At 42.6% G+C, this 126306-nt stretch overlaps 1 protein-coding gene across 1 annotated transcript; it reads left to right on the top strand.

Annotated features, from left to right (window-relative positions):
- The first annotated feature begins 17653 nt into the window (after positions 1–17653).
- On the top strand, positions 17654–84912 carry cenpj (centromere protein J). The gene is made up of 19 exons (XM_034187040.1): positions 17654–17779; positions 26538–26914; positions 34820–34946; positions 35138–35272; positions 35743–35884; positions 37647–37743; positions 38725–39465; positions 44133–44979; positions 55449–55581; positions 56737–56902; positions 62949–63080; positions 66069–66191; positions 67652–67745; positions 70824–70984; positions 73559–73636; positions 81070–81210; positions 83104–83188; positions 83621–83741; positions 84474–84912. The coding sequence occupies exons 2-19, from the start codon at positions 26564–26566 to the stop codon at positions 84667–84669; spliced, it is 3870 nt and encodes a 1289-aa protein (XP_034042931.1). The 5' UTR covers positions 17654–17779; positions 26538–26563; the 3' UTR covers positions 84670–84912.
- Positions 84913–126306: the final 41394 nt, after the last annotated feature.

The raw sequence follows: 126306 nt of genomic DNA, 5'->3' as shown, positions 1-126306 counted from the left end.
AGAGGGCGCCCTGCCTGAAGTGCGGGCTTCAGGCACGAGAGGGCGCTGCCGCCACGGACACAGCCGGGAGTGACAGCTGTTACTCATTATGTCCTGACAGCTGTCACTCATTCTTCATCATCCCACTCCATAAAACCCAGACGTCATCTCCACCTCATTGCCGAGATATCGTACTTCACTGGAGGTAATATCCTCAGCCGTTTGTGTTGCAATATATCTGTATATTGTGAGTGTTTGCAGGAGTACCGGTCCCTCTTTCTGTGGAAGCTGAGTGAGTGCAGGACGGCACTCTTTTCCCCTGAGGAATCACTGCGGTACTCTTCAGCATATTGAGTGAGAGGTGGAGGTGGCATTCCCACCGTTGTTGTTACTGGGTGTACACACACCCACACTTGACTGTCTTTGTTCTTTGCCGGCAGTACCAGATCCGACAGTCGGGGACGGTGATCACCTGGGAATTCGGGACTTGGTGGCTCCAGTATTCACCAGGTTCGGTGGCGGCGGAAATCGTGTGGTTCCGGCTCTTCTCAGGACAGACGTCTTCTATCCTCGAGTCTGCCCACACGTCACCTTTGTGGATTGACTGTAATCACATTCTGAGATTGTCTGTGTATTCGTTGTGCACCTTCACAACATTAAATTGTTACTTTTTGGCTCATCTATTGACCGTTCATTTGCGCCCCCTGTTGTAGGTCCGTGTCACTACACTTTCACAACAGTATCTTCTGTTTGGAAGAATCTCTGCCACAACCGATTTTTCTTTTGTTTTTGTTTTTTTTGCGTGTGATTTTCACATTCTATCCAGTGGTAGAGAATATTTCCTTTTGATAATTTTGAATTATTCAGATTCTTTTCAGCTTTGAATTGGGCTTCACTTTGTATAATAATATCTTGACACTCATTTTATTACAAACATTATCTATATTCTTTTGTGACTGCAAAAGAATATTTCATCCCAGTTCAGGGTCATGATGTGTTGAAGCCAATCCCAGTGGTCTAGAGGATGTCATTAAAAAACTCAAAACATTTTACCTTAAAAAAAGAAGCAATTTTTCTTTAAGCTATTTAATATAAACAACATAATTTGCATCATACTTGAAATCAGTTATTCTGGACTGTGCGGTGGACAGGTGAGAGGTGATTTTGTCAACAGTATCAAAGAAGCGTAATTCCTCATTTTACACCTCGGGTAAGTCTGGAGGACTGACTGTGAGCTCACCACTGTGGACAGAGGACAACACAAGACAAATGATAAATACATCAATTCATATCTTTGAATGTGATCTTTTGTTTTGTGCAGTATTGTTAAGTCAATGAAGTTAATAACGAGTTAGAATCAATGTAATATCAAACATGTTGCTCCTCTTTTGATCGCCACTGTTTGTTCAGGAGCACGTTGTTACACATCTGAATTTGGATCTGTTCACTCTTAAAGTTCTATTCTCTAGTTTTATTGGATGTATTTAGCCTCAAGCTATTTCAAGTCTGATTTCTTCTATTTATTGAAATTATATATGTGCACATCCGGGTCCAGAGAGGAGCTCTGTGGGTACATTTTTCTCATTTCAATCAAACTTTGGTTTGAGTTATTTCATGTCAGTCATCACAACACCTGTGGTGATATTGAACAAGCTGATCATTGGTGGAGGAAAAGGCAGATTTTTACATTTTCCAGGAAGATTGCATTGATTCCGCAAACACCACACTACAGAAACATCTTAGGCCTTGGATGGCAACCCCCCAGGCAGACAACTGGTTCATCCCCAACTCTCAGAAGTAACTGTATCTGCTGCAACACTAATGCACCTTCTGGAACATTCCCACAGAAATGCACTGCATGGGCAAAATGTAAAAGCTGATGTTCCCTCACAATTCTCTCACAATTCAAGTGACCATGGATGGTGTGAGGCCAGTAATGGCCCCTGTTGCACTGGGGTCAGGTCTTCCTGGAGTCCAGTGTTGGGAATGCACCCGAAAGCGGTGTAAACTCCATCTAAGGATAAATACTGACACGAGACATATAGTTGACAAGTACCTTAAAGGAAAGTTGAAAATAAGTTCAAATGGAGAGTTCAAGAGGGCGTGAAACCATTAAGAGATAAACAGGTGGGGTCAACGCAATCCACCAAGGGGGATTCAACGGGCCAGGAGCACAGTGCTGGCCGGCCCCCACCGGGCGAATTTCCAGCAATGTGCTGCCACTGCCTCAGTCTGTCAGCTTGGACGGGCCCAGGGGTTAAGGTGGCTGTTGGCCCCGCCTGCCAGTTCTACAGCGACCCCTGCCTCCACCTCGCCACATCCCGGGGCTTCGAACCGAATGCTCTCTGCATCTGAGAGAACCTTCAGAGGGAAACCAGTTACTAGATGGTTCGTCTTTTGCCCATATACCCATGTCGGAATGACTGATTTGCAAGTCAGGATCGCTGCGAAAGTGGTTCTCCTCCAGTGTAATTTTTTACTATTTATAATTATGTTATGTACTTACATTGAACTTCCTAAATAAAATCACGTATGCAGTTTTGCAGGATTTGAAACCTGAAAAGGGTGGATGAGCATGAAACAGCACTCAATACGTAGTTGGAGCTCCCTTTTGCTTGAATTACTGCAGCAATGCAGCATGGTATGGAGTCGATCAGTCTGTAGCACTGCTCAGGTGGTATGAGAGCCCAGATTGCTCTGATAGTGGCCTTCAGCTCTTCTGCATTGTTGGGTCTGGGGTGTCGCATCTTCCTCTTCACAATACCTCACAGATTTTCTATGGGGTTAAGGTCAGGCAAGTTTGCTGGCCAATTAAGAACAGGGATACCATGGTTCTTAAACCAGGTATTGGTCGTTTTAACACTGTGTGCAGGCGCCAAGTCCTGTTGGAAAATGAAATCTGCATCCCCATTAAGTTGGTCAGCAGCAGGAAACATGAAGTGCTCTAAGACTTCCTGGTTGATGGCTGCGTTGACGTTGGACCTCAGAAAACACAGTGGACCAACACCAGCAGATGACATGGCACCCCAAACCATCACTGACTGTGGAAACTTTACACTGGACCTCAAGCAACATGGATTCTGTGCCTCTCCTCTCTTCCTCCAGACTCTGGGACCTTGATTTCCAAAGGAAATGCAAAATTTACTTTCATCAAAGAACATAACTCAGGACCACTCAGCAGCAGTCCAGTCCTTTTTGTCTTCAGCCCAGGCAAGACGTCAAGTCAGCAGTCTTCCCCATGATTGTGTAGCCAACAGAACAAGACTGAGAGGCCAGTTAAAGGCCTTTACAGGTGTTTTGTGTTAATTAACTGATTTGAGTGTGTCACCAAGTGTCTTCAATATTGAGCCTTTTCACAGTATTCAAATTTTCTGAGATACTGAATTTGGTATATTGTTGTTGGCAGTTTCCTCGCTTGCGAGGATAGTGGGAAGGCCTTTTTTTTATTTTTTTAGTTTATTTTCTACAAGCCCTCTGGTGGCTGAAAAGTCCGATGCAGGATGCACAAGACCTGTTACACTTGGGGCAAATGAACACTTGAGTAGGCTGAGCTTGTGCTGCTGCCCGCTCTTTCTGTCTTTGACGCTTCTGGCATGAGGCCTCACTTCTTTCTGCCTCAAACTTCAGGCTGGCGGATTTGATGCTGGAACGCCAGCTGAGTCTGTCTGTAGCTAGATGCTGCCATGACTGATGCTGAATGCCTGCAAGGGAGAGCTGTTTCTTCAGCTGGTCCTTATAGCGCTTTTTGGGGGTCCCTTGGTTTCGTCTCCCTTCCTTGAGCTCGCCAAAGAGAATTAATTGCGGCATGCGTGTATCATCCATCCTGGCTACGTGGCCTGCCCAACAAAGCTGTTGTTTGAGTATAATAGACTCCATGCTGGGCAATTTGGCTCTGGTAAAGATGTCCTCATTTGAGACGTAGTCCTGCCACTTGATCCCGAAGATGTTTCGGAGACAACGCTGATGAAAGCGTTCCAGTAATCTGATCTGCTGGCGATACAGAACCCAGGTTTCAGCTCCATACAGGAGGGTAGGGACCACAATGGCTCTGTTGACCTGCACTTTTGTGGAAAGGCACAGTGCATGATTCTGCCAGACTTTCTTTGAGAGTCGACTAAAAGAACTGCTGGCCTTGGCAAAGCAATTGTCTAGGTCCTTGGCAACAGATGCGTCATTTGAGATAACTCTACCGAGATACGTGAAGTGCTCTACTGCATTCAGGCTGGTACCCTCGATGTTGATTTGGGGTGGGGTATATGCTGTATGGGGGACCGGTTGATATAGCACTTCTGTCTTTCTCAGGCTGATGGTGAGGCCGAAGGCTCTTGCTGCTTCAGCAAAACAGTTGACAATGTGCTGCAAGGCTTGCTCCGTATGGGCGAGGAGGGCGCAGTCATCTGCGAAGAGCAGCTCCATGATTAGCTGTTCTGTGATCTTAGTGTGGGACAGAAGGCGCTGCAAGTTAAACAGACTTCCGTCAGATCTGAAGCGGATATAGATGCCGTCTGTCAAGTCTTCTTTGGCCTCACGAAGCATCATGCTGAAGAAGATGAAGAACAGAGTGGGCGCGAGGATGCAACCTTGTTTGACGCCATTTGAGATGGGGAAGCTGCCGGACAGAGTCCCGTTGTACTTCACTTGTCCCATCTGGCCTTCATGCAGCTGGCGGATGATGGTGAGGAGCTTTGGAGGGCAGCCAAGGTGTGCAAGAATCTTCCACAAACCCTCATGACTGACCATGTCAAAAGCCTTGGTTGGGTCTATGAAGGCTGCATAAAGGGCCATGTTCTGTTCTCTGCACTTCTCCTGGATCTGTCTCAGGACGAAGATCATGTCGGTGCTTCCCCTGTTGGCCCGAAATCCGCACTGACTCTCTGGAGTATTTTCATGCGCTATGGTAGGGGTAAGCCTATTGAGCAGCACTCGAGCCAAAATCTTACCTGCTATTGAGAGGAGAGTGATGCCCCGGTAATTAGAACAGTAGGACTTGTCGCCCTTGTTCTTGTACAGGGAGACAATGGCCGCATCCCGAAGGTCATGTGGAACCATTTCCTTTTCCCAGCAACTGGAGAAGAGAATCTGAAGCTTGTCGAGGACTGCCTCACCTCCATTTTGGTACACCTCTGCTGGGATGCCATCTATGCCAGGAGACTTCCCTGGATTCAGCTGCGTGGTGGCCTTTCGGATCTCTTCAAGTGTTGGGGGGTCATCAAGTTCCCATTTCACCTCCACCTGGGGAATCTTCTCGATTGATGACTCTTGCACAGTGCGCTTGTCACTGAAGAGGTTTTCAAAGTGTTCTGACCAACGCTGCATAATGGTTTCTTTGTCCGTCAGAAGGGTGGAGCCATCTGAGGAGCGCAGGGGTGCTTGCACTTGATGTGCTGGCCCATGGATGGTCTTAAGTGCTTCATAAAAGGAGCGCATGTCTCCGGCATCGGCATGTTGTTGTGTCTTCTCCGCAAAAGCTAGCCACCAGTCATTCTGCAGTATGCGGAGCTTGCTTTGCAGTGTGGAGCAGGCATTTCTGTAAGCTGTCTTGGCAGAGTGGTCATCAGGTTTAGCTAAAAAAGTCTTGTGGCAAGCACGTTTCTTTTCTAGTAGTTCCTGGATCCGTGCATCAGACTCATCAAACCAGTCTTTATTTTTCCTGGCTGAGAAGCCCACTACTTCTGCTGCTGTCTCCTGAAGGATGGTCTTTAATCTCATCCACTGTTGTTCAGGGTCGTCAGGCAGGCCTTCTTCTCCACCCAGTCTCTCCTCTAGTTTGGCCTGGAACTCCATTTTTGTGTCTATGTCTTGCAGCTTGTGGACTTGTAGCTTCTTAAACTGTGGGCCTTTCTTCTTAGGAGGGGGCTTGAAAGTGAAAGCAATCTTGGAACGGACCAAGCGATGATCCGTATAGCAATCCGCGCTAGGCATCACCCTGGTATGTAGTACGTCTCTGCTATAACGCTGTCGCGTCAGAACGTAGTCCAGAAGGTGCCAGTGTTTGGAGCGTGGGTGTCTCCAGGTTGCTTTGAATCTCTCTTTCTGTTGGAACAGGCTGTTGGTGATCGTCAAGTCATGTGCAGAGCAGAACTCCAGCAGCAGGCGGCCAATGTCATTACTGCTGCCTATGCCATGTTTCCCTAGCACGTCCTTCCATACATCAGAGTCACGGCCCACTCTGGCGTTGAAATCTCCCATGATGAGGAGCTTGTCCTGGGTGTCGACGCGCTGTAGAAGGTTGTGCAGATCGCTATAGAAAGATATATATATATTCTCTATTTTTATTTATATGTTCTCTATTTTTATTGGATGTATTTAGCCTCAAGCTATTTCAAGTCTGATTTCTTGCTGTTGATTTTTCCAATCACAGCTTAGCCTTTCTGTCCATCATTTACCTGTATTTTGGCATGCTTGGAGCCAGAAAGTTATGTTTGATCCAAAAAGGATCCCAAAAGGCTAGGACCAAAAGTTATATTGGATCAGTTCCCACTGACCAATAGCGTTAGAGCTTACTGCCAACAGTGTGTGTGAGAGAGTGAGTAGTGGTGAGGAAGGGACATGAAGGAGCCAGTGCCAAAAAGAGCATGATCAATTGCTTGGGAGCACTTTGATCTAATAAGCCCCAATAAGGTCAAGTGCTTCATTTGTGCTCAAGAGCTGACGTACAGTAACAATACTGTTGTGAAAGTGTAGTGACACGGACCCACAACAGGGGGCACAAATGAACGGCCAATAGATGAGCCAAAAAGTAACAATTTAATGTTGTGAAACGTGCACAACGAAATGCAGACAATCTCAGAATATAATTACAGTCAAATCACAAAGGTGACGTGTGGGCAGGCTCGAGGATAGAAGACGTCCGTCCTGAGAAGAGCCGGAACCACACGATTTCCGCTGCCACAGAACCTGGTGAATACTGGAGCCGCCAAGTCCCGAATTCCCAGGTGATCACCGTCCCCGACTGTCTGATGTGGTACTGCTGGCGAGAACAAAGACAGTCAAGTGTGGGTGTGTGTACACCCAGTAACAACAACGGTGGGAATGCCACCTCTACCTCTCACTCAATATTCAGTAGAGTACCGCAGTAATTCCTCAGAGGAAAAGAGTGCCGTCCTGCACTCACTCAGCTTCCACAGAAAAAGGAACCGGTACTCCTGCAAACACTCACAATATACAGATATATTGCAAAAGAAACGGCTGAGGATATTACCTCCAAGGAAGTACGATATCTCGGCAACGAGGTGGAGATGACGTCTGGTCTTTATGGAGTGCGATGATGAAGAATGTGTGACAGCTGTCAGGAATTAATGAGTGACAGCTGTCACTCCCGGCTGTGTCCGTGGCGGCAGCGCCCTCTCGTGCCTGAAGCCCGCACTTCAGGCAGGGCGCCCTTTGGTGGTGGGCCAGCAGTACATCCTCTTCTGGCGGCCCACACAACAGGACCCCCCCCTCAACGGGCGCCTCCTGGCGCCCGACCAGGCTTGTTCGGGTGCCTGCGGTAGAAATCGGCCAGGAGGGCCGGGTCCAGGATGAAGCTCCTCTTCACCCAGGAGTGTTCTTCGGGTCCATACCCTTCCCAGTCCACCAAATACTGGAACCCCCGGCCCATTCGACGGACGTCCAGGAGCCGGCGCACCATCCAAGCCGGCTCCCCGTCAATGATCCGGGCAGGAGGCGGCGCCGGACCGGGAGCACAGAGGGGTGAGGTGTGGTGAGGCTTGAGTCTGGACACATGAAAAACCGGGTGGATCTGCAGTGAAGCTGGGAGTCGGAGCTTCACTGCGGCAGGACTGAGGATTTTGAGGATCTTGAAAGGTCCAATGTAACGGTCCATCAACTTGGGGGAGTCCACTTGGAGGGGGATGTCCTTCGTGGACAGCCACACCTCCTGCCCGGGCTGGTAAGCAGGGGCCGGGGATCGCCAGCGGTCCGCATGGGTCTTCGCCCTCGTCCGGGCCTTCAACAAGGCAGAACGGGCGGAGCGCCACACCCGACGGCACTTCCGCAGGTGGGCCTGGACCGAGGGCACACCGACCTCTCCCTCCACCACGGGAAACAATGGGGGCTGATACCCCAAACACACCTCAAACGGGGAGAGGCCGGTGGCAGAGGACACCTGGCTGTTATGCGCATACTCGATCCAGGCCAGATGTTCACTCCAGGCCGTCAGGTGTGCGGATGTTACGCAGCGCAGGGCTTGCTCCAACTCCTGATTGGCCCGTTCTGCCTGTCCATTGGTCTGCGGGTGATACCCGGACGAGAGGCTCACAGTGGCCCCCAGTTCCCGGCAGAAGCTCCTCCAGACGTGTGAGGAGAACTGGGGACCACGATCAGAGACGATGTTGGTGGGTATCCCATGCAGACGGACGACGTGGTGGACCAGGAGGTCTGCTGTCTCCTGGGCTGTTGGGAGCTTCGGGAGGGCCACGAAGTGGGCCACCTTGGAGAATCGGTCCACTATCGTGAAGATGGTGGTGTTGCCCTGGGACGGCGGGAGGCCCGTGACGAAATCCAGGCCGATATGGGACCAGGGGCGATGAGGCACAGGAAGTGGCTGGAGAAGCCCTTGGGACCTCTTGTGGTCAGCCTTGCCCCTGGCACAGGTGGTGCAGGTCTGGATGTACTCCCGGACGTTGGCCTCCATAGACGCCCACCAGAAGCGCTGCCGGACAACTGCCACGGTCCTTCGCACCCCTGGATGACAGGAGAGCTTGGAACCATGACAGAAGTCCAAGACTGCAGCTCTGGCCTCTGGTGGGACGGTTCTTCGGACCGGTTCCGGGGTCCGGGCTCCGTGCCAGGGCCTCCCGGACGGTCTTCTCCACGTCCCAGGTGAGGGTGGCCACGATAGTGGACTCCGGGATGATGGGCACCGGTGGATCCGACAGCACCGTTTTGACTTCGTCTTCGTGTACCCGGGACAAGGCATCCGATCTCTGGTTCTTGGTCCCGGGGCGATAGGTGATCCGGAAGTCAAAACGTCCGAAGAACAGTGACCAGCGGGCTTGCCTGGGGTTCAGCCGCTTGGCGGTCCTGATATACTCCAGGTTCCGATGGTCAGTGAAAACCGTGAATGGCACAGACGCTCCCTCCAACAGGTGTCTCCACTCCTCAAGAGCCTCTTTCACTGCAAGGAGTTCTTGATTGCCGACGTCATAGTTCCGTTCAGCTGGGGTCAACCTGTGAGAAAAGTAGGCACACGGGTGAAGAACCTTATCGGTCTCTCCGCTCTGGGATAGCACGGCTCCCATCCCTGAGTCAGAGGCGTCCACTTCAACCACGAACTGGCGGCTAGGGTCAGGCTGCACCAAAACTGGCGCAGTAGAGAACCGTCGTTTCAACTCCTTGAACGCGGCTTCGCACCAATCCGACCAGGTGAAGGGGACTTTTGGAGAGGTCAGGGCTGTCAGGGGGCCAACTACCTGACTGTAGCCCTTAATGAACCTCCTATAGAAATTAGTGAAGCTGAGGAACTGTTGCAGCTTCCTACGGCTTGTTGGTTGGGGCCAATCTCTCACCGCCGCAACCTTGGCCAGATCAGGGGTGACGGAGTTAGAGGAGATGATAAACCCCAGGAAGGACAAAGACGTGCGGTGAAACTCACACTTCTCGCCCTTCACAAACAGTCGGTTCTCTAATAACCGCTGCAGGACCTGATGTACATGCTGGACATGGGCCTCTGGATCCAGAGAAAAGATGACAATATCGTCCAGATATACGAAGACGAATCGGTGCAGGAAGTCCCGCAAGACGTCGTTAACCAAGGCTTGGAACGTCGCGGGGGCGTTGGTGAGGCCGAACGGCATGACCAGGTACTCAAAGTGACCTAACGGGGTGTTAAATGCCGTCTTCCATTCGTCTCCCTTCCGGATCCGAACCAGGTGATACGCATTTCTAAGATCCAGCTTAGTAAAGATTTTGGCTCCATGCAGGGGGGTGAACACGGAATCCAACAATGGCAACGGGTATCGGTTGCGAACCGTAATCTCATTCAGCCCCCTGAAATCAATGCATGGACGGAGTCCGCCATCTTTCTTGCCCACAAAAAAGAAACCTGCCCCCATCGGGGAGGTGGAGTTCCGGATCAGCCCGGCAGCTAATGAGTCCCGGATGTAGGTCTCCATTGATTCACGCTCAGGTCGTGAGAGGTTGTACAGCCTGCTGGACGGAAACTCAGCGCCTGGAACCAAATCAATGGCACAATCGTACGGACGGTGCGGGGGAAGGGTGAGTGCCAGATCCTTGCTGAAGACGTCAGCAAGATCGTGGTACTCAACCGGCACTGCCGTCAGATTGGGAGGGACTTTGACCTCCTCCTTAGCCTGTAAACCGGGAGGAACCGAGGATCCTAAACACACCCGATGGCAGGTTTCGCTCCACTGAACCACCACCCCAGACGGCCAATCAATCCGGGGATTGTGCTTCAACATCCATGGGAAGCCCAAAATCACGCGGGAGGTAGAAGGAGTTACAAAAAACTCAATCTCCTCCCGATGGTTTCCAGACACCACCAGAGTTACTGGTTGTGTCTTGTGTGTGATTAAAGGGAGGAGGGTGCCATCTAGTGCCCGCACCTGCAATGGCGAAGGAAGCACCACCAGAGGGAGCCCTACCTCCCTTGCCCATCTACTGTCTAGCAGGTTCCCTTCTGACCCCGTGTCCACCAGTGCTGGGGGTTGAAGGGTTAAATCCCCGCTCAGGATTGTAACTGGGAGTCGTGTGGCAATCTGTGTGTGTCTCACGTGAATGTTTTGACCCCCCCCTTAGCCCAGTCTCTGAGGGCGGTTTTTGTTGTGGCCGTTTGGGGCAGTTTTTCTGTGTGTGCTCAGTTGAGCTGCAGAGAAAACACTCTCCACGGATCAGCCTCCTCATTTTGGCCCTGTGCGTTTCCCTAACAACGTCAGCAGGGGGAGCTGTTGCCCCACAGAGCGCTGCGGCTGTGGAGCGTGGGGAGGGCGGCCCCTTTTCGAACCCGGAAGGGAGAGGGGCGGCGCGTATCCGGTCACGTCCTTCGCCTCGCTCCCGACGGCGTTCCTCCAACCGATTGTCTAACCGTATAACGAGATCGATAAGCCCATCTAAATCCCGCGGTTCCTCCTTAGCTACCAGCTGCTCCTTCAGGACCAACGACAGTCCGTTTATGAAGGCGGCGCGGAGCGCAACGTTATTCCAGCCGGACCTCGCAGCCGCGATGCGGAAGTTGACTGCATAAGCGGCTGCGCTCTCGCGTCCCTGTCTCATTGACAGCAGCACGGTCTCTCCTCTGTTAGGGTGATCAAACACTGTTCTGAACTCCCCCACAAACCCAGTGTATGCTGATAACAACCGTGAGTTCTGTTCCCAGAGCGCCGTAGCCCAGGCGCGTGCTTTACCCCGAAGCAGAGCAATCACATAAGCTATTTTACTAGCATCTGATGCGTACATGACGGGGCGTTGTGCGAAGACGAGCGAACACTGCATAAGAAAGTCCGCGCACGTCTCCACACAACCTCCGTACGGCTCAGGAGGGCTTATGTATGCTTCAGGGGATGGTGGGAGGGGTTGTTGAACCACCACTGGAACATTTATATCCTGCACAGGGTCGGCAGGAGGACGAGCTGCAGCAGCGCCCTGAGCGCTTGCCGCCATCTGTGCGGAGAGAGCCTCCACCCTGCGGTTCAGGAGGATATTTTGCTCGGTCATTTGATCCAACCGAGCCGTAAAGGCGGTGAGAATGTGCTGCAGCTCACCAATCACGTCTCCTGCAGACGCCTGCGCTCCCTGCTCTCCCATTGGTCGTTCAACAGCCGGGTGACGCCCCTCGGAGTCCATGACGCTGGCCGAGATATCAATCAATCAATCAATTTTTTATATAGCGCCAAATCACAACAAACAGTTGCCCCAAGGCGCTTTATATTGTAAGGCAAGGCCATACAATAATTATGTAAAACCCCAACGGTCAAAACGACCCCCTGTGAGCAAGCACTTGGCTACAGTGGGAAGGAAAAACTCCCTTTTAACAGGAAGAAACCTCCAGCAGAACCAGGCTCAGGGAGGGGCAGTCTTCTGCTGGGACTGGTTGGGGCTGAGGGAGAGAACCAGGAAAAAGACATGCTGTGGAGGGGAGCAGAGATCGATCACTAATGATTAAATGCAGAGTGGTGCATACAGAGCAAAAAGAGAAAGAAACAGTGCATCATGGGAACCCCCCAGCAGTCTACGTCTATAGCAGCATAACTAAGGGATGGTTCAGGGTCACCCGATCCAGCCCTAACTATAAGCTTGAGCAAAAAGGAAAGTTTTAAGCCTAATCTTAAAAGTAGAGAGGGTGTCTGTCTCCCTGATCTGAATTGGGAGCTGGTTCCACAGGAGAGGAGCCTGAAAGCTGAAGGCTCTGCCTCCCATTCTACTCTTACAAACCCTAGGAACTACAAGTAAGCCTGCAGTCTGAGAGCGAAGCGCTCTATTGGGGTGATATGGTACTACGAGGTCCCTAAGATAAGATGGGACCTGATTATTCAAAACCTTATAAGTAAGAAGAAGAATTTTAAATTCTGTTCTAGAATTAACAGGAAGCCAATGAAGAGAGGCCAATATGGGTGAGATATGCTCTCTCCTTCTAGTCCCCGTCAGTACTCTAGCTGCAGCATTTTGAATTAACTGAAGGCTTTTTATGGAACTTTTAGGACAACCTGATAATAATGAATTACAATAGTCCAGCCTAGAGGAAATAAATGCATGAATTAGTTTATCAGCATCACTCTGAGACAAGACCTTTCTGATTTTAGAGATATTGCGTAAATGCAAAAAAGCAGTCCTACATATTTGTTTAATATGCGCTTTGAATGACATATCCTGATCAAAAATGACTCCAAGATTTCTCACAGTATTACTAGAGGCCAGGGCAATGCCATCCAGAGTAAGGATCTGGTTAGACACCATGTTTCTAAGATTTGTGGGGCCAAGTACAATAACTTCAGTTTTATCTGAGTTTAAAAGCAGGAAATTAGAGGTCATCCATGTCTTTATGTCTGTAAGACAATCCTGCAGTTTAGCTAATTGGTGTGTGTCCTCTGGCTTCATGGATAGATAAAGCTGGGTATCATCTGCGTAACAATGAAAATTTAAGCAATACCGTCTAATAATACTACCTAAGGGAAGCATGTATAAAGTGAATAAAATTGGTCCTAGCACAGAACCTTGTGGAACTCCATAATTAACCCTAGTCTGTGAAGAAGATTCCCCATGTACATGAACAAATTGTAATCTATTAGACAAATATGATTCAAACCAAATCAAAATTCTGTTTGTGAAGGGTGATTCAGCATTGGTGGATCACCCTTCACAAACAGAATTTTCAGTTTTGCAAATAAACTTTTATTTGTAAAAACCCACACACAAGTTACAAATTAGAAATTTGTATTTCTGGATCACAAAGCACGTGTACAAATCAAAGGATATTTGTAAATCACTCTCTGTGCTTCGCCAAGTATTAATGAGACAGATTTAACTCCATACTCCAAAAATGTAGGTTTCCTAAATATTTATTACGGCCACTCTTAAAACTTCACTTATCTTTATTTATACCTATGTGCAAGTTTACTGAACTTGCAGTCATTCTAAGTGATGTGTGCGCATTGATATCACACAGAAGAGCACGGGCGACTAAAACATATACCTTGGCATTTATAATGCAATTTACTATATATTGTTCATTTCGACAACATTTTGTGGAGCCCCTCCAACTTTTACCCCAGACCCCCTCAGCCCCCCCAACAAAAATTTCCTGGCGCCTCCACTGATCTTGGGGTCACCTGCCAGTATGTAAAAGAAAACAACACTGAGCTAGTAAGTGTTTTGCTGGGAGTGGGACATTTCACCCAGTCACACACTGCTGAGCATTTAAGGGATGCCATGGAGGTGCAACTTGAACAATGGGGCTTGAGACAGAAAGTCCACTGTATAATCACAGACAATGCTTCAAATATGATTCGATGTGCTCAGTTGCTAAATGTGCACAATGTGCCATGCTTTGCGCAAAGTTTCAACTTTTTTAAACCAGTGTCAAAGCAAAAGAAAAATTCAGTGACATTCAAAAACAGCTACAAAACCACAACACAAACTCATACAAGAAGTGGAAACACGCTGGAATTCAACATTTTTCATGCTCCACAGGTTGTATGAGCAGCGTGAACCAGTCGGAGCAGCCCTTGCAACCCTCACTACAGATATACCTCCCCTCTCATTCAATGAGTATGACACAATAAGTGATTGCCTTGATGTACTGGCACCATTTAATATGGACACAACCGAGCTGTTGGCGGAAAAAACTGTATCAGCTTCAAAGGTTATCCCTCTCATCTGAATGGTTCAACATCAACTGGCAACAAAGGCTGCAGGACTTAACTGCACCGCTATTGAACTTACTCATTACTTGCAACTAGAGGTGGGCGGATCAATCCTAATATCGATAATATCGATACCAATGCTGGTATTGATATTCAATGATCCTCGTGTAAAAAGATCGATACTCAAGCTTTTTTTCTCTCCCGCACGCACTGACTGCTGCGCACACAGATTCATTAAAGTCTACTCTCTGTCTGTAAGAGCAGTGCTGCACTGTGTCACACAACACGGAGCAGCACACCCTTGTATTGTGGTTTGTCAGCCCTCTACCTCAGGAGATTTTGTTTTAAGTTGTGTTGAGTGATATTTTTTAAACAAAAATGTGACTGTGATAGTAAGTCCCTTTGGCTGCTCCCTTGTTTGCACTTGGGGTCGCCACAGCAAATCCAAGTTGGATTTGCATGTTGAATTGGCACAAGTTTTACGCCGGATGCCCTTCCTGACGCAACTCCACATTACATGGAGAAATGTGGCAGGGGTGGGATTTGAACCGATTGTGATAATAAAGTATTTTGTTGTCACGTACAATGTTTAGCGAAATTCTATCCTAGGTCTTCCTTTGGATCTATGAAGCTTAAATATGAAAAAGTATCAGTATCGGTATCGGTATCGATATTGGTAATACTGGGCCTGTATTTACTTGGTATCGGATAATACCAAAATTCCCGGTATCACCCACCTCTACATGCAACAGCTCTTGGCTGCCAGTTGCAATGTGGAAACAGTGAGAGTCCTGGCCTTTTCAACAATTCTCTATCTGTGTTTCAAAACGTTAGCTTTTGGAAACCAATCACATGCAGTAAACAGACTAACAACCAAATGTTCTGCAGTTCGACAGGACAGGGCGCCAGCTACATCACAGGTAGTCTCTCATTTGATAAACTCCATTATTTTGTTACATATACTTGCATCTTACATATTATCAACTTCATCAGGCTGCACCACAGGAGGAACAGAGGCAGGAGAACGGTGATAGCCTGTGGGAACTGCTGGACAGCAGAGTTGGTTTGTATCGTTCAATGATATAAACATTTCAAGAAATCTTCAAAGGATACTTTATTGTTTCTTTTTATTGTAGGCGCAACCCAAAGGGCACACAGCGTGACCACAGATGCCACAGTGGAGGTTCAGCTCTTCTTGTCGGAGCCCTACCTCTCCAGAGAAGAGTAGAGGTGGGCGGATCGATCCTAATATAGATAATGTCGATACCAATGCTGGTATGGATATTGAACGATCCTCGTGTAAAAAAATCGATACTCAAGGTTTTTTCTCTCCCGCACGCACTGACTGCTGCGCACGCAGATTCATCAAAGTCTACTCTCTGTCTATAAGAGCAGCGCTGCACTGTGTCACACAACATGGAGCAACACACCCTCCCCCCTCTGGTTTTTTGTTGTTGCGCCGTCACGTGGCTCAGCGGCGCCAACCAACAGCCATGCAGGTAGGCTCAGCCTGGCCCGCCCACTCAGCACTCTCCTCGAGTCAACCCGTGACACTGTGAACATGATACTGTTAATTAAAAACCTCTAATCCTTTGTTCTCAAAAGGGGGACAGGGCCCACAGTGTAGCAGTGGGCCCTTAACATATTCTTTCTTTATTTATACTTTCTTTATTTAATTTTCACTTATTGTTTTTATTTTGTTTAAAGCCAGAAGTGCACTGATGGGAGGAAATTCCTTATTCTTTGTATTATTTTCTTGTATTGTTTGACTTGAAAAAAAAAAGAACAACTTTGAAACTGTTTACAATATTTGTTGTGGTGTGTTATTTTTTCTCTGTTGTGGTTTGTCAGCTCTCTAACCTCAGAAGATTGTTTTAATTTGCTTTTTAAGTTCTATTTTTTTTTACACTATTTAAGAAACAATGTAGAGACGTTTTATTGTATTGTTCAACTTGAAAAACAGAATAAGTTTGAAACTGTTTACAGTATTTGTTGTGGTGTGTTAATTTTGTTGTATTGTGGTTTGTCAGCCCTCTACCTCAGGAGATTTTGTTTTAATTTGTGTTGAGTGATATTTTTTTAACAAAAATGTTGATATGCTTAAATATGATAAAGTATCGGTATCAGTATCAATATTGGCGATACTGGGCCTGTATTTACTTGGTATCGGATCAATACCAAAATTCCCGGTATCGCCCACCTTTAGAGAAGACCCGCTCAAATACTGGGCGACATGAGCCACAGTCTATACCAATTACAGAGAATGGCAAAAATATATTTGCTGATGCCAGCATCAGTGCCTTGCGAGCAGGTCTTCTCCAAAGCTCGAGAGGTAGTGAGGCAGAAGAGGAACCGATTAAAACCCAGCACTGTTGAAATTATTCTTTTTTTGAATAAAAAATGTTGAAAGTTGCACAATCACTGTCTCCTATCCCCTCTATTCTAATTTACAAATTACATTAACATAAGCACCAGTTGCAGAAGCACATGCCTTTCTCACTTTTCCCGTCAGATTTTATCCAAATATAGTTTGAGGAATGATAACACAATTATACATATAGTCTACAATAAAGGCTGTCAAAACCATTATGTGTGCATCTGTAGGGACTATTTATTACATTAAAAAAGACACAATAATACATATGACATTTTTTGTTATTATTATTTTTCAAGAACAAACCACATCAGTCATGAATTAATGCAAACATTTGTCAGGGCACTCGCTCAAGGTAATTCTCAAAGTAATCCAGCAGATGTCATCCTTCAAACTGTATCAAACGCGTCGAAGCAGTGTGTCGATTTTCAGCCAGTTGTGTTGCAGTGGCTCATTGGTTCATGAGGCTTCGAAATTGCCATCACTACCGGTATGTTCACATCAGTATAAAAGTTGGTGCTAAACCGATACAACCACAGTCTAAAGATAACATTTAAATATGGAGTGAAATTGATCTAATACGAAAGAAAATTATTGTATTAAATATCTGTAGCACACGGAACCTGTACAGAGTAGACAAAAATGACTAATACTTAACATGTTTATTTTTCGTTGGTCTTTACTCTGAAGTATTTTGGGAAAGCGCGTGTTGAACCCGGAAATTAATTAAAGTAAAAATTAAACATGTTTAAATCATGTCAAATGTTGCAAAATATAATGCTAAACATATATAATAAGTATTGTGTCATCATATATGCACCAAAAAAGTAATTAAAAATGGAATAAATGACACTAAATTGTAAACTACATTACCCAGAATGCAATTGTAACTTCGCCCTCTCGCGGGTCTTGTTTGCATATGGCGGCAGGCTTCGAAAGTTTGTTGTTTTTTTGTTTGATTTTATCTCGTTATATACACTCTTCGCTTCTGTTGCAGGTAACTCAAATTATTTTATAATCTTCACTGGATCTGCTGTGCTATCCCGAGTGAAAACAAGGGAGCAGCCGAAGGGACTTACTTTATGTACACTCTTCGCCTCTGTTGTAGGTAACTCAAATTATTTTATAGTTGGTCCCACAATGTTATTTTGTATTATAAATTTCACAGTCTCCCCATTATATACATAACTTTAAATTCAATGAAGTGAAGCAAAGCAGCCTGTCTCACTTCGAGGGAGCCTTATAAATGGCTGGGATAGGATAATCCCCCGTCAATTCTGTGCAGAATGGCCCTTGAAACTGGTGAATTTTTCACTTGTGACTGTTTTCTGTTAAATATCTGGAGGTTGTGCCCGCTTGTTGATTCGTTTATGCAACTGTCTCTGACCTAAAAGTGACTTTCAAATCATCCAACCCATGTTGGTTGCAAGTGAAGTCACCCCAGTCCAGGTGAAGTCACCCCACTCCAGCTATCCATGCTTATTTTATTAAATAATTAAGAATGACTAGTTTAAAGTTAGGGACCTGCCAGTGTGATGTATAGAACTGGGCAGTATGCCCTGCTTCTCCCATCAATGGGCTTTTTACCTGACAGTTACATTTCTTGATCTTAAAACATCATCTTGCTTACAGAACATGAGTAAGAACAGTGTGTTATGCCACTGGTGTGTATAAATAATTTATTACATGAACATATCAGAATTGAAATATTGCTTTAACTAGAGTGGGGTGACTTCACCTGGACTGAGTTGACTTAGCCTGGGGTAACTTCACATTGAGCCGACCTCAAGCAGGTCTGCCCTGTCCCTTGTCTTCTTTGACATCAGACCAGGGGCCCATTCCATGAAGGAAGCTCAGAAAAGGGGTGCTTAATGTGAAACACCTGACTTGAATAAGCCTAAGAAATGAGATGAAGCTAAAGCGGTTCCATAAAGGCCGAGCTAGGTTCACGCAATCAAACTAAGTCAAGACAGATTCAGCCAGTCAGACTAATTGCATGTGCATGCCATTCATAGGCAGCCCATGAGGTCGAACACAGATCAACTGGATTCACAATGGCAAAATGTAAAGAGCGAGCAGCAGTGTTTGCTGCCTCAGAGCAGGCACTTACATTGGAGACCTATGAGGAATTTAACCATCTAATAAGGAAAAGAGGTAACACGGCAGCAATAAAATAAACTCAGAGAAAAAGGCTGGCATTGACTAAATGCGTACAATGAACATACCAATGCAATGCATTCTGGGTAAAATACTGATAAATAAGTGTGGTGGTGAACATGTTGAAGTTTCTTAGATTTTGTTAAAATTGTGTCCGTAGGTGTTTTTGTTGTCTAAATTATGAAACAACTTGACACCATAAGTGAGTGGTTGGATTGTATTATGGGCTTCAACATGCTGAGCTTTGTGCTGTTGGAGTGTCGTGATGTTGGAGTGATCCCATAAATTTCTCCTGCATGTTCACAAAAAGCAGATAATGTCATAATTAAATTTTTTTCTGGAGTCTGACTTGTGCGTTTCAACCTTTAAGCTAACATATCACTCGATGAAAAAATTTAAACTCTTTTTTTTTTTTTAATTCAGCGATACATTAGTTTAAATATCTTATTGTTTTCAGAGTGTTTTTATGGCGTGATACCTTAGTTTAAAGTTATTTAAATTAAGGTTTCACTCCATAAAACAAATGAAAACTTTTTTTAGGTAGTGATACGTTAATTTAAATAACTTTAAGCTATGTATCACTCCTTAAAACAAATTTTAAAAATTTTATGGAGTGATACATTAATTTAAACAACCCTAAGCTATGTATCACTCCATTTAAAAAAAAAAAAAAAAAAAAAAAAAAAAAAAAAAAAAATTTATGGAGTGATATGTCAGACTCCAGGAAAAAAATGTCAGTTATTAAGTTGTCTGCTTTTTGTGTTAAATATGGAGTGAAATTGATCTAATACGAAAGAAAATGATTGTATTAAATATCTGTAGCACACAGAACCTGTACAGAGTAGACAAAAATGACTAATACTTAACATGTTTATTTTTCGTTGGTCTTTACTCTGAAGTATTTTGGGAAAGAGCGTGTTGAACCCGGAAATTAAATTAATTAATTTAATTTAAACATGTTTAAATCATGTCAAATGTTGCAAAATACAACCCCTGGCAAAAATTATGGAATCACTGGCCTCGGAGGATGTTCATTCAGTTGTTTAATTTTGTAGAAAAAAAGCAGATCACAGACATGACACAAAACCAAAGTCATTTCAAATGGCAACTTTCTGGCTTTAAGAAACACTATAAGAAATCAGGAAAAAAAATTGTGGCAGTCAGTAACGGTTACTTTTTTAGACCAAGCAGAGGGAAAAAATATGGAATCACTCAATTCTGAGGAAAAAATTATGGACTCATGAAAAACAGAAGAACGCTCCAACACATCACTAGTATTTTGTTGCACCACCTCTGGCTTTTATAACAGCTTGCAGTCTCTGAGGCATGGACTTAATGAGTGACAAACAGTACTCTTCATCAATCTGGCTCCAACTTTCTCTGATTGCTGTTACCAGATCAGCTTTGCAGGTTGGAGCCTTGTCATGGACCATTTTCTTCAACTTCCACCAAAGAGTTTCAATTGGATTAAGATCCAGACTATTTGCAGGCCATGACATTGACCCTATGTGTCTTTTTGCAAGGAATGTTTTCACAGTTGTTGCTCTTTGGCAAGATGCATTATCATCTTGAAAAATGATTTCATCATCCCCAAACATTCTTTCAATTGATGGGATAAGAAAAGTGTCCAAAATATCAACGTAAACTTGTGCAATTTATTGATGATGTAATGACAGCCATCTCCCCAGTGCCTTTACCTGACATGCAGCCCCATATCATCAATGACTATGGAAATTTACATGTTCTCTTCAGGCAGTCATCTTTATAAATCTCATTGGAACGGCACCAAACAAAAGTTCCAGCATCATCACCTTGCCCAATGCAGATTCGAGATTCATCACTGAATATGACTTTCATCCAGTCATCCACAGTCCACGATTGCTTTTCCTTAGCCCATTGTAACCTTGTTTTTTTCTGTTTAGGTGTTAATGATGCCTTTCGTTTAGCTTTTCTGTATTTTTTTTTCTTGATTTCTTATAGTGTTTCTTAAAGCCAGAAAGTTGCCATTTGAAATGACTTTAGTTTTGTGTCATGTCTGTGATCTGCTTTTTTCTACAAAATTAAACAACTGAATGAACATCCTCCGAGGCCGGTGATTCCATAATTTTTGCCAGGGGTTGTATAATGCTAAACATTTAAAACAAATTTTAAAAATTTTATGGAGTGATACATTCATTTAAACAACCCTAAGCTATGTATCACTCCATTTAAAAAAAAAAAAACAAAAACATTTTTTATGGCGTGATATGTCAGACTCCAGAAAAAAAATGTCAGTTATTAAGTTGTCTGCTTTTTGTGTTAAATATGGAGTGAAATTGATCCAATATGAAAGAAAATTACTGTATTAAATATCTGTAGCACACGGAACCTGTACAGAGTAGACAAAAATGACTAATACTTAACATGTTTATTTTTCATATTTTCACAACAATTGACAATTGAACAATTGACAAGCAAGAGAAATTTCTGAGATTGTTCCAATATCACTACACTCCAATAACATGAAGCTCAGCATTTTGAAGCCCATAATACAACCCAACCACATGGCGTCATGTTGTTTAATAATTTAGATATCAAAAACACCTACGGACATAATTTTAACAAGCTCTAAGAAACTTCAATATGTTCACCACATCAGTAGCATAAAGCATTGCAATCTTCAGAATAAGGACACATTAATTTATCAGTACATTTTACCCAGAATGCATTGCATTGGTCCAACTTGAAGTGGTGGCCAGTAATTGTTCATATTTGGCATGTGCATTGGTATTCCATTCCATTTTATTTATTTAACAGTGAATATGGTTTTGTCTATTTGACTCTTTTATTTATAGAATTGTTTTTCTTTTCTTTTGTTTTCTTATTGCTCCAATAACTCCAGATCAAATTCCTTGTATGCGCAAATTTACTTGGCAATGAATTTGATTCTGATTTTGATTCAAACTCATCTCGGATTGCAAGGCCAGTGACTTCAAACCTACAAAAGATGAACTCAAAGCTGCAAAGAGTGGCACTTAGCTCTACTGGACTTTTTTTTTTTTTTTTTACTATTTTTACATACTGTGCAATAAATAAATTAATTAATTAGGATTAATTAACTCATTAATAAGAAAGAAAGAAAAAAATGCACGGTACTCTACGGGGCTCAAGGGTGGGTTGTACATTCATGATAAGTTTATGGCAAAAAATATCTCCATCGCTGATATTTCCCAGAGTTGACAGGTATGAAAAGCGGCAACTCAGGCTAAGCCTGATAATTATCCTGGTAGTGACCAGACTAGTTCAGAAGTATACGTTACTACGGTAACTCAGCGAGACTTGATGTTAGTGAGATTGCTGGAATGGAACCCTCGCTTAGAAAGTTGCGACCTGTCAAATTAAGTGGGGATTTGGCTTAATCGCGTTTGCTGGAATACCCCTCAGTTCTTCACAGCCTTTCCACATTGGATAACTTAGAGCTGGGCAGTATGGCCAAACATTGGACCTGACTGCATTTGTACATGTACAACATCTACATTAATTCAACAAATTGTTAGTGTGAAAAGTGGGTCATTCTATGCCAAATCAATGCCCCATACTTGGCCATCTCAGATTTGCTTTATACTTTCTGGAAATATTATTTGGCCCAGTAACATGGGCAAAATTTTAGGCTTCTATCTTTATTCATTTCTGAGGTATGGAGGTCCTTAAAAGTGGGACTTTCCCTAGTTTTCTTTCAAAATTTAGGACTTCTAAAAGACTTACAATGTTCAATCAGATGTAACTTTGAACTACTCATTGTAGATTAATGAAATTTTCAGAGATTGTTCTGTACTATTAGTACACTTTAAGTGTAAAATCATCTGGTCCCATGAAGCATTTTTTTTTTAAATGACAGCTTCCTAAAATGTGGATGAAAATATTTTCATTTGTTTTTTGAAAACAACTTTGACTCTCTTTATCTCTGTAATGAAACATGTCAGATCTTTCCAATTTTAAGATATATTAGTCATATCATATTTATTTGGGAACTAGAAATACATGGAAAGAAATAAAAATTAATGATTTATTAGTCATTAAAATCTTTGAAATACATGTTGTGCAGCTACAACCCCTGGCAAAAATTATGGAATCACCAGCCTCGGAGGATGTTAATTCAGTTGTTTAATTTTGTAGAAAAAAAGCAGATCACAGACATGACACCAAACTAAAGTCATTTCAAATGGCAACTATCTGGCAATATGTCTCAAAAATCGAAAATGCACAACAAAACAAATGAGGAATGAATGGGAGGAAACTGGAGTCAACGTCTGTGACCGAAGTGTAAGAAACCGCCTAAAGGAAATGGGATTTACATACAGAAAAGCTAAACGAAAGCCATCATTAACACCTAAACAGAAAAAAACAAGGTTACAATGGGCTAAGGAAAAGCAATCGTGGACTGTGGATGACTGGATGAAAGTCATATTCAGTGATGAATCTCGAATCTGCATTGGGCAAGGTGATGATGCTGGAACTTTTGTTTGGTGCTGTTCCAATGAGATTTATAAATTTGACTGCCTGAAGAGAACATGTAAATTTCCACAGTCATTGATATGGGGCTGCATGTCAGGTAAAGGCACTGGGGAGATGGCTGTCATTACATCATCAATAAATGTACAAGTTTACGTTGATATTTTGGACACTTTTCTTATCACATCAATTGAAAGGATGTTTGGGGATGATGAAATCATTTCTCAAGATGATAATGCATCTTGCCATAGAGCAAAAACTGTGCAAACATTCCTTGCAAAAAGACACATAGGGTCAATGTCATGGCCTGCAAATAGTCCGGATCTTAATCCAATTGAAAATCTTTGGTGGATGTTGAAGAAAATGGTCCATGACAAGGCTCCAACCTGCAAAGCTGATCTGGCAACAGCAATCAGAGAAAGTTGGAGCCAGATTGATGAAGAGTACTGTTTGTCGCTCATTAAGTCCATGCCTCAGAGACTGCAAGCTGTTATAAAAGCCAGAGGTGGTGCAACAAAATACTAGTTATGTGTTGGAGCGTTCTTTTGTTTTTCATGATTCCATAATTTTTTCCTCAGAATTGAGTGATTCCATATTTTTTTTTTTTTTCCCTCTGCTTGGTCTAAAAAAAAGTAACCGTTACTGACTGCCACAATTTTTTTTTCCTGATTTCTTATAGTGTTTCTTAAAGCCAGAAAGTTGCCATTTGAAATGACTTTAGTTTTGTGTCATGTCTGTGATCTGCTTTTTTTTTTTTTCTACAAAATTAAACAACTGAATGAACATCCTCCGAGGCCGGTGATTCCATAATTTTTGCCAGGGGTTGTATGACAAAGTGTGCCATAAAAAAGATCTGTATCACTGGAAAGAGTATGTTTTTATTGATTAACATCACATTTTTGCATGTTTGTTTGTTTGTTTGTGAACAGCGTGTAACCCACAATTTTTCATATATCGTTATGAATTTTTTTTACTGATTCATATCCTGATAGGTAAGAACTGGTTCAGTTTTTAATGTCATAGGTCAAAGCCAGGAAGAATCTTGTAAAATTGGAGAAATCCCTTTTAACATTGAATGAATTTTAAAGAATTCATAACTGTCAAACAAGATTACATTTCTTTCATATTTGACAGTTATGTAAGATAGTATCCTTTATTGACTGACAACGTTTGATCCAGATCTCATCCAGATTACAGATTTTGTGGCCATTTAATTTTAACATTGAAAACCCAGTTTAATGTATATTTTGCGTTACATCTTAATCAAACGTGCCCCAATCACTCTCATATTTGAAAGTGAAGTGCAGACTGGCACTCACTATTGCCTGACAAAGTTTGATCTGGATTTGATCCGGACTGTGGATTTTATGGACATTTGAATTTAATATTAAAAAGATCATTTTGTGTACATTTTGCATTATATCTCAATCAAAAGTGCCTCAGTCACTCTCATTTTTCTGTTATGAATTTACTTACACCACCAAAATTGGATGGAGGTTCCAATTTTATGCCTCTTTGTCTATCTTCCAGTTATCAGTTGGAAACCAAGTGCCTAAAAGCAGTGACAAATTGTGCATAGCAAAGATAACCAGTGTTGTGTGACAGGGCTGTGTTAGACTGTGTCTAACAGGACTTTAACCTAGAAAATTAAAATTTTGTGGAATTGGAAACTACTGTAGTGTTGGCGAAGGTTTGTGCTGTATCAGCGTGGTGCTGTAGCTTTTTAAGGTATCAAACACACCATATTTGACTGAAAATAGAAATGCTGTTTTAAGTTGCACACTGCATTGTGTTAACTGCCATCAGTTTACAAAACTAAACTACTTTATAAGTTTGAACAAGGAACATATTTCCTTTTCCACATCAGATGGAAGTTTGTAGATGTAAACAATCCATGATCCTCAGGAAATGCATAAGAGGAACCCAACAGATATCCGCTCATGAAGGCCAGCTGTAGCTCGTGGATGGATGAATGTCACCCGTACATCTTGTCCTTCCTCTGACGTTGAATGAATCACTGTTGCCTATCTACCACTGTTTGTCATAGGCATATTTTCCAGGCACAGCATTGGCATAAGTGGCGGCTGACATCACAGCTGTTTGCCGAGACATGCTTTTGATGATAGCCACTTAGTAGAAATACAGCTGTTTACTTAAAAAGAACACTGAATAAATTATTTCAAAATTTGTGAATTCACATGTTTTATAAATTACTGGTAATTGTCACAATAAGACAAACAGCATTTTTCTTTGCAGTAAAACATGGCATGCTTGATACGTTAATAAAAATAGTTTGGCTCAAGGTGCCAACCTGATTTTTTTTTTTCTTTTCTTTTTCTTAACAAAGATCTGCTCCATCCAGTGATATAGTCCTTTTTTGATACATTCTGTCATATCTTGGCAATATGCATTTGAAAAATAAGCATCAAGTCTTTTTCCCCCCCATATTTATTGCCTTGTAAATCAAAAAATGTAGTTGTTTATGATGTTGCTATCGAATGTAGTTCATGGCCATCTTTGTTTGCATTTTTTTCCTTCCCTTTTGCTAATTTATTATTGTTTGTATAATTACATTGTCATTTTAAAGCTGCACTTTGCCCTAAAGTCATTTTGATGTGTGTTAGATTTCTCTTTATACATTTCTATGCATAGAGAGTGCTACAGAAACACCACAATAATAACTTTATTTATACACCCCCACCCCCCATACACACAGACACACACAAAAATAACCTGGAGCTCCATGGACTTTCATGATGCTCCCAGTCCCTCAGCACAAGATGGCACACACGCCGTTATCTAAAGTGATATCAGTGCGTGTGCATATTCTGTCCTCAACTCCTGATATGATTTGAACTGAGCCCCGCTATAGAATTAACTGTCATTTCTTTCAATGTTAATTAGGCCTCGTGTTTAGACGTTTACTAAAAGTCTCTCTCTGTCAATGGTTCATTCATTTGGTTGTCATGAACAGCTGTGGTTTAGTTTGCGGTTGCTAATGGTTCCTCTTTTTAAAAGCCCTCACTCTCCTGACTTGAGACACGAGTGTTAATTATACACTCCTGCTAAAGTAGCAAACCATGTGTCAACTGTAATCAGATACTGTAAATACTTTGCTGGACATCATTTATAGCACGTGGGCTGAAGTGTGACGATGTTCACTGTCTGATTCAACTATTAATTTGTTGGCATAATTTGCTTTTCTAATCCTGGATTAGGTCATTCATCCTGCGAGGGAGGCGTCATGTCATCTCCAGCTGGACGTCAGTATTCACCAGCAGACGTCGTGGCCCAGTGGCTGCCCAGTAGGTCCAGAGCCGGTGTTATCCTCAGCCCCTGCCCAGATCTGGCCAGATCTCTCTATGATAGCTACGAAGTGGGATCCTTGCCCCAGGAGCCAGATGATTCTTCTGTTTCAAACTTTGCTCCTCTGCCTGCTTCTGCAGACAGCAGCTGTGTAAGTGTGAAAGGAACTGGGAGAGAGACACCTTTGACTGACAGGCCAGTGGACTGTCCGTATTCTGCGGAAATGGACGATGTAGAGGTGCTGACAAGAACATCACAGGATCTTCCACTGATGATAAAACTGGAACAGGTAAGCACATTTTGAACATTTCCTGTTTGGAACACTTAATTTTACAACACTTCCTATTACATTGGAAGCAGATTTCTTCCAGAATAATCAAAGTGCCATTTGAAAATGCTAGAACTAGACTAGAATGACAGCCAGGGATTATCACCCCCTCCAACTGCCAGAGGAGGGAATATTTGTGATATTAGAAATGGAGCCTGGCCGATACATCAGTTGACCAGTAATATCAGCAAATATGAGCCTTTCGCAAATATATCTGATATTTTTGCCAATATAAAAACTTTTATTTTGCCAATTAAACAATGCAAAAACACACTTTGGATGTTGGAAATGGTGCCATTTCCTAGATTGTCCAGCAGAGGGTGCTCTGATGGCATTGTTTACAATGCTGTCAGTCATGGCTGTGACACCCATCACCCTTTGGTCACCGTAGCTACAAGAGGCAGAAGAAAAGCAACCAGCTGCTATTTATTTTCAATGTGAGTGAGCATTTTATATCAACAAGAGACAAGTGGCCGCTGTGTCTAAAACGGTGCAGGGCCAAAATAGATGAAGAGCCTATTTTGTGTGAGTGCTGAGCAATCCAACATGGCGACTGCCAATCCAGATGATGGCAACATGATGTATGTTGATTATGTTTATAGTTATTTACAATAAAGTTCATGTTTAAACTGTAAAACATCAAATTTCAATGTTATTTATTTGTCACAAGAGTTTGATAACAAAATCTTAGTAATCACTGTGATTTTGTGTGTGTGTGTATTGGCACATATATCAGTATTGTACTTTTTTTTTTTTAATTCTCAAATGTTTGTCTTATCAGCCCCCTAAAAATCCATGTCACATGGGCTTGATTTAGAAGTGGTTTGTATACTTACCTCCTAATAACAAGGTCTCTGGTTCAAGGCCACTTGTGTATTGTTTACATTTTGAGTTAGTAAGGTCATCCGACATAAAACTTGTTCATTATTCATTGCAGATCCATACTGGGTCCACTGTGGCAACCCTGAAAACAAAACAATACAAAAAACAGAGAAGCCAGAAGTTTTTTTTTCTTCTTTTTTCTCCTTTTAGTAAGGCAGGATTTAGCCCTGTTGCAAAAACAGTTGTGAGTTGTGTGACTGACTTATCGATCATTATGTAAAGATGAATACGATCATTTTTCTGGCCTCAATTTATTACCCTTTACATGCGTATTTGTCACCAAAATTTCATTGAGTCATGCTGCTCGCCCCCATCTCCTCCTTTCTGCAGCAGGGAGGGTCAGCCTGCTCTCTGTGTGTGAGGTGATGAGAGCGAACAGCGAGCCATGCTATTTGAAACAATGTAATGGCATTATTCCATCCAGAAACTTTGGAAGCATGAATGGAATTGGTTAATTTACCTTTTTCTTCTGAAATATGAACCTAAAAGTGAAAGCATAACGATCCGCATTTGTCTTGAATCAGTTTAGACAGACAACTCAGTCAACTTGTGACCAAAGTTGATGTTTTATATATTATTATATATTTTATATATTATATGTTTTATAGTGCATAATTTGACAGATGAGATGGCTGCTGAATAGTGACACTGCATGCAATAATTTCAAATCTGTACAGAGTGAAGTTTCATGAGATGCTGTCATTTCCTCAAAAATCAGACAAACTTAAAATGGACAAAATGCTGAACCACGGTGCATCAGACGACATAAAACAAACAAACAAGCAAAAAAAAAAAAAAACACTGAGCAGGCCGCACAGTACATTCATCCAATACAAATGACAAGAGATGCAATCAAATTCAAAAACATTTAATGAAGAAAAGTTTACATTTACACTTCATCACAGTGCTTAAGGGCCTGACGGAGCTCTCTGCTGCTTAGAGATTATAGCTACTGTATGTAAGATTTGAAGAAGAAAAGCGGGAGAAGAAGAAAACTAGAAGGGTGGAAATGAGAGTGGGGACATTGAATGTTGGTAGTATGACTGGTAAAGGGAGAGAGCTGGCCGATATGATGGAGAGGAGAAAGGTAGACATATTGTGTGTGCAAGAGACCAAGTGGAAGGGAAGTAAAAGCAGGAGCATCGGTGGTGGGTACAAGTTGTTGTACCATGGTGAGGACAGGAAGAGAAATGGTGTTGGGGTCATTTTAAAGGAAGAGTATGTTAAAAGTGTGTTGGAGGTTAAGCGAATGTCTGAGAGGGTGATGAGTGTGAAGTTGGAAATTGAAGGGGTGATGATGAATATCATCAGTGCATATGCCCCACAGGTAGACTGTGGGATGAAGGAGAAAGAAGATTTCTGGAGTGAGTTAGATGAGGTGGTGGAGAGTGTGCCCAAGGAAGAAAGAGTGGTGATAGGAGCAGACTTCAACGTGCATGTTGGTGAAGGGAACAGCGGTGATGAGGAAGTAATGGGTAGATATGGTATCAAGGATAGGAATGGGGAAGGACAGATGGTAGTTGATTTTGCAAAAAGGATGGAAATGGCTGTGGTGAATACCTACTTTAAGAAAAGGGAGGAGCACAGGGTAACATATAAGAGTGGAGGAAGGTGCACACAGGTGGACTACATTCTTTATAGGAGATGCAAGTTAAAAGAAATCAGACTGTAAGGTGGTAGCAGGAGAGAGTGTCGTTAGACCGCATAGGATGGTTGTTTGTAGGATGACTTTAGAGGTAAAGAAGAAGAAGATAGTGAGAGCTCAACAAAGGATCAGATGGTGGAAGCTGAAGGAGGAAGACTGTTGTGTGAAATTTAGCGAGCAGGTGAGAGAGGCACTGGTTGGAGGGGAAGCAATTTTGGACAACTGGAAAAGTACTGCAGATGTGGTGAGGGAGACAGCTAGGGCAGTACTGGGTATGACTTATGGACAGTGGAAGGAAGACAAGGAGACTTGGTGGTGGAATGAAGAGGTCCAGGAAAGCATAAGGAGAAAGAGGTTGGCGAAAAGGTTTTGGGATAGTCGGAGAGATGAAGAAAGTAGACAGGAGTACAAGGAGATGCGGCGTAAGGCGAAAAGAGAAGTGGCAAAAGCAAAGGAAAAGGCATATTGCGAGCTGTACAAGAAGATGAATAGTAAGGAAGGAGAAAAGGACTTGTACCGATTGGCCAGACAAAGGGACAGAGCTGGAAAGGATGTGCAGCAGGTTAGGGTGGTAAAAGATGCACATGGTAATGTGCTGACAAGTGAGGAGTGTGTGCTGAGAAGGTGGAGGGAATATTTTGAAGAGCTGATGAATAAAGAAAATGAGCGAGAGAAAAGGCTGGATGATGTGGTGGGAGTAAATCAGGAAGTACAAGAGATTAGCAAGGAAGAAGTGAGGGCTACTATGAAGAGGATGCAGAGTGGAAAGGCAGTTGGTCCAGATGACATTCCAGTGGAGGCATGGAAATGTCTAGGAGAGATGGCAGTAGAGTTTCTAACCAGATTGTTTAATAAAATCTTGGAAAGTGAGAGGATGCCTGAGGAGTGGAGACGAAGTGTGCTGGTTCCTATTTTCAAGAACAAGGGTGATGTGCAGAGCTGCAGTAACTACAGAGGCATAAAGCTGATCAGCCACAGCATGAAGTTATGGGAAAGAGTAGTATAAGCTAGGCTTAGAAAACAGGTGAAGATCTGTGAGCAGCAATATGGTTTCATGCCGAGAAAGAGCACTACAGATGCAATGTTTGCTCTGAGAATACTGTTGGAGAAGTACAGAGAAGGCCAGAAAGAGTTACACTGTGTGTTTGTGGACTTAGAAAAAGCTTATGATAGGGTGCCAAGAGAAGAGTTGTGGTATTGTATGAGGAAGTCTGGAGTGGCAGAGAAGTATGTTAGGGTAATGCAGGACATGTACAAGAATAGTGTGACAGCGGTGAGATGCGCAGTCGGAATGACAGACTCATTCAAGGTGGAGGTGGGATTACACCAAGGATCAGCTCTGAGCCCTTTCTTGTTTGCAGTGGTGATGGACAGGTTGACGGATGAGATCAGACAGGAGTCCCCATGGACTATGATGTTTGCAGATGACATTGTGATCTGTAGTGAGAGTAGAGAGCAAGTTGAGTCTAGTCTGGAGAAGTGGAGATATGCTTTGGAGAGAAGGGGAATGAAAGTCAGTAGAAACAAGACTGAGTACATGTATGTGAATGGGAGGGAGCCCAGTGGAATAGTGCGGTTACAAGGAGTAGAAGTGGTGAAAGTAGATGAGTCTAAATATTTGGGGTCACCTGTTCAAAGTAATGGAGAGTGTAGTAAAGAGGTGTAGAAGAGAGTGCAGGCAGGGTGGAGTGGGTGGAGAAAGGTGGCAGGAGTGATTTGTGACTGAAGAATATCAGCAAGAGTGAAGGGGAAAGTTTACAAAACAGTAGTGAGACCAGCTATGTTGTATGGTTTAGAGACGGTGGCACTAACAAAAAGGCAGGAGGCGGAGCTGGAGGTGGCAGAGCTGAAGATGTTGAGATTCTCTTTGGGAGTGACAAGAATGGACAAGATTAGGAATGACCATCAGAGGGACAGCTCAGGTGGGACGGTTTGGAGACAAAGTCAGAGAGGCGAGATTGAGATGGTTTGGACATGTGCAGAGGAGGGACCCAGGGTATATAGGGAGAAGGATGCTGAGGATGGAGCCACCAGGCAGGAGGAGAAGAGGGAGGCCAAAGAGGAGGTTCATGGATGTGCAGAGAGAGGACATGCAGGTGGTTGGTGTGACAGAGGACGATACAGAGGACAGGGTGAGATGGAAACGATTGATCTGCTGTGGCGACCCCTAACGGGAACAGCCGAAAGACAAAGAAGAAGTATGTAAGATTTGAAGAGGGGAGCAAACGAAATGTCCATCCAATGTTAATGTGTTTCTAGCATTTAAACATTATTTATGACCTCTGCTTAACATTAAATGGCATGAAACATAAAATAACAATATGTGAAGTATGCATCAGGTTTAACATTTACTTAAATTGGCTCAAGTTGTGGCTCTTAAAACAAATACAAAACATGGCAAATCTTCAGTTATTTGTTTTATTTTATTCCACTCTGCATAGGCCCAATGATGTCTGAGAAGAGCCCATCATATGGAGAAAATTGCCATTATTTCAGGAGCTGAAATATGAATCACTGATTTAGGATAAATATACACACACACACACACACACACACACACACACACACACACACACACACACACACACACACACACACACACACACACACACACACACACACACACACACACACACACACACACACACACACACACACACACAATTCCAATGCTGAATCTTTTTTAGAATTAAACGGTCCTTACTCTTTCAAAGGATGTACTTGTATTTTTATGCTATATTGTCGTTATATCAGTGGCATAAAATGGCATTGAAAAAAAGAGTGATAGTTTATCAAGATATTTTTTGAGGCATTATGTCATCCACTAAAATTTGTTACTGTGACAAGCCCAGCAAGAATAGTAGGATTGTCCAAAATCACATTTCTTGGCACCAGATCCAGTTAGAGTCCTATCATATTGAACATTGTCTGATACAGATACTTTTTTTTAATGTAATAGCACATTCATTTAGCCTGCAATTTATGTCACTTTTGTTACAAAGTGCCTTCAGCAGCTGATTGGTAGTGCCACAGATTTATGTCACTGCAACTATTTATTTCTGTATTTATTTCCATCTCTTCATGAGGTTACATATTTTTCTCATTAGTGCAGCTATCAAAAAGACATGAGACAAGTCATGTGACTGAGGTGATAGTGGTTATATCAACACATCCTCTGTTCCAAATGAACCAGCCCTTTTTTGTGTGTAGCACTGGAGTGTCTGTGAGTAAAAATAGCAGGTGTCTAGACACACCTGCTATGTTTGGTGCTGCCAGTATCGTGCTTGCATCTTTTAAAATAAGACACATAGTAATCAGCTATTCCTTCATGAAGGATCTCTACATTTTGCTTTTCTTTTTAATTGGTGTATGACTTATTACAATCTGGTGAGGTGGTCATCAGATGGACGTTCAAGCAATTATTTTCGATCATTAAACACATATGATCATAGTATTAATGCTGATGGCAAATCTTTAGACTTTTAGATCTTTGCTTGTGGTGTAATTGTTCTTTTTGACTGGTTGGAACAAATCTCACAGTTCCATTCATGCATTCATTTTTTTTTTTGTACTGGCTTATTCCAATTCCAGTGGGGAGTGGCTGGGGCCTATCCCAGCGGTCTTTGGTGGGAAAACCTTGGAGAAAACAGCAGTGTTGGGCAGGGCCAACACACATATAGATATCCACTCTCAGGATGGGACATTTGGTTATTTAATTTGTTAGTACAATAGTGTTCAGAATAATAGTAGTGCTATGTGACTAAAAAGATTAATCCAGGTTTTGAGTATATTTCTTATTGTTACATGGGAAACAAGATACCAGTAGATTCTCACAAATCCAACAAGACCAAGCATTCATGATATGCACACTCTTAAGGCTATGAAATTGGGCTATTAGTAAAAAAAAAAAAAAAGTAGAAAAGGGGGTGTTTACAATAATAGTAGTGTGGCATTCAGTCAGTGAGTTTGTCAATTATGTGGAACAAACAGGTGTGAATCAGGTGTCCCCTATTTAAGGATGAAGCCAGCACCTGTTGAACATGCTTTTCTCTTTGAAAGCCTGAGGAAAATGGGATGTTCAAGACATTGTTCAGAAGAACAGCGTAGTTTGATTAAAAAGTTGATTGGAGAGGTGCAAAAAATTATAGGCTGTTCATCTACAATGATCTCCAGTGCTTTAAAATGGACAAAAAAAAACAGACGCATGGAAGAAAATGGAAAACAACCATCAAAATGGATAGAGGAATAACCAGAATGGCAAAGGCTCACCCATTGATCAGCTCCAAGATGATCAAAGACAGTCTGGAGTTACCTGTAAGTGCTGTGACAGTTAGAAGACGCCTGTGTGAAGCTAATTTATTTGCAAGAATTTCCCACAGAGTCCCTCTGTTAAATAAAAGATGTGCAGAAGAGGTTATAATTTGCCAAAGAACACATCAACTGGCCTAAAGAGAAATGGAGGAATATTTTGTGGATTGATGAGAGTAAAACTGGTCTTTTTGGGTCCAAGGGCCGCAAACAGTTTGTGAGACGACCCCCAAACTCTGAATTCAAGCCACAGTTCACAGTGAAGACAGTGAAGCGTGGTGGTGCAAGCATCATGATGTGGGCATGTTTCTCCTACTATGGTGTTGGGCATATATATTGCCTACCAGGTATCATGGATCAGTTTGGATATGTCATAATACTTGAAGAGGTCATGTTGCCTTATGCTGAAGAGGACATGCCCTTGAAATGGGTGTTTCAACAAGACAATGACCCCAAGCACACTAGTAAACGAGCAAAATCTTGGTTCCAAACCAACAAAATTAATGCCTCGCAGATGTGAAGAAATCATGAAAAACTGTGGTTATACAACTAAATACTAGTTTAGTGATTCACAGGATTGCTAAAAAAGCAGTTTGAACATAATAGTTTTGAGTTTGTAGCGTCAACAGCAGATGCTACTATTATTGTGAACACCCCCTTTTCTACTTTTTTTTACTAATACCCCAGTTTCATAGCCTTAAGAGTGTGCATATCATGAATGCTTAGTCTTGTTGGATTTGTGAGAATCTACTGAATCTACTGGTACCTTGTTTCCCATGTAACAATAAGAAATATACTCAAAACCTGGATTAATCTTTTTAGTCATATAGCACTACTTTTATTCTGAACACTACTGTAGGTGTTACACTCTAGTATTGTTTGTGTACTTTTGGGCTTTGAGTTATGTGTTGTGTGATTTTCAAAGTAGACATATAAAGTGTGTGTGTGTGTGTGTGTGTGTGTGTGTGTGTGTGTGTGTGTGTGTGTGTGTGTGTGTGTGTGTGTGTGTGTGTGTGTGTGTGTGTGTATAGTTAAGGAAGTGGCAGCAGAACATGAAGGACCAGCTAAAAGCCCATCAGTTAGAAGAGCTTATTCACCTTCAAAAAGAGCAGCAGAGGCTCCTGGGAATGAGGAATGAATCTCAGCACTGTCCAGGAGGTACGAATACTGTAATCTACAGTATCCTGCTGAACAATTTCATGTCTTCATTTAGTTTGCTGAAGAATAGAAGTGTGTAGGGTGGATTTGGATGAATCCTTGTCTGCATGGCTCCTGTTTTGATACACACTTAGACTCGTTTATTTATACCTGTACATCATACACTATCTATAATGTGTCTTTCCACACAGAGACTTCAGACGGGTCAGAAATACAATTAGAAAAAGAAGAGGATGTTCTCCCGGTGGACTCGCTTGTGATAAACTCTTCTGATCAAAAGAATCAAGAGCTGCCACTGGCAGAGAGAGAGAACCAGCTACAGAGAGGTGACTTTTTTTTTCTCAGTTAGAAATAGTCCACAACCTATCGGCATTGCTTCGTCTTCATCCACCATGTTTGTTTACTCTGAAGTCAAGTTTGATCTCAAGACGTTTTGCAAGATATCCCATCAGACGTGGAAATGTTCGTGTGTGATGTGTTGTCTTTAACATGTGGCTGCACACTACACACTGTATGACCAAAACTGTTATATCTATGTTTTTTTTTGTTTTGTTTTTTTTTATCACCATGTGTGGCGATTAAAAACCACAGGTATTGAAAACCTACGGACAATTCTAAAATCTTGCCGTGTGAACCAGGCATTAGTATAAGGTTTCGGGACCCCAATGTGAGGAAAATCGAAATTATTTGTCATTTAATCTCTTGGCGCGGTGGTGGATTCAGCAGCAAGTTGCCTTGTTTGATTTTGGGATGAACAACTCTTATATGAAATACCAATTACTGTATGTGTTTCCAGCAGGCATGCCACACTCGATAGATCATCAGCAGAACCCTGATACTCCCCATTTTTTGGAGCAGGACACCACAGTCATACCCCATAATGATGTTGCTTTAATGAAAGAAAACACTACAAAAGAAGACAAAATCTTTTATGACAGGTAGGTAGTAAAAGATCTTGCAACTAAAATAAATTCCTGAAAATGGGTGACATATTATTTGGCTTCCAGCAACCATGGCCAAGACTTGGATAAGCAGTGGAATAACGGACCAAGGCCCAATGATAAAAATGAATAACTGCTGGTAATGTCATCCACATAAATCCCCTAGAAGATTGACTTGCATCAGTGAAAAGCTGGCTGTCCAGCAATTTCTTACTTTTAAACTTGGTCAAGAGTAAAATGGTGGTTCTTGGCCACCATGTCTTAGCAAGACATTGACATCAATTTGACCAGCTAATGCTTAACCTAGGCTCGTGTGACCTTTATCACACTGACAAAGTGAGGAACCTTGGGGTGATTTTTGATCCTACGTTGTCCTTTGACCTCTGCATTAGAGATATTACGAGGACTACTTTCTTCCACCTGTGAAATATATATTCATCCCATCCTGTCTATGGCTGATGCTGAGACCCTGATTCATGCATTTTTTTTTCTTCTAGATTGGACTACTGAAATGTTCTATTTTCTGGTTTACCGCAGTCCAACATTAGGGCTCTCCAATTGGTTCAAAATGCTGCTGCCAGACTCTTGACAGGAAGCAGAAAGGTTAACCACATTACACCCATTTTGGCATCTCTTCACTGGTTTCCTGTCTCTGTGAGATCAGATTTTAAGGTTCTACTATTAACCTAAAAAATTATAAAGTTATTTATGGACTAGCACCTCCTTACTTAGCTGACCTAGTCAAGCCCTATGTACCAGCCTGGGCTCTGCGTTCTCAGGGTGCAGGGCTACTTTGCGTCCATGGGGTGAATAAAAAAAAAAGTCTGCAGGCCACAGTGCTTTCTCTTATCGTGCACCTGTTTTGTGGAATGATCTCCCTATAGCAATAAAACAGATTCTGTAGAGACATTCAGGTTCAGACTTAAGACACATTTTTTTCTCCCTGTTTTATGCCTTGCATACTGGCATAGCATGGTACTATGCTTTCTATCCTTCTAAATTCATTCTATTAGTAAACAGAGCGGGTCTCCCACTCAACTTTATCTAAATTCTGGATCTGTTAGTGAATCTTAGGGCTAACAGGTGGAGATCACTTTAGTATTTTCTCTGCTTTCCTGTTGCTTAATGCTGATGAATTATACCTTAGGTGTAGTTTTTCTGGCCAACTGATTCTGCATTTTTTTTTCTCTCCGTCTGAGATACGGATGACATTATGACATCATGTGCTGGATTTGACGACTGCATAATTTCTGAAACGGACGTGGAACAGACTGCTGCAGAAACAGGCCCACTAATGGCATGAGGACCGCTAGATGACTCCTGTCTGTCATAACCGCCTGCATGGACTTCTCACTAAATACAAATTCTTTTGTTATTATGTCATGTTCGATTTCCTGTTTTCTGTTTCTGCAACTTTGTAAAACTTTGCAAAATCTTGTTACTGTTAGAATGGCCTAATCAGTCTTGAGGTTTCTTCCTCAATATTATCATATGGAGATTTCCTTACCACTGTCACCTATGTGCTTGCTCTTGGGTTTGGTAAGGTTAGACCTTACTTGTGTGAAGCGCCTTGAGGCAGCTTTGTTGCGATTTGGCGCTATATAAATCAAATAAATTGAAATTGAAATTCATTTTTGCAGCCGAGTTGGCAAATGGACTTTATTGCATGTAATATGTTCTTCTGTAGTGTGGCTAAAATAATGTGAACAACATATTAAAGCACTTCAGTCCTCATATGCATGGTATTGTCTTTCTGTAGGCCTATAAAACCTGGTATTAGGGGTCACAAGCAAACTTTTGAGGAGCTGTTGGAGGAGCAACTGAGACTAGAGGAACAGAGGCTGAAGTCCAAGCAGGTCAGAGAACAAAGAAGTGATTAACACAAAATAAACTATCATTTGGCCCATAAATATTTGGGCAGTGACAGTTTCTGTAATTTTGTCTACATCAGTAAAGTAATCCTTTTTGTAAAGGTGAACTTGAAGAGGCTACAGGAAGGTTCCTTTAGGAAATGGTTGTTGTCCTTTATGTAATATTGCCACTATGGAAATCATCTTGATTTTTATTTCTGCCAAATAATTAAAGAACACCTCATCTGAGTGAAAAACATTTCTTGGTGGTGTATTGGCGGAGGAAGCTAGAAGAGGAAGTATCTTTTTTGAAAATGGGGGGTCAATACACCAAATACCAAATCTGTGGAGATATGCACTACTTAAGTCCCTTCTTGATTATGTCTAACTCTGTGTTGTGTAGTATAAGTGAAATGATACACTGCTGAAGATTAAAAAACAAACAAAACTGAAAGAAGAGTCCAACATTTCTCAATGTTAAAATGAGTTTTTTAAACATATTTTCTCTATCCAGACCTGACCCCAAATTTTATGGGATCAGTTTTAACACAGACCCAACCATTTCCTCATATTTTGTGAAAAGCATTTCCTTAGTTTTTGAATAACCATGAAGGTAATTAATCAATGTTTTTCATCTGTGGGGTTTTGCCAGGATTAGCACTCAAATCATCATACAGAAAAATATGCACCGACCACATGGGTGTGGAGACTAATGTGGTGTAAGGGTGTCATCACTTCTGATTGTGGCAATGTATAACTGCACATTTTCAAAAAATTAAAAAGTCAGCAATTTAAAACTTCATAAATTCTGCACATATTGATCTCCCCTGTTCATGATAGCGGCTATTGAGCTGTTAATTTCTATTAGAGTTGTATACTTAAATGGCTCATCAAATTATTACAGTTTTTGTTAAAATACACTTATTAAATGTTGATTTTTATTTGTTTATTTTGGTGATAACATGTGTAGCCTTCTACTTCTCACAGAGCCAAGAGGGTGCTAATACTTTGGCCGTCCCTCCAAAAAGGGCCTTTCTGAAGAGAGGTGAAGGTCTTTCTAGATTTTCCAACAAAACCTCTTTGTCAGCAAAGGAGGTGACAAAAGACTTCAAACTACAACCACAGGAGACAGTCATCTCCCGCAGCAGATCAGAGCCCTCATCTGTCCAAAAAGGGAGCACAAACCGTATCCAGCGGCCTCCCGTCCAGCGCAAAACTGCCACACTCTGTAAAGAAAACCGATCAAAAGGTCCCAGTTCGTCACCTCAGGATGTCAGACTTAACAGTAAGACAGCACGTCTAAAGGTTTTGGGTAGCCATCAGAGCCACAACACAGAAGGAAATAGCAAACATCAACTGCACCAGTCAGGCCAAATAAAGGAGGGTAATGATAAGGAAGTCCACCTGTCAGCTCAGACTGTGAGGAAGACTGTGCTGCTGGGCCCTGTCTCAAAGGTGGACATGCTTGGAAGCAAAAATAATGGCACTCAAGAAGAAGTCAGTAGTTCCAGATTGGACTCAACAGAAGCAAGAGCAGGGTCAGAAACGACTGGTGAACCAGGAGGAGATGGAGTTGCACAACATTCTTTTGAATTGTCGTTTCAAGAGATGCTCCGGTGCTGGGAAAGAGACAGCCAGAAGGAAAACATGGAACTGGGAGAGTTCGAGATGTTGGAGCAAGCAGCAGAAGAATTGTCCTTCTCCTCCACCTCCTCCTTTGTCATGAAGGTGATTTATTTGAGAAACTGTCAATTTTGGAGTTGGCTGTTATCAGTGTTGTACACTAAGTGGACAAAAAAATAGATAAGCCTGTGTTGCAGTCGAGCATCACTGAGTGAATTCCTTCCTACTTTTTTCTTTCCAACTGAAGCCTTCATCTTCTCTTCCGCTATTACAACCCCTGGCAAAAATTATGGAATCACCGGCCTCGGAGGATGTTCATTCAGTTGTTTAATTTTGTAGAAAAAAAGTAGATCACAGACATGACACAAAACTAAAGTCATTTCAAATGGCAACTTTCTGGCTTTAAGAAACACTATAAGAAATCAGGGAAAAAAACTGTGGCAGTCAGTAACGGTTACTTTTTTAGACCAAGCAGAGGGAAAAAAAATATGGAATCACTCAATTCTGAGGAAAAAATTATGGAATCATGAAAAAACAAAAGAACGCTCCAACACATCACTAGTATTTTGTTGCACCACCTCTGGCTTTTATAACAGCTTGCAGTCTCTGAGGCATGGACTTAATGCGTGACAAACAGTACTCTTTATCAATCTGGCTCCAACTTTCTCTGATTGCTGTTGCCAGATCAGCTTTGCAGGTTGGAGCCTTGTCATGGACCATTTTCTTCAACTTCCACCAAAGATTTTCAATTGGATTAAGATCCGGACTGTTTGCAGGCCATGACATTGACCCTATGTGTCTTTTTGCAAGGAATGTTTTCATAGTTTTGCTCTATGGCAAGATGCATTATCATCTTGAAAAATGATTTCATCATCCCCAAACATCCTTTCAATTGATGGGATAAGAAAAGTGTCTAAAATATCAACGTAAACTTGTGCATTTATTGATGATGTAATGACAGCTATCTCCCCAGTGCCTTTACCTGACATGCAGCCCCATATCTTCAATGACTGTGGAAATTTAGATGTTCTCTTCAGGCAGTCATCTTTATAAATCTCATTGGAACGGCACCAAACAAAAGTTCCAGCATCATCACCTTGCCCAATGCAGATTCGAGATTCATCACTGAATATGACTTTCATCCAGTCATCCACAGTCCACGATTGCTTTTCCTTAGCCCATTGTAACCTTGTTTTTTTTTCTGTTTAGGTGTTAATGATGGCTTTTGTTTAGCTTTTCTGTATGTAAATCCCATTTACTTTAGGCGGTTTCTTACAGTTCGGTCACAGACGTTGACTCCAGTTTCCTCCCATTCGTTCCTCATTTGTTTTGTTGTGCATTTTCGATTTTTGAGACATATTCCTTTAAGTTTTCTGTCTTGACGCTTTGATGTCTTTCTTGGTCTACCAGTATGTTTGCCTTTAACAACCTTCCCATGTTGTTTGTATTTGGTCCAGAGTTTAGACACAGCTGACTGTGAACAACCAACATCTTTTGCAACACTGCGTGATGATTTACCCTTTAGTTTTGTGTCATGTCTGTGATCTGCTTTTTTTCTACAAAATTAAACAACTGAATGAACATCCTCCGAGGCCGGTGATTCCATAATTATTGCCAGGGGTTGTAAATTTGGGCATTTGTTCATTCTTTTTCTGTAGCTGCTTATTCCAATTCAGTGTCATATGGGAGCTGGAGCCTCTCCTGGCAGTCATTGGGTGAGAGGTGAGGTACACCAGGGTTATGACTACAAAACCTTTTTCAAAACTTTCATTTTCCTGATGTTGCATTTGATGAACTTTTACCCATAGATCACTTTTTTGAAGTTTATTTCATTGGATCATGAAAAAAACCTCCCGCACCTAGCACCACATCATTTTTAAAAATACACGAGTTTACACAATACTATTTAAAAATAATGTAACAAGAAAAGAACAAGTATCAAGAAATAACAAGAAAATATGTACAAATAAATATTGCTAAAATATATTATTAAACAATAATTAAAAGAAATTAAAAATAAAGGTAAAATAGATGATGGGGGAGGTGATGGTCTAGTGGTTAAGGTGTTGGGCTTGAGTCCAGAAGATCATGGTTTCAAATCCCCACCTGACTGGAAAATCACTAGGGGCCCTTGGGCAAGGTCTTTAATCCTCTATTGCTCCCGGTGTGTAGTGAGTGCCTTGTATGGCAGCATCCTGACATTGGGGTGAATGTGAGACATAATTGTAAAGTGCTTTGAGCGTCTGATGCAGATGGAAAAGCGCTATATAAATGCAGTCCATTTACCATTTATATAAATGCAGTCCATTTATAGATAAACATGAACATGCCACTCAACAAAGTCTGCTGCCAAACTGGTGTCTAAACACTCTTTGTCAACCAGAAAAGCATCACAGGTGCCTCAAAGTTTGGCTGAAGATGGAGTTAGTGTCCCAACACCATCACAGTCTGTTGTGTGGCGTTGTACAATCAGAGATGCAGAACAAGTTAAGAACCGCCTCATGGAACTGATCTCTGAAGAGAAATTTTGTTTGCATTTTGATGGTAAGAAAATTGACAATAAGGAGTACCAAGTTGTGTACTTGAAAAATGACAGAAGAACATTACAACTTGGCATTTTGGCTTGTGACAGTAGAACCACTGCAGACATCTATATACCAAGATAGGACCTGCTTGATGAGTACAATGCATGGAACAGTATTCAGATGATCATCTCTGACACAACAGCAGTCAATACTGGTCACAAAAATTGTGTTGTAGCCAGGCTTCAGAGAACATTTCGACACAAGGGATTTGATGAACCTCAATACATCAGCTGCCAGCACCACATTCTTGATCTTGTTCTGCGACATTTGTTGGACTTCTTTTTTCCTATACGGTCACGGTCACCTAACATTAACTACAAGTTTATTGATGAGATTTTGGAACAGTATGATGATTTGCAAAATGCACACATGGGCACAGAAGTGATACCAGAATATGAGAACCTTGGCTGGAGACATGATTTTAAATTCCTTTTTGAGCTTTGTGAAGCATACAAGTTTTACAAAATGGAGGAAAAATGGCCTCACATCAAATGGCACAAGCTGCCATCACTTCACAGGGCCAGGTAGAACTCACGAGGAATTTTAGCACTTATTGCATTTTTCCTTCTTGCAAAGTGGCGAGAACAGCTGAGGGTAACTTGCGATTTCATTGCAAGTACATGGTCGCAGGCCTGGTTTTCTAACCAACACTATTCAGAGACAGATTATGAAGTCCTGCTGTCATCAATATCCAAACTTAAGTGTCCCAAAGCTGTGAAATGCTTCTCTACTCATAGTAGCTGAGAGAGCTGTAAGGTTGATGGAGGAGGTTTGTTCTACTTGCAAAACAGACAAATATCTTAGCAGCAAATTTATTAACACTAATACACAAATCTGAAACACTATTAAAAACACAACAAATGCTATATGTACTCATTTTCATGTATTCCTCATGTGTATTGTATGTAAAACTGACATTATAATAAAGAGTGTTTGAGCCGCTAGGTGTTTTAATGTGAAATATGAAACTGTCTTAGGTGCGGGAGGTTTTTTCAAGGTCTGGCAAAACCATAGTCATTTTTGTGAGTTTTAGGTAAAAGTTCATCATTTATAACCCCAGGCTAATAAATTTGAGATTTGTCATAACCCTAAGGTACACCCTGGACAGGACGCCAGTCTATCACAGGGCCACATATAGACAGACAAACACAAACAATTACCCAGAATCAGAATCTGATTCTGAAACCATTCAACTAATTATGGACTTGATTACATAAAATGACCTCTCACGGATTGTAGTTTTTATTGCGTATCACAAAAATAATGGTCTGATAAAATGTTGATGGGAGGTTTCCATTGACCAATGATATTTATTTTTGTATGCTGTAGTTAAGTTTGTGTCAAACAAGCAATTACTGTGGGATACTCGGATGGCGAGTATTATTTGCATTGTGAGGGAACCTTCTGTACAACATTTTAGTTGTGTGACATATTCTGAAAATGATCCTGCACACAAATGACTCAGTGGTGAGGGCTCCCACAGCTGCAAAAGATCTAATTTAAGCCCACCTTTCAGCTGGCTGTGGCAGACAGATGCCTAGTTTTGAGAAGTGGGGATGGTCTAGTTGTGTGACTGGGTGGTTGCTATCCAGGACTCTGCGCAGTTTCGTGGTGCAGTGAGTGTGGCATATGCTTCCAGACCTGAACTGACCCTTAAAGTACTGCAATATGCTGGAGCACTTAGTACTCAAGGCCACGCTCTTGAATTTATGAGCATTTTCCTCTATTTCTGTAATTTTATAGAATCAGGCAATAGTTGATTCATGACTGAGGCAATCCCCAAATTCATTCCCCAAGCCTCAAATTAAGCTAATGAAAATAATTTAGTACACACTGACCATTGTTTGTTTTTCAGCTGCCCCTGGTTGTTCTGGGTCGTCACAACAGTTCTAGTACAGATCCCCATTTGGATTTAGCACATTTTATGCCGGTTGCTCTTCCTGATGCAACTCTAGTTCTGCATGAAGAAACTCACAGAACTGATCTTCACAGTCTCCCAGACAAGTACTAATCAGAACTCACTCTGCTTCACTTCTGAAATCTTATGGGATCAGGTGCACTGATAGAAAAATGGTGTTGCAGATCGACAGTAATTTAGATAGATATTATCATACTGCAATTTTCCCCTTCATCAATTTTCGGGTTTTTATTTGTACCACATTTAAAACGTGCATTCTGTACTTGCAGATTCTTCAGAGGGACCAGCTTAACCAACAGCTGTGGGCTGGCAGGAGACCCTATCACCGCCGATTATCATCCACTCCCATTAAGTCACCTCCCTCAGATCTTCAGAGTTGCAGGAATAGTGGACAAAGTATTGGAAGGAGTGACGGTGGGAAATGTAAAAGCACCTCCATGGAGTCTGAGGCATTCATGTCAGAGAAAAGTGGTGATACACTGAAGGACAAAGTGAGCTGTGAGTGCGAGGAGGAAAGTAACAGTGGCAGCCATGATGACGACGACGCCTCTGATATTTCATCCTGTGACATCTCTGAATTTGGAGACCAGGAAGTGGTTATCAAACCAACTTTGTTTTCCGGTCATCTGAGCTTCCCTGAACCTTGTAACCAACCATATGACAAGACACCATACCAGGATGAAGACAACTGCAAGGATTTTGCTTCAGAAAAGACCAAAGAGGAGGAGATGGAGAGTGATGATGTCCTCAGTGAAGACTCCACGCTCATAGAAGACAAAGAGGGGCAACAGGGGGGAGTTCTGTTTGATGATGACACCACATGGAATGACCCGAGTGACACAACTGTCAGCTCAGCAGATGACAGCAGAGGAGTCAGTCCCGTTTCCAAGGCAACAGACAGTGGAATCTCACCACCAGAGTGCACTTTTTTGAGGAAAGTAGCAGTGAGCAACAATGTAGAAGTGGACAAAAGAAAGGCCATTGTTTCAACTAAACAGGAGTCTCCTCCCCCCTCTCAGCTCATGGCGAGGTTGTTCCCTGCCTTAAAACCAAAGGCCCAGAACACAGCAGCTCCTCCTCCTCCTCCGGCATCTGCTGTGCCTGATTCCAGAAAGGGTGAGGAGGAAACAGGTGAGAGAACTACTTGTAGTCTGTTCCTCTTCAGTGTCATTTTGTTAAGATACAGTTAAAAGAAAAATTCCATCCCCTTTCAGAGACAGCCCCTCACATAAGGCGGTATAGACAAATGCTAGGGTTTATAACAATTTATAGGAGGCACCCTAAATGAGAAGTGTGTGTGTGTGTGTGTGTGTGTTTTAGTCTAACAATACAGTAACTTGAGGAAGCACAGTGGCTTAGTGGTTAGCACTGTTGCTTCACAACAATGACATCCTGGGTTTGCGTCCTCCCACTTCCAAAGACATGCATGTTAGTTGAATTGGTGACTTAAAATGACTGTAGGTATAAGTGAGAGTATGACTGTGCTTGTATATATTTGGCCCTGCAATAGACTGGCAGTCTGTCCAGGATGTACCCCACCTTAGTGCCCAATGACCGCTGTGACCCTAACTTGGAATGACTAGAAATGAATGAGTGAATGAATGAATAAGATAACTCTGGCACAAAATATACCATCAGAATGCCTTATCCACAAGACTCCAAGCTGTCATTGATGTTAAAGGGGGAAACATTGTATTAAGAACAGGGGTATGCAGCTCTGTAATTCCGTAATTCAGTGTTCCCCTCAAACTCTACCCCCTGTCTCTGTCATGATACTTTGTCAGTAAGTTCCTACGTAATAAATTATTATTGACTTTACCCATACACCGCGCTGTTCACAATTCAATAATGCCATAGAGTTTTAGTATTTTTAATGTTAAAAATAATGGATTAGTATAATCCTGAAACCCAACATTGTGAACAATTTGAATGGCTCTTTTTTGCAGTATAAAGAGTAAATGTGGAGAACTCTTGTATTACCCCAGATATCTGAACAGTTGGTTAGATAATGTAAAATCAGTGAACAATACAGAATATGAAGTGATTTGTTACACAGGAAATGCTTTGCTTTTCCCATAACTGCAGTTGATTGCAGTAAAGTGGTTTTCAGTCTCTTTCTGTTACAGAGACTGTCCCTGTCTCTATTTGTGGACAGATGTAAAACCTCAAAAAATTGTTAGGCAATTACAGTGAAATTTTGAATGTTTGTGCCATGAGTTAGGGAAGAAAGGAGTCACTTTTAATGGTGTTTTTTTTTTTCCTCACTTAAAATTTTATTGATTTTTGCACAATTTTAAAAGAACAGAAACAAGGCCAGTGCCTGAACAAGCAAACAATAAGAACAATGTAAACAGAGCGAGGTAACAAATGATACATCAGCATAGTAAGATCTATTCAGTGTCTGTCCGTGTTCCTTTGTAGGTAATCTATTTATCCCACTTATCTTTAAATACTGCTTCCTTGAGTCTCAGAGTGTGTGTCATCTTTTCCATTGTGAATATTTCTTGTACAATCTCAGTCCATTGGTTGTAGGTGGGAGGTTCAAGCTTGAGCCATTTCCTGGTTATTGCTTTTCTAGCAGCTGTCAGGAGTATTTTAATCAGATAATGATCATCTGTTCTAACCACCTTTGTTATGCTACCCAGATACAAAATTATACCTGTCATGGGAATAGGGTATTTCAAAATTTTGTTTAAGGTCAACCATACAGTGTTCCAAAACGGTATAATTTTTGGGCAACTCCAAAAAACATGAGTATGGTTGGCATCATCCGCCCCACATTGCCTCCAACAGACCTGCGGCATTGCTAGTTGTTTACTCTTTATTGATGGAGTGGTAAAAAAGCGAATAAGATTTTTCCAGTTAAATTCCCGCCACTTAAGTTAACAGGTTGAGGACTGAGCCAATTTACATATTTGAAGCCATTCTTCATCAGAGATTGTGATAAGCATCTCTTTTTCCCATTTATTTTTGACATTGATAGTAGAGTATTTATGGTTGACCATTAGGCTAACATATAATCGGGAAATAATTGTTTGTTTTTGAATCATATGATGCCAGCAACAGATCAAAGACTGCATTAGTTTTGTCACTCCCGTTGAATTTTATGTCCTTATCGAAAGAAATCCTGATTGCTAAGTCCAAATTTATCCTTCAGTTCCTGGAAACTCCTCATCTCAGCATTCTTCACCACTGTATAAAAGGCAGTGATGGCCTTTATAGCTCCAGCTCTTAAATATTGAGTCAAGCATACCTGGCTTAAAGTCTTTATCAAAGGCTATCCATTTTAGAATTTTCCTTTCTTCATTCAGTTTAAATTGTCTTGCCAAATTGAGCCAAATATCCAGTGCATATTTAGTCACTGGATTAAGATAATTTTTTAAAGCATTAGGTATACTGTCCTCGCCCAAGTAAGTCTGTACCTGTTGCCCAGGAATACATGTCTCCACCTCTTTCCATCTAGCAAAATAATTAGGGTCACACCAGCAACAGAGGTAACAGAACTGTGCAGCATAAAAATACAGTTTCAAATTAGGAAGGGCCATACCTCCTTTATCTTTAGGCAACTGTAATGTTGAATATCTGATTCTGGCTCTATTCCCACTTCAAATAAATCTGGATATCATCTTATCCCACTCTGAGAATTGCTTAGACGGTACATCAACAGGAAGTGCTTGAAATAAATAAAGTAATCTTGGCAAAAGGTTAATTTTTATTGTATTTATCCTACTAGTGAAGTCTAATGGGTACGTGGACCATCTTTCAATATCTGCTATCAAATTTTGATTAACTACGTTATCATTTTCCTCATACAATAGTGATGGATCCTTGGTCAAAAACACACCAAGATATTTAATTTTTCCTGCATCCCCACTTGATACAATATTTACTCGACAGTGCGGCAGAGGGGGTATGATTAAAGAGTAAAATTTGAGTTTTTGAGACATTCAGACATTCATTATATCCTGCGTATATATTAAATTCTTGTAATAGATCAATTAGTCTAGGAAAGGAGATATTAATATCTTCAAGATACAACAAAAAATCATCCGCGAACAGTCCAATTTTTTGCTCTCTTCCACCTATCTCAACTCCCTTCAGGTCAACACATTGCCGTATTGCCTGGGCCAGCGGTTCGATGTATAGAGCGAATAAGGTGGGACTCAAGCAAAACCCTTGTCGAGTTCCTGTACTCAACTCAAAACGTTCTGTCAATGAACCATTCACCTTTATTCTTGCAGTTGGTTTTTGATAAATTGCCCTTATACACCTAATTGAATCTTCAGTGAAACCAAACTTTTCTAACGTCAAATATAAGAAATCCCAATCCATTCGGTCAAACGCCTTCTCAGCGTCGAGGCTGATTAGGGCTGCTTTCAAGTTTGATTTTGTAATGTTATGTAGTATATGGAGGGTTCTTCTAATACTGTCATGACTTTGCCTCGCTGTTATAAAGCCAGTCTGGTCCTCATCTATTATGTCTGCAATAAATGTATTAATTCTCTTGGTAATAATGGATGTGTACAATTTGTAGTCAGCATTTAAAATTGATATTGGCCTGTAACTAGCACAGTTTTCTCTATCTTTGTTCTCTTTAGGGATTAGAGTTATAATTGCCTCCCTCCATGATGGTGGCATTCTACCCTCCTTGTGAACATAGTTAAGGGCTCTAAGAAGGAGTGGCTTCAGGTCCTCCCCGAATACCCTATACCACTTTGTGGGGAAGCCGTCACTACCTGGAGCCTTACCTGTTTTTAAACTACTTACTGCTTTATCTAATTCTTTCATGTGAGTTTTTTATTTTGTATTTCCCCAATGTAAGGAAGGTCTAGCTGATCTAAAAACATTTGAGCTGATTCCTTGTCAGGGGCACCCTCTTGTGAATACAACATGCTATAGTATTTATAAAAAGTTTTTTCTATCTCCTTGGGATTTGTCTCTAATTTTTGTGAAATTTGGATCTCTTATTTTAAGGATTGCAGCGTCAGCTTGTTTACGTAATCTATGGGCAAGTCATTTGGTTGACTTTGGGCCAGGTTCATAATATGTCTGATTGAAATATCTACTTTTTTCTCTATTTCCTGATCTAAAAAATTTACAAGCTCTGATTTCAACTTTTGTATTTTATTTTGTGTCTCTTGATCTCTCTTTAATTTCAATTTGTGTTCTTGGTCTTTCAAGTCATTTGTTAGTTTTAGATATTGTTCCGTTCTAATTCTCTTTATGTATGTTGTCTTGGCTATGATTTTTCCACGCAATACTGCCTTGAGCGTATCCCATACTATTGAAGGGTCAACTTGGCCGTCATCATTCTGTTCAATAAATAATTTTATTTCTTGCTTGATATATTCGGTAACTGATTGATTGTTCAGTAGTCCAACATTAAGTCTCCATACAGTATTTTTCTGCCTCTTGTCTAATTGAATAGTTAAATAAACTGAATTATGGTCTGACACATCTGCAACTCCAATTCTACATTCTAATACTCTATAGTAGTCCTCCTTTTTCATTAGAAAATAATCTATCCTTGAGTAAACAGAGTGAGGCACCAAGTAATGGGTGTAATCTTTCTCTGACGGGTGAAAAAGTCTCCACACATCCACCATGCCACTTTCCTCCAAAGTTGTATTAAGTATTCTTGTTAGGTTTTTCTTATTTCTATTCTTACTAGTAGAGTCCCATTTTAAATCTAGAACTGTGTTCCAGTCTCCAGCACAAACACATATCCCCTCTGCCTCCACTGTAACAATATCAAACAGCATTTTATAAAAGGATCCATCACTATCAGGGGGTGCATAGATATTTATCAAAGTTAGAGTTGTATTTTCTATTATACCCTTTACTATGACATACCTTCCCTGCCTGGTCATCTCTTATTACCTTATGTTCTTTGAATTTCACAGATTTAGAGATAAGTGTCGCTACCCCTCTCTTATGACTCTCAGCATGTGAGCTGTAAAACACATTATTATATCCAAACTTAACAAGTTTATCATGCTCCTGGGCTGACAAGTGTGTTTCTTGCAAATAAATAATGTGCACATTATCTTTTTTTATCTTAGTCATGACCCGTGACCTCTTTACTGGATTACCTAATCCATTGACATTCAATGTAATAAATCTCAACTCTGCATCATGCTGGAGCCCATTCATTATAATAATGGCTAAACCTCCCAAACAAAAAACAACTCTTCTCTAAGAGTGAAAACCATTTAACAAAAAACAAAAAAGAACCAAGCCTAAAATGAAAAACGAGGACTCCCAAGGTGGGGTATACCAAAACCCTCCCCGACCCTTTACCAGGTGAGGGGGAAAGCCCCCCTGAAAGAGAAGGCCCCCTCCCAGAACTAGTGGCTGCCCTCCCAAAAGCTTACCACTCGTTCTACCTCAGGTACTATAGCTCCCCCCCAGCTGGGCTAATCAGATTTATAGATGATAATAATCAAACAATTCTTAATAAAATATTATGCATGCAGTTCTTGATCAAACCTTATTTTAAACTATAGTTTGTGCCTACAGTGTTCATTCTCCCAGGCAGCGTCCTCTCATTTGGCCAATTAAATCAAGTGGCATTATTACGATGAAATTCCTGCAGGCGCTCTCGTGCACGCTGAGCTGTAGATCCGCGATGTTGGACACGTTGCCGTTGCACTGTCTGGTCCAGTCCTTGTAGCGCTACCGCTTTAGAGCCACTGGAGTCATCCTCACTCGCGCATCTGACGGGGAAACCCCTGTTGCGCAAATCCTCCTCGGCCTCCTTGGTGCTGTTATAGATCTGCGATCCGCTCTCCCAGTGAATACGCATACGCGTAAAAGGCGTCTGGAAGCGAATGCCCTTCTCTTTCAAAACAGATTTAACATATTTATAGGCTTTGCGGTGCTGCACCACGTCTGAGGTATAATCATGGTCAAACGACAAAATCTTTCCGCCAAATAAGATTTTCTTTTGCCAAACTTGTTTGAGGATTGTTTCTTTTACCTTGAACTGGAGAAAATTGACCACTATGGATCTAGGCGGTGCACTGGGGTTTGGCTTTGATGCGAGTGAGCGGTGTGCACGTTGTATTTGTAGATCCGTCCCATCTTCAATTAGCTTCTCGTCAATTATCAATTTCTCCACAAACTGTAGCACTGAGGACCCCTCCGCTCCTTCAGGCACTCCATAAATTCTTAAATTATTCCTCCTTAACCTCGATTCTAGGTCGTTGACCCTGTTCAGCAGCGCCCTCTGGTCTTTAAGTGATTGTTGGAGTGCCTCATGTACCGTAGCTGACCATGTTTCCAGCTCGTCAATTCGTGCAGCAGCTTCCCCAAGTTTCTCACCCTCTTCCTGAATCGAAAGTGATACGGTGGTTAGCTGCTGATCCATCTGCTGCTTGAATTCATTCAACTCCTTCTTCACGTCTTGCTTGAAATCATTTCTGAATGTGTCCAAGTCCGTTTTTAACTCCGTTCTTAAAGAAGCGATTTGTTCACTTATTTTTATTAAAGAAGCGTGAACGGATTCTGTCGGGTCACCGCCATATTCTGCCCCCTTAGCGTTAGCATCAGCTGCGATCTGTGTGCCCGGAGACGGTGCTTCTTTCTCTTGTTTTTCTGGCATCTTCTTGCTCTTAGATTTGGTCCCCCCACTCATATTTGAATAGTAGATGACAAAAGTCTCGTATCAAGTTAATGAGAGTGGGTTATATAGCCCAGCTGCGCGGAGCTCTCACTTTATGCGACCATCTTCCTCCGTAGCCAAGCCGGAAGTCCAACTTTTAATGGTGGTTTTATATGTGCTGTCAGATATTTTATTTTATCCTTTCCTGAATTTTTTTTTTTTACATTCCAGTTTTAGGTTTTCATTTTAACCTATTGTACTTTCTGTTGTCTTATGATTTCTCAAAGATGTGATAGAAATACAACCTAAGAGTTGTCGGACAACAGAGATGGTAATTACCCCACCAGATTTGTTAATTTTATGATTGGTGTGTTTCGTTCCTCTTGTTTTGCTAAATCAGATTCTGTATTTTATGACACACGCAGTAAATGTTACCACCAAGAAGAATGGTCTGTCAGTGACCCTAACAAAGCAGGTTACGGTGTATCCACATTTTGTTATGTTACAGCCTTTTTCCAAAATAGAGTAAATTTATTTTTCCCTCAGACTTCTACTCACACCGCATAATGACAACATGAAAATTTTTTTTTCTTTTTTTTTTTAATTTTTGCAAATTTATTAAATACAACCCCAATTCCACTGAAGTTGGGACGTTGTGTGAAACGTAAATAAAAAGAGAATGCAATGATTTTCAAATCCTCTTCAACCTATTTTCAATTGAACACACCACAAAGACAAATTATTTCATGTTCAAACTAATAGACTTTATTGTTTTTGTGCAAATATTTGCTCATTTTGAAATGGATGCCTGCAACACGTTTCAAAAAAGCTGGGACAGTGGTATGTTTACCACTGTGTTACATCATCTTTCCTTCTAACAACACTCAGTAAGCATTTGGGAACTGAGGACAATAATTGTTGAAGCTTTGTAGGTGGAATTCTTTCCCCATTCTTGCTTGATGTACGACTTCAGTTGTTCAACAGTCCGGGGTCTCCGTTGTTATATTTTGTGCCTCATAATGCGCCACACATTTTCAGTGGGCAACAGGTCTGAACTGCAGGCAGGCCAGTCTAGTACCCGCACTCTTTTACTACGAAGCCATGCTGTTGTAACACGTGCAGAATGTTGCTTGGCATTGTCTTGCTGAAAAAAGCCGGGATGTCCCTGAAATAGACGTTGCTTGGATGGCAGCATGTGTTGCTCCAAAACCTGGATGTACTTTTTACCATTGATGGTGCCATCACAGACGTGTAAGTTGCCCATATCATGGGCACTAACACACCCCCATACCATCACAGAAGCTGGCTTTTGAACTTTGCACTGGTAACAATCTGGATGATCTGTTACCTCTTTTGTCCGGAGGACATGACGTCCATGATTTCCAAAAACAATCTGAAATGTGGACTCATCAGACCACAGCACACTTTGCGTCTGTCCATTTCAAATGAGCTCCGGCCCAGAGAAGGCAGCGATGTTTCTGGATGTTGTTGATGTATGGCTTTCACTTTGCATGGTAGAGTTTTACCTTGCACTTGTAGATGTAGCGACAAACTGTGTTAACTGACGATGGTTTTCTGAAGTGTTCCTGAGCCCACGTGGTAACATTCTTTACACAGTGATGTCTGTTTTAATGCAGGGCTCTGGCTGGGCCACTCAAGGACATTCACAGAGTTGTCCTGAAGCTACTGCTCTGATATCTTGGCTGTGTGCTTAGGGTCATTGTCCTGCTGAAAGATGAACCATCTGTTGTGAAAGTGTAGTGACATGGACCCACAACAGGGGGCGCAAATGAACGGTCAATAGATGAGCCAAAAAAGTAACAATTTAATGTTGTGAAGGTGCACAACGAATACACAGACAATCTCAGAATCTGATAACAGTCAATCCACAAAGGTGACGTGTGGGCAGGCTCGAGGATAGAAGACGTCTGTCCTGAGAAGAGCCGGAACCACACGATTTCCGCCGCCACCGAACCTGGTGAATACTGGAGCCGGCAAGTCCCGAATTCCCAGGTGATCACCGTCCCCGACTGTCGGATCTGGTACTGCTGGCGAAGAGCAAAGACAGTCAAGTGTGGGTGTGTGTACACCCCGTAACAGCAACGGTGGGAATGCCACCTCCACCTCTAACACACACTCGTGCAGCGTCTGTTTAACCACTTATCTGACGGGACGTAGGACGAAACAGTCGCGACCCACGCCGGTCCTCTGGTTGACAGGTGCAACACAATAGCTCTTGGAATCAATTAATACAGGCAGAGAAAGTTACCTCCATAGAAGTACGATATCTCGGCGATGAGGTGGAGATGACGTCTGGGTTTTATGGAGTGAGATGATGAAGAATGAGTGACAGCTGTCAGGAAATAATGAGAGACAGCTGTCACTCCCGGCTGTGTCCGTGGCGGCAGCGCCCTCTCGTGCCTGAAGCCCGCACTTCAGGCAGGGCGCCCTCTGGTGGTGGGCCAGCAGTACCTCCTCTTCTGGCGGCCCACACAACACCATCTCCCCAGTCTGAGGTCAAGAGCACTCTGGAGCAGTTTTTCATCCAGGATGACTCTCTACATTGCTGCATTTATCTTTCCCTTAATCCTGACTAGTCTCCCTGTTCCTGCTGCTGAAAAACATCCGCACACCATGATGCTGCCACCACCATGCTTCACTGTAAGGATGGTGCCTGGCTTCCCCCAAACATGATGCCTGGGTTTAATGCCAAAGAATTTAATCTTTGTCTCATCAGACCACAGAATTTTATTTCTCATGGTCTGAGAGTCCTTCAGGTGTGTTTTATCAAACTCCAGGCAGGCTGCCATGTGCCTTTTTTCTAAGGAGTGGCTTCTGTCTGGTCAGTCCAACATACAGGCCTGATTGCTGTAGAGATGGTTGTCCTTCTGGAATGTTCTCCTCGCTCCACAGAGGAATGCTGGAGCTCTGACAGAGTGCCCATCTTGCTCACCTCTCTAACTAAGGCCCTTCTCTCCAATCGCTCAGTTGAGACGGGTGGCCAGCTCTAGGAAGAGTGCTGGTGGATCTGAATGTTTTTCATTTACAGATGATGGAGGCCACTGTGCTCATTGAGACCTTCAAAGCAGCAGAAATGTTTCTGTACCCTTCCCTAGATTTGTGCCATGAGACAATCCTGGCTCGGAAGTCTGCAGTCAATTCCTTTGACTTCATGCTTGGTTTGTGCTCTGGCATGCACTGTCAACTGTGAGACCTTACATGTATGTCTTTCCAAATCATGTCCAGTCAACTGAATTTACCCCAGGTGGACTCCAATTAAGCTGTAGAAACATCTCAAGAATGATCAGTGTAAACAGAATGCACCTGAGCTCAATGTTGAACTTCATGGTGAAGGCTGTGAGTACTTAATGTACATGTGATTTCTTCGTTTTTTTCTTTTTAATAACAAAATTGCAATTGCAATAATCAAACAAACAAACAAACAAACTTTTCACATTGTCATTATGGGGTGTTGTGTATAGAATTTTGAGGACGAAATATTCCATTTTGGAATAAGGCTATAACAGAACAAAATGTGGAAAATATGAAGCACTGTGAATACTTTCTGGGTGCACTGTATTTTTGTTGGATTTCACCACTGTGGCAACTGGGACTCTGCCAAATGTACTGCGACAAGGAGGTTCTTGGGGTTTTGGCTGTGTAAACAATGAGTATAAAGTTATGTGCCTGAAAGTTCTGCTAACATTAAAACACTTTCTAAAGTCATTTGAGCTCATTCTTTAATATTTTCACCCAATAAACCCACAAAGACCTGATGGGGATAACAATCAGATTTCTGATTGCTGTCCTCTGTAGGATAGTAGTGGTACCTGGTGTCAGAGTTCACCTTCTGCTTATTCGTGGTGTGGAGAGAATGTTGTCATATTCTTTCATGAGAACTAAGATTAAGATGAGCTCAGTGAGGTTGATAAAATATCCTCTAAGTGTGTGTTTGCGTGTGTGTCTGTCCATCCATCTTCAGCTCAGCAGGTGCAGTCCAGACAGCTGAGAGAGAAACTGATTGAATTGGAGATTGAGATTGAGCGCTTTCAGAAGCAGACCGCTGCCCTCATCAAACTTCAACAGGAAAATAAGAAAAATCAGGAAACCCTCAGGTGAAATCTTCATTTGGCTGTTTGTAATCTTTTATCTGAGGAGCATTTAGTTATCTAGTCTCCTCACTGGAGCAGTGATTATGGTATGGAAAATGTAAATTAAAAACAAAGCACAAATATCCCTACAGTAATTCTTACTTTTACTTTGACATTTATTTCACTCAGACCGGAGATTGTGTTCCAGTTATACAGGAATCACACTTGTCAGCCTCCCTGGGAGAGTCTATGACAGGGTACTAGAGAAGAGACTTAGACCATTAGTCGAACCTCAGATTCAGGAGGAGCAGTGTGGGTTCCGTCCTGGTTGTGGAACGGTTGCACAGCTCTTTATCCCCATCCCCACAAGGGTATTGGATGGGTCTTGGGAGTATGCCCAACCAGTCTACATGTGTTTTGTGGACTTGGAAATGGCGTATGAATGAGTCTCTCTGGGTATCCTGTGGGGGGTATTGTGGGAGTATGGGGTACTGGATTCGCTGCAATGTGTGATCCGGTCTCTGTATGATCAAAGTAGGAGATGCATCCTCATTCTCGGCATTACGTCAGTGGGAATCCAGTTATTATTATTTAAATGTTAAATGGACATGGTAAATGGATAGCACTTTTCCATCTGCATCAGACGCTTAAAGCGCTTTATAAATAATACCTCACTTTCACCCCAATGTAAAGGTGCTGGCATACAAGGTACTCACTGCACACCGGACGTAACTAGGGGATTAAGGACCTTGCCCAAGGGCCCTTAATGATTTTCCGGTCAGGCCGGGATTTAAACCGAGGATCCTCTGGTCTCAAGTCCAACGCTTTAACCACTAGACCATCACCTCCCCTAAAAATTTGTGTTCAGTTTTAAATTGGTGAGGTTGGTGATTCTGTGTTCCAGAGGTAGGATGAAATCACCATCAAGTCACTCTTAAGTCATGAATCTGCAAGTCCCAAGTCAAGTCTCAAGTCATAATGACCACCAATTTTTTGCAAGCTGACTTGAGACTTGACTTGGGACTTGCACATTGATGACTTGAGAATGACTTGACAGTGACTTCGTCCCACCTCTACTTTGTTCTATGTAATTCTGTGCTTTTGACTCTTCAAGATTGTAATTGATTCCTCGCTACTTACTGTGTGATATTTTGTGACAACACTATTGCTTTTGTGCAGAAAAGAGCGTTTGGAGTTTGAGAAAATGAAAGTAGAGGAACTGGCCAAATTGGAAGATTATAAGAATGAGAAGAACAGGAAGCTGCAGAAGGAGCGCAAAGTCTTTGAGACCTATGCTTCAGCCGCCAGAGCCATTCCTGACAAGCGAGAACGAGAGCAAATCCTGGTGACACATAGATCCAAATCAATACATTGATTAAACAATATTTTCTGTTGAATGCAATTCTGTGAGAATGGAAAAAATCTAATCCCTGGAGTCATGTTCAACTGTTTGAGGATATAATAATATTGAGGCTTGAGTTACCCATGTGTCTTCTGGCACATTGTAGCTGAATGGTCAGGTCTTACAGCCCTTCACACATAACATGTTTGAGGCAGATTGGTGCATGAAGGAGTCATCGAATGGCACTCGTGGAAAATTGGAGCTGCACTCGAACGCCTCGTACAGCAGTCGCCACATCCATTCGGTCACGGCACATGCACTCTGTTTGCGTGCCGCTCGTGCCGGAAACCCATTTGAACACTGGGCAGGATGACGTCACACTGCCATCTGATTGTGCTCGCAGCATTTGTATGGCATGTTATATACAGGTTGGACATATCATGCCGTGGCCGAGGAGTTGCACGAAATCAGCCTTCACACCAGCGGCTGAAAGTCAGCGAATGCCCTGCGAGTGCCCATTTGATCCACTCACTGTCGTCGGCCAGAGTCCAGGTGCCACCCACAAACATCCAACACCACTTGTGGGGCACTTAGAAAAGGCGGGGCCATTCGCGCTTCCAGCATGAAAGTAGAGAGCAGGCGACCATGTCCGTCGTGACACAGCTGATAGGTCTGGAACACCATGGCATATCGCAAACCCACACCACCACAACAGATGAAAATAAGTACCCAGCCCACCTGCATGTCACAGCGCCAGCCAACCGAACAGGCACGTCACGTGACACGCGAACGCAATGTCCACGATCAGTCGTCATGTCACAGCCTGACTCACAATTTTTTTGTAAATTATGGTGGAAAATAAGTATTTGGTCAATAATAAAAATTCAACTCAATACTTTGTACCATAATCTTTGTTGGCAATGACAGAGGTCAAACGTTTCCTGTAAGTCTTCACCAGGTTTACACACACTGTAGCTGGTATTTTGGCCCATTCCTCCACACAGATCTCCTCTAGAGCAGCGATGTTTTGGGGCTGTCACTGGGCAACATGGACTTTCAACTCCCTCCACAAATTTTCTATGGGGTTGAGGTGGCTAGGCCACTCCAGGACCTTGAAGTGCTTTTTACGGAGCCACTCCTTCATTGCCCGAGCGGTGTGTTTGGGATCATTGTCATGCTGGAAGACCCAGCCACGTTACAACTTCAATGCTCTCACTGATGGAAGGAGGTTTTGGCTTAAAATCTCACGATACATGGCCACCTTCATTCTTCCCTTAACACGAATCAGTTGTCCTGTCCCCTTTGCAGAAAAACAGCCCCAAAGCATGATGTTTCCGCCTCCATGCTTCACAGTAGATATGGTCTTCTTAGAATGCAACTCAGCATTCTTCTTCCTCCAAACATGATGAGTTGAGTTTTTACCAAAAAGTTCTATTTTGGTTTCATTTCATTCATTTATCATCCATATGCTCTCTGGCAAACTTCAGACAGGGTTGGACATGTACTGGCTTAAGCAGGGGGACACGCCTGGCACTGCAGGATTTGAGTCCCTCTGTGCGTAGTGTGTAGCCTTTGTTACTTTGTTCCCAGCTCTCTGCAAGTCATTCATCAGGTCACTCCGTGTAGTTCTGGGATTTTTGTTCACTGTTCTCATGATCATTTTGACCCCATGGGATGAGATCTTGCGTGGAGCCCCAGATCGAGGGAGATTATCAATGGTCTTGTATGTCTTCCATTTTCTTACAATTGCTCCCACGGTTGATCTATTCACACCAACCTGCTTGACTATTGTAGATTCACTGTTCTCAGCCTGGTGCAGGTCTACAGTGTTCTTCCTGGTGTCCTTCAACAGCTCTTTGGTCTTGGCCATGGTTGAGTTTGGAGTCTGAATGTTTGAGGCTGTGGACAGATATCTTTTATACAGGTAATGAGTTCCAACGGATGCCATTAATACAGGTAACAGGTGGAGGACAGAAGAACTTCTTAAAGAAGAAGTTACAGGTCTGTGAGAGCCAGAAATCGTCCTTGTTTGTGGGTGACCAAATACTTATTTTCCACCATAATTTACAAATAAATTCTTTAAAAATCCTACAATGTGATTTCCTGGATTTTTTTTTTCCTAATTTTGTCTTTCATAGTTGAAGGGTTCCTATGTTGAAAATTACAGACCTCTCTCATCTTTCTAAGTAGGAGAACTTGCACAATCAGGGACTGACTAAATACTTTTTTACCCCACCGTATGTGAGCGCTTTGCTGCAATGGGAAGGTGGGTGTGTCGATCATGTATTGATTGACATTATCACACACGCACTACTGTTATGCATTTGTCATGGGACTGTGGTTGACATGTAATCACATGGGTTGGATGACATTCATCATCAAGCAGGGAGGGAGCTGACCACTGCCCACGGCCAGTGCTGCTGTCCTGCAGCGTGCGCCGCTCCACATTGCAGCAGACCGCCACGTCAGCGCAACGCAAAGCTAGGGAACACATATTATCACGTGCTCCAATCACCCATGTGCAAGGTACGGTGCTGCATGCGTGTCTGCAAACGATGACGGCATGGGAAAAATAAAAACAAACTGGATTGCCCCAACCACGTCTCATCGCGCACGGCGATGACCATGCAGTCAAAGCTGCACCTGACCACTGCGTCATTGCGACGCACAGCTGGAAACACATTATGGCATGTAGAATATCACCTAATCTGAAACACCACCGTGAGGTGTGTGCATCAGTGGGCTTTCCTCACATTGTAATAAATAAAACCACATATCACCTATGCATCGCAGTCACCAGCTCTTCACTGTGCGCTGGACAGAGGGATACGTGGAGCCAGCTGGTGTGTACATGATATGAGCCCATCAGGTCATTCATGTAAAAAAATAAAAGGAAGAAAAAGTGTTCCATGTCAGTCCATTACTTCCTGGTGTACATCCAGGAGGAGGATCATTCTTGTATTGTCCGCATTTTATATCAGGAATTAAATATTAAAGTGCGGTTGTGGTTTTTGTGTGTGTGTGTGTGTGTGTTTTTGTTTGGTTTTGCAGTGAGAACAGAATCATGGCCAGTAACATGAGTCACATTTCTGCTGATTTCTGCACAGCATAGATAATATGTCCAGGAAAATTCAGATGGCTTTCGGGGACGATTTTATGGGCATCACACAGATTAAGGAGTGTTACAGCCGGTTTAAAGACGGCGCACAATGGCGGAGGGCGCGCCGCACTCCGAGCGGCGATCAACAGGCTGAAATGACCAGATCATTTCCAAACTGAATGCTATGTTGATCCGGGGCGTCGTCTGACTACCAGAGAAATGGCAGAAAAGGTGGACATCAGCACTTTTCCGGCACATTCCACTGTTAAAGGAGATTTTGTCATGAAAACAGGAGCGGAGGAATTTGCCACGGAGCCGCTAATGGTGCGGAATGAAAGCACCTCCGTGTTGGTCTCACAGGACATGTGACATGCCCAGATCTTCGATAATTTCTCGGATACTCACTTGACTGAAAAGCCACCCAAAGCCGTCTGAATCTTCCGAATGGTGGAAGAGCTGGGCATGTCCCATGAGACTTCCAACACGGAGGTGCTTTTTGTTCTGCGCCATTACGCGGCTCCGTCCTGACGCGCGTCTTTCCTTACAAAATCTCCTGTAACAGTGTAATGTGCAGAAAAAGTGCTATGTCCACCTCTCTTGCCATTTCTCTGGTAGTCAGACGACGTCCCGGATCAACACAGCCTTCACTTTGGAAATGATCTGGTCGTTTCAGCCTGTCGATGGCCACTCGAAGCGCGGGGCGCCCTCAGCCGCTGTGGGCCGTCTTTAATCCGGTTGTAATGCTCCTTAATCTGTGTGATGCCCATAAGATCTTCACCAAAAGCCATCTGAATTTTCTGAATGGTCTCCACCTGGCTGTCTCTCACAGTTTCTGAAAAAAATTTGATGCAGCACAGCGGCAGTCGCTCAGCCATTTTCCTCACAATAAAAATCCGCCGAGGGGGCTGGACCACTCCTCCCACAAAGCGTGCTCACAGGCGAATGACGCAACCGACAGGCGTGAAAAAACTCACACATGTGCACGAAGGTTCAAGCTTGGCTGATGCAATCACACGTGATTCAAATCCATATGGTTTTTGCAAAAAATAACAAGGTCGGATACTTTTCTAACAGACCTCGTATATCCTCTCACTGTGTTCATGCACGTGCATGAGCGTGCATGAAACCATCACTGTAGGATCGTTCATGCCTGTCTGTCCGTGTGTCCCTCCCGACAGCAGGTGGAATTTTTCGCCGTTTGCCAAATCTTTTTTTTTTTTTTTCCCTCTTTTTGGCCGGTTTCTGTTTCTTCACCCAGCTTCGTGTTATGTGTGAAGGGGCCCTTACTTTTGCACTACACAATGAAGTGTTTCTCCAATCACAGCTACAGAAACCAATAAACTTCTTTAGAGTTACAGACTTGTTATTTTTGCTTGAGTTATAGTGTCTTGTGGCTTCCCTCATTAATCTTGTTCTTGAGGCAGCTTTGTTGTGATTTGGACTATTTAAATTCAATAAATTAATATTATAAATTACATACCTTGAAATTGAACCTTCCGTTATATGGTGGCTTACAAAAGTATTCAGCCCCTTGGTATTTCACGCATTTTAATTAGTTTATGGCATTTCAAATACAAAAAGTAAATCAACCTTCTCAATATAAAAATTTCTAAAATTATCTTCCTTAAACTCAAACTGAACGTAAAGCTCTACAACTTGATATAAATTAAAAGTCAAGATGATGGGTTGCATAACTAATCAGCCCCTTTGGTATAATACCTCTAACTAATCAGTTTAATTGCCAGTTTTCTTCAGACAAGTCAGGATGGATACATGAACATTTCCAAATCACTGAATATGTCTTGAACTTTATTTACAACAGTTATGAAGAAATACAAACAGTATGGCACTCTATGGTAAATCTGTCTGGCGTAGACAGTTCTCAAAAACTGAGTGAGTGTGCCAGAAGATTTTCTTTCACCAAAACATTAAATCTAGGCTTGCATCTCAGTACCATCTGGTAAATTGTAGCTGAACTTTCAGATCTTCTTTTTAAGAAAACCTTCCTCTGTACCACTTCATCATGAAGCTGTATAACTGGGGATACAAAATGCAAAACATGCACTATGCACAATTTCTCCAATCACAGCCACAGGAGCCTATAACTTCTTCTGGGTCGTCTGGGTGTCTTGGTGGTTTTCCTCAGTCTTCTCCTTCTTGCACAGTTACTCAGTTTTGAGAACTGTCTACTCCACACAGAATTACCAGAGAGCACCATACTGTTTGTATTTCTTCATCACTGGTGTAAATAAAGTTTAAGACATATTCAGTGACTTGGAAATGTTCATGTATCCATCCCCTGACCTGTCTGAAGAAAAGTGGCAATTAAACTGATTTACAGTTATTATACCAAAGGGGCTGATTACTTATGCAACCCAACATCTTGGCTTTTATATTTTTAATTAATTTATATCAAGTTGTAGAGATTTGAATTGAAGGAAGATAATTGTAGAAATTTTTATATGGAGAAGCCTGATTTACTTTTTGTTTTTGAAATGCTATAAACAAATTAAAATGTGTGAAATACCAAGGGGCTGAATACTTTTGAAAGCCACCGTATTTAGTGACTTGCCACATATGCACTTTGTCTGCATTTTTTATTTTATTTCATTTCACTATGTAAACACATTTTTATTGTTGGTCAATTACATTGGACATCTTATTATATATTTGAGTTATATTTAACTGGTTCAGTTATGTTTGTGTGTGTTTTATATATATGTGTGTGTGTGTTACACATTCCCTTCTTAAAGTACAGGTGTGGTATAGATTTTGACCAAGACTATGTAATTACATGGTAGTTATAAATAAGTTATGTGGGGGGAATAGATAAAACAAACAAATAACGGAACTATAGAGAACAACATCAAGAAATAAAACCTGTCTGTGAAATTTCCAGATGGCTGGAACTCTCCTTTACTTGACCTTTTCATCCTCCTTCTTTACCAGACTTTGAAGCAAGAGCTGAGTTCTCTGCAGGAGGAGCTGAGGAGGAAGGAGAGCCGCTGGACCTCCACACACACTCGTCTGCGGCAACAGATTGACTCACTCAGTCAAGAGAACAGCAGTCTGCGGGATGAGGTACACAGCACCTGGACTCTGGCCCTGTGTGCATCATCTACAAGGATTCCCTCAGTCTGTTTTTTTTTAATAATCCATTTTCAATGGTAATGGCTAAATGTAGTTCACTTAAATATCTTTAATTTAGTAAATGTCAAGAAAGCACACAATTTTCAATGTGGTGGGTGTGTGGGGGGAGGGGTGCAGGGGCACGTTATGTGTTGGACATGATGCAGACACTTGATAACCAATGAGGAGATGAGAATTCTGTGTACGAGGTCTGTTAGAAAAGTATCAGACCTTTTAATTTTTTTCAAAAACCTTATGGATTTGAATCATGTGTGATTGCATCAGCCAAACTTGAACCTTTGTGCGCAAGAGTGAGTTTTTTCACGCCTGTCGGTTGCGTCATTCGCCTGTGAACAGGCTTTGTGTGAGCACTGGTCCACCCCTCTTGTCGTTTTTTTATTGCGAATAAATGTCTGAACGATTTGGAGCTTTGCTGCACCAACGTTTTTCCAGAAACTGTGAGAGACCTCCAGGTGGACACCGTTCGGAAAATTAATATGGCTTTCAGGGACGATTTTATGGGAATTACACAGATTAAGGAGTGATCCAGACGGTTTAAAGACCGCCCACAACTGCTGAGAGCGCACCGCGCTCCGAGCGCCGATCGACAAGCTCAAACCCCGCTGAAACAACCAGATCATTTCCAATGTGAAGGCTTTGTTGATCCGGGACGTCGTCTGACTTTCACAAAAAGGCAGAAGGCGTGGGCATCAGCACTTTTTCGGCACATTCCACTGTTAGTTTTTTTCATGGAAAGAAAAGCGGAGGGACGTGCCACGGAGCTGTTCATTATGCGGCACAAAACCACCTCCGTGTTGGTCTCACAGGACGGCTTTCAGGTGGATTTCAGACGGCTGTCGGTTGCTTTTCAGTCGTGTGATTATCCGAGAAATTGAGCATGAGCTGGACATGCCCCAACATGTCCTGTGAGGCTTCATCACGGCGTTGCTTTGCGCCATGCGGCTGCACCGCGACGCACGGAACTCCGCTCCTCTTTCCATGACAAAAACTGTAACAGTGGAATGTGCCGTTCATTTCTAAACTGGACGCTGTGTTTTATCCGGGACGTCCTCTGACTAGCACAGGAATTGCGGAAGACGTGGACATCAGCACTTTTTTGGCACATTGAGACAGACGTGCGAAGGAATTCCGCACGTCACGGTGGAGCTGCATGGCGCAAAGCAACGCCGTGATGAAGCCTCACAGGACATGTTCTGGCATGTCCAGGCTCATCCACAATTTCTCGGTTAGTCACACGACTGAAAACCCACCGACAGCCGTCTGAAAGCCATCTCAAAGCCGTCCTGTGAGACCAACACGGAGGTGGTTTTGTGCCGCGTAATGAACGGCTCCATGGCGCATCCCTCCGCTTTTCTTTCCATGAAAAAACTCCTGTAACAGTGGAATGTGCCAAAAAAGTGCTGATGTCCATGCCTTCTGCCTTTTTGTGAAAGTCAGACGACGTCCCGGATCAACAGAGCCTTCACGTTGGAAATGATCTGGTTGTTTCAGCAGGGTGTGAGCCTGTCGATCGGCGCTGGGAGCGCGGCGCACTCTCAGCAGTTGTGGGCCGTCCTTAAAGCGGCAGTAACACTCCTTAATCTGTGTAATCCCCACAAAATCGTCCCTGAAAGCCATATTAATTTTCCGAACGGTGTCCACCTGGAGGTCTCTCACAGTTTCTGGAAAAAAATTGATGCAGCAAAGCTCCAAATCGTTCAGACATTTATTCACAATAAAAAAACGACGAGAGGGGTGGACCAGTGCTCACACAAAGCCTGCTCACAGGCGAATGACGCAACCGACAGGCGTGAAAAAACTCACGCATGTGCACAAAGGTTCAAGCTTGGCTGATGCAATCACACGTGATTCAAATCCATATGGTTTTTGAAAAAAATAAAAAGGTCGGATACTTTTCTAACAGACCTCGTACAGCTGTCAGCATGGGTGTTGCTGTGATATTAGCATACTAATGAGGGGACACTTGACACTAATCTCATTTTCTTTCAAGTCAGTTGTTGCCACAGCTACCTTTTTTTTTTTTTTTTTTTGCTTCAAAGTTTTATGGTGTCCTTTTCTGATGTTCTCCTCAAGTATTGCTAGCCATCCAACCTGTGTTGGGCTGTAATGTGTTGTGCTGTTGTTCTGTTGGTGCTCGGTTCATACCTCCTCTGGAGCATTTCTGGTGAAACTGTGTCGGATTTGAATGGAATATTTCACAGTTTGCTACTCAGTAGGTTAAGGTCTTTTCACACCGAGCCAACATAGAGTTGTGTAATGTGGTGTGTACTGACTACGCCGAGCTTCTGCAGCCCTATGTGGCAATACACTGAGGGATGCAGAGGGGTCCGTGAAATTTACTTTTTAATATTTAATTCCTGTTAAATATGTTTGTTTTTTACAGACTTTCGGCGCAGAACACTGGACGCAGTCTGTGCAACACTCCGCTACTGTACACCAAGCCTCCACAATTGTGCGCTAACCTACGCCAGTCCGGCGAAAAATCCTTTTAGGATTTTTATCAGTACATACCTGCATTCCTAGATTTTATTCGTCCCGTTGGACTCTGCTGAACTTTGCTGGCAGTGAAGCTTCAAAACCACAAAAAAAGAGGGGGCGGGCCAAGCTTCCCCTGCACGCAACATACACCGCCATTCTTGCATACTAGATACGCAGCACAGTGCAACAATGAAAGGGGCTTGAGTGCACCTGCCATTATTGTGACCTTCCCCTACTTTTCAAGGTCATTTTTTTCCTTTCCCTTTAGAATGCAGCAACACAAGTGTGTATTCCTCAGTCTGATCTCGAGAATGAAGCCACAATTTAACAAAACAAAGAAAGTGCTACAAGTTAACTTTTTCCTGTTTCTTTTCTGTGTTGTTTTCTTTTAATAGCAATGTTGTGCTTCTGTTCTAGTTTTTTCTTTTTTTTTAATTGTAGGTGCATATGATGGAAAAACTCCGCCTCAGTTCTTGGAAGAAAACCCCTGGAATCACAGAGAAAGACAAACTTAAAATACTGGACAACACTCAGTCATCTGCAACCAAAGGAGTTAAATTTGCTGTAAGCACATATAAGTTGTATAATTTCTTTTTTCTTTATGTTTGGATTATTGCCCTAACATGTCTAACTTTGTGTTCCTGCCAAACTTCAGATGGACAATTTGGTTTAGTATTTTTATGTTGTAAGTAACAGCTTGTGGATTCTCAGCAGTTATCTGAATCAAGACTTGCACTGTTTTCTTAGTTTTATACTCAAACTCTAAAAAAAATTTGGCATACTCTCATCTCTCTGCATTAACTCTGAAGTAGTGAGTGCAGCGACAACTGTGCCAATGGTCTTTAGGCACTGGAAGAACAATGTTGCGTTCACTTATTGACAGTAGAAAAACCATCATTCTGGTCATTATAGCAGAATTGCTGTTGTATGCAGTGGCAGACAATACAAAATGACACGAAACGCATCATTTTGCAGTGTTAATGGACAGTAAGTTACTTAACTGAAAGATACTACAGGTTCATTAAAATGGGAAGCTCTGGCTGTGACTGCTGTTTCAAAAGTCATGTTCCAGCTCAATTTCACTTTGTAATAAGTTACAGTGTTTATCTGATAGAATACTGAATGCACTAAAGTGAACTTACACAATCTTTCACCATGTTTAATGTTAAATCAACATCTGGTTTGTCCCTGTGGATGAGGAACGTTTTTTTTTAACCCCTTAACTGCCACTCTAACAGCGAGCACCCATAGACTGTTCTGGCATCAAAAACATGGAACATCTGGTTTAATATCAAACGTACACGACCAACATGAGAATACAGCACGTTTCACAGTGCTCTGCATCAGATCTGTGTTAGGTGGATGTTTTTAGATTTTATCTGTGTGTCAGTATTGTGTCCAACTGCAGCTATTTTTTTTTTATCAGACTTGAGTAAAAAATTTAGGTTTTTTTTTGGGGGGGGGGGGGGGGGGGGGGTCGCACTAAAGAATCATTTGATGAAGTACATAAAATGTTTTAATCTTGGTGTGATGTGCTGATTCAGCGTGTACTCGTACATGATGCTTCATTTTAAAGACTGGTTTTGAGGGTTTCTGTCGTTTGCAAGTTAAAATGTTCAGTGTTTCAGACTGTCTCAGAAACATAACAGGATTTCAAATGAAGGTGTCAGGTATGAGGAGGTTGAATGACAGTAAATTGTGGTCAGCTGGGTTTTTGTGGGCAGTTAAGTACTTACCAGTGTAATTGGAAGCTACTTCACAGATTAATTCAGAGCATGACAAGTGTTTTTTTTTTTTTTTTAAGAACAAAAATGTTCTTCAGTTTTAAATGTGCAGAATGTGGAGGAGATGATTATCATTTTATATTCTTTGTTTGTAACTTTTATATTGTGCTTTAAATTGATAGATTTATTTATTTTTGCAGTTGGTTAAGATGTCTAAAGTAATTTTGAGGCTGTTCCAGTTATTTCTGCAGATCTTTGTCATCTTCACACTGATCCTGATAATTTCCTTTCTGTCACTAGAATCCACTTGAATCCAGAATTAACAGTCCTCCACAGAGCAACTCTGCTGCAGCCACTAGAGGTCGCTGTGGGCAAAACAGAGGCTGTCCTGCAGGTAGGTGACCCAATGAAAAATACTGGACTCATTGGTGTGTGTGTGTGTGTGTGTGTGTGTGTGTGTGTGTGTGTGTGTGTGTGTGTGTGTGTGTGTGTGTGTGTGTGTGTGTGTGTGTGTGTGTGTGTGTGTGTGTGTGTGCGAGCCTGCCCGCCCACTGGAAAAATAAAGCGGTTCTTTATGTTGTACTGTCTGGTCAGGAGACAGGCACAAATACAAATCATCAATCAAAGATACTTTAATATGTTTCTTTTTGCTGCCATGCTTTGAGAATTCTGTTTAGGGATTTTTTTTTAAAGTTCATCTATTTACAACCCCAATTACAATGAAGTTGGGACGTTGTGTAAAATGTAAATAAAACAGAATTCAATGCTTTGCAAATCCTCTTCAACCTATATTCAATTGAATAAACCACAAAGACAAGCTATTTAATGTTCAGACTGATAAACTTTGTTTTTGTGCAAATATTTGCTCATTTTGAAATGGATGCCTGCAACATGTTTCAAAAAAGTTGGGACAGTGGTATGTTTACCACTGTGTTACATCACCTTTCCTTCTAACAACACTCAGTAAGCGTTGGGGAACTGAGGACACTAATTGTTGAAGCTTTGTAGGTGGAATTCTTTCCCTGTTGTCATATTTTGCACTTCATAATGCCCCACACATTTTCAATGGGCGACAGGTCTGGACTGCAGGCAGGCCAGTCTAGTACCCGCACTCTTTTACTACGAAGCCATGCTGTTGTAACACGTGCAGAATGTGGCTTGGCATTGTCTTGCTGAAATAAGCAGGGACATCCCTGAAAAAGACATTGCTTGGATGGCAGCAAGTGTTGCTCCAAAACCTGGATGTACCTTTCAGCATTGATGGTGCCATCACAGATGTGTAAGTTGCCCATGTAAGTTGCCCAGGCAGATCTCGAGGACCGAACTTGGGCACACCTGATTTATGGCTATTTTTTTCTCTTTTCTGCAGATATATGTACTTATGTCTCCATATACATTTCTACACGTTTACTTTTTCTTGTTTCCCCCCTTTTTAATATTATTATAGTTAAGTAAATATTGGAGGAGTGGGGTACAATTAGTTACACCTAACAGCTAATGTTAGCTCCAAATTAGAAAAAGTTGGGACAGTATGGAAGATCAAAGTAAAATGAGTTTTGGACCACAGGTAGATGACATCAGGATCGGATCAAATTTTCGTCCAAATAGAGGCTGTCCATGTTCCGTGTAGTTCCAGCTTGCTCATAAATATATGCATCTCTTCCGGGCAACTAGTCGACACATGGGCGGCTCCCCGCCGCCACCACCTCTGCCGCTAGTGCTGAGTCATGGCCAGTGAATAAGCTTTATGTATAACGTACTGTGCACACGTAACACTGGTTAGCATGTATACAGGACAGCTCACAAGTCTGCTTATGATCCTGGTTGGGGCATCTTAAGCTTGCATTGACTCTGCCTTGAAGTACTTACTTAGAAATGATTTCATATTCATGAACATTTCTGTAGTCATGGCAATGGAGATGAACATGTTTGTAGAATATTTGCATATACCTACAATATTCACAGCGAAGTACCTAACTTGGTTTCATACATAGCAACCATATTTTCAGCAGGGCAGATGCAAAATGGATATATGTTAATTAAGGACTTTAAATACCCGTTAGGTGCTTATCATTGAGCACACATGAAATAAAACATAAATGAGTAGCGATTGTAGACAGCCATTTTGTAAAATGGCTGCCATGGTCACCAAAGGGACAAGCTGCAATGGCTCCCCACTATAATAAACCTTCCTGACCATGAAGGGCCCTGAAACAGGGCATTTTGAGGGTTTGACTCACTTGGAGCTAAATTTTTTCTGTATTATAAATCATTCAGAATACTTATTTTTCATCAAAGTTAATGTATGCCATCACGGGTGCTTTCAAAACCACATTTCTTTTATTTTAGCAGAGGCTAGGTATGTCAGGCAGCAGACTAGCAAAATGTATTTTTGTTAAAAAAAAGTTTTTAAATATTGATAAATTGAAAACTATAATCAAAGTGGACAACAGTTAAAGGCAAGAAATGATTAAAGAATTATCTGTTATACTTGTAGAGATCTGGCCCGTCAAAGTTGGCAAGAAAATAGGCATCTGCAACAAAAAAGTGCCATGCTCCTTTATTGGATAATTCTGGAAGAAAACCTTATCTGGAGTTGTTGTTGTTTGTTGCCTTTGTCATCCTTTCGGCTGCTCCTGTTTGTTCGGGGTCCACACAGCGGATACAGCCAGATCCGCATTGGTATTTGGCACGTTTTATGCCGGATGCCCTTCCTGACGCAACTCCCGTGTTACCCAGAGAAACCTAATGTATTTTTTTCTCATTTTGGCTCCATAATCAACAAAATGTATGAAAATAAGCAAATCTGAAACCATGACCTGGGGAGATTTTTTTTTTTTTTAAATGATTTCATATGGTTTGACCTTTCAGCTATTCTGCCTTGAGTGAGATATAAAATTCTCCTGTTGGAGAATGTTATTTTTAAGACACCGTTACAACCAATTTGACTTTAAGCACAGTGATCCCAACATAAGAAACTGTTTTTAATTAGTAATAAATTAATTGAGTCCCTACAGTCCACATTTATCTATATCCACTTATTCTGTCCAATCTAGTTTGTAAAGACTTCCTAGGCCCTTCTTAAAAAAAAAAAAGACGGTGGTGTGATAGATGAGTGGTTCACACTCTTGCCTCACAAGAAGAAGGTGCCCAGTTCCTTCCTGTGTAGAGTTTGCATGTTTGCGTCGTTTTCCTCTGAGCACTCTAGTTTCCTCGCACCATCAAAACATACACACGAGGGGTCGACTCCTTTCTGCCCCTGACCAAGTGCATCTGGAGTTGGTCGCCAGATGCCCAACTGTAGCTCCTAGTGGGTGAATTGTGTCTAACTGTAATTCTTCTAAAGGTTTTCAATGGATGAAAACATTTGAAATGGTTTAATCCAGTAAAATTTCAGATGAGGTAAAATTTCTCTGAATTTGAAGTGTGTAAAATGTTGACAAATTGATTTGACAATATTCATAATCAACAGGGATGAAGACCAACTTAAGGAAGCCGGCAGGGCTGGCGCCTTCCACCTCCACCACGTCTTCCTCATCAGCGGTGGGGAGGGGATCAGCAGTCGGAGCTGCATCTGTTAGGGGGATCCAGAGCAAACGGCAGAACACCGAAATTGTCCAGAAGTCATCTCTGGTGAGCAGTGAAATCACTGATCTTTTTCCTCTGATTAAAAACTAAACACCCACACGACTGCAGTAGAGCTACAATAAACACCACAAGCCCTATTGTACACTGTGTAAAGTACTGCACAGACGAGTGCACGTGTCTTTACAAGTTGCCATTTGACACAGCCCGTGTCTGCATCCTCTAAATCACAACACCACTTGGGCTGATGTGGGTGTGTTGGTCTGAAAATGAGGTGTGGTCTTGCGCAGAAGTAATGCGTTGATATTGTCTGTCACCAGACAGCGTTTTTATCTCAGACCAGCCAGACTCTCGTCTAACAGTGCAACACTCACTGCACCTTATGGCCCAGTCACACGGCACACGATGATTCCTGAACGAAGGGAAAAAGTAAAAAAACGTCACAATTCGTTGAGAAAAGGTGGACGAAAGAGCTTTTATCACCAAACAGGCTGCGAAGCAAGAGCGCAAAAGGGACAAAAGAGGAACTTAACAAAACCGAAGCTCACGATCTCGACGCTTTAACGAAACACACCTGGAGCCACAGCTGGAGCGTGTGTCTGCATCTCTGAGTTCCAGGACTCGGCGCTGGGTCCTGGAGAAACTGCAACCTGAATCTATGGCGATCTGTGCGCAAGTTGGTGGACCACCTGCTCCTCGTCCAGAACAAAAGAGGGATCATCTCCATCATTATCAGAACCCACACTGTCTGTCGACACGCTGCGCGCTCCGTCTTCCTCCAAAAAAAAAAAATAAAAAAAAAAGTGTGCCGTGGTCATTGCTGTATTACTGTATTATGTTCTAAGCCATATATATTGATTTATAACAGAAAACTGTCAAAAGGGAGAATAAATATAAGTGTAAAGATGATTGAATATATCAGCAGTAAATTAATCAGTGCGTGTGAACGCGCGGTTGACTCGTGCGGTTATTCCACCAGCTGATCACTGATCCACAACATCAATTCTGCCTTCAGAACAGCTCTTTATATAATCATTTTGATTCATCTACCCGTTACCACATGTACAGGACTGGATTGTCATTCCTACACTCATATTGTTATATTTAATACAAAATAATAAGCACACGCAGCAGCTGCTGCTGCCGCTGATGCTGCATTCAAGTACCGTTGGAAATTACACTTTTTCGTTGTTTCAAATTCAGCAGTTGCTTGTGGCAAAATAATTACTTATATCCACACAAAAGATTAATTCTGGCCTATGTAAGGTGCCTGAGCCCATTGAAGCTGCCCCCCCCACACACACACAGATAAAAAAAAATCCAAGCAAGCAGGCTGAGTTTGTCCTGTAATTTCCAACGGTACATGAAGCAGCAGCAGCCTCAGCGCTCACAAACTGGCTTCTGCACTGTGTGAAAACATTCAGCTGCTCCAACGAAGTCAAATTAAACAATAACGTTATAAAAACTACACCAATGATTAAAAAACGTCAAGAACGACAGCAAAACGAAACACAGACAAATTGAGGTTTTCGTTGCCCTTTGTTCAAATTTTTCAACAGTTTAAAAATCCTGACGAAGCTGCGCGACGGTTAAACAATGCCAACGACAGTCAACGAAAGTCCAGATTTCTTGTTTCGTCAGGGCTTCGTCACCCTTCGTTAAGTGCCGTGTGACTGGGCCATTACACTCTGTTTCCCTGCACGTATTGTCACCAGCCTATCGTGACGGTGTAATATGACTGGTCCAGGAGTAGGCACTGGTGTTGATTGTCAGAGCGTCTACCACACTACAGAACCACTTTGGGTCCTGGTTGGCAAACATCCAGGCAGACAACTCACGAAACTGCAATTTGTAAAGTAACCATCTATCAGCCAAGTGAAGTGTCGACGTGCCATCGGCCTTCAAATCACAGTGTAAGTCATTTCAAGGCTGCACATAAGATGAAACAAATAAGAAAACATGAACCAATATCCACAGTCCCTTTTGGCATGAAATATACAGTTGTGCTCAAATGTTTACATACCCTGGCAGAATATTTGATTTTTTTGGCCATTTTTCAGGGAATATGAAGAAAGAAACTTTTTTTTTTCCACTTATGGTTAGTGGTTGGGTGAAGCCATTTTTTGTCAAACAACTGCGTTTACTCTTTTTAAATCATAATGACAACAGAAGCTACCCAAATGATCCTGATCAAAACTTTACAACCTCCATTCTTAGTACCGTGTGTTGGTCCCTTTAACATCAATGACAGCTTGGAGTCTTTTGTGGTCGTTGTGGACGAGGCTCTCTGATGGTAAAGCTGTCACTGAATATGTCTTGGACTTTGTCTACATCAATTATGAAGAAATACGGTACGGGACTCTTAGATTCTGTCTCTCACAGCTGAAGTGTACCTACGATAAAAATTACAGACCTCTTCATTCTTTGTAGGTGGGAAAACTAGCAAAATCAACAGTGGATCAAATACTTAGCTGACACATTCACTGTATGTGAATGTGTCAGCTTCTTTCAAGAAGTAACATATCGATGTGACTTTTTTTGTTGTTTTTTTTTTCTTGCCCATCCGTATGACTGTGCTGATTGATTTTGTTGTTTTAACTATTAGTTTGATGTCTGTTACAGAAGGGAGATGAGCCGGAATGCAGTGAGGCCACAGATCCAGAATCTGCTCTGGATGTCATCACACACCCTGATGGGAAGGTGAGAAACTACAAAAATTTGCTGTTTGGTGGTTGTTGTTCTATGTTGGAGCTTATGTGTGTGATTAGTCTTGTTTTTAGGGATGTCCTGATATATGAAAATCTCCCTCTCAGTCCCCCCCATGAAGGTGATCAGTGCACCATTAGCATTGTTTAGGGCCAAGCATTCCAGTATCCATGTGAGGCATCGAGTCATAGGGCTTCCTGTAGTCATTCCAGGCTCTGCTCAGGTTGGTCTGCCTGGTCTTGGTGGTCCTGATGTACTGTTTGGTCAACCAGTAGCTGGTGCTTTGTCCCTCTGGTATTGTTTCCGGGGCCTTTTGAGCTGTGGTCATGTGTTGACTCAGGTTCCTACTGAACTTGGTTGCTGTGATGTCTGATAGGAGTAATTGGTTAGTAGTTTGAGGGTGTCATACTCTTGTGGGGACCAGTTGTGGTGTCGAGGATATTCTCGAGAAGTTGGCCGACCAGGGTGTTATTGATGTCTATCGCGTCACAATCAACAGGATGGTGTTGAAAAACCGACAAATACCTTGTTTTTAACGTTTCACAGATCTAATCTCCTACAATTTATTGATGTTGGATACTTGGGTGTCAGGGTTAGCCCATATATCCCTAACCCCGTTCGTTGTTTTAAATGTCAGAAGTTTGGCCATTTCAGATCTTCTTGTCGAAGTGCTGAGTGTTGCGACGCCTGTGGCAAGTGTGACCATAATTCTGCCAACTGTCAGGGTCCTGTGTAATGTGTAAATTGCTCTGGCGATCACGCTGCCAATTCCCGTACGTGCCCGAAATGGATCGAGGAAAAACAAATCCAAGAACTCAAAGTTCTTGGTAACTTGTCTTACCCTGACACACGTAAAGTGTATGATGCCCAACATGTACAAAATACTTTGTATGCAACTAAGGCGACTGACGTAACTAAACCAAACGTGGCTAGCCAACAGTCTACTTTGACACAGCCGAAGAAGACAGTGAGTATCCAAACGGATTTAACTTGGGTAAAAGGCGGTGGTCCTGCATTGCATAAAACTATTAAATCGACTACTACTGATGGAACGAAACTTCTGCCTAAGAAACAGGCCCACCAGAAAACTACGACTAAGGATGGTGGCCGCAGTCGAAGTTTAACACGGGAACCTGTACAATATTCTTCTGGGGTAGTCACCCAACCAAAAAGTTGGTTACGGGTAAAAGCAAAGCTCAACCCCATGCATCAAAATTTACATCTTCAGAATCACTGTTGCCCAAGAATAAATTTGATGTTTTACAAGTTGAGGGAGGTGTAGACATGGATATTTCCCCTGTTCCTCGTCCTCCCTCGAAAATTCTGGTTGTCCCAAGATCAAGTGGTACCTAACTGTATCCGGGTAAAGAAAAGCCATTGTACAAGGGAACTGTCGAGGGCTTAAGCCTAATTTTGAAGGACTTAAGTGTCTTTTCATTGATCATAATCCATATGCCGTTTGTTTACATGACACCTTTTTTACAGCACTCTGATAATGTTTAGTTTGGTGGTTATGTTATGTTTACTAAAACAAGTGCTTCTTTGGCAGACGGCAGACCTGTTGGGGGTTCCTCTATGTTGCTTAGGAACGGTATTTTGCATATAGCTGGTGAATGTTAAGAAACTGTTTGACACTTAAATGACACTTATGTGTTGGTAGTGTCGTTAATTTCTAATCAATCAATCAATCTTGGGTGAAGCGGCCTGTTACTGAAGGAGCTTGTCACTTATGTGAGAGTGTCCTGCATGGGATGAGATTTGTACAACCCCAATTCCAATGAAGTTGGGTCATTGTGTGAAATGTAAATAAAAACAGAATTCAATAATTTGAAAATCCTCTTCAACCTGTATTCAATTGAATACACCATAAAGACAAGATATTTAATGTTCAAGCTGATAGTCTTTTTGTTTTTGTGCAAATGTTTCCTTATTTTGAAATGGATGCCTGCAACACATTTCAAAAAAGCTGGGACAGGGGCAACAAAAAACTGGGAAAGTTGATGAATGCTCAAAGAACACCTGTTTGGAACATTCCACAGGTGAACAGGTTAATTGGAAACAGGTGAGTGTCATGATTGGGTATAAAAGGAGCATCCCCAAAAGGCTCAGCCTTTCACAAGCAATGATGGGGGAGGATCACCACTTTATGAACAACTGCGTGAAAAAATAGACCAACAGTTTAAGAACAATGTTTCTCAACGTTCAATTGCAAGGAATTTAGGGATTCCATCATCTACAGTCCATAATATAATCAGAAGATTCAGAGAATCTGGAGAATTTTCTACAGGTAAGCGGCAAGGCCGAAAACCAGCATTGAATGCCCGTGACCTTCGATCCCTCAGGCGGCACTGCATTAAAAAGCAACATCATTGTGTAAAGGATCTTAATGCATGAGCTCAGGAACACTTCAGAAAACCACTGTCAGTTAACACAGTTCGTTGCTAAATCTACAAGTGCAAGTTAAAACTCTACCATGCAATCGAAAGCCAAACATCAACAACATCCAGAAACGCCGCCGCCTTCTCTGGGCCCAAGCTCATTTGAAAAGGACAGACGCAAAGTGGAAAAGTGTGCCGTGGTCTGATGAGTCCACATTTCAAATTGTTTTTGGATATCATGAACGTCGTGTCCTCCAGACAAAAGAAGAAAAAGACCATCGAAATTGTTACCAGTGCAAAGTTCAAAAGCCAGCATCTGTGATGGTATGGGGTGTGTTAGTGCCCATGGCATGGGCAACTTACACATCTGTGATGGCATCAATGCTGAAAGGTACAGCCAGGTTTTGGAGCAATACATGCTGCGATCCAAGCAACGTCTTTTTCAGGGACGTCCCTGCGTATTTCAGCAGGCTATTGCCAAGTCACATTCTGCACGTTACAACGCGTGGCTCTGTAGTAAAAGAGTGCGGGTACAAGACTGGCCCGCCTGCAGTCCAGATCTGTCACCCATTGAAAATGTGTAGGGCATTATGAAGCGCAAAATATGACAACAGAGACCCCGGACTGTTGAACAACTGAAGCCGTACATCAAGCAAGAATGGGAAAGAATTCCACCTGCAAAGCTTCAACAACTAGTGTCCTCAGTTCCCAAAAGCTTATTGAGTGTTGTTAGAAGGAAAGGTGATGTAACACAGTGGTAAACATTACCACTGTCCTAGCTTTTTTGAAATGTGTTGCAGGCATCCATTTCAAAATGAGCAAATATTTGCACAAAAACAATAAAGTCTATCAGTTTTAACATTTGCAAATCATTGTATTCTGTTTATATTTACATTTTACACAACATCCCAACTTCATTGGAATTGGGGTTGTATCATCATCGTAAAACACTGCTCTCCAACAGCCTCGTGATTCCATAAGCATTTTCCAGGCATCTCTCAATCTCAAAAGCAAAATTTCCAAAAATATAAATGTCACTGCCCAGGTTAATGAATCTTTCAACAACGCTGACCCTTTCACATTAAGGGATAAACATCTGATGGCTGAGCTCAGGAAGTCATTGAAAGCTTTGATCTTAGTTGTGAACTAGGTGCTACAATCAGTGCATCTATTGGTTCTACAAAGGTCCCAGCATTGTCTGCAAAGTGGAGGTCAGTGAATCTTTCCTCTCCTACCAATGCGTCAGAACAACCTGATGAACTAAATCTACTTTGGCTGCAAAGATGCACTGCCAGTTTTCGTGGTTCGGTTCAGTGAGTACTTGTTGACCTGGGATGGAGTCAATAGTTGACTTCTGCTTCAAGCACTGAGCAGAAAGATGCTGGGACTGAATCCTATTAAAAATTCCCCTCTTCTTGCACAACACAGAACAGTGCATTGAAACACGTTAATGAGCCTTTCACACTGAACAAGTCGGAAGCGTCAAATGCATCAAAAATCGGTCTAAAAAGCATTATTTTCAATGAGACGTGTTGCTTTTTAGATGCATCAGAAGCGTCACGTCAAAAGCCAAGCTAAAGCGGCGCTTCTGACGGGAGCGCGCATTGCCGCTTGTCGGCAGGCTGACGCGTTCAAAGTTCAACCCAATCCAACTTTCGATGCTCTGAACTGTGACGTACCTTCACGCTGTCCAATAGGAACGATGTGTCGTGCCAAAACACGGAAGACTAGTGGCAGAAACCACTGAACTGTACAAAACAGATCGGTGCAGAAACCACTGATCTGTACAAAACAGAAACGTGTCACAGGACTACTCATTTATAGAGCAGTTTTCTGAAGAAAAATCCTTGGAAATGTTTTTTTTGTTGTTGTTTGTTACCTCAAAATTTCTGATTACTGTTAAAAAAAGTTTATAACACTTGTAATTAAAATAGCTAAATAAATCAATAAATGGTTCTTTAGAAACCTTTCATCTGTAAATTAAAACCACCTGTTATTTCAGATTAGATAATTTATTGTTTAACATAAGGAACCTTGGACATTTATTTTTAGACAAATAAAATAACATGGAAATTTGTACATTTTTTAAGTCTGGTAGATCATTTATATCTCATTCCAACCTGAAAAACAGACACTAAATAAATACAAATGTTTATTATAAATGCAACAGGAAATAATTTAACAATGACTGCAGTGTGATTGTAAAGTAGGATTTCTGTGACATAAACCTCATGATGAATTTTTTTATATAGTCATTTCAACTTGTAATTTCATCAAAATATGTAATTGCCTTTAATGTTGTTATCAGGACAGAGTCATTTCTAAAATATGAATTTGGGCACAATAAGTGGAGAGCTTCTACCTGTGCAAATGTCTTTTGACTTTGATTTGTGGACATTTTTAATGATCCATTCATTTATTGTTAAAATATAAAATGAAACAGCTTTTTAAAAAATAATAAAATAGTTGCTGTTGAAAGAACCTTTTATTTAGAAGCAGGTGATGTTATGCTGTGTTCTCGGGACAAGATGAAGGTCTCTTCTGCAGCTTTGAACTCTGGTGGTGTTGCTGAAGACACTTTTGTCCTATTTTGAAGAGCAGAGATGTTTTCTTTCAACTGGACTACATGGTGTTCAGCTCATCAATGGAAGTTTGGTTGTCTGCACAGCAAATGTTCCTGATTGGGACAAACAAAAATATTTCTTTAAATATAAAGAAACACTAAACAGTTTATATATTAAAAAAAATAAAAAATAAAAACAATTAAAAAAACGGAAAAGCACGATGGAGAAAAAAAACGCCTGAAAAAAAAAAAGTTATTTAAAGTTGAGCTTTTGTGGTCTCCGAAAAAAGCTGTAGCTTTATTTGGTAAAAATAAAAAAGACTGAGCCATTTACAAATTAAAGCATTCACTCAGATCAACTGTGCTAAAAGGCTAAGCTAACATTAGCTGATCATTAAACCTTCACAGCAGTGCAGTAAACGTCACGTTTTATTTTTATATTATTCTCACCTCGATAAAGCTGCAGAACTAAACTCTGTTGGTCAAACTGGGACTTCGCATATATCCAAAAAGTGGGAGATTTCGGACTGAGTGGGTTTGCTCCATCCCCCCAGCTGCCTGCCTCGGTCTGCCTAGTGATGATGCCTGAAGGCTGGCTTCTCCGTGCGGGTCGGCCCGCTGTTGCAGTTCGATCGATATCCCACCAAGTCGTCAGTCCTCCCTCGGTCGGCGTCACTCCAAAAAGTATCTGAAAAAAAGCTTCTCCCAGCAGGGTGATGGGAGAATCGTTCTACTGCTGTTTTTTAAAGCTTTTTTGTGGTTCAGGCGACACAAATTCAAGATGGCGATGGCTGAACTTTTTTCAGGTTGTTGAAACAGCCAGAGTGTGACGTAGCAATCTCCGCCCCCTTGCCACTTCCGAAGCGAAGCGTCTGACGTCATGACGCATTGGAAAAGCATCCGACGCATTGGAAAGCGTTGACGCATCGGCCTGATGTGTTCAATGTGAAAGGCCCTTAAGTCTTAAAAAACATTCATATTGAAATTTTATAACAAATGAATATTATACAAATATGATTGTTTTGAGAGCAGTTGTAAGAATATTTGCATGAGTTGAGATATAGAACATCTTTTAATGCATGCAAAGATTCTTTCTATTGCATGAATGGAGGGTGGATTAGTGGTTAGCACTGTTGCCTCACAGCAGAGGTGAGACAAAGTCATCATCAAGTCCCAAGTCAAATCATAATGGCCACCAACTGTTTGCAAGCTTACTTGGGACTTGCAGATTGATGACTTGAGAATGACCTGACGGTGACTTCGTCCAACCTCTGCCTCACAGTGAGAAGGTTCCAGGTTTGCTTCTCCCTGGTCTTTTCTGTGTGGAGTTTGATGTTGTCCCCGTGTTTGTGTGGGTTCCCTCCGGGTGCTCCCACTTCCAAAGACATGCATGTTAGGTGGATTGGAAATCTTTAAATTGGATATAGATGTGAGTGAATGAGTTTGTCTGTTTGTATGTGGTGGCCTGTCCAGGGTCTACGCTGCCTCTCGCGTTATGACTGCTGGGAGAGGTTTAATTAAGGTGGGGGGGGGGGGGGGTTAAAGGTACACTGAACCATATAGTTGAGATGAATCTTTAAGCCACAGGAGTCACAACATTAAACTTGTAATTGCTAATGTGGGAACATGCAGCCGTCACCCCAGCAACATCTAACGGGGCAAAAAACTTGAGATTGCCAAACAAAGCAGACTTCCAAGCTCAACCTATTTATTCTTGGGGGGACCAAAAGTGATACACTTGAAATCCACTGCAGCAGTAAACTTTGTGCATCACAGCTACTGACTTAATGCTCTTTGATTTAGACTAAGTATTAATTAAACATGCTTACACCATGGTCAGTGAGAATTCCATGTCTAACTGGCGTACTTTATTTTCATGTATATGCACACGTAGTTTGGCGAGTTAAGTCACTGTTATAATCACTCCGCTCTGGTTGTCACCATAGCAATGCGCAGATCAGCTGTGTTTTGACAGGTGAATGACAGAAACGCGATAAAACATGGATTTCCAAGTTAATTTTAATATTTTTGGCCAAAATAAAATGTTTGAGGAATGGAAGAGGAGGAGAGCAAACAAGAACAGCAGCAAAAGCAACGGCATAAAGATTTGACATCGGACAAACTGGACAAGATTGAAGACAGGAAAGAAGAAGAGAACACGAGGAAAGTTAACTTAAATAAATATTTGTGTGTTAGCTCACTGTGTGGGACCATGGTATAAGCGGATTAAACAGCTCACTGTGTGGGACCATGGTATAAACGGATTAAACAACTTGAAACCGTGCATTATACGGTTTGAATGCGGTTTATACTCCACTTCGCGCCGTGGTGTTTTAGACTCCGCGTTGTGCATTCAAACCGTATAATGCACGGCTTTGAGTTGTTTAATCCTTGGATGTGAAGTTGGTGTTTGATAGACATGATGACTCAGTCGGTCGTTGTTGTGAACTCTGATTTTGAATGAATTCTGCTCCTGGTCACTTCAGATAGAAAAGGTTCTGCCTGGAGGCGAACACCTCACCATCTATCCCAATGGAACCAGGAAGGAGATTTCAGCAGACGGGCTGACGACCAAAGTCACCTTCTTCAACGGTGACACTAAACAGATCATGGCTGACCAGAGAGTGGTGAGATAATTCATAATGACCTGCTTCACTTTCATGTATACTGTCCTGTACCCAGGGCACCACAACCACTGGTACCTGGAGAGGCAAAGCATGATGGTCTTTCTATAGAGTAACCTGCAACAGCTACTAGCAAAAGAGCTCACATGTGAAAACACAAAGCTGTGTTTTGATTAGAATTATTATTATGGTTTTTTATGATGTTCTGCTGTGAAGCGGTTATCACCATTTATGACAGAAGCTGCCTAATAATAATAATAAATACTGTATTCATGTAGCATATTTTAACAGCTATAAAGTGCTTTACAGGGACAGTTAAATTTAAATGAAACCTTTAAATGATTGAAAACATGTAAGTAAAACTGTATATTGAGTTATAAAATTTTAGGATGGCACCCTGTCATAAGCTTTTTCTAAGTCCACAAAAACACAATGTAACTCTTTCTGGCCTTCTCTGTACTTCTCCAACAGTTTTCTCAGATCAAACATTGCATCTGTTGTGCTCTTTCTCAGCATGAAACCATATTGCTGCTCACAGATCTTCACCTGTTTTCTAAGCCTAGCTTCTACTACTCTTTCCCATAACTTCATGCTGTGGCTGATCAACTTTATGCCTCTGTAGTTACTGCAGCTCTGCACGTCACCCTTGTTTTTTAAAATAGGAACCAGCACACTTCGTCTCCACTCCTCAGGCATCCTCTCACACAAGATTTTATTAAACAGTCTGGTTAGAAACTCTACTGCCATCTCTCCTTGGCATTTCCATGCCTCCAATCGGTACAAGTCCTTTTCTCCTTCCTTACTATTCAACTTCTTGTACAGCTAGCAATATGCCTTTTCCTTCGCTTTTGCCACTTCACTTTTCGCCTTACGCTGCATCTCCTTGTACTCCTGTCTACTTTCTTCATCTCTCCGACTATCCCAAAACTTTTTCGCCAACCTCTTTCTCCTTATGCTTTCCTGGACCTCTTCATTCCACCACCAAGTCTCCTTGTCTTCCTTCCACTGTCCAGATGTCATGCCCAGTACTGTCCTAGCTGTCTCCCTCACCACATCTGCAGTACTTTTCCAGTTGTCCAAAATTGCTTCCCCTCCAACCAGTGCTTCTCTCACCTGCTCGCTAAATTTCACACAACACTCTTCCTCCTTCAGCTTCCACCATCTGATCCTTTGTTGAGCTCTCACTCTCTTCTTCTTCTTTACCTCTAAAGTCATCCTACAAACAACCATTCTATGCTGTCTAACGACACTGTCTCCGCCACCACCTTACAGTCTGATTTCTTTTAGCTTGCATCTCCTATAAAGAATGTAGTCCACCTGTATGCACCTTCCTCCACTCTGTTACCCCATGCTCCTCCCTTTTCTTAAAGTAGGTATTCACCACTGCCATTTCCATCCTTTTTGCAAAATCAACTACCATCTGACCTTCCCCATTCCTATCCTTGATACCATATCTACCCATTACTTCCTCATCACCTCTGTTCCCTTCACCAACATGCCCACTGAAGTCCGCTCCTATCACCACTCTTTCATGCTTGGGCACACTCTCCACCACCTCATCTAACACACTCCAGAAATCTTCTTTCTCCTTCATCCCACAACCTACCTGTGGGGCATATGCACTGATGATATTCATCATCAGGAAGGTGCACACAGGTGGACTACATTCTTTATAGGAGATGCAGGTCTTTATAGAAAACCTACGGGTGACATCACCCAGGTTTTGTCCAGTATATATACACAGTCTATGAAAATACCATGATATAACTTTGCGGCTTCATGGCCTACCTTGGATGTGAAATAATCATTTAAATGTTAGACTGCCTGAAGGAAAAAGTCAGTTAAAACGATGTAGCTGAATGCATGTGATCTGACCAACGTGTTTCTTCTGTTCAGATTTATTACTATGCTCACGCACAGACGACACATATCACCTACCCAGATGGCATCGAGATCCTCCACTTTCCTAACAGTCAGACAGGTAACATCACTGCACTCACTTCATACGGATTCAGGTCAATGTCAGCTTGTTGTTGTTTTTGGGTTTTTTTTGTAGTCAATTGCAAACACTCACATTTAATTTCTTCCCAGAGGTTCAGTTTGCCCTCATTTGTAACTTGTTAAATTAGTGCCACTGCAGACAATTTCGGAAAAATTTGTACCTTTCATTGGCCATCCTGAATACTGGACACGCTCAGTGAAGGTGCTACTGTGCTTTGAGTTACGGTGAAAGGTCAAACACAGACACAGCAGATGTGTTTATAAAATCAGTTGTTGAGTGCAACAGAAATGCATCTCTGCCTGCTGGTGCAACGTACTTGATGACCGCACTGGAAATAATAACAGTTAATCACCATCCACAGTGAGGATTTGAAGCTGTATCATTAACTGTTGTGCTCCATTTCTCTTCCAGAAAAAATTTTTCCAGATGGCCACAAAGAAATCACCTTCCCAGACCAGACTGTGAAGAACCTGTTTCCTGATGGCAGGGAGGAGAGCGTGCTAACAGACGGAACCATCGTCCAGGACAACCCGTAAGTCTGAAACATCACAACTGGCACAAAAACAATGCCCTATTGGAGTGCTGACTGAAACCCTTAAAATGCTGATGGCACTCTTGGTGTCGGTGCTGGTAATTGGCAAAAGCCAAATAAAATCATGAGACACAAAATCCTTCAAATACTGAGCTGACTGTCAAAATGTGTCACCGGTGTTTGATGTTTGGAGTGATGTGCCGTCGCCGGTGTTTGATGTTTGGAGTCATGTCCCTAAAACGTGTCCAATGAGTGTGTGGATGGTAATGATGTTACAAAAACTTTGCACTTTTATTCCAGGGACCAAAGCTTGTTTTGTGTATTTTACAGTTTTTGAGAAGGCTTTGTGGAAGCACAGAGAAATTAAAGTTCCCCTAATAATGATTATAATTATGCACTTTTTAATACACCAAATCCATCCATTCATTTTCTATACCTGCTTACTCCAATTAAGGGTCACGGGGGGTGGAGCCTGTCCCAGCAGGCATGGGGCGTGAGGCGGGGTACACCCTGGACAGGACGCCAGACTGTCGCAGACACCAAATCTAAACTTAAAATTTAATTTAAACTGAATTGAACACATGCTGAGTATTGAGTAAGTGCATTGTACACTGTAGGTTTTTGGCGCATGTTCATGTTGAAGTTTGTGTTTCATTCTGAACAGATTAAATTTTTTTTTAATGTGATCATCATTTTTAATGTGAACATCGGTTATACTTTGGGTGCGTTCAGGGACGGCAGCAAAGAGATCCACTTCTGTACAGGCCAGAAGGAGATCCACACGGCTGACTATAAGAGGAGGGAGTACCCAGACGGCACTGTGAAGACCGTCTACAACGATGGCAGACAGGAAACTCATTACCCCACCGGACGGATCAGGATCAAAGACAAAGATGGCAACATTATCAAGGACAGCGGGGCTTGGTGACTGTGCCTCAAATCTACAGTGTTCAAACATGAGGGTTTTGGGGTTTTTTGTCATTGCCCAATGCCTTCATGCTGATGAGTCTTTATTACCAGATTTGAATTGTGATGTGTAGATTTTTGTGTTGTGATCTGAGCAGCTCGCTACGTTCAACTGCTAGAAGCAGTGTCTGGACGTCGTCTTTTAAAGTCAACAGCATCAGCAACATTTTAAGTTTGTCCTGAACTGATGCGTTTTGTTTAAAACTCTCTCCCTGAAATCTGTCAGCCTTCCTCTGCCAAGTTGATGCTCAGATATTCAAGTGTGATAATGTCAAAATGTTCAATGTATTTATTTCTTAGCTTATTGTATATGTTGTAAAATAAATTAATCTCTTTTTTATGCCAATGATTTTGATTATTTGTTTGGGTCACTTTGCTTAGCGGGTTGGACTTCAAGGGGGTAATAGTTTAGTTAGTTAGTTATGAGCCTAAAGCCACAACTTTCAGGGTCACAAAATTGTCTCTCTGAACTGGTTAAATCAGACCTGAGAGCGGTTTGGATTATATTCACATGTAGGGGTGTGAAGTAATGTACTTTTTAATTAAAGTGCTTCCAATATTGATTCATCCGGGACAAGGTACGCTCGCTACAGCAGTGCACACTCCTTGGGCCAAAGCAGAACCGGTGTCCTGAACGCCTTTCACACAAACACAGAAGTAACATGACCCCATCGACAAACTTTGTACTGAAGGTGTTACTTCATTTTTTAACCTGCATGCTGGAGTGCCCTCGGTCCGTGTGTCATAAGCACACCAGGTGGTTTAAGATGCACGGTGAGGGAACGCAGAGGTGCAGCGCTGACATAATCATGATCACGTGTTCACATCCAGAAATGTGAATGGATTGATGCAGAAATTCTATGTACTGTATTTTCCGGAGTATAAGTCGCAACTGTCAAAAAAATGCTTCTTGAAGAGGAAAAAAAAAACATATATACATGCAAAAAAGTATTTGATCCACTGCCGATTTTGCAAGTTTTCTCACCCACAAAGAATGGAGAGACCTGTAATTCTTATCATAGGTACACTTCAACTATGAGAGACGGAATCTAAAAAGAAAATTCAGAAGATCACATTGTATGATTTTTAAATAATTTGCACTTTATTGCATGAAATAAGTATTTGATCACCTTCGAACCAGCAAGAATTCTGTCTCTCACAGACCTGTTAGTTTTTCTTTATGAAGCCCTCTTATTCTGCACTCTTTACCTGTATTAATTGCACGTGTTTGAACTCGTTACCTGTATAAAAGACACCTGTCCACACGCACAATCAGTCACACTCCAACCTGTCCACCATGGCCAAGACCAAAGGGCTGTCTAAGGACACCAGGGACAAAATTGCAGACCTGCACAAGGCTGGGATGAACTACAGGACAATAGGCAAGCGGCTTGGTGAGAAGACAACAACTCTTGGCGTAATTATTAGAAAATGGAAGAAACACGAGATGACTGTTAATCTTCCTTGGTCTGGGGCTCCATGTAAGATCTCGCCTCGTGGGGTAAGGATGATTCTGAGAAAGCCCAGAACTACACAAGAGGGCCTGTTAAATGACCTGAAGAGAGCTGGGACCACAGTCGCATGATGCCGTCATGGTTTAAAATCTTGCAGGGCAGCAAGGTCCCGTGCTCAAGCCAGTATATGTCCAGGACTATTTGAAGTTTACCAGTGACCTGTTGTGTGTTGGGGGGCGTGGCTGGATGTTTTGGTGTTCTTTTCTTTTCTTTGCTCTCCAGGTGGCATGAGGGCTGATTTGTCTGTGAAGAAGGTGCTGGCTGAAGAGTCTTCACCCTCATCATCATGGAAAGCACCTGTGATTGGTGTTCACGTGCAACCTGGACGACTTGCAGCTGAAGCAGATAATTGGATGGCGTTCTGCATTGAAGTCGTGTGATTTGAGCAGAACTGCCGGGAACTCGACCTTGTGACATTCGTTTGTGAGACGCTGAGGACCGCGCCTGGGTTTTGACACATCGAGCCCGTGAAGCAGGGAGGGGTGAGGACACATGCTGTCAGCACACACTAAAGGTAATTAAGTGTTTAAGTAATTGTTGATAGTAACTTGGTGTTTTGTTACACAGTATACTGGAATTGTGAAGAGAATCGTGCAGTTTGCTTCTCACTGCTGTGGCGTGAAGGATAAGTGATCCTCCACTTGTGAGAAGCTGCTCATTTGCATAAAGTAAAAAAAGGACACTGACCTGAGTGTGTTGCTGATAGCGTGTGTTTATTGGAAGATATAGTTGTATCTGTTGACTTACCTCACCTTCTCTTTGCTTCACAGAGAATCAGTTTGTCGTGTCCACCTGGGGGGTGTTTGGCGGTGGTAGGAAGTCCAGGAGCGCCGGCTTTAATCCTTGCGGGCGCTGGAGAGCGAGCCACGAATCACTCCACCAGAGGGACGTTGTTTTTATGTTTTTACACTTTTAAGCACAGGTGAATAATAAATAGTTTCTGTTTGGAACCGCTTTCTGGTTATTTTTAGCGCTGGGTCCTGTCTGAAGCAGGTCCGCTCCTCAACCCGCGTCGACACATAACATGACCATCTGGATGATCCAGAGGAGGCATGGGAGAAGGTCATGTGGTCAGACAAGACCAAAATACAGCTTTTTGGTATCAACTCCATTCACCATGTTTGGAGCATGAGAACAACCCCAAGAACACTGTCCCAACCGTGAAGCATGGGGGTGAAAACATTTTTAGGGGTGCTTTTCTGCAAAGGGGACAGGATGGATGGGGTCATGTATCGTGAGATTTTGGAAAACAACCTCTTTCCCTTAGTAAGAGTATTGAAGCTGGGTCTTCCAGCATGACAATGACCCGAAACACACAGCCAGGGCAACTAAGGAGGGGCTCTGTAAGAAGCATTTCAAGGTCCTGGAGTGACCAAGCCAGGCTCCAGACTTAATAGAAAATCTTTGGAGGGAGCTGAAACTCGAAACCTGAAATATCTGTATGGAGGAGTGGACTACAAATTTAGAGCCCAACAGATCCCTCTAATTTTTCCCCAACACAGCCCACTTGAGAGCAAGAAGCTTCATACTGCTGTAGTTCCTGTCATTTTTATCTGCATTCCTCAACCTCCTGCTAGCATATGCTAACATGCATTTTGCCTCCCTGCACCTGAGAAAGCAAGTAACGGTGCACTAGTAAGTCCCTGCTTGAGTTGTTCAAAAGACTTTTGACTTGCTGGGGTCTATACACTGTTAAACAGGATCATAGACTAAGGCAGATTGTTTGTCACACAAATGTTATCCACACCATGTAAGGGACCTGCTATCTGGCTACAAAATCCTAAGAATGACCTGAGGTTCTTAATGGTTTTAGGCACTGGCCAATCGCTCACCACAGCTACCTTGTCTGGGTCTGTGCCTATTCCCTCAGCAGAGATCAGATGACTAAGAAATCACACACTGGGCTGGAGAAAATGACATTTTTCCACTTTGACCTTTAACCTATCTCTCTGAGTTTCTGTAATATGGTCTGGAGTCATGTCAGGTGATCTTCAAAAGTTGATGAGTATGTCATCCAATTACACAAGCATAATTTGTAGAAGTAGGTCACTCACGGTAGCCTGTATGAGCCTTTGGAAAGATGCTGGTCCATTGCAAACACCGAAAAGCAGTTTATAATCCAAAAGGGGTTGTGAAAGACTTCTTGTGTCTGTCGTTCTCATGCACTGCAGCCTGATGGTAACCACTTGCAAGGTCGATGGTCGAGAAAAACGTTGCCCTTTGTAGGGCGCCAAAACACTTATCGATCCGTGGAAGGGGAAATGCATCGCATCTGGTCTTAGAGTGTAACATGACCAGAATGTTTTTAGAACCTTAGACTGCAACAGTTTTTATAAGAACTCAACCCTTTAATTTCCTGTTAATTATGTACATTTTTAATGTTCATTTACTGTCTTAATGTATTTATAATTTGTTTAGCTTCTTGTTATAATATACACACTTATCGTTATTATTCTCATCATTATTATTTCTATTATGTAATTTGATGTTTAAATGGACCACAATGGAAATAAGTGTTTTCACTTTCTTGTGTCATCCATGTATTTTTAACATATTTACAATTATGTACTTACATTGAACTTACTAGATAAAATCACACACATGCACTCACTCCAAAAATTTGTCTTATCAATTTTCAGTTTTTGCAGCGTTCATACTTGAACCAAAGTACATAAGCAAACCAAACAGCAAATGTCAGCTGTCCCCGGTTTCTGCGTGATCGAAGCGATACACACAGACACACAGAGGCTATTTGGATATTGTAATGTTGTGGTGCCGTCCTGTTAGGGTCCTGTCTGTGTTGGGGTTTTAGTTGGTTTGTTCTGCCCTTTGTCTTCACTGCCTCTGCCTCATCGTTTATTCTCACAGTTACTCTCAGCTTCCTTTTCTGATGTCACATCTTGTCATTTTCTTCTCTTGTCTTTCATTATTTTTTAGAGTTGACTTCTATCACTTTCAGTGTCAAGCAATGTCTTTATCTCTACTTCCCTCTTTGTGTCCTCACGGGTTTTAGTCTTGTCTTGGTATTTCCATCCTCCCTTGCCCTCTGGTGTTCTGTCAGGTTCCTACACATCCTTACTTTCTAACTGTCACCACCTGCCTGAGTCTGCACCTGCAACTGATGAGTAAGGCTATATATAGGGATTCCACTTGGTCTTCAGTTGTGGGTCCATTGTCTTTGAATGTGTATGATTAGACATGATATGTTTGCACATTGTAGCTCGACTGCTTCATATCTTCAGTGTTTCCTGTGGTCACATTTAGATTGTGAGTATTGAGTGGTTTTTGTGTCTTGGAGTTGAACTCTAACAAGGACGTCTTATTTAACTCCTGTCTCTGAGTTTAATCTGGTTTTGAGTAAGAAGAAAGCCTTTTTCCTGTTTTGATTAAGAAGAAAATACTTTCTGATGCATCCCGTTTTGAGTAAGAAGAAAAGACTAGAGGTTGAATCTTATTTTTTGGTTTTGAATTTCACTTCCAAGAAAGACATTCCTTGGTTTAATCTCGTCTGTGTTTATCTGCAGTTGAAACTCTCCTTAAGAAGGATTATTGTAGTCACTTTTTATGAAGAAAATAAATTCCTCAGTTAGGGCTGCTTCATACATACATTATGTGATGTAAGGTGACTTTGAGGCACCTATAAATAAAATGTATCTATGTTATAGGTTTTGATCAGGAGTGGTAACAGCTAATAAAACCAAGATTTAGGAAGACTGGGTAGAACTCCTAAATGCAGGACAGCCCAGACAAGGAGAGTGGCATCAAAGCAGTTTTATTCATCACCAGTGGGAATAAGACAAAGCCAAATGTGAAGACAGGATGAGGCAAAGTTAATCCTCTTCAAAGCCAGGTGAGAGCCCCTAAGGAATCCTTCAAACATGGGAGTGCCTCAGAGGTGTGTTCATCAGATCTGGTGAATTCAAAACCCGGAAGCTAGAATCTAACCAAGGAGTCTCCTTCCTTTGCAGCAGGTGAGAGTCAACACAGAGTTAAGGGCCTCTTCACACATTGTACGAATGTGGTCGAAGCAGGAATCATACGTAATACATGTAAAATTGTAGCTGCCTCCAATGCCTTGTACACCTGTTGCTACAACTATTTCCCCCACTCCAGCGGCTGAAACAAGAGTGCGCCCTGTGAGAGCCCATCGAACCCTCTCGCGGCAAGTGCCGGCCAAATTCCACCTGACACACAAACATCTAACACCGCTCATTTGGCACTTAGAAAACGTGTGGCCATTCTCACTGTCACCACAATAACAGTCAGCAGACGATCACTGTCGAGCTGGATGTGAAATTTGTGCCCCTGCGACTGTGGAGTTGCAAAAAGCAGCACACGACGTGCTGCATGTGTCTCGCACATGTGCGTGTGTGTCGCGCCTCCCACCCCCACTTCCCCCAACACATCTGGCATGCCGGTTACACTTGCATAAAATGCTTATATGTATGTACACATCTGATGACATGGGGGCCGGACAGCCAGGTCTGATCGTACACAGCATGGGGAGAGGCCTTCCAGCTGATCACAGCAGACTGACAGCTGGATGATGACTCAGTGCACACATTACAAACACAGAAACTACCACCAGGACAGTTATATAAGTAATTACGACAATACCTACATTTGCAATTACACAACAAATAACAAAAATGGATGACCACATAACACAGAGGGGCACATTGGTTTGGGCAGTGAATGGACAGGGGGCGTGTCCAGCCACTGCTGTTAGATCTCTGCTCCTGGACGTTCCAGCTGGAGAACACATACTGTATTTTGAAGGACATGAACTTATAACATTCCTCCATGAGGCACGTGTCTCTGCCTGCTGTCCTCATCTGTAAACACATAAAACATATTTTGCATTTGCGCAGTGCACGTTGTCCACGTCCTTGTTTTCAGGCATTTTTCCGCACCTTTTACAAAATAGCAATGGTAATCGTTCATGCTTGCTCGTCGGCTTGATGTTTTCATGATTCACCCTGATTTGTACTTATTCGTACTATGTGGGTGATTCTTAGACTACTGGCACTTATGTCCTTTGATCATATTGTATGAAAAACAGAAAAAAGGGGAAATTTCACACTTTTATAGTTCTTTACAATGAAAGTGTGTTAAGAAATTTGTTCTAGTAGTCTATGACTTTTTCACCTTTTTTCAGCATCATTATATGCAAATATTGCTGTTTTGTGCTTGTCCCACACCCAGACTTTTGATCTTCAATGATAAAAATGAATGGTAAAGAAACGTTTTTTCTAATGTTTTAAAATATCTCTGAATAAAATATCAGTAAAATAATCAATCAATCAATCAATTTTTTTTTATATAGCGCCAAATCACAACAAACAGTTGCCCCAAGGCGCTTTATATTGTAAGGCAAGGCCATACAATAATTATGTAAAACCCCAACGGTCAAAACGACCCCCTGTGAGCAAGCACTTGGCTACAGTGGGAAGGAAAAACTCCCTTTTAACAGGAAGAAACCTCCAGCAGAACCAGGCTCACGGAGGGGCAGTCTTCTGCTGGGACTGGTTGGGGCTGAGGGAGAGAACCAGGAAAAAGACATGCTGTGGAGGGGAGCAGAGATCGATCACTAATGATTAAATGCAGAGTGGTGCATACAGAGCAAAAAGAGAAAGAAACAGTGCATCATGGGAACCCCCCAGCAGTCTAAGTCTATAGCAGCATAACTAAGGGATGGTTCAGGGTCACCTGATCCAGCCCTAACTATAAGCTTGAGCAAAAAGGAAAGTTTTAAGCCTAATCTTAAAAGTAGAGAGGGTGTCTGTCTCCCTGATCTGAATTGGGAGCTGGTTCCACAGGAGAGGAGCCTGAAAGCTGAAGGCTCTGCCTCCCATTCTACTCTTACAAACCCTAGGAACTACAAGTAAGCCTGCAGTCTGAGAGCGAAGCGCTCTATTGGTATGATATGGTACTACGAGGTCCCTAAGATAAGATGGGACCTGATTATTCAAAACCTTATAAGTAAGAAGAATTTTAAATTCTATTCTAGAATTAACAGGAAGCCAATGAAGAGAGGCCAATATGGGTGAGATATGCTCTCTCCTTCTAGTCCCCGTTAGTACTCTAGCTGCAGCATTTTGAATTAACTGAAGGCTTTTCAGGGAACTTTTAGGACAACCTGATAATAATGAATTACAATAGTCCAGCCTAGAGGAAATAAATGCATGAATTAGTTTTTCAGCATCACTCTGAGACAAGACCTTTCTAATTTTAGAGATATTGTGTAAATGCAAAAAAGCAGTCCTACATATTTGTTTAATATGCGCTTTGAATGACATATCCTGATCAAAAATGACTCCAAGATTTCTCACAGTATTACTAGAGGTCAGGGTAATGCCATCCAGAGTAAGGATCTGGTTAGACACCATGTTTCTAAGATTTGTGGGGCCAAGTACAATAACTTCAGTTTTATCTGAGTTTAAAAGCAGGAAATTAGAGGTCATCCATGTCTTTATGTCTGTAAGACAATCCTGCAGTTTAGCTAATTGGTGTGTGTCCTCTGGCTTCATGGATAGATAAAGCTGGGTATCATCTGCGTAACAATGAAAATTTAAGCAATACCGTCTAATAATACTGCCTAAGGGAAGCATGTATAAAGTGAATAAAATTGGTCCTAGCACAGAACCTTGTGGAACTCCATAATTAACCTTAGTCTGTGAAGAAGATTCCCCATTTACATGAACAAATTGTAATCTATTAGACAAATATGATTCAAACCACCGCAGCGCAGTGCCTTTAATACCTATGGCATGCTCTAATCTCTGTAATAAAATTTTATGGTCAACAGTATCAAAAGCAGCACTGAGGTCTAACAGAACAAGCACAGAGATGAGTCCACTGTCTGAGGCCATAAGAAGATCATTTGTAACCTTCACTAATGCTGTTTCTGTACTATGATGAATTCTAAAACCTGACTGAAACTCTTCAAATAGACCATTCCTCTGCAGATGATCAGTTAGCTGTTTTACAACTACCCTTTCAAGAATTTTGAGAGAAAAGGAAGGTTGGAGATTGGCCTATAATTAGCTAAGATAGCTGGGTCAAGTGATGGCTTTTTAAGTAATGGTTTAATTACTGCCACCTTAAAACATAATTGGGGTATTCAATGTCATACAACTGTTGTGATTTTTTTTAAAACAAAATGTAGTTGTCCCACACTATTGCCGTAATTTCCACCACAACACTGTAATGTCCCTAAACAGTTTGTATGAAAGATTGTTTGGGTAGTTTCTATGGAGATAAACAGTGACATCAGAGCATATGTATATAGTGCCAAATCACAACAAACAGTTGCCCCAAGGTGCTTTATATTGTAAGGCAATGGTGTGGTGGAAATTACATTTACAAGGCCAATAGTGCCCGTAGTTAAAGAATCACCCATAAACACACACACTCATCTTCAACCACTTACTCCAACTAAGGGTCGCGGTGAGCTGGAGCCTATCCCAGCAGTCATAGAGCGTGAGGCAGGGTACACCCTGGACAGGACGCCAGTCTGTCACAGGATCACATATAGACAAATGCATTACACCCACATGCACACCTACAGATAATTTAGAGTCCAATCCGAACGTGTGTCTCCGGATGTGGGAGGAAGCCGGTGCACCCAGAGAGAACCCACTCAAATACGGGGAGAACATGCAACTTACACACAGAAAGGCCACAGGTGGGAATCGAACCCATGGTCTTCTTGCTGTGAGGCAACAGTGCTAACCACTAAGCCACCGTGCTGCCACATAACCACAAACATATTAAAATGAACAAACAAGACTACAATAATCAATCCAGATAAATACAATTCAAATAACTAAAACGTAGTTTAAAGTATATAACATGCATGATATCTTTAGCGTTTATTTACTTTTTATCGTAACTGGTGACGTTTGTACTGTCCTAGAACGCGAAAAGTAAGTTAGCATGTCTGTTTCAGCTATGAGGCTCACTTAATATGCTAATTTGTGAACTGCAAGGCCAAATCATTTGATTTGTGTGTGTGTGTGTGTGTGTGTGTGTGTGTGTGTGTGTGTGTGTGTGTGTGTGTGTGTGTGTGTGTGTGTATATATATATATATATATATATATATATATATATATATATATATATATATATATATATATATATATATATATATATATATATATATATATATATATATATATATATATATATATATATATATATATATATATATATATATATATATATATATACACACACACACAGTTGTATGTAAAAGTTTGGGCACCCCTGATGATTTTCCTCTATAAATCATTGGTTGTCTGGATCAGAAATTTCAGTTAAATATATAGCAGATGAACACATTGATATTTGTGAAATGAAGTTTCTAGTATTTACATAAAGTGTGCAACAATTCTTTAAATAAAATGAGGCAGGTGCATAAATTTGGGCACCCCAACAGAAAAAAAAAAATACATCAATATTTAGTACATTCTCTTTTTTCAGAAATAAGTCTCTAAACGCTTCCTACAGCTTCCAGTGAGAGTCTGGATTCTGGTTGAAGGTATTTTGGACCATTCTTCTTTACAAAACATTTCAAGTTTGTTGGTTTCCGAGCATGGAAAGCCCGCTTAAAATCACACCACAGACTTTCAATAATATTCAGGTCTGGGGACTGAGATGGCCATTCCAAACCGTTGTACTTGTTCCTCTGCATGAATGCCTTAGTAGATTCTGAGCAGTGTTTAGGGTCATTGTCTTAATGAAAAATCCAGCCCCAGGGCAACTTCAACTTTGTTACTGATTCATGAACATTGTTCTCAAGAATCTGCTGATAATGACTGGAATCCATGTGAGCCTCAACTTTAACAAGATTCCCAGTATTTGCACAGGCCACACAGCCCCACAGCATGATGGAACCACCTCCAAATTTTACTGTAGGTAGCAAGTGGCATAAGACACCATGGAGATATAATCTGTGGAGCTAGCCTGCTCCACACCAGGCTAAGTGCCAGGATCTAATTAGTCCTGTTAACCCCTGTCATGAACGGAGGCAATAACGTGACTGCCATGTAGGTTGTACTGAATAGAACTGACGGTTTATTCTGAACGTGACCCTATGACATACGTAAGAGCAACTACGGTGGCCCACACATTCACATATCATCACATCTCCCCCTTTTAAGCTGAAGACACCCCATTAACTACCGAAGACAGAACAGGTACAATTTCATATAAACTAGGATTTTGGGGTAGACTGCCCGCCATCCACAGCAACGTAGGGATTTATTCTGCCCTCAATACAAAACAATTCAAGAGCCATGCAATCCATGTCCATAATCCTGTGCTATGGCTGAAGAATGCATCGTTCATTATAACTCGTAACTGTCGGTATGAAAATTGTTAAACTTAATCAATAACATATGAATACTGTCAGTTGATAATAAAACTTAAAATAGCAAATCATGTTGTTATTTCGCACTACATCTAATACATTCCCCCCCTTCTTATTTTTATTTTCCAAAACACATTCCCTCTTTCGAAGTGTTATAACAAAGCAGGCCTAAGTGTCTCTATACCTGCATGGAAGTCTGACCTCATGGCCCCTGGAAGCCACCTGTACCCCACTCTGTGCTGGTGTATGTGGGGTTGCATGCCCCGCAACTCGGACTGGGGCCCTCTGGTCTGGTGGCTTGTCACTGCGCGCTGGACTGGATGCAGGTGAAGGTCTACCTGGCGGCGGTGATGGTCCCTCAACTGGTGGCTCTCATTGGTCAGATGAATCCGAAGACTCTGGCCCGGCTTGTAGAGGAGACCCAGCTTGTAGATGTCGCCGATTGCGACGCAGCATTGCACCACCGTCCGTCTTCACCAGGTATGACTGGGGCTCTTTGCACCAGCCAATGACTTTGGCAGGAGTTTTCCACCCCTTCTCTCCGTTGATCTTGACCTTGATGTCCTGGCCCTGATGAAGTGGTGGAAGATGACGAGCAGAGTGGCGGCGGTCGCAGTAGAACTGGTAAGATGACTTTGTGCGTCTTTCTCATGAACCTGTTGTTTGTCAACAGGTGCAGGCTGTAGCTTCCAACACAGCAAGTGCATCTTCCAGTCATGATCTGAGCTGAGGCTCACGCCGATTGCTGCACTGGGGGTTGCTCTGTAACATAACAGAGCAAGATGTGGATCAGGCTGCTTCAGGATGTGCTTGGCCGTCTGAATGGCCCGTTCCGCTGCAAAGTTTGCTTGGGGATAGTGAGGGCTAGTTGTAGTATGAACAAAGCCATACTTCTCACTAAAGTCTTTGAACTCGCCAGATGTGAATTGTGTGCCATTGTCGCTCACCAGTTCGAGTCCAGTCCACCATCTCACGAACATGGCCTTAAGCCTATTGATGACCTGGGTACTAGATGTCGAAGTGAGGTGAGCTATCTCAATGTCTCTGGAGTAGTAATCTGTCACTATGAGGTAGGTCTGTTTCTCTAGTTCACAGAGATCTGCTGCTATGTGCTGCCAAGGGCCCTCTGGAAGAGCTGTGGTGAGTAATGGTTCCCGTCACTGAGTGGGCCTGTTTTGGATGCAGAATTGGCATGTTGACACTTTCTGGGTTATCTCACTGCTGATGCGTGGCCACCACACTGACATCCTTGCTCGTGCATGGCACCTTGTGAGGCCCTGGTGGCCTCCGTGAATCTGCTCCAGTATGGCAGGTCTCAGGGCAGCAGGGATGACGATCCTGTCCTGATACAGCACCAGCCCATCTGTTTCAGAGAGATGTGCCCTTGCAGAGAAGTAAGGCAGCAGGGATGGCAGCACTCGTGACCTGGGTGGCCACCCATTTCTGATGAAGGTGAAGCTCTGTGGCAGCTCACTGTCTTGCTAAGTGGCTGTGCGGATCTCACTGAGCCTCTGTGATGAGACTGGGGCATTTGCAACAACTGACTCAACATAGGCCTGTACCTCCTGCTCCAGCTCTCCATCGCTCACCTTGGACAAGGGCCATCTGGAAAGTGTCGGCAACAACAAGCTGTTTCCCTGGGATGTGCTCAGCCACCACGTTGAAACGGAGAAGGCGCAAGAGGAGCCTCTGACACCTGGGAGGAGCCTTGTCTAAGTCGTAAGTATTTATAAGTGGCAAGAGAGGTTTGTGGTCTGTGTGTACGTGGAAGCTGGCCATACCTTGTACGTAGCGGGTGAACCTCTCACAGGCCCACACACATGCCAAGCACTCCTTTACAATCTGTGAATACCTTTTTTCTGCCTCTGAGAGTGTACAGGAACAGAATGCCACTGGCTTCAACTCACCCCCATGTTCTTGCATCAACGCAGCACCTAGGCCATAGCTGCTCGCATCTGCACTTACTACAGTCTTTCTGTCAGCTTCGTAGTATGCCAGGGCAGGGGCCAACACCAGCATGGCTTTGATGCACTGAAACGCTCTTTCTTGTGCTTCATCCCAGACCCAGTCATTCTCTCTCTTCAGCAGGTCTGATCAGATGCAGCTTTGTAGATAAATGTGGCAGGAATCTCCAGACATAATTGATGAGCCCCAGGACTTGACGCAGTTCCTCGACGTTTGTTGGACTGGCCATTTCTGTGATTGCATTCACCTTGCTGGGGTCTGGCCTCAGCCTCTCCTCGCTGATGAGGTGGCCAAAGTACTGAATTTCTGTTTTGCCAAAGTGACATTTGGCCTTGTTCAGCTTCATTCCACTGTCTCTGATAGTCTGTAGGACTGCAGTCAGGCGACGATCATGCTCTTCAGTTGTGGCTCCATATACAAGGATGTCATCCATCACTACGACCACCCCCTCGTGATCCTTAAACAGAGTGGACATCCGTCTCTGGAAGATTTCTGGTGCTGACGTTATCCCGAATGGCAGCCTATGGAAACAAAACCTTCCATAGGAATGATGAACGTTTTCAGCTTACAGCTACTCTCCTCCAATGGGATTTGTCAGAATCCACTTGTCGTGTCAAGAGTGGAGAATATTGTTGCTCCAGCCAGCTTCGGAGCTATGTCTTCAAGAGTGGGCAAAATGTACCTCTCACGCTGCACCGCTCTGTTCAGGTGTTTTAGGTCTACGCACACTCTCACTTGCTCTTTGTTCTTTTTCTCAACAGGGACCATCGGGGCACACCAATCCGTGGGGCCTGTGACCTCCTCGATTATGCCCAGAGATAGCATTCGCTTCAATTCGGCTTCCGCTTTTGGAAGGAGAGGAAACGGGATGCGGCATGGCGTCGCCAGGGAGTAGGGCTCTGCATCGGGCTTCAATTTGATTTTCACTGGGTCGCACTTGAACAGTCCATTGTCCCCAAACACATCACTAAGCAGATCAGATGTAACGGCATTCACTCTCATTACTAGACCCATTCTCTTGGCAACACTGCGTCCCAGTAGATTGTGAGAGTATGGCCCCTTGATAACAGTCAGCCAGTACTTGTAGCGCTGTTCCTTGTATGGACTTAAGGCAAGGAATCTGCCCACAGTTTGCACCTCACCTCCTGGGCTGGTAATGAAGGGTTTTGGCCCAGTCCTGATCAACCGTGGATGTTGCTGTAGTTTATTGAAAGCAGTCTGTGACATTACTGTAATGTCTGCACCGGTGTCTATTTTAAATTCTACAGGACTGCCATTCACATCCAGCTCTACTAGCCACTCATTGTCGGGGTCAGGCTGTGCAATCACGTCTGGCATCGCCTCACGTACAGCGCCAACAAAAAATGCATCCTCACTGTATTCACTGTCGGATGCAACGTTCACTTCTTTTAGTGCTCTACTTTGACAGACAGCCTTGAAGTGCCCTATTTTGTTGCATTTTCTGCATCTCCTATTCTTAGCTCGGCAAGGGCATGCGTTTCCATGCTGGCCATTACATCGTGAACAAGAAAACTGCTGCGACTCACCCCTGTCTCTCTTCGCCCACTGTGGTCTGTCCTTCCCGCCATTTCTCCCATTGGATTGCAGTCTCCCTTGTCCTTGCCTCATAGCATACACTGAACAGTCCGCATGCAAGTACACATTTTGTTGTTTTATTTGTTCATTTTGACGAGCTATTTGGATTGCTTTCTCAAGAGACAGTTCTGGCTCCAACTGCAACTTTTCTGACACGTCTGTGTCCGAGATGCCAATCACAAGTCTATCCCTTATTTGCTCATCCTTGTTAACTCCGAACTCGCAGTACTGTGCTAGCTCATACAGGCTTCGGATAAAGGCTTCCACGGGCTCGTCAGGCTTTAACACTCGCTTATGAAAGCATGCCCGTTCATGTATTACATTTCTTTTTGGCAGGAAATGCTCATGGAACTTTTGTATCACGTCATAATTCATTTCAGGGCTTATTTCATCGTTCTCATCCTCAGCGTTTTCGATCCGGTCGTATGCGAACGACTCGTAGATATCCTCGGCTTCCCTCCCCATAGCATAGAGAAGCGTGTTCACCTGAACTTCTCCGCTGTCCTGGTCCAGTTTCGTTGCCACTCGATAGCGATCGAAACAACGGCGCCACATCGGCCATTCCGCCAGGCGGGTGAAGTCAAACTTTTCTGGAGGTCCTAATTTTGCCATTCTCACTAATGATTTGTTGAATCGGTCACTTCTGACACAATGTCATGAGTGGAGGCAATAACGTGACTACCATGTAGGTTGTACTGAATAGAACTGACGGTTTATTCTGAACGTGACCCTATGACATCATACGTAAGAGCAACTATGGTGGCCCACACATTCACATATCATCACAACCCCCAAAACGTGAATCAACTGCAAATTGTGAATTATCCACAAACTGTGAATACTGAACAAAATATCTACCGAAATGTGAATGCACATCTCACAAAACGTTAATTTCATCACAATTTTACTATATTTGCTTGGCTGAGGAGTCAATGGTGCAAAACTACCATCTGTGGAATTATGACTGCGCCCGTCACACTTTCATTGCGCCACCCCTTGACTTACACACATTACCATTTGATGGGTGTAGGGCCCCAGTCAAACTCCCCACCTGCCACTGTCCCCGGAGTGAGTCACATCCAGTGGGGCTGTGCGCTTGGCACCAGAAGCGAGAGCCTGCTCAGCGCTCAACTCCCCCGCCTCACTGGGTAGAGTGGCGCACCCCCCCCCCCAAAGAAAATAAACATTTTTTGCAAAAATAGGGGTTGCGATCAAGATGTCCTGATGCCATTGATCCGTAAAGTACTTAAACTGAAAGAAAATACATTTTGTGACTTACGTTTTGTGAGACCTGCGTACTCCAGTAAAGTTGGAAAGATATTCAAAGATTTGGTTTTCCCGGATCAAATTGCAACACAGGAAAAAATACGATACAGAAATATTCAATAGCTTCACCCAGGAGAGGTGTAGTGCAGTCGGATTCATTTTACACATGTACACAGTAAAATCACCAGTGTAAAACTAACACTGCCAGTGGACATATGGTCCTACTCCGGTCAGAGTAGGCACATATGTTCACTGGTGATTTTACTGTGTATGATCTCATGCTTTTCATACTACATTTCTTAGATTGGCAAATAATACATTTAATTTTGAGGATTTTTCAATAGCCTACAAACAGCACAATGTTCAATAAAATCTTTTTTGTAAGGTTAGAGTAAATTAAATCATCATGAATAATGGTCTGTTCTAGAAACTATATCACATTGCTTTGGCTAAAGGGCCCTTCATATAATTTTAAATAATGTTTTACCATTAAAAATACAATAACTACACTATAACATGCCATAGTGCCAGCAAACTCATAGCACACCCACAAACAATCTCCTCTTGATCATATGACAACTTAGTTTGGTAAAATATGCAAAAAATTCGATTATCAACATAGGTTGATAAAATGGGCTGGTACTGACCAATCGCCTCATGGCCACTGTCTTGCAACCAATCGGATAAAGGATGCGTAGGGTAACTATTGAGCACTAGCCAATCGTGAGCGGCCATCAATTAAGCTCAGTGCAGCAATAATCTTTGAGAAATCAGTGTTTTTTGAGGAGATAAGTTCTTCAGTACTTTCCCCTTGGATTCATATGAAAATTTGTTCAGGATTTCACTAGTAAGTCAATTTTTTATTTTCCTCTTCATTTTAATAGTTGTAATGAGTAGCTAATCTATGCTTGATTAGTTTTTAGTTTCTATTGTGAGTTGAAGTTTGTAACTTATTGATTTCCCAACATTCTATTTTTAACCCTTCAGCCATATGGTCAACTGTTTGCCATTTTAGGAATTTGTCGGGGGGGGGGTACTGTTCTGATCGGGTTGTTTTCGAGATGTTGTCTCTAATCAGGGTTTAGTTTGTTTAGTCTGCCCTTTACTGCCACTGTCTTCTATTTGCTCTTATTTTCCTTGTTATGTACTCTGCATTTCCCACATCTTAGCACCTTATATCTTCTCTGGTTTATCATTATTCTCCGCATGTGCTGTTATCATCTTCAGTTCAAGTAGTGTCTGTGTTCTGTTATCAGGGGTTAGTTGGTTAGTGCCTGGTTCACACGGCAGGATTTTAAAATTATCTGTAGTTTTCCAAAACCTGAAAGACCACACATGTGGACATAAAAAAGCATCGATCTAACAGGTTTGGTTGTACAGTGTGGTGTTCAGCCCCATGATGAAGTCAACACACTACACACAAACAGATTTAACACACGAACATTCCCAGGTCAGACTATTTTACAAAAGCACATCTATATGTAAACACCAACACACACATCACATTAATGTGATGATTTTTACATAGAATGAATGAGTCAACCAATCAGTGTTAGCGGAGGCACACTTTACCCATAATCCCTTTGGCATCTGTTTGTGTTTGTTACAAAACTTCAGAATTGGTGCATTATTTAACATTAAAAGATATGTTATATTTTAACTTTGTACAAATGACAGAAATGACCTTAATGGAGTTATTCTATCTTTATTAATTTTATTTTTAACTCAAAACCATAAGTCAGCACTGCTTTATTTTCCAAGACTTAAAAGATAACTTTTCAGTTAGCTGATTATCTGTTATGGAAGCTGACTTTTTGGTTGGCTGTGCCCACCACTGGTGGTTGGTTTTTCCTAAATGCACAGTTTGGCCTTGCTCTTTAATTTCTGCTGAGTCAACTCCCTGAAGATCTATGTCTTGCACTTTTGAAGAAGGAAGAGTTATGTGTTTTTCTTGGATGAATTTTCCTTAAAGGAGGAAGTTTCCTGGGCTTGTCCACTCCACACTGATACCAAAGGTGACATCTGAGTTTTGTCTGCACTCACTAAGACGATTCCTGTGTTGTCAAGAAAATTTCTAAATTACTCTGCACCCATTAGAGAAAGCATCCTGAGTTATTCTGCACAGACATTAAGAGAGTTTTTGTCTGCACTCGCTAGAAGAAGATTCATAAGTTACTTTGCATTTTTAAGAGAATGTACAGTAGTGTTCAGAATAATAGTAGTGCTATGTGACTAAAAAGATTAATCCAGGTTTTGAGTATATTTCTTATTGTTACATGGGAAACAAGGTACCAGATTCTCACAAATCCAACAAGACCAAGCATTCATGATATGCACACTCTTAAGGCTATGAAATTGGGCTATTAGTAAAAAAAAAAAAAAAAAAAAAAAAAAAAAAGTAGAAAAGGGGGTGTTCACAATAATAGTAGTGTGGCATTCAGTCAGTGAGTTAGTCAGTTTTGTGGAACAAACAGGTGTGAATCAGGTGTCCCCTATGTAAGGATGAAGCCAGCACCTGTTGAACATGCTTTTCTCTTTGAAAGCCTGAGGAAAATGGGACGTTCAAGACATTGTTCAGAAGAACAGCGTAGTTTGATTAAAAAGTTGATTGGAGAGAGGAAAACTTGTATGCAGGTACAAAAAATTATAGGCTGTTCATCTACAATGATTTCCAATGCTTTAAAATGGACAAAAAAAACCAGACGCGTGGAAGAAAACGGAAAACAACCATCACAATGGATAGAAGAATAACCAGAATGGCAAAGGCTCACCCACTGATCAGCTCCAGGATGATCAAAGATAGTCTGGAGTTACCTGTAAGTGCTGTGACAGTTAGAAGATGCCTGTGTGGGCATGTTTCTCCTACTATGGTGTTGGGCCTATATATCGCATACCAGGTATCATGGATCAGTTTGAATATGTCAAAATACTTGAAGAGTTCATGTTGCCTTATGCTGAAGAAGACATGCCCTTGAAATGGGTGTTTCAACAAGACAATGACCCCAAGCACACTAGTAAATGAGCAAAATCTTGGTTCCAAACCAACAAAATTAATGTTTTGGAGTGGCCTGCCCAATCCCCAGACCTAAATCCAATTGAGAACTTGTGGGGTGACATAAAAAAAGCTGTTTCTGAAGCAAAACCAAGAAATGTGAATGAATTGTGGAATGTTGTTAAAGAATCTTGGAGTGGAATAACAGCTGAAAGGTGCCACAAGTTGGTTGACTCCATGCCTCGCAGATGTGAAGAAATCATGAAAAACTGTGGTTATACAACTAAATACTAGTTTAGTGATTCACAGGATTGCTAAGAAAGCAGTTTGAACATAATAGTTTTGAGTTTGTAGCGTCAACAGCAGATGCTACTATTATTGTGAACACCCCCTTTTCTACTTTTTTTACTAATAGCCCAATTTCATAGCCTTAAGAGTGTGCATATCATGAATACTTGGTCTTGTTGGATTTGTGAGAATCTACTGGTACCTTGTTTCCCATGTAACAATAAGAAATATACTCAAAACCTGGATTAATCTTTTTAGTCACATAGCACTACTATTATTCTGAACACTACTGTATATGTCAGAAGGTGGGAGGGCCACAGGGGCGTGCTGGGAACGTTTTTCAGCCCGGGTGTTTCATATCCAACCGGCCCACAAACCGCCACCGCACAGGGATAATAAGAGTTCTGCTGTGACATTTATGTGCTGACTGACTGTGAAAATTGGGTGGCTTATAATAGAAAGTAAAATTTAGTTAAGGTGGGCATACACTGTACGATATTTTCAATCATTGTACTTGGCTCCAGCTCAAACTGTGTGACAAAACCGAAGGGTTTATAAGTTCAGAGCGCACGATTCATGTTCTCACACTGTACGGCCCGATGCTCTGATGCGATCTGACTGCTCACATTGTATGTTCAAAAACCATACATCGGGAAGCAAAACGTAACAGAAGCTTTTTTTTTCTTTTTAAAATTTATTTCATGCCTATCAGCGCGCACAGTGAGTGAAATCAGGTGGGGAGACTGAACGCATATGTGCGTGCGCACACACAGCAGACAGCAACATGATTCATGAGAGGATGGTAAAAAAAGAAAACAAACATTCATAACAGGTGTTGCTACTTACACTGTTGTATAAATAAGCTATATTTCATATGGAGTCCTACAGCTGTGCTCATCTGTCGTAAATCCTGTTGTCTGCTGTGTGTGTGTCCGCGTGCGCATATACGTTCAGTCTCCCACCGCCTGATTCCACTCACTGTGCGCGCTGATAGGCATGAACTTTAATATGATATTAGGTTATTGCGAGGGAACGCAATAAAAAAAACACAAGACTTTACATGAGATCACTGTTTGCTCTCTCCGGTGTTTGCACATGCACAGTGCGCAAGGTAATCAGCGCGTAGACACTTGTAGCGCTGCTTCAACAGCGCAGAACCCCAACGAGTCACGACGGGCGAACAAAATATCAAACAGGTTTGATTTTTATCCGATCATATGATTCCCCATCGGGAGGTGGTCGTGAGATGTTAAACACAGCTCGTTACTCCATGTAGACTGCATGATGCAGGACGCACGATTAAGCTGAAACTCGGCGCGATCCAAAAAATTCTCGCATGAGTGAAAAATCAGCTGAAAAAGGGCCAAAAATCGCACAGTGTAAGCCCAGCCTTAGTTAAAACAAGAACGGTATTGTTAACTCACCAGTACAACACCTAAGGCTGGTGTACAGTGTGAGACCATGAATCGTGCGCTCTGAACTTTTAAACCCTGCGGTTTTGTCACACAGTTTGAGCTGGAGCCAAGTACAACGATTGAAAATATTGTACAGTGTATGCCCAGCTTAAGTCAGTGAAGTCTGTAAGTAGCTGGAAGAGGTGGTACTGGACTACAAATGTTGATAGTTGACAGTTATTCCCGGCCCTATTTACCATTTCCCTCTTCGCTCCGTCTTCTTGAAAAAATATCTATGAGCTTTGCACACTTGGCAGCATCTTCCTCCAAAGCTTTTCTTTTTCTTAATCTATCTTTTTCAGCTCTACCTGGCTTTTTTCTGTCCATCTTTTCATTCACGGGCCACTCCTCCTATACTTGCTAGTAGCGCAAGTCCCATCTGAGCGCACAAGGCTTGATTGGACTGAACTAACTGTAATGAATGCAGAGGGATGTTAAACGTGTAATGGTATGTCCCTGCCTTAGGCTTTGGAAAAGATAACAGCGTTGCAAAAGAAGCAGTCTTAAGTTATTTTCTTGTGAATTTTCATGATTGTAAAACATTTATAACACTTAATGTCTTCTCTTTAAGATACAGCAGCCCAAGTGTCTTGCTGTGTAGCCTAACAGTTAGTGGCGGTCATATATGTATGCATATATACTCGTATTAAGACCCCCTCACAACGGCCCCAGGTTGGACCAGCCCACCTGGAAAACTCCAGACTCTCCCGATGACCCAGCACGCGGTAGGGGGGGACATACCATATTCTGTCCCCCCGGTTGAAAAGGTGTGGGTCATGCCCCCCCCCCCATCCCCCACCAAATTGCGCCCATGGGTGTTTCCTTTGGGGTTAAAGCTGTTCACTTTAGCCATCAGTCCAGTAAGCAGCACACTGAGGAACAGTTGGTGGTCAGAGAGCCAACTTCGTTGGCAGAGATTGTTATTTCCCCTGTTTGTCTGTTTGTGAACAGCCTGGAGCCCACAATTTTTCATATCATTCTAAAATTTTCAGAGGATTCATATCCTGACAGGCAAGAACTGATTCACTTTTCAAGGTCAAAGGTCAATGTCAGGGAAAATCTTGGAAATTGGAAAAATCCCTCTTTAACAGTGAATTTTCAAAAATTCATAACTCTGTCCAAGAAGATCACATTTCTTTCATATTAGGGAATGTTATGCAGGATGGTATCCTTTATCGACTGAGTTTGATCCTGATCTGATATAGATCACAGATTTTGTGGTCATTTAAATTTAACACTGAAAACCCAGTTTAATGTATATTTTGCATTACATCTTAATTTGCAAACTTTGTTTTATATAACGGCTAAAATAGATCCTTGTCATTTGATATTATATTAATTTATAAACAACAGAAAAGGGACTTTGTGTACTTCCAATAAAAAAAAAGAAAAAGAGTTTGCGTACTTCCTCACTCCAGCGAAAAATCACGTTAGAAATTTGTCCAGCTTTAGTGCATCACTGCTGCTCTGACATCAACAATCCAACACAAACTTTAAATACGAGTCCAAAAATATCTCTGTCGTCCACGATGCCATGCACCAACTTGTTGTACTTCCAAAAAAAGACTGTGTACCTCCTCAGTGCAGTGAAAACAATCACTTCAGAAATTAGTCCAGCTTTTCATTCTAGCTTCCTCCTAACAGCTCTTCATGCCTCCAGACAACTTAGAGCGCAGTGGATTTGTTTTACGTGTGTGTGTGCGCACGTATGTGCGTGTGCAGCATGCAATGGTACCAAATGTATGGAACCAAATTTGCATGCTAAATGAAACCAAATTGCAGTCTAAATGCAAAGCAACACAAATGGGACCAATAGTCCATGTCACGTGACATACAAAGCACCAATCAAATGACAATGATCCACTCAACCATTTTATAACACCTGATAAAGGTTGATCTGGATCTGATCCGGATTCTGGATTTTGTGGAAATTAAATTCTTTTCCAAAGGTTAAAATTTGTGGAAACTTGTTGGCAGAGGTTTGCGTTCTATAAGTGTGGTGCTCTAGTTATTTACCGTCAACTGCAATTATTTCACTTCTGTGTCTTAACACCAGCACCACCCACGTTGTTTTACTTCAAAACTCATCTGCATCTCACTCATTCTGTTCACATTCTTCTTCTTCTTCCTCTCTCTCTCTTTCACTGATGCTTGTATATCCCATTAGTTCCATGCACTGCCTGTTAGAGGAGCTCATAACACATGAAAGATAAGCAAAGTGAAGCAAGGAATAATAGAAACAGATGGTAAAGGTCAATCATCTCATATCTGTTAGGAGTCAGGAACTGGTGAACCCCTGTGCAGATACAAACCAGGCAGGTGAGTACAATGAAAAGAGTTTAGCAAACTGAGGATGGTCAGGAAGTCTGGCATTGCATTTAGATTCCAGGCTAAGGAGGAGGATCTGGAGTGTGGCAGTCAGGAGGGATGAGGTCCAAGATGCGGAGAACATACAGGGAGAAAATAGCAGAAAAGGTCTAGTGGTGACAGGACTCAGGCTTGAAAACTGGGGGGGGGGGGTGAGGAGAAAGAGAACCAGGGGCCTCATGTACAAAGACTTGCGTTGATTTCCTATTGAAGCATGGTGTACGCCAAAGCCCAGAAACTAAATATCCAGATGTATCAGTGTGCGTATGCATGGATCCAAGCATGTTCCATTTGTACATAGCACTGAACATGGAATTTAGCGAACATGCACCAAACTCTGCCCTGTCCACGCCCCTATTAAAAAATGCAAATCCATATAAATAGGCCCTAGAGCTGGGATTCCCCACACCATCACATCAGACAATGTGAACAGAGAAAAGACTTTATACCGAATGTGAGTAACAGATGACTGGAAATTATGTGGAGACCACCAGGGATAGTTTATTTGGTGCCCTGTTAAATGGAATAATCATGAAACTGGAAAAAAATGGTAGTGGGAGCATGTGTGTAAGACTGTAAACGCTGATGGCTCAGATCAGTACACACACATACTGAACACAGGGAGACAATCGGTTAAGAAGCTCTGCTGCTCCAGTCTCAACATCAAGAAAACACAATGTAAAAAACAAACAGCATATTTGTATGCGCACATGCCCAAATGTACCCGTGCTGATTTTCGTTTGGAACAATTAAAGAAATACAATATTTACATGGCAAGAAGCCACCCATTGCGCACTGTGCCAGCTTCCATTCTGATGTGCAATTGCGCATCAAATATGGTGCGAACATTGATGGAATGAAATTGTTTCCTATTAACAAAAACAAATTAAACATGTGATGGCACCTTTATAGCAACGTGTGTGCAGTCAATAGCTCCAGTTACTCTTGCTGCAAATTGAACTTTAATGTTGGAATGTGATGCACCTGGATAACATTCGGATGATTGCACTCCACGTAGCTGGCATGGCTCGGCTCAAGGTTGACAGGCACACTGCTGTTCGATTGGCGAGCTCCCGCTGGAATACCCCGGTTGCCAGGGACCCCAGCATGGTCAGCACCTGTGTGGGCACAGACAACCCTTGACTCCTCGTGTATTGTGCTCTGGGCCAGCCACAGTTCTGCGCACAAGTCCAGTAACACTGGCCTTGGTAATCAAAATCAGTTTGCGCCAATTATCATCATTTGCAAGTAAATCCTCATGTTCCCTGAATACTCGCTCACACTGGATTGCACCATTTGCAAGGTCCTCTAGCAATGCTAATGCAGCCATTGTTAGTGCCATTTTACGCATCACTTTTATGTTCACTCATATAATTGCAAACAAGTGGGTGTGTTAATTGCTAAAGCCTCAGTCCCACCAAATAATAAGCCATGAATAATGAGCCACGCATGGGTGTGACAGCAATTATTCGAAGAATGATCCACTTTTTAAGCTATCACGTATCCGCTGCTAAGGCGCCTCTATGTGCCTCTCTGTACCTCACATGTGCCAGGTATTAGCCTCTAGTGAGCCACGACTGACCTGTCATTTGAGCCCTGTCCAGCCTCGAATGGCTCGTGTAACCACATATGATCCATGTCAAGCCACATATGATCCATGTAGCGGCATGTAACGTGATGTTGGTGCACGTTTAGGCATGGGTTTGGTCCAAACCTCCAGCCTTTCCACACTTGGTTCCTTTAAAGTGTAGGTATTCAATTCACAGCATCCATTCAAGATGCTGTCACATTTTTTCAACACAGTCCAAAAAAGGCGCTTCTGTGCAGTAAGGCTGGTGTGCGCATCCATGCGCCAGGCTGCTGTTCACCAGTGTTCCAGAGTCATTAAATGCAGCAGTTCACTCAGCTCTCTGTGACAAAAAAAAAAACAAAAAACCCCAAAACAAAACCCCACCACAATGAGGTGGCCGCTTTAATTATATACACCCGCAACTGTGTGGATCAATCACTCCCCCCACACCCCCCAAAAAACACAACACAAAACACATCCATAACCAGACCAGCTAGAACCAAACCACGGGTTCCTGGACAGTCATCTCTGTGCTTCTTCTTGCTGGATTTATTTCTTCTGTGGCTTGTAGTCATTTTGACACCGTGATCCAACTTTTAACTTTGTGTTCTTCCATTAATGTCTGCAAAATTGCTCTTTTGCATGCTGCCATTCAGCGTAAATGCTCGTCTTGAGTGCAAGTGATTGCGTCAGTGCGCACAAAGCGCACCTTATCTGAGCCATTATAAAAAGATATTAAATCTATTATAAACATACTTTTACAGTTGCTTATAAAGAAGGAATGAACATGCAACTGTTTTACCAAGCTATTACAATATAAACATTGTAAAAATGCACAAAGCAGGTGGGACTGTCATGAGGAAGTGTGCAAGAGGGTGGCGCCAAAATAGCCTGTCCAAAATAGCCTGGCCTGTCTGCGTAGCCAGCAGGTGCTTGGATAATGGGCTTTTAACAGCCTCGTCCTCACCACAAGCATGCCTCTAAAATCCTTGTTTCTCCTTGTAGTACCTCGTACACAAACTGCCCCACGCTGTTGTTGCTAAATTTTGAACATTGTGAAATTAGCGCCATGTTCAGAAATGAGCCTTGTTAGCCAAATATTCTGCCTCTAAGAGCCTCTCAGAGCCACTATTCTCCCACAACTGGTGAATAACTGGACTCATATAAAAAAAAAAATGCTACGTGTCTCATTATTCATTGTTCAGTGGGATCAGGGCTTAAGTTCATTAAGTGTGCCTCTGATGTGCAGATCAAACCTGATGACTTCTTGTTTTCACACTATTAACAGTGTCCCAGCATTTCCTGTACATGTTGGCAGAGGAACAATAGCTGCAGAAATGTGCGTACGCCAGTCAGGATTTTTGCGTGACACAGCACATTTCCATGGTCATTTCACTCTTGACACATCTGAACCATCTATTTCTATTTACTCAAGATGGAGGACTGGGGCAATTCGCTCATTCGCTGGCTGTTGCCAGAGCACCGCCATCTTGGGTGGCATCTAATAACCAGACATAAATAGAAATCAATGTGGGCATGATCAATGTTTTCAAGAGAGTTTCAGAATAAATCTGCATTTTCCGTGTTACATTTATTCAAACTCAGCCCCACATTTGTGCAGCCACTATTATCAAACAAATACATAAGAGAATCAGACTATTTATATAACAGACTTGAATAAATTTGTTGGTCCCAGTCTTAATATATTAATTAAAAATATAAACACCAAGGTGATGGGTTGCATAAGTAATGGGCCCCTTTGGCATAATACCTGTAAATCAGGGGATGGACACATAAACATTTCCAAGTCACTGAATATGTCTTGGACTTAATTTACATCTATTATGAAGATATACAAACAGTATGGTACTCTGTTACTATTGACAGTAGTAGACAGTTCTCAAAAACTGCGTGACTGTGCAAGAAGAAGAGTGAGGAAAGACACCCAGACATCCCAGAAGAAGATATAGACTTCTCTAGCTGTGATTGGAGACATTGTGCATAGTGCATGTTTTGTATTCCCAGTTATACAGCTTCATGATGATGTGGTATAGACGAGGATTTTATTTCAGCAAAACATCAACTCGAGACTTCTTCTTACCTTCTTGCAAATTGTAGATGAACTTTCAGGTCATCTTTTTAAGAAATCTCACACACACACACACACACGCATATATGTTGTTGTCCTTTCTGCTGCTCTGCTGCTCCCATTTTGTTGGGGGTGGCTATATATATATATATATATATATATATATACACACACACACAGTGGTCCCTCGATAACGCGGTGCACTTTTCGCGGCCTCGCAGTTTTGCGGATTTTTTTAGTCCAATTTTGCTTTTTAAAATTTTTTTTATTATTTTTTTTTTTACAGTGCATTGTGTTCTGCGTCCTCATCAAGCAGGCCGGTCATGGCACCGCGAAGGGAGAGCACGCGTATTGTGTTCTGCATGTCTGTTTATAAGAATCTTTTCGCCCAGAAGAAAAAACAGCGCCAACAACGACCCATAACTGTGTTCTTCACTCAGAAAAAGACACCTGCACCGAGGTGTCACTCAGTGGGGAAACAAAAATGCAACAGTGGAACGCAATGGGGGAGAACAAAAGCAAGTCCGTGTTGGAAGTGTCACGGGACATGTTGTGACATGCCCAGCTCTCCACAATTTCTCGGATACTCACTCGACTAAAAAGCCACTGAAAGCCATCTGAATCTTCTGAATGGTGGAAGAACTAACGCCATTGCAGCTTTGTCCCGACATGCAAATGCCTCCGCACGTCTTTCATTACAAAATCTCCTGTAACAGTGGAATCTGACGGAAAAATGGCTGATGTCCACCTTTTCTGCCATTTCTCTGGTAGTCACACGACGTCCCGGATCAACACAGTCTTCACTTTGGAAATGATCTGGTCATTTCAGCCTGTCGATGGCCGCTCGAAGCGCGGCACGCCCTCAGCTGCTGTGGGCCGTCTTTAATCCAGTTGTAATGCTCCTTAATCTGTGTGATGCCCATAGGATTTTCACCAAAAGCCATCTGAATTTTCCGAATGGTTTCCACCTGGCTGTCTCACACAGTTTCTTGAAAAATTTGATGCAGCGCTGCTCCAGCCGTTCAGACATTTTCCTGACAATGAAAATCCGATGAGAGGGGTGGACCAGTGCTCACTCAAAACCTGCCCACAGGCGAATGACGCAACCGACAGGCGTGAAAAAACTCACGCATGCGCATGAAGGTTCAAGCTTGGCTGATGCAAGTGCACATGATTCAAATCCACATAGTTTTGGCAAAAAATTAAAAGGTCCGATACTTTTCTAACAGACCTCGTATAGGTCCTTGATTGTCTGAATGCCTTTGTCTTTCCATAATTTGAATCCTCCATCCATCCTACCTGGTATGAACTGGTTATTGTTCCATATAGGTGAGAAACGAGATATTGTTATAGGGTTTTTGACAAGTTTATGGGCATTGTGCCACACTGTTATTGTGTTTTTTTAAAAATGGATTTTTTGTTTGTTTTTTGATTAGTTTTATATCAGATGAATATAGATAGTTGTTTACTGGTAAATTTAGGATTGATTGTTGCTTGATGGATACCCAAGCTAGAGGAGTGCCTCTATTAAAATAGTGTAATGCTGATGTTAATTGTGCTGCCATATAATACCATTGAAGGTTTGGAAATTGAAGGCCCCCTCTTTCATAAGGTAAATAAAGTAGCTTGAACCGAAGTCTTGCTTTCCTCTTGTTCCATATGAATTCACTGAATATTTTGTTCAAGTTATCAAAAAATGATGGAGGTAGCGGCAAAGGAAGTGTTTGAAAATAATATAAAAATGTTGGTAAAATCTTTATTATATTAATGCGTCCTATCATAGAAATTGGTAAACTTGACCAGCTGTGACCTCATCTACCAGGGGATCATAATTTATAGTGACAATTTTATCTATATCTGGGGTGATTTGGACTCCCAGATACTTCAACCCATCTGTAGTGATAGTGAATTTGTTTTTTATTGGAGGGAATTTCCTGTCCTCATCATTAAGAAATAGTAGTACTGATTTACTATTATTGATTTTATATCCGGAAAATTCACCAAATTTCTGAAGCAGGTTCATCAGGTTAAGAATAGTGTTCTTTAAGTCTATTAAGAAGAATATTATGTCATCCACAAATAAGGATATCAAATGATTTCTACCTGAGCTCCCACCGCTATAGCCAGGGGTTCCATAGCTAGTATGAAAAGAATTGGTGACAAGGGGCACCCTTGTCTTGTGGAACGTTGTAAATGAAATGGTCTGGAGAGGTTATTGTTAATTAAAACTTGGGCAGTGGGGTTTGTATATAACAATTTAATCCATTTGATGAAGTTTTCCCCCATTCCATATCTTGGGAGTAGTTTCAACAGGTAGTGCCATTCTATCCTATCAAACGCTTGACGCGCATCTACTGACAATATTGCTGTATCACGAGCATTATGTTTCTCATATAATACATTTAACACACGTCTGATATTATGATAGCCTTGTCTCTGTTGAACGAATCCTTGTTGATCATCCAATATCAATTTGGGTACACACCTTTCTAGTCTTGTGGAGAGCACTTTGCACAATATTTTCAAATCGCATCCCATGAGACTTATTCCCCTATATGATGCACAGTCTGTTTGTGGTTTGTTAGGTTTCAAAATGAAGGTGATAATTGCTAATCTTAGGGTGTCTGGGAGGGTCCCAATTTTGTATGATTCTTTAAACATGTCTAAGAGTGGCTGGGCTACTTTATCTTTGAACATCTTATAAAATTCTACCGGTAGCCCATCTGGCCCCGGTGCTCTGCATACTGGTCACTATTAATAATTTCTTATGTGTCCAACCTAGGTTGAAAGTTAAAATTAGTAGTTCAGAGAGTGATGTCAACAGAAACAGGCTAACCTCCAGTGGACATGACAGCGTTGGAGATACAGGTGCATCTGATGAAGTACTGGATTTTCGTGTCAGTATTGTTGTGGACCCAGATTCAGATGTTAATATAAGTAAATCTGATGAAACATCAAGTCCTGATACGTCTGTCAGCAGTGTTGTGGATCCACCAGATCCAGATGTTTCCAGAGATTCCCTCACTCCTTATGGCAGAGTACCTTTGAAGAAGATCCGAAGGTTCTTTTCCAATGTGTTGAGAATGATCTCCAATCCTTTAAAAAAGATCCAGAATTTCTTATCCAGAGGGTTCAGGACCATATTTTGCAGAAGCCTCACTATGCCTACAGATAATATCAGGATTTTGGACAAGGATGACTCAAACTCTGATGGATTCTCAGGCCGTGGTCCCTCCAGTGATGTGATACCAGGTTCCTGTAATGTCAGAGATCTTCTCCCAGAAGACACGAGAGATGGAGCGAAAGTCAATCTTTTGAAGATGACCCAGAATTTGTTCTCCAGTGCATTTAGGTTGTTCTTAAGCCCTTTCAAGAAGATCAGAATGTTGGGAAAAGTGTAGGTACACGGACCCACAACAGGGGGCGCAAATGAACGGACAATGGAGTAGGTCAAATAACAACACTTTACTGTTGTGAATGCGCACAACAAATACAACAGATTACAACAAATGGTCAAAAAGTCAATTCACAAAGATGTCGTGTGGGCAGGCTCGAAGATAGGAGACGTCTGTCCAAAGCAGAACCGGAACCACACGATTTCCTCTGCCACCAGACCCCGGGAATACTGGAGCCGCCAAGTCCCGAACTCCCAGGTGGCCACTGCCTCCGCGTGTCGGACCTGGTACTGCTGGCGAGGAACAATAAACAATTAAATGTGGGCGCGTTTGCACCCAGCAATCCACACGGCAAGAAAACTACCTCCACCTCTCGTTGAAAAAAGAAACAGATTATCTGCTGTCCAAACACACACAAGCAACAGATATTCCTGTCACAGTCAGCTGAGAACGTTACCTTCCAGGTAGAAACGATATCTCGGCAAAGAGGTGGAGACGTCGTCCTGCTGATGTACTCCTGCCGATCAGATGATTGGTAACAGCTGTTGCAGGTGATGCGTGACAGCTGTCACCCTGGCTGCTCCTGTGAGGCGGCTGCGCCCTCTGGTGCCTGGAGCCCGCACTCCAGACAGGGCGCCCTCTGGTGGTGGGCCAGCAGTACCTCCTCTTCTGGCGGCCCACACAACAGGACCCCCCCCTCAACGGGCGCCTCCTGGCGCCCGACCAGGCTTGTCCGGGTGGCGGCGGTAGAAATCGGCCAGGAGGGCCGGGTCCAGGATGAAGCTCCTCTTCACCCAGGAGCGTTCTTCAGGTCCGTACCCCTCCCAGTCCACCAAATACTGGAAGCCCCGGCCCATCCTACGGACATCTAAGAGCCAGCGCACAGTCCAAGCCGGCTCGCCATCGATGATCCGGGCAGGAGGTGGTGCCGGACCGGGAGTACAGAGGGGTGAGGTGTGATGGGGCTTGATCCGGGACACGTGAAAAACGGGATGGATCCGCAGTGAGGCCGGAAGCTGAAGCCTCACTGCGGCTGGACTGATGACCTTGATGATTTTGAACGGACTGATATACCGGTCCTGCAGTTTAGGGGAGTCCACTTGAAGGGGTATATCCTTGATAGACAACCACACTGCCTGCCCTGGCCGGTATGTAGGGGCCGGGGTCCGCCGACGGTCTGCATGGGCCTTCGTCCTCATCCGGGCCCTCAGCAAGGCAGAACGGGCGGCACGCCACACCCGACGGCACTTCCGTAGGTGGGCCTGGACCGAAGAGGTTGGTACCCCAGACATACCTCGAAAGGGGAGAGGCCGGTGGCTGACGACACCTGGCTGTTATGAGCATACTCGATCCAGGCCAGATGGGTACTCCAGGCCGCTGGGTGCGCGGCTGTCACGCAACGCAGGGCCTGCTCCATCTCCTGATTGGCCCGTTCTGCTTGCCCGTCTGGGGATGATACCCGGATGAGAGACTCACCGTGGCCCCCAGTTCCCGGCAGAAGCTCCTCCAGACGTGCGAGGAGAACTGGGGACCGCGATCGGAGACGATGTCTGTTGGGATCCCATGCAGCCGGACGACGTGGTGAACCAGGAGGTCCGCTGTCTCCTGGGCCGTCGGGAGCTTCGGGAGGGCCACGAAGTGGGCCGCCTTGGAGAATCGGTCCACTATCGTGAGAATGGTGGTGTTGCCCTGGGACGGCGGGGGCCCGTGACAAAATCCAGGCCGATGTGGGACCAGGGGCGATGGGGCACGGGCAGCGGCTGGAGCAGTCCCGAAGCCCTGCGATGGTCAGCCTTGCCCCTGGCGCAGGTGGTGCAGGCCTGGATATAATCCCGGACGTCGGCCTCTAGGGACGCCCACCAGAAGCGCTGCCGGACAACTGCCACGGTTCTTCGCACCCCTGGATGACAGGAGAGCTTAGAGCCGTGACAGAAGTCCAGGACTGCAGCCCTAGCTTCTGGTGGGACGTAGAATCTGTTCTTCGGCCCAGTTCCGGGGTCCGGGCTTCGTGCCAGGGCCTCCCGGACGGTTCTCTCTACGTCCCAGGTGAGGGTGGCCACGATAGTGGACTCCGGGATGATGGGTTCCGGTGGATCCGACAACTCCGTTTTGACTTCATCTTCATGTACCCGGGACAAGGCATCCGATCTCTGGTTTTTGGTCCCGGGACGGTAGGTGATCCGGAAGTCAAAACGGCCGAAGAACAGTGACCAGCGGGCTTGCCTGGGGTTCAGCCGCTTGGCGGTCCTGATATACTCCAGGTTCCGGTGGTCAGTGAAAACCGTGAATGGCACGGAAGTTCCCTCCAACAGATGTCTCCACTCTTCAAGAGCCTCTTTCACCGCAAGGAGTTCTCGATTGCCGACGTCATAATTCCATTCGGCCGGGGTCAACCTGCGGGAAAGGTAGGCACACGGGTGAAGGACCTTATCGGTCTTCCCGCTATGGGAAAGCACAGCTCCTATCCCTGAGTCTGAGGCGTCCACTTCAACCACTAACTGGCGACTAGGATCGGGCTGCACCAGAACGGGTGCAGACGAGAAGCGCCGTTTCAACTCCTTGAACGCGGCTTTGCAACGATCCGACCAGGTGAAGGGGACTTTTGGTGAGGTCAGGGCTGTCAGGGGGCTAACTACCTGACTGTAGCCCTTAATGAACCTCCTGTAGAAATTAGCAAAGCCGAGGAACTGTTGCAGCTTCCTACGGCTAGTGGGTTGGGGCCAGTCTCTCACCGCCGCAACCTTGGCCGGATCAGGAGCGACGGAGTTGGGGGAGATGATAAACCCCAGGAAGGACAAAGATGTGCGGTGGAATTCACACTTCTCGCCCTTCACAAACAGCCGGTTCTCCAACAACCGCTGCAGGACCTGACGTACATGCCGGACATGAGTCTCAGGATCCGGAGAAAAGATGAGTATATCGTCTAGATATACGAAGACGAATCGGTGCAGGAAATCCCGCAAGACATCATTAACCAAAGCTTGAAACGTCGCGGGGGCGTTTGTGAGGCCGAACGGCATGACCAGGTACTCAAAGTGACCTAAGGGGGTGTTAAATGCCGTCTTCCACTCGTCTCCCTTCCGGATCCGAACCAGGTGATACGCATTTCTAAGATCTAGCTTAGTGAATATTCGGGCTCCATGCAGGGGCGTGAACACTGAATCCAATAGGGGCAACGGGTATCGATTACGAACCGTGATTTCGTTCAGTCCCCTATAATCAATGCATGGACGAAGTCCGCCGTCTTTTTTACCCACAAAAAAGAAACCTGCACCCATTGGGGAGGTGGAATTCCGGATCAACCCGGCGGCTAAAGAGTCCCGGATGTAGGTCTCCATTGATTCGCGCTCAGGTCGTGAGAGGTTGTACAGCCTGCTGGACGGGAACTCAACGCCTGGAACCAAATCAATGGCACAATCGTACGGACAGTGGGGGGGAAGGGTGAGTGCCAGATCCTGCGCGGCGAGAGCCTCCACCCTGCGGTTAAGGAGGACGTTCTGCTCGGTCATCAGATCCAACCGAGCCGTAAAAGCGGTGAGGATTCGCTGCAACTCACCGACTATTCCTCCTGCAGACGCCTGTGCGCCCTGCTCTTCCATTGGCCGTTCAACAGCCGGTTGACGCCCCTCGGGGTCCATGACGTTGGCCGAGATATCCTGTTGGGAAAAGTGTAGGTACACAGACCCACAACAGGGGGCGCAAATGAACGGACAATGGAGTAGGTCAAATAACAACACTTTACTGTTGTGAATGCGCACAACAAATACAACAGATTACAACAATGGTCAAAAAGTCAATTCACAAAGATGTCGTGTGGGCAGGCTCGAAGATAGGAGACGTCTGTCCAAAGCAGAACCGGAACCACACGATTTCCTCCGCCGCCAGACCCCGGGAATACTGGAGCCGCCAAGTCCCGAACTCCCAGGTGGCCACTGCCTCCACGTGTCGGACCTGGTACTGCTGGCGAGGAACAATAAACAATTAAATGTGGGCGCGTTTGCACCCAGCAATCCACACGGCAGGAAAACTACCTCCACCTCTCGTTGAAAAAAGAAGCAGATTATCTGCTGTCCAAACACACACAAGCAACAGATATTCCTGTCACAGTCAGCTGAGAATGTTACCTTCCAGGTAGAAACGATATCTCGGCAAAGAGGTGGAGACGTCGTCCTGCTGATGTACTCCTGCCGATCAGATGATTGGTAACAGCTGTTGCAGGTGATGCGTGACAGCTGTCACCCTGGCTGCTCCTGTGAGGCGGCTGCGCCCTCTGGTGCCTGGAGCCCGCACTCCAGACAGGGCGCCCTCTGGTGGTGGGCCAGCAGTACCTCCTCTTCTGGCGGCCCACACAACACAGAAATGGCTTAATCAACAGACTGAGAGATGTATTTTATTGAACAACCAAATGCTGTTGTTGAAGTACTGTCCTTCTTGAGCTCGCACCACCACAACCTGAGCACAGATGAATGTTGGAGAAAGGATGGAGCAACATGATGGCAAAGCTCATATGCAGTCTGAAGATATACATCTTTCATTCCCAGTTCCAACTGACTGCATGTGAACTCTTGTCTCTTGGCCATTGCAACACATTTGTGATAAAGGCTTGGTTCACATGCATGTGTGCATCATCTGCTCCCACACTCGAACTGGTAATCTGTGATTTTGGGCTTTTGCCGCTGCACGTTTAGATTCTGTCGAGATGAGGTGCGCCGTCGAGATGAGGTGCGTGGCACGTCTGTCGAGCGGAGGTGCGTCGTCAAGATGAGGTGCCTCGCGGAACTGCATATGTGTGCACTGAAAAAATTACTTGACGAAGTTCGCTTATTTTGATGGGCAAGTAAATGTATAAATTGTTCATCCGAACATAGTAATGTATAAAATCTACTCACTATAAAACGATAAGTATTTTTAACCTGGAGTTAGCTTATTTCCACAGGCAAAATATACATATATATGCATTTATGCTCCTAACGTAAAATACAGAAAATGGTTTACTTACTAGGCTGTAAATACACTGAATACAATTAATAAATAAAAAAAAAAACTTTGACGGAAAAAACAAAGTGCGCATGTGCAGTTGCACATCAAGCGAGTTACATCATCTCCCCATGTGCAGTTGCGCAAGGCACCTCATCTCGACGGGTGACGTCTTCAAGTCCGGGTAGAGCGATGTGCGCATGCGCACGCATGCTCAGTAGCGCATCTCGACGGGACACCGGCCTTCCCAAGTTCACATCGGCCCGTTCTCTACTTTGTAACTGCGAGTAGGTAGTGACCAGTGATGCCGGTTACGCGTTACTCTAATCTGACCACTTTTTTTTAGTAACGAGTAATCTAATGCGTTAATCTTTCCAAGTCAGTAATCAGATTAAAGTTACTTCTCCATGTCACTGTGCGTTACTATTATTTTTCATTGTGGGTCGATAGCAGCATTAAACTTGGTCTGTGGGCAGGAGGTCGGAGTTCGACTGAACTGCCCACTTTCAGCGAGCTGTGAGCTTTTTATCCACGGTTTTTTGCAGCTGCTCGACTCGTCCTCACCTCTTAAAGCGCAGTGATCAGCACACCAGCACTGAGCTTTACAAAGACATTTTTATACTTTTTTTCCCTCCTTTATTTAGAATTCTGAGCTGAGCTGCTCCGTATCGTCTCGTTAAAAACAGCTGATCCTCCGCGACGCGTCAACAACTAACACTATTTTCCACTCAAATGCACCTAAACTCTCTTTCTGAGGACCACATGATGTGAAAACACAATAAAACTTTCTTACCTGTAAATCTGGTCCTGTTTTCTGCATAAATAAATGTTATCCATTCTTTGTGCTCAAACGCCAAAGCAGGGGCGAATCCAGATGGAATGGGGGCGTGGGGCAGGGATGTGCCCCCCTCCCCCACAACACCCCTAGATTAAAGGTCTAGTTTTGAAGCCGTTTTTTACTACAACTACTAATATTGCTTAAAATAATAATAATTTCGACAAGTAAAATGTTTAGAGAATTTAAATGTTAGAAAAATGTTAGAATTTAATAGTTACATTTATAAACAATGTAGGTTTGAAATTGCAAGTTTTACTGTTACAGTGCTGTCAACAGTTAAATATGAGGCCAAGAAAGAGGTCTTTATTTTTTATAAAACAAGTATTTATTTTCATTGAAGTCAAGAAAGGGTGACTATAAAGTGAGTTTTGGCAAAACAGGTATCTTTGTCATGTTGACGTGGGTTGTTGTCGGCAGCTGGGGAAAGTAACTAAAAAAGTAACTAGTAATCTAACTTAGTTACTTTTACAATTGAGTAATCAGTAAAGTAACTAAGTTACTTTTTCAAGGAGTAATCAGTAATTGGATTACTTTTTCAAAGTAACTGTGGCAACACTGGTAGTGACGACTCAAAAAACCGTTATTGAGGCTTAACTTTTAATTGATAGGGATATGTGCAGTTTATATACCCTTTACTTGTAAACATCTTTGTGATGGTTGGAATATGGTGTAATTTTCTTTTTCTTTTTTAAACTGGAATCCTTGCAACAAACTAAATTATAATAAATATTACTTTGTTTAAGCAAAACTATGATGTTCTTCTTGTATTTGGTGGATTTATGTCCGAAGATTTTGCAAAAAATGTGTTGCGGTGCATGGGGGTATGCATCTAAAGGCTGTCGTTTTCCGTCTGATGTGCAGTGCTGCCAGATTGGGCAGTTTCCCAATTGGGCTGTTTAGGATGGCCGTCTGTGGGTAAAAAATGTTTTTCTGTAGATTTATGGCCATAGAGATCAATATTTTGTTCAAATTGGGCGAGATTTAGTGCATCTTTTTGGGCTGGAAATCATCAGTCAGTCACATCTGGCAACCTTGCTGATGTGATGAGTGACGCAGGTCCATGGGAACACGGATGCATGTCGCGCATATATTTTCACTAGATAAATAATGGAAAGAGGTGGCAAAAAAGAGGAAGGGGGGAGCGGAGAAGATTCGGGGCAGAAAGCTTTACAAGCTGAGGCTTCCGGGTGTTTTAAAATAGATAATTTGTTTGCTGTGGCCAATACTACTTCTAGCGTTGCTGCTAGTGCTCCCGACATCCCTACTACAACGGGCGAAAATGCAACTTCAACGGGCGAAAATGAGGACAACTTTACTGGAGAGGTTAGTCCAGGCTCAAAGCCAATTGATGTCTATGTTGGGTCGGAATCGGAGGATTCCGTGTCCAGTGAGCAGGTCGTAGGAAAGGACGCACAGGAGATGACAGAACCTGAAGTTCATCATGCTAGTGCTTCTACTGTCAACGTCCCTTCAGCTACGTCTGAGGCCGAGCCTGCTATGGATTATTTCAGCCGCCCTAACCGAAACGAGCTGTCTTTATTCTTTGAAAAACACCCAACACCGAACACAAAAAAGACCCTGAATAAGTGGTTGTGTTCCCCGAGACTGTCTGCTGTAAGGTAAGATAAACTAAACACACACACACATTATCTCACTCACACACACACTTTGGAGACACAAAAGCTTTTTTTCTGCTTGTGTGCTTTTGCTTCCATTTTGGACTATGATCAAGGTGAAATGACAGTGAAAGTGTGTGTGTTCATGGTGTTTAGGTGTATAGTATTTGTTCACTGGGGGTCGCTATGGACGGGTGGGTGTGCGTGTTTGGGGGTGGATTCGTCGGGCCACTAGTGGGCTGGTCCAGAGGAAAAATGCCAGGGCTGAAATTTGTTCCCAGTCCGACCCTGTCTGCTCCACAAAATGATCTGCAGCTACTGTGTGAGTTGGACAGCTACAAGAGGACAAATGAAGCTATTGTAGCTAAAGCTGCAATAAAGTCATTCTCTGGACTTAGGTAAAGTTAGAAAGATATTCACAGATTCGAAGTTCACGGCTCAATAGATCTGAAGAGAAACGTTGTAGAAAGACACCACTAGTTTATAACCTCAGGAAGGTAGACAACGAGCTACAACCTTATTTGTATCCATATGAGCCGTCCTCTGAGCTGAAAAAAATAACACTGATCTGAACGGGCAGCCGGCAGAGAAACAGAAGCTTAGGGACCGTCTACAAAGTGCATACATGGAAAAAAAGACACCAGAAAATTATTGAATAAATTATTGTAATAAGGAGTGATATCACCAAATTTACTGTACACAACAGTGGTGTCCTGCTGATTATACCACAACACTCACTTTGGGGGAAAAGGCATTTTAAAACATTTGGAGAATTTTTGATTGTTTATATTTTCAGTAGTATCAAAGTCATAAGGTGTAGTGACACAATATTTACTGCACACAACAGTGGTGTCCTGCTGATTATACTACAACACTCACTTTTGAAATACAGTAATTTATGACAATTAATGAACTAAATAAAAGAGACCCCTGCTGTTCAAACTAAGCACTGCTACTAAAAGGTGATGACACAAATGACATTTCCTTTTTGGTAGGTATAAAGACTTCCTCAGCATTGAGTGAAAGCCAAAATCTCCAAGCCAAGTGTTGTAGTGTAAACAGCATGATATGGAGTATATGTGCTGATGTTTACATCACCCTACAGCTTATAAAAGTGCTGTAGTATAACTAGCAGGACACTGCTGATGTGGTGGACACCTCCCCCATCTCAACACAACCTCCTTCACAAATCACTGTGGACCAAGTCAGAGAACAGCCAAGGAAACTTCATCCTATGAAAGCGGCAGGCCCATGCAAGGTGTGTCCCCGACTACTGAAGACCTACGCAACTGAACTGGGAGAACCGCTATGACATATCTTCTCCCTAGCCTGCAGTGAGGGAGAGTGCCCACCCTCAGTTAGACTTCATGCATCCTTCCAGTTCTTTAGAAGAACCAGCCCAGCCAGCTGAATGACTTCCGACCAGTGGCACTCACTCCACACCTGATGAAGTTGGAGCGGTTCTTCCTCGACTCCCTCAAACCCCAGGTGCAACACACCCATGACTGTCTGCAGTTTGCATATAGTGCAGCTGTTGGTGTGGAGGATGCCATCCTCTACCTGCTACAAGTCCACTCACACCTGGATAATGGGAAATGGCACAGTGAGGATTCTCTTCCTGGACTTCTCGAGTTCCTTCAACACCATCCAGCCCGTTGTTCTCCAGGACAAACTGAATAGGATGTGAGTGGACCCCTGCCTGGTCACTTGGATCTCCAGCTACCTCACAGACAGACAGTATGTCAGGCTGAGGGACACCATATCTGACGTTGTAATTGACAGCACCAGCACACCCCAGGGCACGGTGCTGGCCCTTCTTCTCTTCACCCTATAGACCTTAGACTTCTGCTACAACTCTGAGCTGTGTCACATTCAGAAGTTCATATATGACAAAACCATTGTTGGATGCATCAGGGATGACAGAGAGGAGGAGTACAGGAGCCTAGTGAAGGACTTTGCTGCCTGGTGCGAGAGAAACCATCTACAGCTCAAAACCTAAAAGACAAAGGAGCTGGTCATTGACTTTTGGAAGTCCAGACCAAATCCACAACCAGTTCTGATCCAGGGAGCTGAGGTGGAGGCTGTGGATTCCTAGAAGTACCTCAGGCTGTGGCTGGACATCAAACTGGACTGGACAAACCACACCAACCACTTGTACAGGAAGGGACAGAGCAAGCTGGACTTTCTGAAGAGGCTGCAGCCGTTTAACAGGAAACTCCTGTGGATGTTCTACCAGTCCATAGTAGCCACCGTCCTCTTTTAAACTTTGGTGTGCTCGGGGAGCGCAGCATATCCAAGAAGGACACCTTCAGGCTGGACAAACTGACCAGGTGGACTGACTCTGTGGTTGGCATGAAGCTAGGCTCTCTGGTGATGCTGGCAGAGAAGAGAACACTGGACAAACTGCTGGATATTATGGAAGATGTGAGTCACTTTCTGCACACCGTCATTAGTAACCAGAGGAGCCTCTTCAGCCACAGACTGCTCCTTCTTAAGTGCAGGACCAACAGACTGAAAACTCCTTTGTCCCTCATGCAATCAGACTGGAGAACTCCTCACTGGGGGAGGAGGAGTAACAGGAAGACCGATGATGGGAAGGAGAGAAACAGTAGGAGCCAGTAAACCAGTATTGATCCATATGTCTGGTATTTATATTTATATTTACGAACTGTTTTTTTTTTTTACTTTCACTTTTGATACTTTGTGTGCTTCTTACCCTGTGTGATGCTATACAGTGCTGCTGGAACCTCGGTTTCCCTGAGGGAGTTTTCCTAAGAGATCACAAAAAGTTCTATCTAATCTAAGCAGACGTGTGCAGGAAATTTTGTCATTACACCTTCTAACACTGACACAATTGTAAATTTAAACAACAAATCTCTCAAATTTTAAACAATGACATTTTTCCAAACTGAGTATTGTAGTATAATCAGCAGGACACCACTGTTGTGTACAGTAAATTTTGTGTCACTACACCTTATGACTTTGATGCTATTGAAAATATAAACAATGAAAAATTCTCCAAAATTTTTGAAAATGACTTTTTCCCAAAGTGAGTGTTGTAGTATAATCAGCAGGACACCACTGTTGTGTGCAGTAAATTTTGTGTCACTACACCTTATGACTTTGATGCTATTGAAAATAGAACAATGAAAAATTCTCCAAAATTTTTGAAAATGACTTTTTCCAAAAGTGAGTGTTGTAGTATAATCAGCACGACACCACTGTTGTGTGCAGTAAATTTTGTGTCACACCTTATGACTTTGATGCTATTGAAAATATAAACAATGAAAAATTCTCCAAAATTGTTTAAAATTACTTTTTCCCAAACTGAGTGCTCTGGTATAATCAACAGGACACGGCTGTTGTGTGCAGTGAATCTGGTGACACCACATCTTGTGACTTTGATGCTATTAAAAATAAAAAAAAATAAAAAAATTGCAGTTTTTCATAATGGCATTTTTCCAAACTGAGCTCTGTAGTATAATCAGCAGGACACCACTGTTGTGTACAGTAAATTTTGTGTCACTACACCTTATGACTTTGATGCTATTGAAAATATAATCAATGAAAAATTCTCCAAAATTTTTGAAAATGACTTTTTCCCAAAGTGAGTGTTTATGACTTTGATGCTATTGAAAATATAACAATAAAAAATTCTCCAAAATTTTTGAAAATGACTTTTTCCAAAAGTGAGTGTTGTAGTATAATCAGCAGGACACCACTGTTGTGTACAGTAAATTTTGTGTCACTACACCTTATGATTTTGATGCTATTGAAAATATAAACATTAAAAAATTCTCCAAAATTTTGAAAACGACTTTTTCCAAAAGTGAGTGTTTATGACTTTGATGCTATTGAAAATTTAAACATTCAAAAATTCTCCAATTTTTTTTAAAATGACTTTTTCCCAAAGTGAGTCTTGTAGTATAATCATCAGGACACCACTGTTGTGTGCAGTAAATTTTGTGTCACTACACCTTACGACTTTGATGCTATTGAAAATATAATCCATGAAAAATTCTCAAATTTTTTAAAATTACTTTTTCCCAAACTCAGTGCTCTGGTATAATCAACAGGACACGGCTGTTTGCAGTGAATTTGGTGACGCCACTTTGATGCTATTAGAAATTTAAAAAATAAGTTCAGTTAAAAAATAAGTTTTTCGTAATGGCATTTTTCCAAACTGAGCTCTGTAGTATAATCAGCAGGACCCCACTGATGTGTGCAGTGAATTTGGTGATATCACTCCTTATTACAATGATTTATTCAATAATTTTCTGGTCTTTTTTTTTCCATGTA

Source organism: Thalassophryne amazonica, chromosome 14 (genome assembly GCF_902500255.1).
Source record: "Thalassophryne amazonica chromosome 14, fThaAma1.1, whole genome shotgun sequence".
Classification (NCBI taxonomy): domain Eukaryota; kingdom Metazoa; phylum Chordata; class Actinopteri; order Batrachoidiformes; family Batrachoididae; genus Thalassophryne; species Thalassophryne amazonica.
Note: the sequence above shows the minus strand (reverse complement) of the source record. Positions and strands in the feature narration are given on the sequence as shown.

Bases quoted from the DNA above. Each gene is read 5' to 3' on its own strand.
- cenpj (XM_034187040.1), top strand. From the start codon at position 26,564: ATGTCATCTCCAGCTGGACGTCAGTATTCACCAGCAGACGTCGTGGCC. The intron at 34,947-35,137 runs GTACGAATACTG...CTTTCCACACAG, and splicing joins ATCTCAGCACTGTCCAGGAG to AGACTTCAGACGGGTCAGAA. The intron at 37,744-38,724 runs GTCAGAGAACAA...TACTTCTCACAG, and splicing joins AGAGGCTGAAGTCCAAGCAG to AGCCAAGAGGGTGCTAATAC.